Source organism: Acanthopagrus latus, chromosome 10 (genome assembly GCF_904848185.1).
Source record: "Acanthopagrus latus isolate v.2019 chromosome 10, fAcaLat1.1, whole genome shotgun sequence".
Taxonomy (NCBI): Eukaryota; Metazoa; Chordata; class Actinopteri; order Spariformes; family Sparidae; genus Acanthopagrus; species Acanthopagrus latus.
The window spans coordinates 21,354,217-21,496,190 of NC_051048.1; the positions used below are offsets into that span (position 1 = coordinate 21,354,217).

General features: G+C 44.0%; 6 protein-coding genes, 2 long non-coding RNA genes and 1 other non-coding gene across 25 annotated transcripts in view; 7 read left to right on the forward strand and 2 right to left on the reverse strand.

The window, feature by feature from the left end:
• The window catches only part of LOC119027075 (B-cell scaffold protein with ankyrin repeats-like), a 20,551-nt gene extending 15,954 nt beyond the window's left edge, over window positions 1-4,597 (reverse strand). The window contains exons 1-5 of one of the 4 annotated variants that reach the window (XM_037111913.1): window positions 4,488-4,597; window positions 3,812-4,207; window positions 1,378-1,514; window positions 1,140-1,278; window positions 884-1,026 (exon numbers count right to left, since the gene is read on the reverse strand). In XM_037111913.1, coding sequence (XP_036967808.1) covers window positions 884-1,026; window positions 1,140-1,278; window positions 1,378-1,514; window positions 3,812-4,207; window positions 4,488-4,500 — 828 coding nt within the window. In that variant the 5' untranslated portion in view covers window positions 4,501-4,597. Of the gene's footprint in view, window positions 1-883; window positions 1,027-1,139; window positions 1,303-1,377; window positions 1,515-1,612; window positions 1,790-2,567; window positions 2,825-3,811; window positions 4,208-4,487 lie in introns of those variants that run through there. The other 3 variants (XM_037111912.1, XM_037111915.1, XM_037111914.1) reach the window with 3 other exon arrangements.
• Window positions 4,598-7,753: 3,156 nt separating this feature from the next.
• On the forward strand, window positions 7,754-69,302 carry LOC119027321 (serine/threonine-protein phosphatase 2B catalytic subunit alpha isoform). Of its 6 annotated transcripts, XM_037112416.1 has the most exons (16): window positions 7,754-8,050; window positions 34,876-35,076; window positions 42,950-43,074; window positions 43,674-43,785; window positions 44,194-44,339; window positions 44,956-45,095; window positions 49,082-49,159; window positions 50,053-50,147; window positions 57,570-57,695; window positions 58,332-58,403; window positions 59,698-59,724; window positions 60,675-60,759; window positions 61,325-61,422; window positions 61,936-61,944; window positions 64,062-64,091; window positions 67,482-69,302. In XM_037112416.1, the coding sequence occupies exons 1-16, from the start codon at window positions 7,990-7,992 to the stop codon at window positions 67,682-67,684; spliced, it is 1,608 nt and encodes a 535-aa protein (XP_036968311.1). In that variant the 5' UTR covers window positions 7,754-7,989; the 3' UTR covers window positions 67,685-69,302. The 6 variants fall into 6 exon arrangements, with proteins under 6 accessions (XP_036968311.1, XP_036968312.1, XP_036968314.1 ...); XM_037112417.1 differs by lacking the exon at window positions 61,936-61,944; XM_037112419.1 differs by lacking the exon at window positions 59,698-59,724 and having other exon boundaries at window positions 7,755-8,050.
• Window positions 69,303-71,422: 2,120 nt separating this feature from the next.
• Window positions 71,423-79,563, forward strand: LOC119027747 (polycystic kidney disease protein 1-like 3). The gene is made up of 12 exons (XM_037113179.1): window positions 71,423-71,695; window positions 73,921-73,947; window positions 74,907-75,140; window positions 75,223-75,279; window positions 75,608-75,706; window positions 75,983-76,024; window positions 76,261-76,317; window positions 76,429-76,470; window positions 77,262-77,360; window positions 77,558-77,582; window positions 77,671-77,753; window positions 78,554-79,563. Exons 1-12 carry the CDS (start codon window positions 71,470-71,472, stop codon window positions 78,565-78,567), a joined length of 1,005 nt encoding a protein of 334 aa, XP_036969074.1. The 5' UTR covers window positions 71,423-71,469; the 3' UTR covers window positions 78,568-79,563.
• Window positions 79,564-85,717: 6,154 nt separating this feature from the next.
• On the forward strand, window positions 85,718-88,305 carry LOC119027870 (DNA damage-inducible transcript 4-like protein). The gene is made up of 3 exons (XM_037113388.1): window positions 85,718-85,879; window positions 86,213-86,362; window positions 86,877-88,305. Exons 2-3 carry the CDS (start codon window positions 86,272-86,274, stop codon window positions 87,365-87,367), a joined length of 582 nt encoding a protein of 193 aa, XP_036969283.1. The 5' UTR covers window positions 85,718-85,879; window positions 86,213-86,271; the 3' UTR covers window positions 87,368-88,305.
• A 5,980-nt stretch (window positions 88,306-94,285) lies between these two features.
• Window positions 94,286-112,701, forward strand: spag17 (sperm associated antigen 17). 2 transcript variants are annotated; one of them, XM_037112213.1, is made up of 49 exons: window positions 94,286-94,577; window positions 95,217-95,357; window positions 96,192-96,251; window positions 96,366-96,494; window positions 96,717-96,879; window positions 97,011-97,211; window positions 97,327-97,505; window positions 97,693-97,839; window positions 98,522-98,597; window positions 98,685-98,803; window positions 98,936-99,136; window positions 100,036-100,140; window positions 100,303-100,453; window positions 100,552-100,764; window positions 100,877-100,914; window positions 101,040-101,153; window positions 101,351-101,505; window positions 101,692-101,777; window positions 102,385-102,446; window positions 102,688-102,939; window positions 103,028-103,142; window positions 103,375-103,515; window positions 103,626-103,736; window positions 103,904-104,052; window positions 104,152-104,260; window positions 104,705-104,865; window positions 104,951-105,065; window positions 105,186-105,340; window positions 105,521-105,653; window positions 105,802-106,199; window positions 107,134-107,319; window positions 107,551-107,690; window positions 107,917-108,047; window positions 108,127-108,260; window positions 108,347-108,535; window positions 108,756-108,869; window positions 109,195-109,246; window positions 109,475-109,565; window positions 109,665-109,715; window positions 109,946-110,039; window positions 110,209-110,314; window positions 110,494-110,533; window positions 110,647-110,711; window positions 110,988-111,124; window positions 111,386-111,564; window positions 111,796-111,856; window positions 111,958-112,105; window positions 112,372-112,512; window positions 112,591-112,701. In XM_037112213.1, exons 1-48 carry the CDS (start codon window positions 94,467-94,469, stop codon window positions 112,473-112,475), a joined length of 6,312 nt encoding a protein of 2,103 aa, XP_036968108.1. In that variant the 5' UTR covers window positions 94,286-94,466; the 3' UTR covers window positions 112,476-112,512; window positions 112,591-112,701. The 2 variants fall into 2 exon arrangements, with proteins under 2 accessions (XP_036968108.1, XP_036968109.1); XM_037112214.1 differs by lacking the exon at window positions 109,665-109,715.
• Window positions 99,238-99,308, forward strand: trnag-gcc. The gene has a single exon. It is a non-coding gene; the product is annotated as a tRNA-Gly (tRNA).
• A 55-nt stretch (window positions 112,702-112,756) lies between the features above and the next one.
• Window positions 112,757-132,572, forward strand: LOC119027229 (transmembrane protein 151B). Of its 8 annotated transcripts, none has more exons than XM_037112218.1 (8): window positions 113,854-114,378; window positions 119,480-119,522; window positions 119,607-119,682; window positions 122,580-122,915; window positions 124,120-124,254; window positions 124,640-124,779; window positions 124,887-124,926; window positions 125,040-132,572. In XM_037112218.1, the coding sequence occupies exons 1-8, from the start codon at window positions 114,291-114,293 to the stop codon at window positions 126,297-126,299; spliced, it is 2,118 nt and encodes a 705-aa protein (XP_036968113.1). In that variant the 5' UTR covers window positions 113,854-114,290; the 3' UTR covers window positions 126,300-132,572. The 8 variants fall into 8 exon arrangements, with proteins under 8 accessions (XP_036968115.1, XP_036968116.1, XP_036968113.1 ...); XM_037112222.1 differs by having other exon boundaries at window positions 113,922-113,982; window positions 119,443-119,522; XM_037112219.1 differs by having other exon boundaries at window positions 119,443-119,682.
• A 5,302-nt stretch (window positions 132,573-137,874) lies between these two features.
• Window positions 137,875-141,974, forward strand: part of LOC119027878 — a 35,899-nt gene continuing 31,799 nt past the window's right edge. Inside the window, exons 1-2 of the long non-coding RNA XR_005077496.1 lie at window positions 137,875-138,171; window positions 140,272-140,299. This is a non-coding gene — a long non-coding RNA (uncharacterized LOC119027878). The remainder of the gene's footprint in view (window positions 138,172-140,271; window positions 140,300-141,974) is intronic.
• Window positions 140,481-141,234, reverse strand: LOC119027881. The gene is made up of 2 exons (XR_005077498.1): window positions 141,189-141,234; window positions 140,481-140,991 (listed from the first exon to the last, which is right to left on the reverse strand). It is a non-coding gene; the product is annotated as an uncharacterized LOC119027881 (long non-coding RNA).

Genomic DNA, 141,974 nt, shown 5'->3' on the forward strand with positions numbered 1-141,974 from the left:
ATTCAGAGTGCCTCAGAAGAGTTACTTTTATTGAAGGGGGAGAGAATAGCACAGCATTTAAATGTCTTTCCTACATTACAAAATTAATGATTGATAGAGTTATTATAGCATAATTGCAAGAAGTTAGAAGTTTAACTTCTAAAGAATATTCACTGCTACTTCCATATAAATAATAGCTCTGTATTACAATTCATCTTCTAGTCTTAACAAACCAAATCCAAGCAGCCGAGATAGAGACTTCATGACGTTTTGGTTTGTTATGGGCTGAGCTAAAAAAAACACACACACAAGCCTACATTTCCCATAATGCAACTCACACACATTTATTAGCTTTTTACTTTCCGCCAGTTTAATTTACGCCTTGATTATCACAAATATTGTGAATATTATCTTTCTGAACAAAACTTGCAACTACCATAAACTTGTATTTGCAATGGAGGCGATATTCCAAAATCCTATCGAAGCTATCGATATGTCATCCCTGCAGCACTGTGTAATGAAGCCATTTAGATGTAAAGCCAAAAGAAAAAACCCTGCTGACATCATAAAGGTTATTTTCTCAGACTTGACAAAGCTCCTCTGCAGCCACAGAAAACACTAGTGAGCAATCTTTAGCTGTGAAAAGTGTGGAATTCCCCATTTTACACTTCATTTCCACTCAGTTTTGTTATGCGTGGTTTACTCTGAGTAATTTATGAAACACACCTCCTGGTGTTAGAGACTCAAACACCATCCGGTCATGAGGAATAAACACATGGAGCGTCCTCTAGCATCAGTACTGCACGGTAACAAATAAGAGGTGTGAACCAGCAGGCATGTTTGTTACGCAGCTAGCATGCTAACAATGCTAACAATGTGAGGAAGAGCTTTTTAAATTCTTTACCTGACACATGAAATCCACAGGGTCCACCGCCCTCGCCAGAAGGCAGGACACTTCCTCCATGTTGCTGTAGTACTGCAGCTGTGCCTTGCTCAGTGGCACTCCATTGCTATATACAGTCACTTTAACATTCCCTGCTGGAAAATCTGCAATAAAACAAATACGGAAACTGCACACGGTCAAGATTCAAGACTACAGATTTCATTGTGTTTTGTATTGTGTTGATCACACACTCGTTGTTTCTTCTCATGCTGTTCACCTGGTGCGTTGACACACAGGATCCGCTCGTTCCAGCGCGCAGGCTTCACTCTCAGCATCTGATTCTCACCGGTGAACTCAACCTTGGCATCGCTGCCAGCCGCCTCGTTTCTCAAAAGAATGAACACCTCCGTAGAGCTCTGCCAAACAGACAGCACAGTGAACTGCAGTGTAATCAATGTAAGGGATGCTTTGTGGAAAAAAGAAATGGCTTATGACTGACTAGATGAGTGTCTCACCCCGCATGGAACCCTGGATGGAACCACCACCGTGCTGGATCTGTGGGCTCCAGCTGACTGCATTTGTTCTGCCTTTTGCTCTGATCCTGATGGTTTACGTGCCAATGGGTTGACGTTTACTGCTGAGGCCGACAAACCTGCGAGAGATGGGACACCAAACTTCATATTGAATTATGCACCAGTGGTCTACAAACTGGGTTTCAGATGCCACAGGTGCATTCTTAGCCATGCTAACAGCTAGCTGTAGGGATGACAGTGTCGGTCACTTCGGTCCAGACTGAAATGTCTCGCCAACAGAAAGCCAAGAAAGTTTGAACAGACATTCATGGTCCCCAAAGTTTGACTTGTACTGGCTTTGGGAATCGAAATTAATATCAACAATGATCGTGCTATAAATTTTAAGAATTCAGGCTGGAATTCAGCCATTATCTACTCATCCACATGCCGATGTGAAGTCAGGTGTATCTGGAGCTTCAGAGCAGAACAACACTGTAGCGTTCCCCTAAAAACCTGAAGTAGGTGAGGAGTGTTTTAAGATGTGAAAAAAACAAAAGCATAAAGCATAAAAATTATCCATACAGCTTGTCCAGTGTAATCCAGAGGTCACATGGTCAAGAATTTTTTAAAAAGATGTTGCTAACACACTTTAAACTGAAATCGTTTCTGTAGCTGCTAAGCTAAAAACATATATCACCAAAACAAAATCCCCATTAGGTGCACCAACCAGCAAATAATGATGACAAACAGAAGTGAGATGGTAAAAAGGGTAAAACATTACACTTTCTTACAGCATAACATTGCCAAACATAACTTCATATAACTATTATGTAGCATGTTAGCATTGCCATTAACTAGCAAGTATTAACATGCTAAAGTAAAAAGTAAGTTGATGAAAAAGGTAACATTACACCTTCCTATAGCATAACATTGTCAAACACACTTGCTTAAACCTGCTATCATGTATATATTGTCATAAACCTGCAGGTATTAGCATGCTAATAAACCAAACTAAACTAAACATTACACCTTCCTATAGCATGATAACATTGTCAAATAGACTTCCTTATACCTGCTAGCATGTTAGCAATATCATTAACTAGTAAATATTAGCATGCTAACAAACTGAAGTAAGTGAAAAAGGTCAACATTATACTTTCCTATATCACGATAACATTGTCAAACACACCTACTTAAACCCGCTAGCATGCTAACATTGTCAGTGAGCATGTTAGCACACCTTTAGCTCAGCACACCAACGCACCACCACCAAAGAGCCCCTTTGCACAGCAATATAAAATCTTCGTTCTGTCATTTAAACTGGATGAGGTTAACTTTAAATTAAAAAAGTCTCTCTGTATGACATTTAGAGCGATTCAAATAGAAAGTAAACACATGGGAGGTCTTTTTCTTTTCATGTTAATAGAGAAACCAATCATGAAGTGCACTTTCTTCCATAATATACACTACAGCTCATCAGACACCTACATGTCTGTTGCCTCCGTGCTGACAAACAAACAGCATCCTCCTGTATGAATAGGGAGGTACTTCTGGGTTAAAATATAACTGTCCGTGGGATCCTGGCCTGAACCACTTCACTGTATCAGTGCAATGAAGTGAGTGCAGAGTGCACTTGAATTTGCATGGCTCGTGATGAGTAGTCAGCGGTAACCAAAGAGGAAAGACTGGGGCTATTTGCATGAGCTGTTCCTCCTGCTCACACACACCTGTTTAAATACAAGCCCTCTTCCTCCGCTTTATGATTTCATACAAATAGTGCAATTAGGAAAAACAGGGAAGGAGGCAGGAGGATAATTGTCAGATGGGCAGATGAGGACATGCAGGAGGTGCACCGATGGCGTCTCTGCAGCCGGTGCTAAAAAAAAATATATTGGATGTCAAATCTTCAGCGCACACAAGAGTCAGTAAACAGGTTTCCAAGCTGCTGCTCGGCATTCTCACAAATAATGAGCATTCTTTTTCCCCTCGTGTTCATGGCAGCGGGAACAGAAAGGCCACGTGGACGTTTTCCTCAAGGAAGGATGTGGAACAGAGTGATTGTGTTCTGGGATCATGAGACTGGCTGACTTTACTGACATGCATTAAAATGTGCTAATTAAGAAGGCTGAGAGATATATTGCTTATTTTAAAACCGATCATGGTCAGTCAGTGCCATCTAACTCCAATAACATAACATGTATTCTTTATTATGATGATAATTAAAGGTGGACTCTGTAGTTTTGGAAGACGTTATAATCAGAAGATTAAGATCTTCAGAGTGAATTTTTATGTCTTAATAGACGAAATAAACAAACTCTTTGTTTTTCATGACTGAATAAAGAAACTGACACAGTTTCATAATGATTTACTTTGTTTAAATGTGGCAGACCCTGCCAAAGCATGATCTAGATTACAGCAGCATCAAAATGAGCCCTACCTTTCTTCACAATGTCCGTCACAGTGGACAGGTACTCCTGAGCATCCTGTTCACTGGAGATCTGCAGGCACTCGTCCCCGTTCAGAGGCACCAGCTCCAGCAGGGGCGTCAGGCTCTCCACCCCGCACAGCAGCACCACCACATGAGCCGCCGGACTCAGAACACGGGCCAGGAAGAAGCGCCTCATCTGGCACATCCCCTCCAGCATGCCCTTGGAAAGGATCAGGAGCTTGCAGGTGTAGCGGGCCAGCCGGAGGAAGTCGTCCCGCCGGCTGGACACCGTGGTGATGTCGTAGCAGCAGATCCCGGCCTCTGACATCGGGCCGGTGAAGACTGAGTGCAGGTAGGTGGCCCATTGCTCTGCCTCGGTCTCATAGATGATTAACAGCTCCTCGACTGCAAGGAAAAGGGCCTTTTCTTTAAAATCAGTATCATGTCTCCACTAGTTAAATCAGGCATCTAGGCAGCTAAAGATTTATTCATACAAGAAGGAAAGAAACAGCCAAAACCAACACTTCCAATATCAACCTAAATGTTGCTCTGAGCCTTTCACACAGCCATAAATCAGAAACACTCCCATATTAAAACAATTAATCATGTTTCATTAGTCCGGCAATAATGTACGTTGTAACGAATATACTGAATAAATAATGCAAAGCAACAGAAAACAGCTCACCTGTCTGGTTCATGGTTATCGTTGTGTTTGTCTCCAGGTCTCACTTCACAGTGACATGGAAAACAGCCCGGCTATTGTCGGGAGGAGCTCAGATAAGAGGGAGTTTCCTGCTACGCCAAAGTAGACAGAGAAATGACACCATTCCGTTTTTAAATATATATTTATTGAAGTGAACATAAAGCCTACTCTTCACTCAGGCGACAAGGAAGAAGCTTGGACTTAAGGTTTTTAAAAAGAAACCAGAACAAAAAACAAAACAAGAAAAAAGACAAAATAAAAATGTAGTCCAACAGAAGCTGAATGGAAGCTATTCCATGTAATTCACTCAGTGGGATTAAATGTACTTCATGCAATTTTAATGTGGTGGAAAAGTCCCAGAACAGATTATTCTATATTTGGACATGCTGTCAACATGTTGCCGGTCCTGGAACCGCCCGACCCGGGATGTAAAATGAGCGGTTATAATAAAAACGTCATAAAAAGCCAATGTTTATAGAATGATCCTTCACTGGAGAGCTGAAGATGGACAGTTAGACGTAAAGAAGGTTGCTGCGTGTGTAATTATGACATTTTTCAGTTTGAAAATCAGCTTTGGGTGGATCATTTCTGAAGTGTACGGTGTCCCAGAGGGTCAAAACAAGGCAACGTGTGAGGAAACACAATATGTGACTGTTTTCTGACATGTTGTTGTGTTCTGACCCTCAGGGCCACCGTACGTATGTCTTATTTTCTTAATATGTAACCTCATATAATGGTAACCAACATTAATACATTTATAGTTAATTAAACTTTAGTTAATAAAATATTGAACTGTTAACGGACAATAAGATGCTTTATAAACTATTTATGAGGCGCTTCTCTGTTGCTCAGTTGCAACTGATGTTTGTAACACTTCACAGTAAGTAAACATGTTTAATTAACTAGAAATTTACCATTTATTGATTATGTTTATCATAAAGAGTTGCTCCTATATCTGTATGGAATTAAAACTACTAGTGGAAGTACTGAAACTCAGATATAGATAATATATATATAACACACAGCCTACAAATTAACAATGAAAAACCAGAGTTTGCAAAAATGACATGAAAAAAACAAAACAGGGAATAATAAACTGAAAGGTCAGAGTCAGGTGTCAGGCAGACAACAGGTGACGAGGAAGAGAAGAAGCTGAGCTGCAGACTTGACCCGAGTTTAATTAAGTCTGCAGAGCGATTGTTGCAGAGCAGAGCGCCAGAACCTGAGGCGTGTTCAAACTAATGATCTGGTGTGAATGTCTCCGCTACAGGCGGAGAAAAAAGGCCGTGGGATGTTCTGACCCGCTGTGCACACACACACACACACACACACACACACACACACACACACACACACACACACACACACACACACACACACACACACTCGCTCATTGAGAGAAATGTAAAACCCCGGGCTTCATTAACTGCCCCCACCTGTCAAACAACTGACTCATACTGCACCAGCGTCTCGCTAATAGCAGTTTGCCACCATTTACTCCCTCTGAGCAGCAGAGGGGCAACTGGAATGTACAACTGTTGAGAAAATGAGCAGGTGAGAGCTGAGGACTCCTTCATGCAAATTGCCGGCGTACCTGGTGACTCACCACAGACGGATCACTGTGTTCCCGTGCATGCAGACCCGAGCACTTTCACTCATATTCTCACTCATGTTCTCTGTATGACTGCTCTGATCTCACCACAAAGACACAAGTCCTCGTAGATCTGTGGCGCGTTCAGCTGAGCAACACCAACATCCTCTACAGGAGGCAAATAAAGCTTTCAAAGCCAGCGACCTGTAACCAGTGACATGGATGCAAATAATATGATGATGAGGCGTAAATAATGTTATCATTGGTGTAAATAAACGAGGCTGAATATGCAAATGTTGTCCTGAGGATGGTGCTGACAAGCAGTCAGTGAAATGGAAATGGTTTATCCTCACGGGAGCATGAATACTGATCCTGAAGGCGGCACTGGAGCCAAAGTTCTGGAGCCAATATTCATCCTCCAGCTGTGAACATCCAGACTAAACTGATTCAGAGTTCAAGATGTGTTTCTGCAGCTGCTGTTGTTGCCTCAGAAGTGGGCAAAGAGTTTAAAAATGAGGTGGATTAGATTAGTTTCTGAGTGGCGCTGTTGTACAGAAGTCCATTTCAGACTGTACAAGAAAAAGAGATTACAAAAAGTCTTGATGAAATAAGATAGAGTCAAATTTTCACTTGCAGCTTTTAATTATTTCTCTGTCCAGATTCTTTCTGATGGTCCGACCCGGCCGGCCCACCTCGGCCAGGGGTTTGTGTCACCTGTTTAAAGCCTTTATAAGCTGGCTGGTTGCAGTATGAAGGCTCCGGTTTGGTTTTGTTTGGGTTGTGATTGTGTTTGGTTTGGCCTGACTTCATGTTACATAATTTACAGTCTCATTGCACCCAACACCCACCGTTCACTACTGACTTTACACCTCACAGTTTGCTTCTGTTGCTTTATCTTTAATAAATCAGTAGTTTCACTGTTTGGGCCTCCGTTCTTTGTTATAACAGTATTTGAAACAAAATGAAAGTAGTGTTGAGTCCCGCTTCATCTGCTTCATCTGCTTCATCTGCTTCATCTGCTACATCTACGTCTGCAGGATTCACTGTGTGTTCATAAAACTAACCAGGAGCATTTTTTATTTTTGGTGGCAGCAGGCCTCCATGCTAACACAACACACCTCCAATCTAAACATGTAGTGTCAAACATGTCATATTATTATTATCATTATATTTTCAGACTGCACAACATAATTTAATGCACTGTAAATTATTATGTCCGTAAATAAATCTGCACCTTATTTCTCTGGCACCTTAAGTTCCACTTTGCTCTGCATTTTATTTCATTTACCTCAGTATTTTATTATTTTATCTTGTTACTGATTTCTATGTCCTTACATTTTGATTGTATTTGTATTTGTACTTGTACCGCTGCTATGATGACCTAATTTCCTTCCTTTCCTTGGGAATTAATAAATCTATCTATCTTGTCTTTTATCTTTAATATCCGATCATTTAATTTATTTTATTATCATTATTATTATTATTACTATTCATACCCAGCCACAGCTGTGTGATGAGTGATTCCTGCCGCTCAGATTGACACAGCAGCAGCCCTTTGATAAAAGTGAATGCGCTCTGCGGCTCTCCACCAATAGGAAGCGTCGGTGTGAGTCGGGGGTGGGCGGGTCCTGCGGGGAGGCCAGCACGTTTGTGTGCGCACTGCGCTCAGACAACTTGATACAGAGTAACAGTAAATCAGGCAGAGCAGCTCCTCCAGCACCAGCAGTGAAATTGTAACCCTGTTGCAAGTATTTTTGGCCGCTGATAGGACCGAGTGAGATCACCGCGGTCTCCTTCCTCGGATAGACTCAAGAGTTGTTCGGCAGAGAGCAACGCGAGGGACCGTTTCCACTCTCATTTTCTGCTATATCTCAATATTATATCACACTGGAAATGTCCGAAAACAAGCCGAATGATGAACCGAAGTTATCCACGACGGACAGGGTGGTGAAATGTAAGTGTTAATATCTTTTTTATTATTATTAATTTATTTTTTTTTAATGGCAGGCTGGGAGACGACACGCAGCCGCAGCTCCTCTCTCTCCCTCCCTGCCGAACAGAACCTCCTCACACTTGGAAGAATTCACGACAGCAGGAGCGAGAGTGGAGTCGAAATGTTGTGTGTGTGCGCGGTGCTCATGGAGGAAGAAGAAGGGTGTTAGCCGAGCTGTGACAACTAGGAAGTGAGGAGGGCAACTCCGCTTCTTCTAGAGCTGGAGAGCAGCAATATTTTATTTTTATGAATGCTCTGGAAATGTGTCACATTCAGCCTCCTGTCTGTACATTCACTGTTTTCATTAGCAGGGAATAATCCAGTCAGACACACACACACACACACACACACACTGCACAGCTTTTACAGTATGCATGCAGATATTGCACAACCATTGCTTTCAACCCAAAGGCGAGTTTTCCCTCATTTTGCATGCATCACCAAGCCTTTTTTGTTTTTTCCAACATTGCATAATACCACTTGATGTCGCCTATGTTTTGTAATCTCACATTTTAAATTTTTTTTTTTTTTTTAGGAGGGGGTGTGGGTGTTTAATCGTGTGCATGCAGAGCTCCTGCCACATGGGCTGGCTCTTCCTGCCTTCTGTGTTTACAGGTCTGACATTCCACCTTTGCAGTCTACCATAAGAATGCAATAAAGATCATAATCGAGTCGACCTACCCCTTGAACACTTGAGCAGGAGCAATATCGCCTGCCTGGTTTCATGTATTTGACATCTCATGCTGACTTGGAGGCAGCGCTCCACTTCAGTTTGCAGAATTAAAGCCTGTTTCTGCTTCAGAATATCAGCATTTCTCCTGCTCTGAAAACCAAAGATGACAGATTGTGTTTATTTGTGCGGGCTGGTTTGGATCCAGCGCTGGTTGCGACCATTATTCCTCCTCTCCAGCTCCGAGCACATCACAACAGGCATGTGCAGGGATCACAGTGTGCGCACACACAGGAGGGAATTGTTGAGTAATTTACCAGGACTTAGCTGCTGTAGGGTTCAGCCGGTAGGAATGATTCGATCATCGGTGATCATTAAACATGAAGATTGTGTTGAGAAAGTAGGAAAGGGCAAGAGACCATGAGTGGAATCATAACAGTGTATTAAAGGCAAGCCGGAGCTCCGGCTCGCTAAGCTCCATCGCAAATATAGTTCCACCTCATTGCTTTCTGAGGCTTAGCTTGTGACATTTGAAACGGGACAAAAATTGTTGCAGAAAATCATAACGGCGAAGCCTTTATTTCCTGTACAGAGTGAACCAGTTGTGCTACATTTTGGCTGGGCGATGGGGTGGAGTGTTAAGAGAGAGTCACACCGTGTCTGGGGTGCTTTTTGTAATGAATATTTCAAGAGATCATCCCCCTCCAGTCTCCACCAACGTGAAGGGTAATGAAAAATAGATATGACAAGTGTGGGTTTGGAAGAGATTTAACAGTATCACTGGGAGTCTTGGCCTGCTGTGTTATTCGGATCTGAAGCTACTTTTTCCTTTGTCACCACGCAGAGGAGATGCCATCGTACTACACATCTCCATACTGTATGTTCAGACCCTCCCTCCTCTCCTCTCTGCTCCTCTCTGCTCCTCTCTGCTCCTCTGTGGTCTTAATCAGGTTAAAATGTATTGATTAGTCATTACAGAGGCTGTCAGGGAATCTGAGAGCCCAGTTTCAAGGGCTCACTCTCAAACCCCATGCTGAGATCAACAAAGTAATTTAACTCATTATTCATTCATCAAGTTTCCAGAAGTCTGTGTTTTGGGAATGCATCAGTATTATGACAACACGGACGCTGGCTGTGTACAAAGCAGCGCTCCAAAATAACTGCAGGCTATAGGCGTGAAGTCATTTGTTTTCAGCTGCCTAGTTTGCCGCACGACAAGGTGTCAGTCCAACTTATCATAAGTGCTTTTGCATCCACCTGTTTTCCAAATGCATTATCATAATGCAGCAGCAGCATAGTAATTACTCATAAGAGTTTAATCGGCTGAGGCGGGAGAAGTTGCGTAATTTTTTTTATGTTTTATTTATTTATTTATTTATTTAATTATTTATTTGATTAATTAATTAATTAATTAATCCCTCACAGAAATGAACAGAAATATAATGAGGATTATGTTGTGACTGGAGTGATAATCCTGATTATTTTGTCAGATTTTGTGGTCGTGATTTCTTTCTTTTTTTTAATAGTCGCTACAGTTATTAGCCACATGGCTACAGCCAACACTTTTTACATGATTGATCATGCTGTCGATTGATCTTTGGTGCTCAAAATGACAGAAAAAATGGTTAAAAAAAAAAAAAAAAGCAAAAAAAAAAAGCCCAAATTCACGAAGTCAGAGTTCTTGCTTTGACATTTAGTTTAATGCCACAGAAGATTATGTGTTAAGAACCTGGAACTTGTGAAATTGGAGCACTTTGGCTTTAAAAACGACTTAAAAGTGCAGCAGGTAGTTTTTTGGGGAAAACATTTTAAGCAGAAGTTTAGAAGAATAAATTGAATAAACACAATTTAATACATATTTTCCTCTGAGAACAGCTTGTTTTATTCAGTTATGGAAACAACAGATGAGCTCTGAGTTTATATTTTCACCTCTGATATTTTAAATATTCAAATTCTGAGTTTCAGTTTCTTCCCCGAAACTTTAAACAGTGGAGAAATGGTTGCTGTTTTCAGCTCAGAGTGACCAATTTTTATGCATAACTCATAAATCTACTGCTCCTGCAGTATAATATATAAAATTATGTACTCATTGCCTATGAAAGACTCTTATTCGCTCTTCAGTCGTCTTCTGGCTGATGGTTTGCACCGGAGCGACCCCTCGGTTGGATATAAAATGAATAAAGGGTCAGTAATATGGTCTCCACACTGCGATCGTGACACGCTCTGAGGTGCAGCGAGCTCAGTAATGGTGTTTTTCCGTGGCCAGCGAAGAAGCCGGGCCTGCGAGCCCCCGATGTTGCGCAGGGCCCTTCTCTATAAGTGGGGATGGATAACATCTGACATTTGACTTTTGAGGAGAGGCCCCCATGCTCAGACATGCGTGGGTTGGAGAGATGGTGGTGGTGACAGCGGCGCAATGCCAGCCACTGATCCCAGCTGGATAGCCGAGTCATTTATAGAACAGAACATTAAGTAATGCCACATACTTGATCCTTGCCTTACATGTGGTCACCTACATATGGTCGTGTTCAGGTGCAGAGACGCAGAATCACCTTCCGTCGTGATTTATTTCTCTGGGTGTTCTCAGTAATGTGAGATTGTCATTAGCCATGTTTGCATGAGAATACTCTCACTGTGGTGAAGTTAGGTGCCATATGTCGGTGAAGTCAGAGGTGCACCAGTGTGACTAATCCTGGGAAATTCCTATTGTCAGTAACGACATGCTGAGTTTGTTTCTGACTGTGAACCTGGAGAGCGCTGCAGTGACTGTTATGTGCACCAGCTGTGCCAGTTGTTTTCTGCAGTGTGACAGAATCCAGCGCAGGGTTAACTCTTACTTTCTCACCTTTTTAAAAAAAATATTTTTAACATCTTCTGCTCGACTGTCAGTTTGAATCTAGAGCGCATAATAACAGACGTTTGTCTTCAAACTGTCTTGATGCATTTACGGTTCCAGTATCCTCAGTTTGTTCACTTGCTGTATTTATTGTACAGCTAACGAGGTGCTGAACATTTAATTATTCTTAGGTTAGTTTTTCCGCTTGATAGAATTGATCTCTGTGAGAGTTGCATTAGAATTTGATCTGTTCATTGCATTCTAGAAAGGGTGAACTGAAAAGCGAGTACAGCCTGTTTTTGTTTGGCCTGATAATGGCTCAGGTAATAAGGGTAATTATTCTGGTCACTTTTTAATATTGCAATTATTATTCTATCATCGGGAACTGAATTGTTTCATTTTTCTAAAACATAATACCGGAGTTGAAATGACATTTTCGATAATTTGTCATTAGAGCTACAATCTAGATTCATTTAATTGATTAGTTTGTTTTTTTTATCTTCTTTTCAGGCCTCTGACATGTGAATATTTTCTGGTTTCTTTCCTCCTTTATGACAGTAAACACAGTTTCTTTGGGTTGTGGACAAAACAAGATATTTACGGACGTGATGTTGGGAAACACTGATTGGCATTTTATAGACCAAACAACTAATTGAGTAATTGAGAAAATAAATCTAATGGTTGATTTGCTGCATTTCTGTTTCCATATGTTAGCACACTGAATATCTTGCACAGATTAACAGCTAACACGCAGTTAGTTTGTAATTTAAAATACTGATACAGCTGATAAATCTGTCTGTGCCACCACATCGTGCAGTTAATACAGAGTGTTCAGGCCTCGTTACGTATACTGAGACGCTGCAGGTGAGCCTGTGAGAATAATCCTGCCAGCAGACAGAATCGGAGCCTGTGATTGGTCAGGTGGTTGACCTGTGAACAGGGAGTGCTTGATCTGCTGCACCTGAGCAACTGTGACTATCAAACCCAATCAGATATCATAAATGATTTCACTGATCATAAAAATTGACTTGATGCATTTTCATTCCCGACGCCAGCCTCGTCAGGAGCAGTGAGCTCGTAGCATTTAGCCCGACTGTCGCTGAAGCCGCTCTGAATAAGTTAGTGGGAGGAAGCCGGCCACCTCGGTCTTCAGGGACGCCCCCTTCCCTAGTTAGCTGTCATGTCGAGGCATGTGAGGGAGTGTGAGCTCCGGCCACCTCCTCCTCAGCATCTCCTGACAGCAGTCCACTCAAACAGCTCGACCTGAAAATGTCGCCTCAAGCACAAACTGTAAGTAAGGAGGAAGTACAGGAAGATAAGAAAACAAGTGATCAAAGCCCGTCGTGTATCTGCTCGCCAAGTCTGCTGTGACGTAAGATTCTTTTGGCAGTTCATGATAACAATGCATTGCATCACCGCGTGGTGAGGAGAACCTGAGCTAGTTGTGTTGTGATGTGACGCTCAGATACTCCCGTCTGTGGTGTCCTGAACCTGGGTAAGTGCACCTTTACCGCTCATTAGATTAAAGAGGAATTAGGCTCTGTTGTGGATTTAGGGCACAGCAAAGCGGTGGATTTGAGCAGATCAAGCTCCATATAGGGGGATAAAGGCGGCTCTGCTCTGAGGTTGTAATCTGACTCCATGCATTAGCTGCTGCTCTTGCTAATTCATGTGAACAAATGGATGTAGGGTCTTGATAAAGCAATAGGAGGAGAAAAACTGTTTACCTACCTTGGCATTTTTAGATTGCTGCTAAGCCTGTGAGTACAGCTCGGGGATTTGAAAACCTTTGAACTCCAGCTGTTGATATGCTGGTACCAGTATGGTTTTGTCAGCAGCTGTTTTGTAGCTTACATGTTGATGGATGGTGTTTGATTGTGGTTTTGCACCGTTGTGCCTCTCCATAAGGTGCCGTACATCTGCCACATTTTCCTTTTCAACCATCTCACAAATGACCAAACAGAAAAATGCCTCTCCTGATTGGCCGAGCCCACAGTGCTCAACCATGAGCCGTGGATCATAATGCTGCGCTGTTGTGTTTGGTGCAAAAAAAAAAATCAGCCTCCGTATAAACAAACCCACAGCATTTCCCATTTCATAGCTGGCAGACGCCAACACATGGCCCTTTTGTCAGCTACAGTGGCGAACAAAAGCCATTTGGAACAGAGACAGGAGTCGTGTGTCATCAGATCCCTCTCTGGAGCTGGTCGCAGCACTGTCACAAATCAATCAATACAGTCTCCACAACACATGTAACTACATATTGGACGGCCGGTACAATGAGTGTGGGGGAGGAGAGGCTAACCCAGTGAACTGCCAGCAACTGGGTTGCTGGGTTATTAAAGAGGCCAGCAGAGTAGTAAATCTGTTTCTCACCTCAGGTCCAACTTGAAGGGCAGAGGATAGACAGGAAGCTGGATTTTTAGGGGGTACGAGCTCGTACACGTGTACGCAGATTAGCCACAACATGGGTCACTTATAGCTAATTGAGAAAGCAGATTTTCTTGAGAATTCAGATCTATTAAACCATCTGCCATGGGACTGCTGCCAAAATGCTCCTTAGCAGTAAAAAGCAGAGCAAATGCTTCGTCAGGGGCTGTGAATCAGTGGCTTAACAGACACTCAATTCAATTAACAGCGCAGCCGATGACGATTTGATCCACGAGCGACTTCTGTGTGCGTTTTTTTTTTTTTTGGATTTATTTTTTTGCATAATTTGATTATGCAAAGTACAATCTGATTTAGTTACTGTGCACTAAAAAAAGGACACTAAAACATGTAATAAAACCAGTGAGGCTGCAGTTCATCAGAAACTCAGACGGCAGAACGACATCTTAAACACTCTGCAGGAGAAATAATGTGTTTGAATAAGCTGACAGCAGTTTATCTGACAGTTTGAACACACTGAAGACTTAAAAACTACTATGAACAAATCTACACGATTTGATTTCTTTTGTGCTATATAAATGAAAATAACCAATTCATTCAGTCACAGTTTTACCTTTTAGCTTTGGTCACATATTTTTTAGGGGTTACTGCACCAATAATTTTATCACTAGTTGTGTTAGAAATGACAGTTTTGAACGTATGAATATTTGTGGGTGGTGGGAGTGTGTGTAGGAGTGTGCAGGTTGAGTATGAAGTTATTTTTCAGACTACCACTTCAGATCAGCATTAAACTGAAGCCTGAATTAAGGACGTACAGTAAATCCATGCGAATGAATCTTTCAGCAGGCTCTAATGGTTTTATCTCCCAGCGGTGATGTTTCTGAGCGTCGGGTCAGCAGAGCCGAGCCGGAGACGCTGCGCATAGATTTTTAAGCATTCTTTTGGGATTTTGATCCATTTTGTAAAGCTTGAGATGATTTTATTTCTTATGAAACTGTCCTGTGTTCCTCAGAGGTGTCTGCAGTGTTTGTTCATTCAATACAGGATCAGTAATGTTGATTATGGTGACGGGATCACACAGGACAGACTGTATGTTTCTGATAACAGGAAAAACAAAACAAAATGACCTCATCTATGGTCAATAATTTAGTTGCATAAACGTTTTACTGTACCTATTTATAATTCTTGTGGCTAGTCATGTATTTATAAAAGAAAAGTAGCTCTTTTTATAAAAATTATAAATTGTACAATTTAGAGATTAAATGAGGCAGTTGCTTGGATATTTAAATGGAAAACAATTTCCCGTATGTTAACGCCAACATTTTGGATGTTTAAAAATATTTTAATAGACAAATAAATATATAAAGATAAATAAATATACATACTTTATTTCAGGTTTTTTCGCAGGTGGCTGATGTTCTTTTCTCTGTGGCTGCAACCTCGCAATCATTCTTTCATCTCGATTGATTATATTCTCAATTAATTTAGTTTAGAAAGTGTCACAGAGTTATGAAAAACGCTCTTCAGCTGCTGTCATGAATCTCAAACAAAAGCAGCAAATTCTTACATTTACAGAGCAAATTTTGCATTGAAATAATTGAAACAATTAATAGATTATCACTAAAGTCAATGATTCACAATTCTTTGGATGTTACCAATCAATTAATCGAGTAGTGGTTGTAAAAATCTAACCAGGAAGAAGTGAAGAAGCAAATGAATAACTGCTAGAGCTAGACACAATCTTTTTTTCTTATAGCAATTAAATCCTCATGATTGATATTCCATGCATCAGTGGAATATACCCCTGGCTTTATCACTGGCAAAAAGAACTGCAGTCTGTTTACATTTTGAATAGCCTGAATATTTACTTAACCCCAGCCCACAGGTATGCACACACACATCCACCTCAGACCGCATGCCAAATGAGAAACCGCTTCAGCAACGCTGAATAATGTTTTGTGCCTCGGAATAAAAGATCTCCACGGTAGCGTTTTTATCTGGGACAAACCTCGTCTGTTTGAACGCGCTGCAGGGTTTTGGCCCCAGTTTCTCTGCGACGCAAGCCTCCATTAGAGAGGAGGAGCAGGTTTTTTGTGGGGGAAACGTACCTGGGACTCGCCTTGTGTCGGGACGAGTCCCTGCATGCTGCTGTGTGACCGATGCAAACATGGGCGCACATGACGGCGCTGTGCCAGGCGGTTGTTTGTATTTAAATACGGGTAAAATGAGTAAATCCATCTGCGGGCTGCCTGTAAATGCTAGATTAGTAAGCAGAGGGAAGTCACGGCAGGGGGAGGGATGTTGTAACTCTTGTTTCGGCTCATGGACTCGGGGCACATATAGGAGGTAATGACACGGGAAGGATGCACAGTATCTCACGGTAAATGTCTGGTCGAGATTGCCTCTCCTCTGCTGTCGTGTGGGCATTGGTACTTGTTGACACCCACACACACCGACGCTGATGCAAATGCGACCTGTTCCTATGAAGAACTGATGAATATGCAGATTCTTGTCATTCCCAGTACGTGGGCATGTGTGTCAGGTAGCATGCAAGGAATGAAGGCAGTGCACGACTTTATCCGGCGTCATGGCTTTGACAGATAAAGTCAAGCCGTAGCGATGAGGACATTAGATATGATGACCTCACTGTGGCTTTTTTATGTTGGCCTCCCCAACACAGGCATGGTTGGTTCACAGAATGACTCCAGAAAACAGATTTACATCAGTTTCTCCTCTCAGTCAGCACTGTGCAATCATTACTGTCTTTTTTCCCCCCCAGCATGTTTGATGAGCATGTCTCCTGGTCCAACAGGATTTCTTGCCTTCAGGCTGAAGTGTTTGCATTCTACTGCAAATTTCTTTTTTTGGCGGGAGTTTGGTTTGGCTGATCACTGAAGCATAGACACGGAGAAGAGCCAACGTGTGCATTCAGACAGGTTGCTCAGTAGTTTCCAGTGAGGAAATGCGTGTTCAGCACTGGCTGCTTTGGACTGTAGCTGCACGGCATTATGAAATCAGGGATGAAGATGAATAATCTTTAACCATGTCATTGATTTAAGAATTTAACCAATTAAAATTCAAGTAAATCAACATTTAATACATTTATTTAAAATGCCGTTTAGTTGCTTCAGTATGATTTTTGCATTGAACATAGATCAAGTAAGTGGTTAAAGGGTGAGTATGAATGTTGTTGACAAGAAATGTTCAATGTGATGATGTCAGTGTGCTGTTGCAGAGATATCTACTGACAATAGCATGCTAACCAGCTAGCCTGCGTCACAGTCCAACACTCCCCTGCTGCTCTGAGCCCCCAGTCCTGACCGCTAGCTGCGCGGCTAACTGGGTCTACTTCATAACGGCGGCTACAGTTCGCAGCAGTTAGCAGTTACTCTGTTATATGCTGCTGGAGTATGAATTCAACGAGTGACCAACCCTTATATTGTTGAGTTTGATATCCAAATAACAAGAAGCTGCGATTGTTTTGATGAAGGAAACATTTCTAAGAAGACACGCTTGTTTGATTCAGTCCCCAGCAAATGTCACATCATCAGTGAGACTGGTTTTAACTGTGTTGTGCAGCTTTACCTCGGACTATAAACCAGGACACCCTCGATGTGAAGTGTGTGTGGGACTGGAGGGTCTCGCTCCACCTCTACCTGTCTATTTACCACTTCACTTCAGCTGCGGCTGGAGAAATGAATCTGCTGCCGGACAGATTTTATCAGACAAGCTGAGAGATCATGTTGTGTGTACGCAGTTCCTTTTAATTAACAGGCCAGTCGATGCTTTTAATCAAGTGTTACGGATGCAGTTTATTAAAGCCTTGACTCACAGTGGAGGCAGGAATAAGAGCAAATGAGCCACTTTTACTCCATACAGGGTGCTGCGTAATGTGATTTGATATTTTCAGCACTTACTGAAAATGTATTTCCACTCTGTTCTGCTTTTAACGGAAGGGGTTTTTTTTTTTTTATTATTATTAATTTGTCAGCTCCATTAAGCTAATTAACAAAAATGAAGCTTAATTGAGAGAAGCTCTATTTAGAGATGGGTAAATAAGCACTTTATATGGCACTCTGTTGTTCCCCCGTTCAGTCACTGTTTATCCAGCCACATTTAAAGGGAAGAGGTGGGATTTTTTTCTTTCAGGTGTTGTTAGCTTGCTGGCTAACGGTGCCCAGCGTGTGGACACGAGAGAAACTCCAGCTATACAAATACAGCTGGAGGTGAGTCGAAGGTTTATTTACACGTGTTAATTATAGACCACCTGGCTGAAAGTGAACCCTCTTATTCCACGTGTTGCTGGGTGAATTTGGTGTCTGCCACTTATCTACCGTAGGAAAAAAAATAAAAGATCCGTCATTGGATGTCAAGCTCGTTCTATAATTGACCTGACAGGATGTTGTTCTGTGTGACGAGTCGAGACAGAGCCTCCTGATGTCGGCTGTCACCCTTCATCAACAAATTCATTCATATTTTTAGAAATCATCTGAACTTCATTTTGTACCAGCAAGTTTTCAAACTCATGACTTGATCATGTCTCTTTGAAGTGATTTTTTTATTTATATTTTGTTATTTGGCCCATGGCTAAAACTCACTAATGGATCTCTAAAAATGTGTCATGAGACGACCGAGCACACAGGGGCTGAGTTTTGCCCCAGAGCTGATGATGGCAGGCCACTCAGTCACTCCCACCCACGTGGAGCGCAGAGGAAGGAGGACCGCTGTGCTGCCCGGCCCACTCACTCAAAACACACTCTGCAGAGGCCGACCAGAGCCGGAGTCGTGACTGAGGTGTGTGTGTGTGTTGGCGGAGAGGCGGGGGGTACGCTAGAGGTGGTGTGTATTTGTTACCGTGCCCTTGCTGTTTTGTCTGTTGACTCCGGCCCCGGGGTTCAACTCAAAACAGGACCACCAGGATGCGTTTCATTCCTGGCTGTTAGCAGCGAGTTTGCTGTCTGAATAATCTGCCAGTGATTGCAAGGTCAGTTTACCTTATTTGAAGTCCGATTTTAATTTACACTCCAGTTTGTCCACAGTGGACGGTCGCTCGCCAGCAACACCGGGCAGAACAGAGTCCTCGCTCATCGTGCAAACTGATACTGCATCAGTCTGAGCGCATTGTGTGCCTCTGTTAGCCAGATTGTGGAGAGGTTAGTGTGTCCCAGGGCTCCGATTGATTTTGTGCCTGTCCAAACAGCGCCGGGGAGCCATACATTACGATGACCAATCATTTGAGCTTTAATGCCGTCCCGCTCCCAATCGGACCATTAGGAGTGGAGGGAGGGCTCCTGCTGTAGCTTTCTGCTGTCAAGTGGGCCTGCCGCTTATAAATGGTTGCATTTAGGGCTGCAACTAACAATTCTTTATATTGTAGATTAATCTGTCGTTGTTGTTGTTGTCTACAAAATGTAAGAAATGTTGATCTGTGTTTCCCAAAGCTCGAAGAGTAACTAAGCCCCAGTTCTGGCTGAACTGCCTGTACCCTAATCATGTAAGAGATGTTCCGACCGCCCGTCAAAAGTATCAGTATTTCCAACACAACTGGAAATTGTGCTGAGGTCTCCTTAAAAATATCCAGTGGTGTCACACGTACAAATGCTGAAACTCAGACTGCACCTACTGGCTCGGCAGCACCGTCACCTCCACCTCCTGATGAGAAAATCAGGTCACAAACATGTAACGTGAACGTGATACATCACGATTTGTAGAAATGTCAGTATGGTGTGAACATATCTGGTTTGCAGAAACATTTGGAGCTGAATATAATGTTTGGATGTTCAGTGTTTGCAGTTCTAGTTGCATTTGCTTTGTTTGCATACGGAGAGATCCTGTTCTCCAGCAGGCTGGTTGATGCACCGTCAGCTGTCATTGTTCCACATGTTCATACATGTGTTTTCATATTGGTGCAGGACTTGGAGTCGTAGGATCCTCCCACTCCCACTGACTGAATGTTCGTTTGCTCAACTGGCCGAAAACTGAATCATGAAGCCGTGAAAGACTTGTTGTTACAACAAGCTAATCTCGACTCTGTGTGAACTCCTGAACCCAAGATGTGTTCCCATTGTTGGTAATTAATGCTGTAACTCGTCACTCCCCGGGCCTTCCCACATGCTCACTCGCTGTCATGCTCTTTGGCAGCTTGTTTGTTGCGTTGCTATATCATGCAAGCCTTTAGTAGAGGCCCAGCCCCCACAGGAACCGCCGGAGTCGTTGAGTGACACAGACGTTTACTGGCAAACAGTTACTGCTGTGAGCACAAGTTTGGGTATGTCCGAATCCATGACACACAGTCTCAAGAAGACAGTGTCTTTGACAGCTTGTCTGTAGTCTACAGCCTTTTTTATTGCTGTCCTGTAAAACTGTGCGACACGCTGTACAAGCCTGACTATATTCTGTCTTCCTGTCCTGTATTCCAGCCTCCCTCCAACAACACATTTCTTGTCTTCCTCCTCCTCTGTTAAGTTTCAGCTGTGCTTCTGCCATCCCTGCTCTCAGCCATGACTACAGTGCTTCCTCTAGGCCACCATCTGCCATTCATTCAGCATTTTTCTTTTCATTCCCTTTCGAAAACACTTGCTTGCTCACGCTGCTGCTCAACTGTGTCAGACCCATGTTGTAAGACCAAAACACCCATAATGCTTCAGGCCCGTCTCCCTGTATAGAACGTAATCTGATCCCCCCTGCAGGAATGTGGCAAGCCTCGGGGACGGCCAAATCGAGGTACAAATCAGCGGGTCGGCCGGCAGATAGTGTATCTCCAAGTGTTTTTAAGCCAGCGCTCGAGCAGCGATTTGCAGAGTGAAATCAATTTAGCATTCCACCTCCATCAGACCCCAAACTCCTGCTTTTTCTTTTTTTGTATTTAAATCTCAAACACTTCATGACGTTGGCAGACAATAGTCGTAAGCCGCGTTGAGCGTTTGCTGTGTGCTGTCTGTTTGGTAGCCAGCAGTTAAGAGGGCAGGGACTGACAGATGGTGTATACAGCACAGAGCCGTGCAGCTCCACAGTGTCGGGCCGCCGCGCTGCATGGGACGTCTTTATGAAGCCTGTTTGCTTTTGATTAAAGTAAATATGGTGTGACTTGGACTCGGCAAACTACCGTGATATATGGAAGTGTGTGCTTTTTTTTAGTTCAACACAATGTGACTATTCTACCTTTTTGTTTATCAAGCTTGGGATAGCCCGGTTTGGAAATTCTTGAAATACCTTCTCTGCCCTTTTAGACCGAGAGAATCATTCATGATTGTCCATCCCTACTCATGATCAACATGTAATTGTTTACTGCAAACATGGACCCTCAGCTCTTTGACTCTGATATAATATAATAAATGTGAGGCTCTGAGGATAAGGATTGTAAAGACTGTAGAAAAGTTGAGCGACAGTATCTGGTGTGTAAATGTAAAATGATATGTACTGTATGTACAGCTTCCACAAGCCTTTGACCTCATCAGACAAGAGTCTGGGAGTCGAGACTCCCTTCAGGCAGTCAAGCTGTCAGATGTCCCTCTCTGAGTCCTGAACTTGTTCATCCTCAAGGACGCGTGACCTTTGCAGCAGGCGCGTTGGCCCGGAGGCATCAGGGCCGTGACCTCGGCAGCCTGCTCCTGCTTGACCCGCAGTACTCGGCAGCGCCTGGAGTTTCTAAAGGCCCTTACTTACACTTCTAATCTTTGATTGGACGCCCGCTGCAGATATGGCTTTCGAATGTGATGCTTTAACTGCCTTTAATCTCACGGCTGCTAGTAAAGCCTGCACAGATGGCGCCTTCAGCGTAATACTCTGCTAGTGAATTTTGAAAGTGCTTTCTCTGCAATATGGAGGTCAGGCTGGCGGCAGAGAGGGATGATTTACTTTACAGTCACTTTTAGCCCAGAAGGGTTGCATAATAGCAGCTACTTCAGGGGCTCCGTCACTGCTTCTCCTGATATATAGAGCTGCTCCAGAGGGCTTGGAATGGCGAGACAAGGAGTGTGTGTGTGGTTGGTGAGGAGTTATATCCCTTGCTGACTCAGAATTCCTTTGGTCTTTAGAGAAGTAATTCCTTTGTTGCCCTCCCTCCCTCCCTCCCTCCCATCCCAGCACCAGCATGCTGTTTTTTTGCCTCTCTGTCTTGGCAGTCAGGTACCCCTACTGGCAGGAGAACCCACCACACCCGCGCAGTCATGGCCTAGATACAGAGATGAGGCTTGAGAGGTGGGCGTGGGCAAAGGGGAAAAGGAAGGGATGGCAAAGGAAGGGGACTCTTTAGGGGCCTTGTTGTCTTGGCAAGAGGAGGGAGGAGGTGGCTGGCTGCGCCATCCCATTGCCTCACCACCTGTCCTCAAAAAAACCACAGTCAGTCTGCCAGAAATTAAAACTCAAGCATGGATCTGTTGGACACAGATATTGATGCCAAAAACATCCTTTTTACAATGTCAGATGGGTCTTATATTATTACTCTTGAACCCTAGTCAGAGATATTTCAGTTTTATCAATTTATTTAGAAGGCATGTTACATTTTGCTCGCTATTTCTGACCCTCCCCTGTCCTCTCGATCGAGCATGGAGGAATGCCCTTTCAGATATGCGATGGGGCTATTCTGGTATCATCGGGAGGGTTTGCCCCAGTCCACAGATCCTGGTGATAGTAGCAGGACGGTGTTCACTTTCAAGTCAAACAGGTAAGCTTCACAGCTGAGAGGAGGTTAATTAATGATGAGGAACGTTATCTAAAGTTCAGTCGGTGTTTTATTCAGGTCAGCCTCGAGTCTTGTATTGCTCCGTTTACCAAGTGTGGGTGAAAATATAGACCGGCCTCATCCCCTCTGTATGCGTCTAGTAATTGCATTCTAGAAATGCCAACATCTCTGCTGCCAACGAGCCCTCCTTGGGAGGTGTGATCACGCCTGTTGAGGCATATTATCTCAGAGGCAAGCTGTGAATGAGTGCAGAAAACACTGAAGTCAGTCGGAGTTTCTGGAACGTAAAAGTATTTTTCTATTGATTTCATACCGTATTGTATCATATTGTTTTGAATGCGAGTCGTGTGATCATACTTCCGTCCAGATTTCTGATTTGTGATGTGAGATATGAAGATGTAACTCGTCTCAGGACTCGACCTCCTGCAGGTGTAGAACTGAGAATCAGCCAGCCAGATTTTTATAAAGTTCAAGGTTTCGTATGTGGATCCCATCCAAGATTATTTTTACAGTTCGGCTCAGTCGTACTCCACGAGCGAGACATAATATGTGTTGATACTTGCAGCGTCTGTTTTTCTGCAATCTAAAATTTCTTTCCAGCGTTCTCCTTCGAGGGTATACATGTGTGGATTGAAATATCTGAAAGGGGCCAGAAAAGAAGGAGCCACAATATGACTCCTGACAGCCGTCTGTCGCAGGCAGAGAAATGAAAAAACAAAGAAACATTCGGTAGCAACATTAAAAAACGAACCTCAGGTGCAGAATGTAGAACTAATGTGCTCACAGAGCCGACAATTTTATGACCAACCAACATTTAAAGCACTTCTGCAAAAGCTGCTGCAAACCTGTCCACTTTAATTGTGGTAGCATGCTGCAATATATTTTTACTTCTGTCGTGCTATCATTATAGTATTGAGTTTCGCATGTTTAACTTGGTAGTAAAGGCTGTGAAGTCAAACTTCTGGTTTTTGAGACGAATGCAACCCGAGCTGAGCTGCTCACAGCGGATCTGTCTGCATGTCACCGCACACTCGCAGAACAAGCCACCAACAAGAACGCTTTGTAAAGTGGCTGCCGGCGCTCAGGCGAAGCTCTCCAGGGTTAGTGGGGACATATGTTCTCGATAGACCTGTGTCGTCAGTCCTTCCCAAGACAAGCGCCAGTTGACAGCATGATGGAGAGCAGTGGAGGACTCGCACAAAGGTGGTTCTGTGCACGTGCCGGGCCATGTTTTTTGTCCAGACTGGAATCCAAACACGCCCTCTTTCGCTGCCTAACCTTTCTGTTTGACATCTGATGGAAATGTAGAAATTGTAGCCTTGAAGTGGAAAGATGCCATCATCGTGTCAACGGATACGTGATCGTGTAGACCTCATGGGTAACCTGATTTGCTTTAATTGAAGTTTTTCTTCAGTTATCTCCATTCGTATGAGAACATTAGATTTTCCTGCCGGTGTTTTCACATCATGCGTTCTGTTGACAGCTTCAGTGTCTGCAGCTCCACAGCACCGTGCTGACAGCCCGTTGACCACAGACATGTACATTCTGCACATCGCTGCACTTTGCATAAGTGCTGGTTTGTGGTCTTACTCGGACAGGAGATATAAAGGATAAACCAAACTAATGAAGTGAACAGATTTACTGGTCCATACTGGCTGTCGGAGTGCTTTCTCTCCCGTTGTCTGTAAACTGCCAGTAACGGCTTTCCGATGCCAAATTCTGACATTTACAGCTCCGGTTCTTGGTCGCCCTAAAATGACAGGTGAAGAAATTAGCATGATGCATTCATGCTGTTTCATGGTACCAGTGTTTTATGGCATGGCACAGAGCACCGGGTGGATGCAGATTGGCTGTGAAACCGTCTGTGCCACAGGTTCCGTTTGTGGGAGTAACTTGCATACAGCCGAGCGTGCACCCATAGCACCCCGTCTCCCAGATCCTTTCAGCCTCCTCCATTGTTCCGTCTCTGCTATGCTCCAAAGCTGATTACAGCGCCTTCTCTAATGAAAGCTAATCCTGTGTCACAGCATTGTGGAGGAGGGGGGGGCAGGCCTCAGCGTGGCAAAGCTAGCAGGGGATGTCTTCTTCAGGGCCTGTCAAGAGTGGCTTTCAGAGGAAATGTGGAGAGTGTTAATGTCTCTGTAAACCTGGAAATCTGCGAGGTGTTTTACACTGAGGCCTGTTGTACCTGTACAGCTTCAACACAGGTCTGCACAAACCTGCTACAGCCTGTGATTATTCACTTTAACTGTGTTCAACACGGCCCTCAACATAACTTAGTGGTTAGAACTGACTTCTCTGAACTACTTCACTGTTCATACCTTCTGTTTCTGCTGTCTTACCTGCAGTCATGGGGAAACCTTTCACTTTGAACACCTGTCTCTACTACAGAGGTGCAGTTTTTTGGATCAGAGTCTAATGCAGTGCGATAACATTCATTCTTTGCACTTCTGTTTCCATTAAATAAAACAAGCAGTCCCATCCAGATCTTCCAGGACTAGCACGGATACCCTGACCCGGAGCGGCCGTCAATACTATGTACCCAATTTTAAATTAATTGAAAATATTGTTACACAAGGTAACATAAGGCCAGGTGTCATGGCTCTGATGTATCTTGCCAAATGACAAAGTCAATTTAACTGACAGGTGAGTCACTGAAATCTGATCATCATGTTGAAGAAGTTTTTAGTTGTAGATCGATCCGTCACGGCTGATACCAGTCTGCTTAATAAGGTCAAGGATTGGATTGATCCGTCTCAGTCGCATGCTTTTCATGTATTTTATATTTGTATGAATTTACACAATAAAGTACTTAGGCAGAAAAAGGTGATATGATTAAAATGCTCACATATTTCCAACATTGTCATACTACATTTACCTACTTAGTAGTTGGATGCTGATACTATCCAGTACACTCTAATACTCCTAATACTCTCTTTAGCTAATACTAGCTAGCTTGGTGAGGAAGGTGCACCTGTAATTCATGTTGAATTTGATATTAACAGGGAGATTAAGTCCGCTTGCTAAACATCAGGCACAGAATGAACTGTACTTCTGGGTGAATGTAAAAGCTGACAAATGTGATTCAGGGATCATTTGTGATAAACTGAAGCCTTGTTTTTTTCCCCCCATCTTTACTGTTGATGCATTTTTATTTCAGTGACTGATCTCTCACTCTCCCTGACTCATGCACCTCCCCCACTCCACCTCCAAATCCACTGTAGTCATTTGCCTGCCATGATCCAGGTCCCCGGCGTCCCCCTCTCTCTCTGTCATCGATCGGCTGCTACATTGATGGCTCGCCACAAGCCAGAGAGCCGGCGCAGGGACATCTCTCAGAAAATGCCCATCCACTAACGCCCCCCCGCACCTTCCGCAACATCCTCCGCCTACTCCCATCTATCCATCCTTACATACATTCATCCATCCCTCTGTTCGCCCACACCAGCCTCCCACGCTTCAGCCCTAACCTCTCTAATTAATCAGGGACTTAGTCAGAGTGCTGTCTGAGCAGTGGTGCATTTTGATCACCTGCTGCTGCTGCTGCTGCTGCTGCTGCTGCTGCTAACTCTTCCTACATTTCTCATCTAAAATCTGTTGAGCCAGCAGCAGGATTAACGTTTGCTTGTCACTCACTCTCACATGGCCGTCGCCCAGGTCTCTGAAACACCGCTATGGGCCACTTTCAGTCAGAGCTTGATGGACTTTGATAACCCTGACAGCCCCACCAGCTTGAATGCAGGTTTTTAGGTGTATCGCTGGCTTGTTTGGTGTACGACCTGTCTGTCTTAATAATGAGGATCCGTGGATGGCTGTCAGTGATGCGTACCTCTCTGTGCACATGTTGTTGCAGTGAACAGCTGTCAGATGCATGCACCATCACCCTCCTTTTTGTTTGTGTTCGCCACATTCGGTCAATATATTATTTGCGTGCATCGATGGAATACATGCGATAAGGCTTCTGCTCAGATTTCCATCCTCGGATCGGGTCGGTGCAGCACGTAACGGGCTGCCGGCGACTCATTTTTAAGGCAATATTTTGATGGATGAAAGATTAAGACTGAGACTCTACAGCTCTGTTTCCCTGGCAACCCCTTTTACTCACTTTTATCTAATATCTCTCCTGTTTGTTGACGTGATGTAAAAGCTTATATCACTGCAGCAGATGATGATGATGGGCAGCAACTCTTTAAAGTACAGAAATAGCCATTAGAGATGTAATTTAGTTTCAGCTATAGACTGAAGCAGTGACAATTTGCAGTTAGGGAAATGTGTTTGTTTACAGAGCTTACAGTGTGTACGTGGCATTACAAACAAATACACTGAGTGTTTCTTACTTGTCAGATAGTTGAGTAATAGTACAGTGTTTAACTACAGTAGATAATAAATAGAGTGTAACTAGCTTCAAATTGAGGACATTCATTTGCAGAAATTATATGTTCTCGTGTCGTGCCACTTTTTTTTTTTTGCAAAATCATAATAAATCCGAGGCTGTGCTAAACACGAGTGGCCCTGTTTTAGATGGCTCTTCATCTGACGGCTTATTACTCAGTGCATTACACAGCGATGTTCACAGGGTTTCCACCGAGATGTTTCCACTGATATTTTAGCATTTCCCTTGGCAAAGGTTCTGGATGGTACCGATAGAACCACTACATTCCCTCCTGTTGTTCCCCCCCTGTTGAGCTGCCTAGCACACTGACCTGCAGTCCGTTCAACAGGATCGTCACTTCACGTGGAACAAAGGACTCCGTGTACAAACCTGCTGTGACCATTATCATCTGTTGACAACCCGCCTACATCCAAGAGTTCTGTGCGCAGTGGAAACACGTCCAGGGTTAAGATGCATGTTGCTGCGGGATTCAAGGGAACTAGACCGAAAGCTCTTTGATGGAAATGCGCCACACGGACCGAAAGATGAACGCTGTAGTTTCACCGGAACACAGTCTGGGTGTTTTTTCCTTCCTGAATACTACGACAATAATTTGAGCGGGCCTGCTATTAATTTGAGGGAATGAATCGAGTAATTCAAAGGCACAATTTGTAATTTTAGGGCATGAATTATTAATTACAGGGAGCAAATTAAGTAGTACAAGTTATTGTACTATTGCAAATTATTAATTCGAGGGAACGATTTGTGTGTGCGAATGATTAAATACATCATCCTTAGTACCTGCTGGGCTCTGTAGCAACACTTCTCTTCATGGCTCGATATCTGTCTTTGATACAGGCCCCATGAGTCCGTGTTGACAGTTCTGTCTCGTCCCCTTTTGCATTTTTATGTCCTCTGTTGCAGCAAAGCCTTCTTTCCCTCTGTCTTCTTACTCTCTTTATGTGTCTTGGAAGGTTAGTGCTGTTGGCTCGGCTCTCCTTCCTGCCTCAACCGCAGAGGTAACCACTCCATTTCCATACTGCACCCAGATATATTTCGGCAGACTCAGAAGCGCTGAGCTTCAAAGCTAAGCTCTGCTAAGCGTTTCATTCAGGGCCGGCTTCTATCCCGACTAATGCATGGTAAAGAGGTTCACGCCAATTTCTAAGTGACCTTTTTAACCGTTCACCCTGAAGCCTGCCGCGCTTTGGAAGATCCGCTCCGTCCTCGGTGGCCAGATGGTTGGCCTATATATTCTATAGGTTGACCGCCACTTTAATACATCTTCATATGTTCATAATATTGGAAAATTGTAGTAGTTTCCCCTCTCAGCTGCACAGCTGCGTCCGATCAGCAGTGAAGTCCAGCCTGTTAGTGCTTACTTTTGCAGAATTATCCACCACATTGGCTCCAATACCAAACACACCTTGCCGTTACCACTTAGCACAATTTTGCGCATTCAACAGAGGATTATGAAAAACCTTGTGGTGTTGATGTATTGTGGAGCTTTTCTTTTATAACAAGCACGAAACAATCACAGCTAGTCTGCTGCTGTGTTGGTAGCTAGCAACCTAGCTCAGTTATCTCGTCAGCTAGTAGAGGTAGCTCTAGTTGTTGAAGGAGGTATTCCAACCACCAGCCCTCGTCATTTTATTATGAGAGGCATGTAAACGAGGGGTGAAAACTCTAAATGTGATCGGGGGCCTTTAACTTGGCAGTGAAGAATTCATTATTCAGACAGCTGCTCTCCCAGTTTAGGATCATTTTTGAACCTGAAAAAATCACATTTCACTTGTCTTCAGGTGCACAAACTACATGAGAAAAATACTCCTTTTCTGAATCCTACTATATGTGGAGACTGATGTGTTCTCTGCTGACTCAGTGTTCACAGTCGACTCTTATTAAAAGAAAGAAGGATTTATGGTGGATTAGCCTACCGCTCCTTTTCTTTTACAATTTTCTTTGGTCAAGAAAATCCTTAAATTAAGCCGGCAGCCACAAGCCCCTTCTTAAATATTGTTTTAATCCTCTCGATATTATAATACACAGTTTCTGCTGTAGGCTGCGGCTGTCACTCCGTGTTAATTGTATGTAAGGAACACATAACTTCTATGGAGAGCGGACTTATGAATTATTGATTGACAGTATCATGGGTTTTCTAGATGAGTTTGAGAGGGAAGAGGAGTTGAAGAAGAACTGATACGCCAATTTCCGAGCAGGCATATAGATGGTGTTGGCCACAGTGTGAGGTAGGTAGACTGTACCGCAAATTATATATCACCACTTCTATGTCTTCAGCAGAGATAGCTATACCTTCTGCATTATGCATGTCAGGTAATCAGCTTCCGAATGGACTCTGTTGGTGTAATAATGAAGCAATGAAACTGCTGCCAGATGACATTTGAAGTTGAGGTGCTATTGAAGTACAGTATGTGCTTTGTTTCCTGCCGCCTACAGACGCTCATGCATTCTGTTCATCCTGGACTCCCTAAACATCCCGTTCTAATTGAATGTGGTTATGTAATTGAATTACCAAATCCAGGCTATCAGTGGAGAGTGACTTGCACACTCTTGGTGCCCTGTTCAACACTTGGCAGTCGTCCTCTGCACATATACACCACACGCGGTGGATGATCCGTCACTAAAAGGCTTCCAGCTGGGAAAAGATCTCAGTGAGATTGAATTTTTCTTTCTTTCTTTTTTTCATTCCTGCACAGTCAATAGCGGATTAATCTCATGCATATAGTGCAGCATTATTCTGAATGCATAATCCCACGTGTTTTCTGTTCTCCGTGTGTTGCCTTTTGCAAAACTACCACACACATCTCCAGTGGGAGGGAAAACGTCTATGAACCAAACTTTTTCATGGTGTGCCACTGTTCTGCGTCTCTGTCATGGTTGGGTGTGTCACATTATGTCATAATAATCCGTCTGTGGTCTTACCTGGCACCAACATTTATGTACCGCTCGGTCAGATTTTGAGTTTCCGCTTGAGAGATCCTCACAGAGAGATCCTTCCCACCCCGCCCGAGGAGCAGAAGCACAGCACAGCACAGCAGCGCCATTCCAAAAGGCAAATGGATCGGGGGAATAGTGACTGCTGTTTTTGTGCAAGCAAGGAAGCAAAATCATAGATCGGTATCTCGCTTTAGATCAGGCATCGCGCTGCTTTTGCATACTAACGTCGGACCATGCAGTCAAATTACTTCTGGTATTCTATGCTCTGTATGAAGTGACCTTTGTTGCACTTGCACATACTTCTGAAGTCTTTGCTGGGCCTCGGATCCCTGCTGGTCCTGCTGAGGTTTCCACTGGTAACGCTGAGTCTTTGGGGGGAGAATTGCTGTGGTGGTGGCTCGTCTGAGGGGAGGGCGCGGAGGGTTCGACGTGCTCCACGACGGCTCCCGCTGCACCGTCATCGCCAGGTTCTTAATGATCCGTCAGGCATCGGATGGCGTGATTTTATGCTTCTGGACCTGGTGTTGTGAGAATTCATCTTAAGTCGTTGCTTCTCTCGCCAAGCAGTCTGCTGTATGGTTTTAAAGGAGTTCATTTGTTTTATCAATGCCCACTCATTGGCCACCATCCCAACCTAGCTTGGACAATGCTGACTTAACACAGAGGCTTTTTTGTTTTTTCAGCAGATAGCTCGCTCTTGGTGAACGTCTGGGTCAGGCACAGTCAATGTTTACTATAGGTATTGCTGTGCAGTTGATGAAAATAAATTGGCACCATGGCTGCCAGTAGTGGCACTAGTTGGATATCGATCAACTGACCATATTGTGTTAGTGGAGCTCTATTATATCAATAAAAGCTCTTACGATTTGTTTTTGTTTTTTTTAAAGCGACACAGCAGTGGCATGTGACGCAGTTTGGAAGCCATTTTTTTAGTTGCGATGAGAAGGAGTTGGGAGTATTTTGAGCCCCAGAAATCTCTCCTGAATGTGACTATACTGTTGTTGGTTCTGTATTCAGTGTCAGGTGCAGCACACACAACGTTCAGACAGCCGCCACAGCCAAGAAGGAAGATGATATACAGGAAGGGTAGACGTCTTAGCTGCCAGTGGAGGCCAGAGCCGCGGCTGCACTCGGTGTTCTTCACTAAATGAAGCCAGGGGTTGCTCGCTGAGCTCTGCAACAGTCTGTCTGACTTTCTCCAATTAAGCTGATCTGTCCAGCGCCGTATGACTGCACACCTCCCGCTGTCTCATTCCTCAGAGAGATCGCATTAGCTCTGAACTACACCAACCTGAACATTTCAAGCTGCCCGTTTTTTTCCCCCACTGCTTCTCAGCGGTTTCAGCTGCAGTGCGCCCCAGTGGTGCAGATCTCTCAAGAATCGCACCTGAACATCGGTTTTACTCTGCGATGATTATTCTGCTCACGAGCGTTGCACGGGCAGAGGTGGCTGCTGGGGTTACAGAAACGCTTTGTGAGTTCAAGACCTAACACTCGCAGTAAGTCACTGAAGGAGGAAATCATTAAATGTTGCTGTACACCTCGCTGACCATCACAAGATGGTATACTTGTATTATTTAGCACACCCTCCAGACGCTCAGAGGTTCAGCAGTCCGTTCGGCTTTAAACTGAATGGATGATGGATGGCTTTAATTTGTATCTTGGAAATTACAATGCTAATCTGAGACAAATTACCAGGGAAAGTTAAATCAGACTTCTTCTTCTTCGTCTTCTTTTCATCGTCCCCTACCCTCCCTCACTCTCTCATCATTTCTCTCTCATGCTAGATTCGAGGCTGCAGCGCAATTTCCCGGTTACATAACAGCAGGGAACAGAGAAATGGTGAAATTAATGAAGGCAAAAGCAACTGGCTAATGGAGACTGTTTTTGAGTCATACTTGGGTTTCAGGCAGATCGCCTCGGGTCAGTTTGTGCTCTCGCAGCTATAAAGCTCTGCATGAAAGGATAAACGCACAATTGCAGTGTGGGAAAGCTCTGCTGCTGTTGTTTGGTTTGAGATTTGACCATTTTATTCTGTTTTCAGCAGCTCTTATTTGATTTTTGAGTTGTTAATCCACATTGTGTTTTCTCTTTTGCTCCGGACTGTTTGATTTTTGTCGTGGGGGTAACTCCTTTTCCTTTAGAGCGTAGAACCTACTATTACAATGTGCCATGTAATGTTTTGGCAGAGGTGGGTGTTAGTCCTGTTAATAAGAGGGCTGTTAGAAATTCCACAAGGGAAAAGTTCACAGTGTTTCCATTGTCATGACTGTAGGAAATGGAAGGATGATGTGTCGAACGGCTGCCAGCGCGCCAACAACCACAGCTTTCCTGACGCTTACTCCTGTTAAAGAATAATGTTTTTCTTCAGTGTTGGAATTTTAAGACGTGTTATGTTTTGTCACTTCAGCGACACTATTGCAGCACTGCTGTGATGTTTGTGAGAACTCAAATTTGGCCAGAATGTCTTTAAACCTTGAAGGCTGACGTTGTGCCACATATGGATGTGAGCACTCAGTATAACATTGGTGTTTGACTCGCCTGACTTGCTGGATGTGGACTGTGGCTATAAACTTGCCATCGACCAACCATTTCAGTCTGCATTTAACCTTCTCCTGTCAGCTGTGCATTAACCTGATCCACATCCCTACAGAGGAAACAATAACAACATCCTCCAAGCTAGCATCCTACAATATAAACACAATTTAAGTTCCTTTTTATGCCACACATTGTTAGAAATCTCTTTTTTTTTATGAATCTATCCATGCGAGCCACTTCAAGATAAAATCCCATCAGCAAGGTACAATCAACAGACGAACAAGATAACAAACTAGCGTGTACGTAGCACTCACAACTGTGATCATTCTCTTTCATTGTGAATCATACAGTAAGCTGTGAATCTGTCAAAATAATCAGAGTATATTTGTTGCAGAGAGAGTTGAGAGAATAACTTGTTGCATAAAGTTCAGATTCGAGAACAGCGAGGTTGCGGTGGACTATCTTGGGAGTCTACCTGTCATTGCAGCAGTGCTTAATTGGCTAAATGTGGGCGAAGGTAATACTGTACCCTCTGCCCTTCCCTCACAGTTTCACCCATTTACAGTTATTATGACTGCCAATTAAAACCAACACTGCTCATACTGAGTTATTCATACTAGTCATGCAGGCGATACGTGTGAAGCTTGTCTGTTGAGGCTGAAAACGGCCTCAAACAGGTTCGTAATGGTTCACACCGATGTTCACGCTGTCCGTCTGCAACATCTCAGACGGCCAGTGTGGTGTCGTCATTCCAGGCTGAAGCCCCGAGGCCCCGGCCGCGGGCTAGAGTTGCACAGCAGGTGTTCAGCAGAGTAACTCTATCTCAGATGGGGATCTGTGAATGCCCTGGATACCTTAAATGGGAGACAGATTGGAGATATTGTTTTATAGGATTCTTTTAAGCGCGCTGAGAATTTCTTTAGAATCAAGCAGCGTTTATGTTGAAAGACCGTTTTTGGTGAATTTGGTTTTGTTGCACATGTAAATCAGCAGAAAGCACGGTGGGTTGGTTTCAGGAAGGAGGAAAAGGGAAATAACACACCTTTTTACACCTGTTAGAAAGCTTTAAATACTGCAGTCAAGAGCCCAAATATCACCTGTCAGTAAGCACAGTGTGACACAGATAAAGTGAAGGTCTGATTACCTCTGATGTCACACACACACACACACACACACACACACACACCAACTCAACAGTATTTGCCGCGGGCTTAGCGTTCTGGTCTGAATGGTCCAAGCGGCCGTTGAATAGGAGCACGTATCTGCAGGATTTGCTCTGTAATTATGTCCTTTTTGTACCTCTGCAGTCGGTAAGGAACGCGCTCGTCGGGGGGTTGTTAAAAGGACATTTTAACCCACTAAGCTTTTGTTTCGGCAGCGGCGACAAAAACACCTTTTTGATAATGGTTTCTTTTAAAAAGTTCCCTTTTAACAGTTTGATGTCAGCTGCTAACATGGCAGTGACATGAGGTCCATTTTTAAGAAGTGCATTGTGGGTTTTTTGTTCTGCTCAGTAGAAGTCTGGAGACCCTCTGGGCTATTTGCATAGGAAATATGCACCATCTACTTTTTAAGCTGTGATTAGGTTGGAAAGTTCACTGTTTTGAATTAAAATGCATGCAAACAGGATTCTGGCTTCTGAATGCAGCTGTTGTATCCAAAATTACTGGAGCACACTGAATTGCTGTGAAAAGAGATCGTTTATAAGACACCAATTATGGAAATAGACAGCAACAGAGATTTGTTGTGGATTTGGTTAGTCTAATTTCTGTGATGCCTTCAAGACTCGTAACATAATTTTACCCCCTTTTTAAATAATTGCGACCGACGCTTAAGCAAACGTGTGACCGGCTGAAGATGATCTCTGTTCTTCTTCGTCTTTCTGGTCACGTACAGCAGAACATGTTTAGATATATATCAGCATGCGGTGTCATTCAGCCTATTAACGACATCTTAATCTCTGTTCCTTGTTTCATTTTCAAAGAGCGATCTCTTGCTATGAATATTGCAGAGCAAACGTTGAAGCTGTGTGGTTCTGTTATAAATACTGAAAATTGAAATGACTCACAGATCGTAGCGGCAGTCTGGTAAATTGTCTCGGAGGGTGGGCTGCAAGCATGGGAGTGAACACTAACTCCTTCTCCTGCAGGGAGTCGATCCCCTGGAAGGTACAAAGTACCTGCTAATCAAACAGCTTAAATGCCGTTTGCTCAGCGATGTGGAATTAACTGCGTATCCTTATAAGCCTTTTGTCAATGAAAGGTATATTAAAGCACTGTAAATAAATATGTTATGGAAGCATGTCAGCCGTAATGATTCTTTTTTTGTTTTGCCCTCGCAGCTGTCCCGTTTCCCCCCAGTCACCGGCTGACGGCTAAAGAGGTGTTTGACAGCGATGGGAAGCCCAAAGTGGACGTGCTGAAAGCTCACCTAACCAAGGAGGGCCGCGTGGAGGAGTCGGTGGCTCTGAGGCTCATAGGAGAAGGTGCCGCCATCCTGCGTGCCGAGAAGAACCTGCTGGACATCGAGGCTCCTGTGACAGGTCAGGAGCTACATCCCACACATTCGATCAGCTGATTAATTAGCAACTGTTTAGATCATTAATATTAGTTTTTCTAGCACAAATGCAAAACATTAATTTGTTCCAGGCTCCAAACTGTGAGGATTTTCTTCTTTTGATTGTTTCATGTGAAAGTAAACTGAACAGTACGTTTGAAGAGTTGACGAAAATCGAGGTATCAGATGAAATTAGGGGGAACTCAAGTTTGTCGACTCACAGACTTCTGTTACTGTTCTGTTATACTTTTCCACTCCCGAGGTCTTATGCCTTACTTATTTGCAAAATTTAAACTTCAGGGCTGCAACTCAAAGGAAAAACTAGAACAGAGTTTGTGCTTGTTTTTCATGGAGTTCACAAATGACAGATGATGATCCACTTCAAGAGAGGTGAAGTGTTTGTGCACAGACACCGCAGAAGAAGAAAATTAAGAAGACAGCCGAGGGAACTGACAGTGTGTGAGTCAAAATCACATAAAATCGGAGTTGGGCACAAAAAAATTGTAAAGAATCTTGTTCAAATTACAAATAATTACTCATCTAGAATATCACAATGAAATACATAATACTGGTGTGTGGAAGTGTATTTAAAGGTGCAGTATGTAAGTATAAAAACCACCAAACTCAAAACAAGTAGGGGACAGTAGAGAAACCGCTAACTGCTGCCACCATGCTGAGCTAGTTAGCACTGTTAGCTGTGCAGCTAGTCGTTCTGACCGTGAGCTTGTTGACCAGGATGGGTCACAGCTAGCTGGTTAGCATGCTAGCTTCAGTAGATATCTCTGCTTCACCATACATAGACACCATACTGCAAAAACTACTATTTTTCACATTTTGGTGGTCATTTTTTCTAGAATTCTTACAAACAGCCCATTTTAAAGTAATAATATCCTTTTTTTAAAATACATCTTCATTAAAAAAAAAAGATCCCTCCCACTCTGCCTGCATTTTTATCTGTTTATCATGTTATTTTGTTGTGTTTTGGACATTTCTGGAGAAAGACAGTTGACGTCTGAATGTCATTCTCAGGTCGTGAAACAGCGAAGCTTCAGTTTTGGTGGCTCGCCAACACAAACAGACTCGACGGTCGACGTTCTCGCTCCAGAATCACTAATTATACCTTTTTGAATGGTGTGTTTACAAACAGCAACCAATAAATCACCGCGACGTACGCCTTATATTTTCCTAATCAAGTGACTCATTGGGCCTCGAGGCCACGTGTTGGTACACGAAGCGCGTCGAAGCAGTTTGTCGAGCTCGGTGCCACTCGTGCAGATGGCTGCAGAAAAACAGAATATGGCTGTTTTAATACTCCACTGATGGGAAATGAATGCACGGGCCTTGTTTGACTAATTTCCCTCTTCTTTTTTCTCTAATATTGGTTTGTGGATGCTAATTTCTTACCACTTATCTGAAGGTGCCCTGGAGCTGAAGTGTGGCGCTCATTCATGGCCGTCTCTGTGAAGGAACACGCTGCAGCACGAGGCTCGCTGATGCAGCTCCGGCGCACCTTTTGTCGCCGTTCGTCCTGGTCAAGTGCTCCTGTTCCTCCATTAGACTTTGTGATGAGGCGTCTTTGATGTTGTTGTAATCAGAGGCAGAGATGTGCTCAGAGGTTCTATGGCAACCCATCATTTCCTCCATCGTTCTCAAAACGCAGCGCCGAGAGGCCCGTCATATTTGGCAGGCGTCGCACTTACTTAAATTCATGAATTCACGGGCCTTTTTAAACAACAGTGTGCTTCCCGTATGCTCACTGAGGCCATTGTGACGAGGGAATATCGTGTGTTGTTGCTTAACAAAAAGATGCAGGCAGGTTGGACGATCATGCTCGCCTCTGTTGCAGGCAAGAGATTAAAGAACATCCTGTTAAATATTGTTAGATTTTGTATATGACATGTATAGATGGATTTCTGACTGATTCATGTGCACGATAAAGGACCCAGTACAGAGCGAGGAAAGAAGAAATCTAAAACTAAATCTAATTAAACGCCACTAAAACATTAATTTCCACAGAGAAACAGCAGACTGTTTGTAAAAACTAAGTACATCTGCACGAGAAAGAAAAGCTGCGATGTTCCTCAGAGACTGTGCTGTGAACACATCTCTTACAGCGACAGCATTTATTACGTAAGACGTTCATTTAAATACACTTAAAATGTGCCGACACCAGAGAGGATGTAAACCAGGGTGTTGGTCAGACTTCTTATACATATTCTGATATTTGTTTCATGTAAACACGCTTTGACTCTAGATTTTGAGACGGTCTGTCTTAAGCCAACACGTTCTGATTTTTTAATAGTTAAAAAATAAATAAATGCATAAACCTTCCGTCCGTTGTTGTTGTTGCTGCACAGAACCGGTGGACGGGTTCTGCTGGGCTTGTGAGCTGTGTGTGTCTATGTGTGTGCGTGTGTGTGTGTGTACACGAGCGCGGCGGCGAAGCGCGTCTTTCCCTCCCACTCGACACCTCTGTCTCAACCCCGCGCCCACTCAGCGCTGCTCTTCAACGAGGGTTTCTCTGCTGCGTGTGCTCGTGATCCTGCTGTGTTTCCCTCTAATGCGTCCTCTATAAACATCACTTTGTTTCCCTCACTTCTCCCTCCGCCATGTCCACCACACCTCCACCTCCACCTCGACACACGGTCAGCGAATTTAGAAAGTAAATATTTATCACAGATGCAAAGCACCATGACATGTCAGGCTCTCTCTCTCTGCTGCTCACATTCACACAGTCACTTCCTGGTTGAGGCCAGATGGCAGGTGGGGTGGAGGAGAGGTGTGTGTGTGTGTGTGTGTGTGTGTGTGTGTGTGTGTGTGTGTGTGTGTGTGTGTGTGTGTGTGTGTGTGTGTGTGTGTGTGTGTGTGTGTGTGTGTGTGTGTGTGTGTGTGTGTGTGTGTGAGACAAACGGAGCTGGCTTAGGCCACCGAGTACAAGCTGCTCCCGTGGCCTTCGAGCCAGTCGCCCATCAGCGGCGCTCCTGCAGCCTCATCACCAGGCAACAGCGAGCTGCTCACACACCTGTTTACCGGCCGGCCGCTCGACCCCGTCAAACATATTACAACATAACTGCGATGTTCGTAGGATCTGGGAGACTCCCGAGGTTTAGCTTTTTTGTTTTTCACATTACTAGATTTAAAAAAAAAAAAGGGGGTATTGTGATATATTCTTAGTGAGGAAATGTTCAGGCCTTGATTGTGGAGTTTACTGTGTGCAGCTCTTTAAAAAGCTCTGACTGAGCTGACCTTGGTGAGGATGAGTTTGATTTGAAGTGTGTTTGCTCTGTGCTGCATTGCAAGGCCATTAAACTTTCCAGCAGGCTGTTATGTAACAGTCTTACCACGAGAAATACACTCGTATAGATATTAGAGCCTTACAGATGGAGTAAAATAATCTATCTTTGTGCTAAACCGTGTGTTACCACCACCTTTTATGTAAATCGAGGGATGCGTGATTTTGAATTGAATAGCGACTACCTACTTTTTTAACGACTCTGGTTCACAGGTGTTACTGACACATTTCAGCTACTAAATGTGACGCACATGCTGTAGAACTCAGCAGCCATTTTTACTGGCAAACAGGCGCGTTGATCGCTTACAAGACACGAATACCACGAGATACCAACGGCATTATAACCACCAGGATGTTAACAATGTGACCTTTGAAGCAAACCGTGACAATAAACCATTTGATTTGGCACAAAATACGTTTGGAAAATGGGTATAAAAGACTGTGTGGATGATCAGTTAGAGAGTGAAGGACTTCTCGTCCCACAAACCATCAGGAATTATTCCTTTCCAGCATCTTTCAGCTCACAAAGGTCAGAGAGGGGAATCATGGTCGCTCTGTGGTAAACACAACAAACAATCCCGTCATGGCAGCAGTAACTCGCTGTGTGGTAAACGTTTCCACGGTAACAGCGAGCTCCACCAACCTGAGACTTCGCTGTTACCCTTTAGGATCGTGGGCGAGTGTAGTATTTCTCCACGACTTCACCAATAAAACACATCTGCTTTAAAACAAGGTTGAAATATTTTTAAAAAAATCAAAATCCTCAAATAAGAATGTGAACTGGACTTCTGTTCGTCACTGTTGAGCTCTGTGTGATGATATTTTCCAGCTTATTCGATGCTGATACTGGTCACATGCTGATATTCCCAACCTGAGGCTCGTTTTCCCCTTTCAAGTCTCAATTACTGCACAACATTACATAATTTGTTTTCTCAGATTTTCCTTTATTTTGTTTCAAGTGAAGAACTGAGAGCTTTCCCTCTTCATGCCTCAGAAAGGGAGCTGCAGAGAGCTCATGGACGCAGTGTACAAGCTTTGACGAGGGGGTTGTGAATCAGCATTTCATGGCTATAAAAGGTCACAATTTATAAAGTGTTGGGAACCAGTGGGTTTACACCAACACACGCATTTGATTTTGGTTCAGCCCTTTAAAGTGCAGCTCTAAATCAGACGCAGTCACATTTACGGTTGCTGCTGCTGCACCGGTGATAGCCGCTTGTTTCATACATCACATACAGTTTGATGTTCGCAGCAGACCGCAAGCTCCACCTCCGCCTTTTTGCATAAATGCATGCTCTGCAGGACATAAGCTCTTGGAGAGTGCCATCAGAAAGGGGGTGGGGGATTTTTTTTTTATCATCCAGTCTCAATCAAAACATGATCTGGCACCAGTCGGCTCACCGTGGATTTCTCTCGCTCAATGAGCCGGGCCTTTGGAGTGGCCTGTGTAGGTTCTGAAGCCAGGTTGTGTAATGCCCACCACCCACTCCATAGCTGCTGCCCGCTGATATGCTGCTACTCAGGGAGATCACTTTAGCGCACAGGCAGTAGATGGCCAGAACGAATTGTTTCTCACTCCAGATAATGTACTCCCACCTGCTCTTCTTATGTGGGCTCTGGTTCTCACCTCGTTTTTGTGTGTTCTGTGACAAGAGGGAGGGAGGAGAAGCTCGTCTGTAGGTGTACCGGAGCAGAGTGATGGGCGGATTGTGTGTTTGCAGTGATGGAGCCCGGAGCTGGAGGAGAGAGCCGCTGCAGCCTTTTCCTCCCTTCGATTCGCATCGACCGGCATCGTCCACACTCGCAGCTGACCATCACATCGGGTCTTTCTGGGCGGTGATTAAACGCTCGCCGCTGCCGTGTCACCCCGCTGTTTTTCTTTGCCATCAAGTGACAGCTTTCCAAAAGGTCGGCTGGAGGTGCACGCCGCCCACGCACATTTCAGATGAAATTGCAGCGTCCCTCACCGGACTCCCTCCTGCTGCGCTTACTTCTAAAAACATCAAAATATAAAACAATTAATTTCCCCGTGAACAGCCCCAACATTTTAGAGGCTTTATTTTCCCAATAATTGATCTCTTGTTGGTCAACGGTTTAGTGCGACGGTTGCGTTTTACATCCCTCTGTTTGTTCCCACACAATGGATCCGTGACATCGTTGCCCCTGGTGACTCCTGGAGGTCCTTTTATCAGGTCAGCAGCAGCTTTCCTCCTCCGTGATATAAGCTGCTGTTGTTGAAAGGATTCGATGCCATGCCGCGATGTTTCCATAGCAATAACCAGCGTCAGCATCCCACATCTGTCTCAGATTGTATTACATCTGGACATAAGAAGAAATACATTAACCCTGAATGTGTTCCTTTTGCAATTCCTCAGTTTAAATATGCTTTAAAGGATAAGTTCACCACAAAATGAACATGTAGTGATTATCTGTTCATCCCTGTGCCGATGTTTGTCTCTCAAAATCCTCAAGTCAGTTGCGTCTTTATTGAATGATAAGACATTAGCCACGGCTACATGTTTGTAGCGTGGTGGATGCAAATAACGAGGCTCTTCTTTTCTGATGTTGGTCCCCACTGCGGCGTTAAACAGTTACACAGTGTGGGTTTAATAAAAGACAAATGGTAAAGCGGAGGTTTACGATACAGTCAAGGAGAGCTGATTCTCGGCGCTGTCTCACGAGGCTCGTAACTCGAGATAATTGCTCTCCAACGCTGTCCTCCAGCTCCCACTAATTGGGTATCTCTCTGAAAGACTTTTTCACAGGCTCTTGTTGTAATTCTTGCTGCTAGATACAGTTCATAAAGCGACAAACAGCTGCATGAACGCAGCCTGTGTCCCTCTCAAATCAGATTTCAATCTTTTCACCCCGGCGTTAATTACTCAATTTGCTTGAAGGCTTGAAGAACAGATAGTCGCGGCTCTTTGACATCAGACGCAGTCGCCGAGCCGTCACTGTGATGGTGTTCCAGTTAATATTGCTGATTCAGTTTATTTCCATCCGTCCATCGTTCACATCAGTGGATTCAAACCCAGAAGTTTCTTGCTGTTGTGAACCGCAAGTAACTGATAAATTAAAGTCCAACTGGAGCTTGACTGGAAAATAGAAGCACTGCAGCGAGAAAAGGTGCTCAGGGCATAGATCCCGAGGTCTTCCCAGCCCAGGTGAGATACATAATCCCTCCGGTATGTTCTGGGTCTGTCCTGGGAGATCCTCCCGGTCGGACCGGCCCAGAACACCTCCAGTTGGAGTCATTCAGTCACTAATGAGTTGCCAGAACCAATCCAAGCTCTCTCCTGATGTCTGAGCTGGAGAACATTCAGAATCCACGGTTGTGATTTCTCACATTTCCAGAGACAGTAGAGAGCATGAATCCAATATCAGACTAATAATGATAATAATAATAATACTGGCCCTGGATTATTCTAAATTTGAAACCTAACCATCGTTTAAGATCACCAGACACACCTGTGCAGAACCGCTGTGAGGAGATTTCTCAATAATAAATAAAAGCTCGGCTGTACACGACCCGGAGAACCAAACCTTGGTAGAATCTACAATATTGACCCAAGACTCTTCAATCAGGCGACCACACACACCCCCCCGTCAGTCGATGGATCTCCGGTGGCCTCTGCTCCTCGTGTCTCCCCAGAGAGTCGTCCGGTGGAAGGTCACGTCGGGTGAGCTTTAGTGATTTGCACCTCCTGATTTCTGACGCTCCCTAACAGCCGCCTGCTGTTAAGTAGCTGAATAGAACTGATATGACACTTAATTAAAGCACGCTGGACGTGACGGACCGCCGGCGCCGTCAGGACGAAGCGGATTCGTTCCTCACAGCGAGCTGTGATCACGTTTGATGGGACGTGTTTGAAAATGAAAAGCTTTGCAGTGGTTTCTTCCTGTGAGCTTTTTAATATATCTGGCAGGAAAATGTGTCTACAAGTTAAAGTCTTACTCGCCAGTTGTGACACCTAAAGGTTATAAAGCGGCTGGGAGAGGATGTGGGGGGAAAGGCGAGGCATGAAAACGCTCACCGGAGCCAGCTGTTGTGATTCCTTTTCCTCACTGGACGACTTCTTTACACAGAAAATCTTGTGCGCTGAACAGTTTGTGCTTGTAGGAAGGTGGCATTAACACGTTACGAAACAAAACAAGAGCCGTCAAACTTGTCGTCGAGAGTGTTTCTAATCATTTACAGGAGGGTGTATCTGAACGCAGAGGATGCTGATTAAACTCCCCAGCGTTGTTTTTATCTTGGTTTTATTCCGTCGTGTGCATAATTTCCTGAGGTGAGCGTGGGCTGCAGAGCTGTGGAGGATCAGCCGTGTGTCCACTGCACACGAGGCCTCTTTCAGTCGCAAACCAGCACATCATATAAATACATTTGACATTAACAGAAAGATATATGTGGCGATGCACAAAGTGGAGTGTTGCCTCTGTAATAAAGAATGCTGCACGTGCTCCTGGGATGATGTTGTACATCGTCGCAGCTCTTAGAAAATATGGAAATAAGCAAATAAGCTGTAAAAATAGCGTCTGTCTTCCTGTGCTCCTGTCCTTCCTGCAGTGTGCGGAGACATCCACGGGCAGTTCTTTGACCTGATGAAGCTGTTTGAAGTCGGAGGATCACCAGCATCCACGCGCTACCTTTTCCTGGGGGACTACGTTGACAGAGGGTATTTCAGTATTGAAGTGAGTATGTGTGTGTGTGTTTTATTTGTTGTTGTGTGCGTGTGTGTCCTCTCGTGGGTCTAATCAAGTGTGACACGCACCATGTTGCCCGACTGAAGCTGTGTTTATTAATAGCTTTCTTTGAGCATGGATCAGATCAGGCTGCAGATATTGGCGTGCTAACAGGCTTTTGTAATAACTTCAGATGTCGCCTGCGTGGCAAATGTCACGGCGAGCGTAGCTTCGGGTTATATACAGAGACATTTTTTAATATGAAGGGGAAATGCATGTTTTAATCTCTGGCTGGAATTTGCTCAGATATATATTTCCTGCCGCCTCATCGCCCGAAACATTAGACTTTTATTAATAAAACATGTTTTAATGGAGTGTGCCGTGCCCGTCTCCTGATGGCTCCTCTGAAGGTTTGTCATCTCTTCCAGGCCAAATGTGCCACAAAATGTTCTCCATGAATGTTTCATTGTGAGCAGGATCGCTTGTATTATTCCGCTCTGTGAAATTGACAAAAGCCCGACTTGATGGTTTCTGTTTCCAGTGTTTGTTTGGCGATGACAAGCTGACTGTGCTCACCCGATCCTCTCTTTTGTTCTTCTGTGTTTCAGTGTGTGCTGTACTTGTGGGCCTTAAAGATCCTTTACCCCAAAACACTGTTTTTGCTGCGTGGGAATCATGAATGTAGACATTTAACAGAGTATTTCACATTTAAGCAGGAATGTAAGTAATGCCTCTTCTTCTTTTTTCTACCTTTTTGATGTAAACGAGTGTGTGCTGTGTGAGTCTCTGTGCAGAGAGGAAGCAGTGTTGAGTTGTTCTTTCTAAAAAGCTGTTTATGATGCGGCCGATTCAGCCGTCGACCTCAAACGCTCACTTTAACATGCCCTCTGGCCTGCTGCAGGACTCAGTCTTGATGTTTACACATGTCAGAACTATTTCTGTTGGACTCAAACAGAGCGAGGAAGAAAAAAAAATACACAAAAGCGCTGTGAATTTTTTAAAAATGTGTGTTTGGGAAGTTTTCTGGCACTTTGGAGAAGCTTTTCCGTCCCCGTCTAGCACGACTGGCCCGACGTATGAGAGCCGTGTTGTTTGACTTGGCGTTGCTCTCCTCTTCCTCCATGACAGGTAGAATTAAGTATTCAGAGAGGGTGTATGACGCATGTATGGACGCCTTCGACTGCCTTCCCCTGGCTGCACTTATGAACCAGCAGTTCCTGTGTGTACACGGAGGACTGTCTCCAGAAATCACAAATCTTGACGACATCAGGAAAGTATGTGTCTGATATTTGAGACCATTTTTCTCAATAATTTTCCTTTTGTGTGTTTTTCACAGCAGGTGTTCCAGCAGAGCATTTGTTGGAAAGTGGAGCTTCCTGTCTGCCTCACGTATTTTGTATTTAATGAGTAAAAAGCTGTATTAGTTTTGTCTCGAACACTGCTGAAGGATTCTGGACGCCAGGGATTGCGAGCGCCGGGGTTCTGGTCGCTCGCTCTGATTAAAAAAATGTAGAAGAGTCGGATCCAGCTTTCAAACTAATTCAATAATTCCAAATGGATTTTGTGGCTGCAATCAGAGGGCATGCATAATAGAATCTGCTCTGTTGAAGTGTCCATCATGCTGCCCGTCCAGTAATCCACCGGCTTTTGTTCAAGAGAGAGTGAAAGTCATTTATGTGCATCGCTCCTTAAAAAAAAAAGACTCTCCATACTCTATACCAAGTCACTGTAGAACATGTTAGATGGAGTCACGGTTTAATTATGATCACGGCAGCAGCAGCTGCAGCCGACGTGGCTCACGCAGAAGAAGGAAAAATATTTTTCTCTGCAAAAAAAAACCCGTCTGCACTCTCAAAGAGGCTGACAAGAGACCTGCTTCTTCCTCCACAGCTAGACAGATTCAAAGAGCCTCCGGCGTACGGACCGATGTGCGACCTGCTGTGGTCCGACCCTCTGGAGGACTTCGGGAACGAGAAGAGCCAAGAGCATTTCACACACAACACAGTGCGAGGCTGCTCCTACTTCTACAGGTGAGTAACGGGATGTTTCAGTCCTCTTCATGTCATTTCTTTCACTCATTTGGAAAGTTGCATTGAGGAATCAAGGTAATAACAGGATTTGTTCATTACTAGAATCTGCAGATCATAAGCTAACATTATGTTTTCCACTAAGATTAAAAACATGATCTTCAGAGCTGTATTTAATCAAAGATTTGGTGTTTTGACTGCTTTTAGGAAAAATAAATGGTCCGCTGATTAGTTTTGGCTCTTTGCGCTTTAAAAGCTTTCAGTATAGAAACATTTTCCGAGAACATAAAGACAGGTATGGAAGTGGACGGAGTGCGTCAGTAATCATAAACAAATGTTTTATCACAAAAGAATGGAAAGAAAAACGAGCTCCATCTTGTCAGGGAGCTAATAAATCAAGAGACCCCGCTGCCAGATTTCCATTTCTCCTCGACCGCGAGCAGGAGACCAGCAGTTGTCAGAACGTGGCGTGCGTCTCCTCCTCAGACCGTTGCCACTATTTATGTAACCCACATTACCTTCAATTGAGCTGACTAACTGAACAAACAGAGGAAATGCTCGGAGCAGGCAGCTCACACTGTCACAAAATGTAATGAACTGGCACATTACCACGAGGCACAGTCCTGTCTCTAAGTGCGCTCCCTCCGCTCATTATTGCCTAAGCGATGCTTACTTGGCCCCGGCGTGCCCGAGGCGAGCCAGCAGAAGTACTCAGAAATGACCGACGGGTTCCTGATGTGCATGTTCTCTCTCCTTTTGTTTTTCTTTTCTCTTCTAATAACAGGTGTTTCATAACTACTCACTTAACAGTGTTTTAATGGCCATGCTTAGACGTGAACTCCCATCGCTGCTGCTGCTGTTGTGAATTTTAAAGGGCACATCTTACATGATCGTCTTCACAGCTTCTGTTAGTGTACAGGAGCCATTATACTGCTGCGGCCTCGATCAAAGACAGGAAAAATGTCTTTATTACAGAAGCTATGCCTGAACTCATGGTTGTGTGCAGGTAGATCAGTAGAGCAGACACTCCTGTCATGCCTGTATCTGCTGTAGCTCCTTCAGGCTAACATCAGCTTAGCTTAGCTTCTTCATGAGGCTAACACCAGTGTTAGCCTCTCCAACAGGCTAATATCAGTGTTAGCCTCTCCAACAGACTAACATCAGTGTTAGCTTCTCTATCAAACTAAGATCAGTCATAGCTTCTCTTTCATGCTAGTATTGGTTTAGCTTCTCCAACAGGATAATATCTGTTGTAGCTCCCTAAATTGGCTAACACTGTTAGCTTCTACAACATGCTAACGTCAGTGTAAGCTCCTTTAATAGGCTAACATCACTGCTTACTTCTCCAACAGGCTAGCAACAGTGTTAGCTTCCCCAACAGTCTAGTATCAGTTGTAATTCTCCAACAAGCTAACATTAGTCTTAGCTTCTACAACAAACTAACATCAGTGTTAGCCTCTTCAACAGGCTAACATCAATGTTAGCCTCTCCAACAGGCTAACATCAGTGTTAGCCTCTTCAACAGGCTAACATCAATATTAGCCTCTCCAACAGGCTAATATCAGTGTTAGCCTCTCCAACAGACTAACATCAGTGTTAGCTTCTCTATCAAACGAAGATCAGTCATAGCTTCTCTTTCATGCTAGTATTGGTTTAGCTTCTCCAACAGGATAATATCTGTTGTAGCTCCCTAAATTGGCTAACACTGTTAGCTTCTACAACATGCTAACGTCAGTGTAAGCTCCTTTAATAGGCTAACATCACTGCTTACTTCTCCAACAGCAGTTCTGATTTGAATAAGCTTGTGATTATAATATTTTGGTGTTCATGTGTAATTTAAGATGAGGCTTATTATGCATTATACATATAGAAGGCATGACAGGATGTCAGACTTCTACATCGAGGCTCCAGATCCGCCGCTTGTCCTTCCCGTCACTTTATTGAGTGACCCAACAGAAATGTTTGGTATGCGGCCTTTTTACCTCCAATAACTGATTTGACTGTCACACGTTTGTGTTGTACCAGCATCCTGGTTAACCTTCTGCCGTTTGGTCAGAATTCCTCTGGGGTCTTGTTTTCATCAGTGTCCTCGCTCCATCTGCCCGGGGGACGCTCGCTAATTGGCATCACACTGGCACTCAGGATTTATGAGACAGTCTCGGCCAGACTGAGAGAGGGCCGTTCCTCAGCACCCCTCCCACTAAACCATCAGCTTCTTTTGTTGCTTCCGTCTTTCGGCAACCAATAACTTCCCTCAGCGCCGTCGGCACGCTCGTAACACTTTTACAAACGCAGCTCAGGCATGAAATTGCACGTGTTTTGAAAATGGTCGCTTTCATTTTCAGCCTCCAGTCAGCAGCGTGGATGAATCGGTTTTCTTTACATCTTTTCCATTTGTGTCGTTACAAGCTTTTCATATTCAACCAACTCTAAAAAGCCCGACATGCAGAGTGCACATTTAGATTGCACACGATGAAATCATCTTCTTCGTGCGGTCCAAGGAGCTCGTTAACATCTGTGCCCTGTTGTTGGACAGATGGGAGACGCTCTAAACTCAAAACTGCCAAAAAGCAAACTAGGCCAAATGTATCTTGTCCACCAAATGGCCCCATATGGCGTCTATCTGCTCCTGATGCAGGAAACCAAACAAGAAATAAAAAGTATTTTCCTCATTTCTTCCCCTCGTCGCACGTTATATTCCCTCTCTGCAGCGGTTCCCGTCCCTGCAGATGTTTGCTGTGATTGTCAGGGAACACGACACGTTTTCAGCCAATTTAAATTCAAAACACACAGTGTGGATTTTGATAAAGCATGCATGCTGAAACACGGCATTCAAATTAAAGTGAATTAACTTGTATAACTGTTTTATTACAAGCCTGTTTCCCCGAAGGGCTTTACATTAAGAGACGCAATAAAACGGCTGTAATCGTGTATTCTGTATGAAACGTGATCAATATTCAGCTCAACGTCGTCGTCATGAGACTGAAGGAAACAAACGTCTCCATGCAGAATCCAGAATGTAGAGTTGAGGTTTGATTCCTGTTTGTGGGTGCTGCTGATTGTTTTTGCTCTGAAGGCGTCGAGCTCAGATTACAGAATTTAATCCAGAAATTGTAGCACAGTATCATCTGAATTTAACCCCACAGGTTTGGTGTTTCTGGGAGTTTATGCAGATATTTACCTCTTTTAAGGCAGAGGTGGAGATGAACTCTTTCCATCTGTCTTCTCTCTGCCTCACTCCAAAAGCTGCAAAGTGATTTTATGTTAATCAGCCAGAAATCAGAGACATGAAACTGCAAAAAAAGAAAAAAAAAACAATTTGAATTTCGCCCCTATTATTGTTGAGAAGTCCTCCCACATCCACTGAGTGTTTCAGATGCGATGCGAAGGTGTCACTCAATCTGTTCATTACGCAGCATCCCACGATTCACAAATCCTGACATCCACGGGGGTTTTAATCGTGTTCCCTGAGAGGCAAAGCTCAGAAGCATTTTAGTAGCGCAGTTTGTCTTTTTTTTTTTTTTTTTTTTAGATGGAGACGTTCTCCTTCGAAAAAGACGCTGTTTGCCAGTGAGAGCCGATGCTGAGCAGGAAGTGGGAAACACTGAGTGCTTGCTGCAGTTTGAGGGTTTTTAGTCTTTATTCCTCCTTTAAGAAACGGTCGGCTGTGACTCATGCTTCATTCAGTTTCAGAGAGGCATCACACCGACTCCTCCTGCAGCGCCAAAGTATAAAAAGTTGAGCGTAATACGGGTCATCTTATGTTTTGAACGTTGTAAGGTTTTAAATGTGACATGGAAGCCTTTCAGAGTAAAATACCTCCTTACACAGTTGGTCAAGACCAGATTGAGCCTGAACTCGATGTTGTTTCTCTGAGCACGATCAATAAGAGCCGTGACTTATTTATTTCTATTGATCCTCCTTCTTGATCGTACTGGGTTTTTTCTGGATGTATGAGTAAACCAAATGTTTGTCTCTTTATTCCACAGCTACCCTGCAGTCTGTGACTTTCTACAACACAATAACTTATTATCTATCATCCGGGCCCATGAAGCGCAGGATGCTGGGTGAGTGTTGTGGCATTTCGTCTTCCTCCCATCACACCGTCACATGGCAGAGTGACTCAGACCGGGTATTTAATGAAAAAAGCTCGGAGCCCGTCTGAAGGGCAGGTTTGGTACAGCCTGAACTTTTAAGAGAAGTCGTGTTAATCTGAGAGATGAAAATGAATCCGGCACGGGAAGTTAGCCAGCCAGATGTGATGTAACGACGAGTTATTCCACTTTCTGTAGAGTTTTGTTTTTATTGTGAAAAACTGCTTGTGGTTTACTTCACATTCAGACAGAGAGAAAGCTTTACAACAGACCAGCTTCTCTGTTATTCACCCTGAATTTCTAACAAAGGCGCCTGAGAGCTTCATTTTGAAACGTTGAGTTGGTGAAGCGGGCAGGTGGGTGGACGTGAGGGCGGCGAGGTGAAGGCGGTGGGATGCACAGCGCACGGTTGTTTACTGCTGCGCTCCCACAGCTCGGTCACATGTGGACGCCTCGCCACGTCTCAGATGAGGTTGCGGCCCCTTGCCACCTTAGACCACACATGCAATAATGTTATTGAGCTCCGTCCATGTTTTGTTTGCAGTCGGTTTGGTGCAGCAAATAAATCATCCTCTGTTTACCTGAAGCTCGAGAATCCAAACCACCAAACACAGCCCAGACTGCCGGGGGATCAGCGTCGCCGGGTTTGAATGTTGGCTCGTTGTCACGACCGTTATATATAAGGGCATATTTCACCTGCAGCTCAGGGATTTACTCTCCTGACACCACGCTGACTGGCCCCCCGGGACTTACTGATCATCAGCTCGCAACACAAACAACAAACTGCTAATCGTGTCCCGGGGGGGTCGAACACCGATGATTAAACTGTTATCTAATCCTCACCTCTCTCCTGGTCGTTCTAACAGATACCGCATGTACAGAAAGAGTCAGACCACCGGCTTCCCGTCGCTCATCACCATCTTCTCAGCACCCAACTACCTAGATGTCTACAACAACAAAGGTGAGGAGGAGGGTCTTCGCTCGGGCGCAGTGTTGCACATGCTGGATAACTTCATTAATCTTATTATTCCTGCACTGAAGGGTCAGAAGCTGTGTTGCACGAAACACCTGGATGTTTTTAGCTCTGGTTTAATCAGACTTACTCTCTCAGGAAATATCTGGTTTGCTAGTTACTCATTTACTCCAGCCGTTCCTCATTTTGTGCACAACCGAACGACCAAAACAACAAGCTGAAAGGGACTTACAGCTCCACAGAGTGTTGATTCTGTATGAGACTGATAATAAGCTCTTAAATGTCACTTACACACTGTATGCAGCTGTTGGAGAAGCATTCTACCCCCTGTATGTCAAATAATGTTGAGGAACAAAAATGTCTGAGTCTGATTTTGGCCGGGTCAGTTCAGGGACAGAACTGGTGTGAAATTAAATGGCCTGATGCCGGTTGACTTGGCACCCGGTGCCACCCTCTGCGGTGCTACGGTGCCCACGCAGCAAGATGGGCTTGCCTTTGTGCTGTGAGTCAGCACTTTTCCCCCCCGAGAACAGACAGTATCTGGCTTGGCTGCGGGAGCGTGTTCGGACGGGGGCGGCGGTGGGCAAACCACAGGAAATGGAAATGGGAAGGAAAGAGCGATGGTGCTGCTGCACGCTGTTTTGTAATTCCTCTGGTGATGAAATGCTGCTGGTGTGAGTGCAGGACGCGGGGAGCGAGGGCGGCTCCTCTCTGCGTTCTCCGGTCTGAGATTAGGTTGCGTTTGTTGACACTTTTCCCCCGTGAGCGGCCTTCATGCCTCCTCCCGTGCACAATAAGGACATTCAAGGAACAGCGTGGCCTGTCGAGATTGTTGTTTCTTATTAGGATCCCATTTTGTTCCATGCCAACTTAATCTTCTCATGGCTCACAGTCAACACGACACAAAGTGAACAAACAAACAAAGTGATGTCAGGCGAGTTTTCTTCTCAGATTTGGTGACTTAACTCTTGCACCTCTTGAGCTGCTATGAAACAGTCAAAGAGTGATTTGGTGTGCAACCTGGTCGTAGCTGCAGCCGGCCGACCTTCAGCTGATCACACGCCTCCCAGCGCGAGAGTGGTTATCAGAAAGAGAAAGATTACTGTGTGTTTGACTTCATTTAGGCACACAGAAGCATCTCAACACGCAGGACTGCATGTTCTTTACTCCTCCCATCATTCACTGTCTGCTCGAAAATGAGACGCATTTTTCTCCTTGGCTAAATCTATCGCAGGAGAGATCTTTGGCTTAAAACTCAAATATAATCGCAGAGAAAAGAGATCAATTCCCGAGCAAATAAACATCCCTCCAGCTGAAAAGTCTTGCCAGAGGTTTTATGTTAAAGCTCTTAAAACTTCACAAGTTGTGGTTATGTAATTACTTGGTTCCCAGTTCGCTCTATCAGTCGTTTGCTCGACTCTGCTTGATGTATTTTCCCCCCACAGTTACACAATTCCATGGAAGAGGCACAGCGAACCAATACAGGCCTATCAGTCCTGCTGATGCTCTCCTAATCAGTCATGTGGGTGGGTGGGGTTCACCGGCAGAACCAAAGCCTCTGTAATGAATTGGTCTGCTCTTAGCTGCTTTGCCGGAGCGCCGAGCCCACTGAGCATGTCCTGTGATTGATGGCCAACCGAGTGGGAAAATAAATCTTAACGGGGAGGGAGGAGGCATCAGCAGGTCCCATCGATACAGAGCTGGGAGTTGGCCAGATTAACCAATGGGACCTCTCCACGTCGTGGGGGCGGGGGGCACAGAGAGGCGGCGGCGGCGGCGGATATCTGTGCTCAGGAAAAACTCCTCCGCCAGGCGTAGATTGAACTTGTCGCTGAGTCAGGACATGAAGGATTCTCAGGGTGTGATTCTACCAAGTCCTTCCTTTTTTTTTTAAAGATGTAAACCCATCACTCCTTTTTTTCTTCCCTTCAAGTCAAAGTGTTTGCATCGCAGTAAGTGTCAGGCGCTGACCCGGCTGTCTATCACAGTTCTGACCTCTGTACCGCCGGGCCCTGAGGCGGCTGCAGAGCTACGATAAATGAAAAACACAGCAGCAGTGATTTAGCAGTTTTTCAATCTTTGAGCTTTCACTGTTTGAGTCCTGAAGTGACTGCAGTGGAGAGAGTGGGATGAAGAGGAGGAGGAGGAGGAGGGGTGGAGCTGGCAGTTACACACTTTGGAGATTGCTTGCGGTTTCGTATTAATGGAATGTTTTCTGCTGCATCATTATTGACTGGTCTCGAAAGCCAACAACTGAATCCTTAATGGTTCTGGTGCTTGGACGGAATAAAAGCAAAATGACAGTGTTGCTGCCAGCGCTGTTGACGCTAATCTCTTATTTCACCCCCGAGACAGTGAAGGATCGGTTGGGTTGGATCCATCTCACACCTGTGAAATCTTATATAACCAAATGAATGTCTCGTTCCTCTCTTGTGTTGGTGTTTGATGATGAGGTGGAAACTTGAATACGTTGTCGCCAAGAAAAAAGGGATCGGGACATGATTTTGGTTCAATCACAGGTCAAACTCAGACACGGTTCACTCTTTTACACCATTTCCTGCCTGCAGCTCTCTGCTGATTGGTGAGTGGGAGAGATGATTTGGAGAGAGAGGAAATGGAGTGGCGTGATTGGCTCCTGGCCCTGCCACTGGAATGAATAGCAGGATGGAAGCGAGGGCAGCGATGACGCCAGCCCAGCAGGGAATTCATTTTTCCCCCCTCGTCACCAGTGCCAGCGAGGAGAGCATCCCTGCCCACCCATCTGCTCTCGCTCTGGTCAGCGCTGGGCTTCCCTTCACTTCTCTGTAAACATGGTGACAAAACTGCTGCGTTTCTAAAGAGAAATGAGCAGCATGATGTCACGCAGGAAGAGGTCTTCTTGTTCCAAACAAACTGTCAACTCTGATTCTGCTGATTGATCAGAGACACGCCTACATTTCTAATCATGTTTTTGAGTAAGAGTGCCAAGAAAAGCTCATATTGAGTTGTATCTGAGACCAACTGGCAGAAATCTGTCCACCGATGAAGACAAGTTATGTGGTTGAAAGCCCGAGAAAAAGCTTGTAAGTGGACCTTAAGTTTAAGTCATTAGCTGTAATCTCTCTCCTCCGAGAAAGTAAATGGACCACGAGTTAAGATTTTTATTGTCCAACCAAAATTAGGAATGTAGGAAGACCATGACGTGCAAATGAAAGCTCATCGGTCGGCCTTTTATCCAGCAGAAGAGGCAAGTAAGAGACCCTTGAGTTAGATTTAATTGCGACAGTAGAATATCTGAAATCAAAACCCATCTCCCTCTGATGAGGAAGACCATTAGATGCATTTGAATCCTGAAAAAAAACCTAGTAAGTGGGTCCTTGAGTTTGGCTTTGATATCATAAACAGTCTCCTTCCACTGAAGAAGACTGTGTGATATGGTTGAAGGTTCCAGAAAATACAAGACCATTTAACTAACTCAAAACCGCTTCCATCGACTGAGCGACAAATATGGTTAAAAGTGCCTGAAAAAGCAAGTAAGAGGACCTTGAGTTAATATTTGTCAACTAAAAAAAGCATCTCTGTCCAGGAGGACGACTGTGGGATGTGCTCGAGAGCTCCAGGAAAAGAAACAAACTCATAATCATCATTTGAAATCTAAATCTCCCTGTTATCAGCGGAGTCAGGCGGCCATGTTTGTTATGCATGACCATTATTCCAACCCAACTCATCAATTTATTGACTGAAGATAAAAGAGACACCGTTCGTGCATCGACCAGCTGCTCGTGGACGACATTCGGTCGCTGTCATCCACATCTCTGACGTCCAGTGGAAGCAGAGCGCTGAGTGTAACGGGCCGGCGTGGAATACTGATCCAGTGGAACTTGATCCAAGAGGCCTCGTGCAGTCAGCGACAGGGCAGGACGGTGGGAATCTCCCCCTGATCTCCAAGCACATTTAACTGTCCTCGTTACCGGGGAAACCGACTCAAGGCACTCCCTTATGAATAATTAATGAGGTGGGGGGAGGGGGGGCATCTCACAATATCTGTGTTACCGTGGCAGCAGGCTTGGCCTCAGGTACCCTGTCAGACCAGCACCAGAGCAGCAGAGACATCTAGTGGCTGTCATGCAGCTTCAGATTCAGAGCTCACAGCTGGTCGCCACCAGAGCGCTGCCCTCCTGCTGCAGGAGAAATAACTTTACATATAATTGTGCATTTGTAGTAATGCGTGCTTTGATTACAGAGCAGCCGAGTGCTGCTCCTGTCAGCCTTATCTGCATGTGTAATGAAGTGTCCAAAGTAAAGGGAGCGGGCCGTGACCTGTTTGTACCTGGAGTGCGAGGAGCATGTTGTGTTTTGTTCTGCACGGGGGAGGTTGTCGGGCGTCTCTGTTCCTTTAAAGGGAATCCGATTTGAAGGAGCGACGGCGGGGGAGCTGACCTTCTCCCCCTCTCTGCCTTTTTCCCTCCGGGCCTCCGGGGCTGCATTCAATCAAGTGCCTCGACCATGTTTATGCAGTATGTGATGTTTATGCAACGCCTGCCCACGCGCGCGACTGCTTTCATGCACGCCGACGCACACGCACAAACACCCACGGCGTCCGTCTGAGTGCGTCAGGATAACACAATGCTTTTCTTACTGGACTGTGTCGAGGCGTTTTGTTGGTTATGAGAATAACGCCACATTAATTATACAGTATATGGATGTTCCACTGCAGGAGAGTGTTTGTTGAATGTTTATGTTGAAGTGTGTGTGTGTGTGTGTGTGTGTGGGATAAGGGAGGTGACGGTGGTGGAATGTAATCCTTTGTAATACTTAAGAGACCACTTTGATTGTATAGCTACTGCACTGTATGCAATACCATGCCTCATTGATCTCACACACACAGACACACACACACACAGAGGCAAACCCCAGCCTAGCAGGATGTCTTCTGACCCGATTCGTGTTGCGACCGAGGTTCTAGCTGCTTGGGATGCCAGGTTTGATGACTTGCTATTCCCGACCCGAGAGGGGCCGAGGCAGGAAAGTCCCCCCATGGTGACCCAGCCAGGTGTCCGCTTTCCCCCAGATCTGGGCCACCAGACGGGCCCGGTGCATGAGCGGGGCTGGGGCCTCTATATGCAGCGTGGATATTTTTATGTTTGGCAGCTCTCATGTTTTCCTCAGCACCCACATTCACACTATGCCTTAATCATGGGTGAGGTCACATGGGGCATGCTGTGGTCAGTGTTTGGAAGGTGGTTTCTATGTCAGCAGTACACAGTGACCATGTGATTATGATAAGGCATCGCGTAAAATAAACTGATACTACTCAGCGCAGCACATTACTGCAGCCTGAGAGTCCAGTCGGGTTTTTAAATAGTTTTTTCTGTATGTGCTGTACCGTGACCGACCGACACCACACACGGCTGACTCTGCTGCTCCTTCTACACCCTTAATGTGAGCACCAACCTGACCCCACCCAGCGCTGTCTCCACTGCCACATGACTGACAAAACCACTTGAATAATTTAAAGGTGTTTGTGTGCCAGACTAATTCATGAATTTCCTTTTGTAGTCAGTGTGAGGGAACATGCAGCGACCAGAGGAGATTCAGGGAAGTCTCTTCCAGCTAGCTGTTTCCAGTCGCTATGCTAAGCTAACCAGATGCTAACTAACAGAAGAAGCCAAACAAGCACATTTCTCTTTTCAACTCTTTTCACAAATAATTGGTTAATCATTTGAGCAGATAGGAGCATCTAAGCCCGCCCTGGAGCCCACAACAACCAATGAGAGCTGAGGTAGACATGTGACCCACTTCCTCTTCTTTCTGTTCTCTCCTGAGCCTCTTACACGCCAATCACCGGGTGACTGATGCATCATCCAGCCAATGAGATTTCAAGTCCAGGAATATATAGTTTATTGCTGTTTTTAAAGCCATAAACTTGGAAACTATGCAAGTTTTTGTAGTTTTCTGCATTCTGCACTTTGAAGAGGCAGATTTTTCCACATTTGACGATGTTATAAGCACAAAGTTAGTGTAACTAAGGAAATAAAGAACTATGATGAGTTCAGGAAGGGTTGGTGTTGGAGGAAGAATCAGCCTATAACTGTGAAACGAGCATCTAGGATCATTTTAGCATTTTAGCAGTATAAGAAGGAAGACGTTAATGATGGCAAAATCAGGTCAGTAGGAGTGAGCGGCTGCGTCTTCATGGTTCCATGTCAGATTGCCTGGATAATGATCGTCATACTGAGTTCATTGCTGTTAATAGCATTGCCTATCATTACCTTAGCTTCCTGTCTCCTGCCTCTCTCCTTCCCTCCTCGCCAGAAATTGATGGTTCTCGGGGGGTAATTAATGAAAAGTGCTGCTCCGCCTCGTTGAGTCCAAACGCTGAGCCATGTGTTTCTGTGATGACGGACATGTTTCACCCAGTGGGGGGGGTCCGGTGATCAATACGCAGAGGAAATGTTCCAGAAGGGGGAAACAAGGAGTGATTTCTTTTTTTTATCCCCTCAAGTTGCCTTGAATTTAGTGCTTGTGCAGTTTTCAAGCCTCAGTTGACTCATTGCTGCTATTATAATATTCCTTAATAGTCAGAGTGAGAGATTGACAGATGCTGATGATAATACATCACCTCAAAATGTCTTTGTGTAGGTCGGTTTGTCCTGGATCCGTTTATTCAGAGGCTGACTGACAGCGTCTGACAAATGTTTGAGTAGTGTCCAGGCTGCAGTCCAGTCCTGGTGTTGCTGACAGCGTTTTGGACACCTTACACTTTTCTTGATAGATTTTTTTTTTAGCCAAATGGAGCTCAGTGTGCACAGCAACTGCAGCGCGTGAATCATTAACCAGGAGAGGTAAAAACAAAAACACCCAAGAACTCTTCACACAAAAAGTTAAAGTGTTTATGAAGATGGCCTTGCTCTATTTAATACTTGAGGAAGAAATGCCTCAGCCCATCGGGGGGATATAATAAATCAGCTAAAGAAACAATTAATTAAAGTTATTAAAAGTTATTACAGGTAAAGAATATCTTTCCTCTAATGGAGAACTGTGTTTCTGAAGCAATCCCTCGAACCATTCTGAGGTATTTCCGTTTGATGTGCATCCAGTTGGCTCCTCAGAGGCTGATGTTCTCCCACAGCCGTCTCTATTTCTTGGTACTATTACAGGCTGAGTAGTTTGTGGGTAATTCTCTCTGGGCTGATAACACGGCAGACCAACAGAGGATGTGTACCAGCTGCTGAGGCCACACAGTATTTCTAAGTGATGGTTGGGAAGAAGGTGAGGTGGATAATGGACCTGGACCTTAATACCATCTGATGATCTTGATCCAGTGAAGTTTGAACTTCAGTCCCAGTTTCTTCCCAACTTTATAAGAGGAAACTAAAGATTTCTCACACATTAAGTCAGATTTTAACACCTCGTCTGTTTCCTCCCCAGCGGCGGTGCTGAAGTACGAGAACAACGTGATGAACATCCGACAGTTCAACTGCTCGCCTCACCCTTACTGGCTGCCCAACTTCATGGACGTTTTCACCTGGTCCCTGCCGTTCGTCGGCGAGAAAGGTGAGTCCTCACCGTCCTATTTGATGAAAGGAGAACATGGAGTACGAGCAGTTCTACCAAACATTGCAATGAACCAAAGACCTGTAATAAACGTTCAGTCTCCTAAGTCAGTAATGAAACTGGCCCAGCCTCAAGAAATGTAGCACTCGCTGCAGTGTCGTCAATTAGAGCTCATAAATACGACACGTATCGCACATGACTGATGAGCCAGAGAGCTGCTTACATTTAAAGTCACTAAATTGCTTTGACATGTTGGTTTAAAGGCTCTTTCTGCTGCAGAGGTCTGAATTCTCTCACCGCCTTGAAGTTTGTTCCAGGCGATGGGTTTTGTTGAGTTGAGGGCGCCCTGCTGTCAAACCTGTGACACATGTGTGTCAATTAATCACACGTAACTACCACTGACGCACACACTCCAGGAAGCCCGTTCTGGGTGTGACCCGTCCTCACAGGGCCATTCCTCGCCACACTGCAAGCTCACGGCTGGCGGCTGGGTGACTGTGGAGGGTCGCTCGGGTGAATCTGTGTCCGTCTAACTGGCGCCGCCTTCTTCAGACTCATGTAACAGGTCGAATACATGTACAGGAAAACCTCTCATGATGCCATCTTGTAATATGTTTGTTCTTAATGTCTTTACAGTGACTGAGATGCTAGTGAACGTATTGAGCATCTGCTCCAATGATGAGCTGACGACCGACGAGGAGCTGGACGGTAAGCTCGGCAGACGGAGGGAAACCACAACAGTTGTCCTGCAATTCACCTGAGCTCCACTAGAGGGCGTCCTCTGCTAATAGGAACAGCAGACACACACACACACACACACACACACACACACTCACACTCTTTCCAAAAAACTCAGACATACACGTTCCTTAAGTATTCACCATTCAGCCCTGTTGTTAAGACAATTTAGCATAAGTATATTTGATTTAAAAAACATTCTTCAGCGTGTTCATCAGCAGGGAGACGATCCAGAAGCTGTCCTTGCGTGACGCAGCTAAATCATGACTCATAACCTTCAGCAGCCTGAAAATCGATCCCCGCGGCCTCAGTGGGTCCTCACCAAGTCTGAAAGAGTCCAAATGCATCAAGATCTGAGGCCAGAAAAAAAGAAAAGAGTGTTTAAATGCCAACAACACAAACTGTTGGTGGTGTTTTGTCCTGTTAGAGGCACTGTAGTGTGGTCATGCTTCTTATCGTGGTGTAATAGTGGCATGTTGGAGTCGTCTCTTTGATCCCAGATCAGTTTATCTACAGTGAGATGACTAGTTTCCCCTCAGCCTGCCCCACCTCTTACCGCCAAACAGGAAATGATCTCACCGGTCCGTCCCTCCTTCTCTTCCTCCTCCTGATGTTTGCTGATGCTCAGTTCGGCTCTGTGAGCAGACCCCATATGTGGGGATTTTGCTCTATTTGGAAGTTTTAAAAGGATAGTAGTGTATTACTCATATAATTAGCCGTCCTTTAACATCCCATCATCCTCCACCTCCTCATTCACTCGGCTCTCTTGGTCGTTTCAACTCAAGCTCACTTCTTTTTCAGTTTTGCGGCCATGTCTCATATATTTTGTTAATTTTCACCCTGTTGACATTTGGATTGTTCTCTTGTTTTGTCTTTCTCACTCATGATTTCCTTTTCTGTGCCCTTTTATAATCTCTGATAATCTACTTGTTGCCCTTGCTCTTTATCTCCAGTTGCCATTGTTTTGTTATCTCAGACCTCACTACTCTTTTTTTCACATTTCTTTTTGCACTCTCGTCTCTCCCTCTTTCTTTTCTGTCTGTATCATGCTGTGGTGTTGTCACTGCCTTGGTTGACCTCATCTAATTTCTCTTTTCTATGTTTTCCAGAGTTTTTCTGTTCAAGGCATCGCTTTTTCTTTACTTGTGCCTTCTTGCCTCTTATTTTGCCGCCTCTCTGCTCCTTCCTCCTTTCATTCTACAGCCATCCACTGATCTCTCTGTCCTTTTTCTTGTCTTCTCTTCTGGGGGTGTTTCATGAGAAGGACAGCTAATATATCCCCCCAAAAAAGGTACAAACATTAGCCATGATGGTGTGTGCAGAGGTAGATAGACTTTTGGCCCGTGCTTGCTCTCTGTAAGTCTGTTAACTTACGTCTGTCTAATGCACCTTCTAACACGACTGCTGAGTCCTCCTAATGATCTCATTTTAATTGTTTCCCACACAGACGTGTCAGTAATGTGACACTTACATGCTCCAGCTTCAGCTCAGGCCAACTCTGACACATGCAGAAATATTTAAAGGTCATTCTCATTAGCCAGTCGATGTTTTTGCTGCACACATTAGAATGAGCAGATTCATTACAGGGAATTAATACTGTGAAGAAACGTTTCTTAAAGTCATAGCAGTGTCTTCAGCTGAGGGTGAGGGGGAGAGTCTTAAACCAGACGTGAGGCTGTCAGCTCTTTTCACCACGCATCAGCTCCATTTCCATCCTTCACACTCATGCATTTTTCCAGAGGGGCTCCCTGGGGCCTTGAAACTGTTATCGTGCAACGCCATCCCCTTACACAAAGTTTAGTTTTCCAGTCCAGGAAAAATCTGCAACCAAAACAGGAACACTCATATAGAGTGTGCTTGTCGAACGTGCTGAAAAGACGTGTTTAGACAAGGATCAGTCTGTCTGCAGATGATGTGGAGGGACTCGGTCGTACGACATGCAGACGCAGCATGAATGCACTGGATGCTAATCGAGTCCCTCAGTTGTTGTGATGTGTGGAGCGATTTAAATTATTCCATATAATCTGACCTCTGGGCTTCAATAACAGCAGGTGTTTGCATTGTGTTCGCCTGACGCACTTCTAGATAGAACTAATAGTCCAAAAGACTCGCTTGGTCCGTTTACTGATGAAGGCATTTAGAGTTTGAGACAGTGCAGTCTGGGTGAGACCTCCACAGGACACAGTCTGGTATTCATGAGTCACAGTTTGTATGATTGTGTCTGACCTCTGACCTCTCCAGGTGCCACAGCTTCTGCCCGCAAGGAGGTCATCCGCAACAAGATCCGTGCCATCGGCAAGATGGCCCGAGTATTCTCTGTGCTCAGGTATGAAAACATGAGAAAAACACAAGTCCTGTATGTTCTCCTGTCGTCCTGTTACCTACAAGAGATGGAATTAAATATTTAAAGCAGCACTACTCAATATTTATGTCTGAGCAATAAGTTAAATGCCTGAAGAAGATCTCGCAGCTCTGTGGTTCCCTTCAACTCTACAGGTGGTTTAGCATCTTTAAGCTAATTGTTTTGGATTTTCAGCCCACAGCTTCACCGTCTTTACTCTCATTAACTCATCGGCTAACTGTTTTCAGTTAAAAACAAATGTGCTAGCTAGCTTGTGAACATAGTGTAGCACAGCCAGACATGACCTACAGGTGTTGGTGGAGACCAAAGCAGAGCTAAAAGAGGCTAAATACTGGACTTCTTCATGTTGCCAGAAACTCAACTCTCAGTGAATGTTAATGTTGTTTCTAGCTTGTTCCGCTGCCCCTAAGTGGCTGAAAAACTTCAATATTAAGCTTTTGTCATATAGTAGGTATGAAAATGTCTAACATGAACGTCAGGGAAGTAATTCCTGGTAAATAATCTGCATGTTTGTGTGTTTGTGATTCAGAGAGGAGAGTGAGAGCGTGCTGACGCTGAAGGGACTGACCCCGACAGGCATGCTACCAAGCGGAGTGCTGTCCGGTGGCAAAGAGAAGCTGCAGAATGGTAAGACAGTCACCGAGTCCCCCGAGACCCCCGAGACCCCCCAGCTTCAGCCCCCAGAACGGATCCTCACACACACAGAAATTCCCCTTACGCAGCGATACCCTGACTGAAGTGCTAGCTCAGTGTTTAGGGGATACTGTACACACAGACTCCTTCCGTTTGTGCTGCCTCACAGTAATACTGTAAGTGTAGTTCAGTGTTTCTGCCAGCTTTCTGTACTGCCTGTTTGTTTAAATACGACTAAGCAGTGACAGCAGCTTTCTGTAGCCTTCCTTCATCGTAAATGCAGTTCGATGTAGTGTTTTTTTAAGTGACTGTAGAATATGAAGTTATATTCCCCCTCTTCGCCCGATGAATTCAGCAGATTTTCTTTGTCCCGTTGTCTTCTCTGATGTGTCTCCCTGCTGATGTCTCACATTAATACCCTGTCTTCCCGTCCCCGTCTCTTTCTGTATTCCACTGGTTTTTATCTCAAATATTACCTGTATCTTTTTCTTTCTCCTTTCTCCCTAGAAACTGCAGGTATAATCGGTTGTGCAAGTATTCTGTTGTGTTATTCCTTTTCTTTTTTTTTCTTCTTTCTTTTTTTGTGAGACCAGTTTAGAGTTCAGTCCACCCTTTTATGTTGAATTCCAAACACTCCCTAAATGAGTCTGACAAGCTGCTGCAGCGAGGAAGTCGAGGCTCTCTGGAAAAAGCCTTCGCAAACACTTCAAATTAACTCCTGACACAAATGGTCACCTTACTGTGCATTCGAGTGCCAGTCGTGGATCTCAGCAGTGCTCCGTCAGGATAGAGACGGCTGTCGCTGCGATTCAGAGGATGAATTGGAATTGACAACTTGTGAATGAAAGGGGGACGGCTGCTGTCGGCCTTTTCATTCACAAAAACGAAGCAGAAATCTAGACGACTTCGCTCTCCTCTCACAGGTTCTCACAGAACATCAGCTAGCACTTTGATAAAACTGTAGATTTCATTGTTATTGAACAGAACATGAGCATGTTACACTGTGTCAGCAGGGACTGACCCATACGCTGCACATTATCAGCAGTTATGGAGACGGATATCCAGTTTGTGGAGCTGGTTTGGATTCACTGTAAAAGTGAAAATCTAGAATCACCAGAGACAGAGTGAGGACTGCATCAGAGCTGAAGCAGCACTTCTTCAAATTAATTTACTTTGTTAGTACAAAATAAAGAAAAGAACACAGATTATGATCATCTCAAAAGTGCAGAATATTGGATCAGATAATCGGTCGATCTCCACTAGGAGCTTTTTTCAGCTGTAGCAGCAAAAAGTAAATACGCTTATGGAACTTTTACATTTTTAACATGAAGAATATTTTTCTTTAATTTATTTTATCTCAAGAGTCACAAACTACTCCTGGATAAAGTTGACAGCTGAACATATCTTCATAGATTTCAGCTGAAACAACAGAAGTTTGTTTACATCCTTTTTTAGACTCAGGGGTGCTTCAGTAATAGTAATAATAATAGCTCTGATTTTTCAGCTTTTAGCCCAACGATGAGTCTCTTTTCTGAGTATTTCTGTGTTTGACTCCAGCTGATGGACACAGGTGACAGTTTGTTCTGCAGCAGCTGACACTACAGAGAACCCGGTGAAGGCAGAGGGATGTTCAGAGATTCCTGTTGCAACATTTGGTAGCATCACATTGCTCCCCTCCTTTGGGCAGACGCCAGTGTGCTCCTACTGTAATGTTGGCTCCATTAACCATTCTGTTTACGGTTTGTTACCTTTTTGTAACGTTTTTCCTCATGCTCATAACAGTACTGTGCTGTAGTCTCCGCTACGTCACGACTGTGTACGTGTTACTTTGCCGTCACCATCCCTGTCTTTTGTCTGAGGCTAATTTTGACACCGTTGTATGTTAATTTATGATCTCAAGGATGACTGTAAAAACATTGGTAAGTGGTTGATACACCAAAGGTTTTTCTCCTCCCCCCTCTCGCACCTCACTAAAGTAAGCCAGCACTTTTGATATTTCATATCAAAAGCTGCTAATCCTGCAGTTCCAGATGCTGCTTCATGTCGCACACAACACAACAGTACTGCTGCTCCATGTGTCTGCGGCGCTTCGATGAAACCATAAAGCTCACGATCACACATGCACCTACACCTCTCTCTGTTCTCCATTCGTCCTCTCTAAACTCTCCTCCCTCCATGTTACGCTCCGACACTAAAGAACTAATATATTTCCAGCTTTACCGTGTTGTACCTGCTGTCAGTGTTCGCCCCCCTGCAGTGACATTTTTTTTTCTGTCACCACATCGATTCCTTTGTCAGACTTTTCTCAAAGTAATCTCAAAGATGCAATGCCTCCCTGTGAGGTCGTCTGCTGCCACAAACATGTGTCACCTTCCCTTTTTACAGATCTGGAACTCATCAAAAAAGCTAAGGCTCATCCTCCTCCTGCTCCTCCTCCTCTCCCTCCTCCTCCTGCTCCTCTCCCCCTCTTTGCTAACATCCATGTGTCCTTTGTCATAAAATGTGGAGATGATGTTAACCTTTGCTGTCGGCATTGGCTGTCTTTGCTGCTCATTGACTTGTTCCTGGGACAAAATGAACTCCTCTGCTCACTTCTCTCATTCGTTTTGCAACCCCCCTCTTCTTCTCTTCAGCTACTATTGAAGCTATTGAGGCTGACGAAGGTAAATGGGTCTGGCTGCCCTCTTCTGTTGCTTTTCATGGCAATAGACAGGGGGCTCCGCTGGGTTTTCATCCATCTCGCTGGTGCTTGAATAGAGTGTGTTGGGTGTTTGGGCTAACAAAATGTGGCATAGTATTAACAGAGCAAAAAAAAAAAAAAAAAATGAAGTAAGTCATTAGGAAATCCTGTGGTCACGTGTTTTAAAGGGGAATGGATTTCACAGCACAGATTTCAAAATCACAGCTCTGACTGTGATTTTGAGTGAGTGCAAAGCAAATCATGTTGGTTTTTTTCTCCTCACGTAATTCAAAGCTAACGAAATGTTTCTGCATCGGGAAATGTGTGTCAGGCGATGGAGGGTTAGGAGTGAGACTGCACTTGAGGAAATGCACATTTACACTCGCATAACGTGGGAGGTGTAAATATACGACCACCGGCGGGTCATCTGGCAGCTGTACTGAGCTCCACCAGATACCAGAGACGCCGGCTGTAAACAACATAATGTATTCTGCAGAGCGAGACGGCCACGCTGGCCTGACCCGGACACTGGCTGGCATCAGCTTATGGTAGATATGTTTGTGTCGGCCAATATGTGCGACAGAAATGCCTAAATATGTTCAAGGTAATTAAGAAACTCTCAGACATGTGTTCATTGATTATCAAACTAGAACAGTGAAGCTCAAACATGCAGCTGTAGGAACAAGAGACAGGATGAGATCTTTGAATTCATAAATATCTTTGTGGTTAGCATCGAACATCCAGGTGAGGCTGCTGTGTGTGGAGGCTGTGCTGGGCTCGCTGCAGCTCGTCCAGGAGTTTACAACAAATATGTAAATAAAGTCTCAGACGGCATTCAGTCATACGGCAGGTTACAGTCTGTGCTCTGCCCTCACACAAAACACTGAAGTCTTGCTATGAAATCTCACCATGGTATTTCCCCTTTGAAACCACAGAAGCAGTTGTGCATTGTTGTTGCTGTTGTGTTAATATAATAGTAATAATAATGATAACAGAGTTTTCTTTAGAGCTGACTCTGAATTAGCAGAGACAAACGCTCCACAGGAGGCTTTACAATCCAAATTGGATTCTCAAAAACACAAAACATCTTTTGTTGACAATCGCCTTTGGCGCAAGAACAACCTCAACTGCGAGCTAAATAGTAGTTCACCGGCTGCTATTTACGTTGGATCTGTCCAGTATTTCCTGTGTAGCCCCGTAGAGGACAGTCCATTGTAGTGTGGAGACACTTCTCCGCTTCTCTCTCCATGTGGATCCTCTGTGGCCCTGCTGTGTTCGTGTTCTTTCCTGTGAGCTGCTAATAACCTGTGTCTGACCTGTGCTATGCAGCAACACAACTACGCTACCCATCATGCCCCTCTCCACACTCCCCAAATTGTCCTGTAAAATGATAAACCCCCCTCCTCCCCCCACTCATTCTAGTGAAGGTTCATCTCTTTGCAATCATAGTCTTTATCACCTATAAGACTCTTATGAAAGGTGGAAGTAACACAAAGTCAAACTCTCCGGGCTGAAATGAAACTGGATCAAGCTGAATATTGGATCAGTCTTGTGATAAACGTCCCATTGATTTGAATAAAAACAGCATTGAGTTTACAAACGTGATGCCGTTGTGTCAGATCAGCCTGATTTTATTCATTTCAGTGGCAATTCAGTAAACCAGGATGTTAGTTTCCCTCTAATTCCATTATTCAGTTGACTTGAATTTGATCTCGTTTGTATTTGACGGCAGTCGACACCCTGTTGTGACCTCCACCCCTCATAACCTCCAGTGACCCCCTCTTTAATTGCTGCATGCTCCAAGCAGACTAAACAAGTCGTTAGCACCCCAAGTACCTCTGTAGTGTCTTTGTACGTGAGCTCAGTCTCGACGTGGTTCGATCTTGTGGACGTGAATGTCTCAGTGGGCTCCACTCCAGTGTTTTGTTCTTTCCTCCCCTCGTTCTTTTTTTTTTTTTTTTTTTTTTGTCTCTTGGATCATTCTCCTTCTTCCCCCCTTTGTCGTTTTCTTTAATCTGTGGCGTGACGGGGTGATCTGGATGTTTGGGGTCCTCAGGTGTTCTGGAATGTGCCTGAGTCAAGATATCCCTTTTTAGTTTTAATCTCACAGTGTTTAAGATTTCCAAGACGGCCATTAGATGGTCCAGTATTGTAGAAGTCTCCCTCACAGATACTTGCTGGCACAGTGAAAACCTGTTGACCCTGATGCCAGGAGCATCCTCTATAGATCTAGAAGGATCAGTGAATCCTTTTGTCTGTGCTCTTCTATGATTTTGAAACCTCTGATAGATGGTGTTAATGTGCTGTCATCTCATAGAAATGAGTTACATCCCTTTTTATATATATATTTATTGTTCTTCTGTTATTGAACCGCTGAACATTCAAAATGATCAACATGTAAATAAATATGCTGTACTGTAAATGCTGTTGCTTTTATAAACAACATTTAAACGATTCAGACAAAGTTAGTTCAACGTATCAACGGTGCTGAAGTGTCGCACAAATGTTCAGCTGAAGATAATCAGTCGACATTTTGGTAATTATGATTGTTCACGAGAAGAGAAGGTCGACGCCACAACGTGAAACTATAGTCTGCAGACAGGCTAGCTTAACTTAGCTTAGCTTAACTTAGCTTAGCTTAACTTAGCTTAGCTCATATCCAGCAAAGTGTTAAAGATATTTGATAATCACATAATATCAGACCTTTAATTTTTTAACATTTGCGTCTTTGGACAAACTGAACTAACTTAAAATTTAAGTCATAAGTTAAAGTATTATTTGTTGTGCTATAACAATTATTATTATTATTATTATTATTATTATTATTATTATTATTGGAAACAGTCTTTGTTGTTTTTGTTGTTCTTGAGCAAGTAAACCCACTAAACACACCCAGTTTACCCTCAGTTTGTTTTGTTTTTTTGTTTGGCGTGTTGCGTTCAATGTCAACAACACACTGGAAAACAGGGAACAGTAGAAAGCTGATCAACGTTACAGTGATTTTAACAACTTAACTCAAAGTGAACGCTAACTGAACGTTGTGAGAAATGGCTCTTTATATCTATAATACATAGAGGAAGCAGAGAGTACAAGTCCTTCAGTTAATCACTTATCATGGATGAATTAGCCTGCAGCTCCTCAGGTGCTGTCTTTATGTTGTCGGGTCTTTTTTTTTTTTTGTAAAACAAGTTGTTGTTTTTTATTTTGTAACAACAGTCAGATAAATCCAGAACAAACCAAAGATTCACCAGATCTGTTGACGTGTGGGTGAATGTGAGCAAGTGTGACCTCATTCTATTAATCACTGAGTCTCTCCCCTCAAAAATCTCTCCTAACTTCTCCCTTTTCTTTCCTTTTTCTTGCATCTCAACAGCCATCAAAGGCTTCTCGCCCCAGCACAAGATCACCAGCTTCGAGGAGGCGAAGGGCCTGGATCGCATCAACGAGAGGATGCCGCCGCGGCGAGACGCCTTGCCCTCGGACGCCAGCCTCAACTCCCTCAACAAGGCCCTGTCCTCGGAGACCAACGGCACGGACGCCAAGGGAAGCACCAGCAGCGGCAGCAACATCCAGTGAAGGCCGACAGCAGGCGCCACCTTGGCCGACGGGGCTGCCCCGCCCCCAGCCTCATCACGGCCCGCCACCACAGAAACGGGGCAAAGGGTGAAGGAGTGGAGGGGGGGAGTGTTAAGAGAGAGGAGTGGGGAGGCATCTATGGCTCACACTGGGGGGACATCTCACTTGCTAGTCTTTGGATATGCCTTCAAAATATTAGTTCATAGTCAAATCTGCTAAGTTATTACTGGTTCACATTTCTGAGCAGTCCGGCCTTTAAAGTGCTCGACTCCCCACCACACCGCAGTATGTCAGAGACAGACAGACAGACAGACAGACACACCGACCGAAGGATCCAGATCTTAAAGGTGATTTATTTTCTTTTTTCCTTGAATGACCCTTGCTCATTTACACCGAAACGGAAAAGTCGTGTACCTTCTTACTAACTATTGTACGTTTACAAAAATACAGCACTAAAAAGGACAGAACATGAGATAATGTTTTTAACATATAAGGGTGTACAAACTAAATAAGGACTATTTATTGATAACTTTTTTTTTTGCTACTCTTATAAAATAGCTCTGAAATTAATTAGGCAGTCTTAAAAAGAATGTTGCAATGTTGTCGAAATGCCAAATAATGGAACGTTTTATGGTTTTGTACATATTATGCTTACCTCAGGTTCTTTTGGTGTGTGCTTTGACCTGATTTTTCTGTATAATGGCTAAATAACTCGGTAATGAATACCTATTTTTCTTGAGTTTCATAACTGGAATTTACATTTACCTATCTATCATTTGCAAATATGTTTATTTTTTGTCTCTTTTTTGGAAAAGGGAAGGGGGGGTTAGATTTATCGTGGCTTGCTGGAATTGAGTGTTAATTTTTTCTCTTTTTAAGTATTGCGAACAAAGTTAAAAAAAAAAATAGAGAACCTATATTGTGTAAAAAAAAAAAAGAATACAATAAACATAAAGTGTCTGCCTATGCATGTTTTATAAAAATCAAACAGAGGAAATAGAAAATCTGAATACCTTGGCTGTGGAGGCCTGTTTTGAGATATATTGCGCTTTAGTGAACATATACTGGATATACCTGCATACTTTCAATTAACACCATGATGCTCTATGCCTTCAACTTCTTTTTGTAATTGAAGCATTTAATGATCTAAGATGGATGAGAAATCATATTTTTAACCTGCGCTTGTAAGTGCACACAGTCCAATTAAGCATGTTTGACAATTCTTGTGAGGTGTGTGGTTACATGTGTAACTCAAAAATGCATGATTAGCTGTTTGTGTCATATAACAGGTAAAATCAGTTTTGTTCTGTTTTGTAAATGTGCCACAGAAAAAGTGTAATTTGATTATTATTACTATTATTATTTGGAACTCTGCTTTGTATATCAGTTACAGGTTTGATACTTGCTCAATACTTTAAGATGAAACGGAAAAAAAAAATACTTCGATCTTTTTTAAGAACTGCTTAAGTGCCCAAGTAATTCACTACACGACATGAAGCCTTGCTTTTTGTAATTTAACTTCAAAACTGTTGGCAGATGAGGCATGCACTTGCAACTATGAAAAGTATTTTATATAACTGTTCAATAAAAATGTGCATGAATTTCAACTTGAAATGAACTCGCGTCTCCTGAATGTGTGTTTGTGCTGCGCGTGACTCAGACGGTGAACATCCGTCAAAACCAAACACACAATACACACAGTCGTTTGGGCTTTCCTTTTTTTTTTTTTTGTGCATCACAATTGGAAAAAAAAAGCGACGTGATGATCCGTGCTCTCCAGCAACATTACAGGAAACTCGCCCGCCGCCCCACGTAACTGAAAACAAAGACATTAACGATAGAAACACAATATTTCATTCACACCTCGCGGTTCAAGAGGTGAAACCAAGACAGCGGAGAGCTTCACACCCTGAACCACATGCAGCTACGCACTCTGTGCATTCGTCTTGTTGTTTGTCTCGGCTGCATACGGACAGAACTGAACATCTTGGCGCTGATGGGCCGCAGTGTTTGGACGGGGAAACTGCTCCTTGGCAGTTGTGCAACAAAGGTGTTTCCTCCTCATCAACCTCCGTGACTTGTTTGATTAAAGTAGGCAGACGAAGCCAAGATCGTGCTCGAGTGTACCTGTGAAAATATCAGACGAGAGTATCAGACTTCCTCTTCAGCCCAAAGACAAAGATGTGGAAGAGAATGTAGAGGACGTTATGTTAATTTACTTTTAAGATTTCATTTTATTTGTTTCAGCTCCGAGGTCACAGGTCACAGTGAGTGATGCGTCCTGCCGAAAGGAAGCTCGACAGAATTTAGTTGGAAATTCAGCTGCTGAGGGGAAGTTAAGATGGCAATCGAGAAAACTAGTACAGGCTCAGCAGGTCTACGCAGGTTTTTTAAACACAGGTACCCCCGCAAACAATCTCACATCAACCTCAGTCCCACTTCCTGCACGCAAGGCAGCCTGTCTGCGATTTGTTAACTGAAGTGTTGCACACAAATGCCCAATCTTAGCAGGTGTAAGTGGAATAATTTGTGTAGCTGCAACAACTGGCTTCAGTTCAGTGGCCTGCTGAGAGGATGCCAGACAGAAACTAGTGAGACGTGCCATGATGGGCAGAGCTCGACCTTTTGGAAGATTCCTGGTAAAGTATGAAAGAAATGATCATTTATTACTGAGATGTTTGTTTGCATATTAACAGATGAGGTGACGTTCAGACACTTTGAGGTGATTATTGTTTCCAGACCTTTACATGACGTGTTGATCCTGTTTCTTTAAAATCCACCCTGCCGTTACTTTCTTAATTAGCTGTCCAGATAAACGGAACAGTCGTCTATCTGCTCACACTGAGCTGAGCTGTGACGCCTGCATGTTCGTGTCCTTGGGTTCTGAAGTGTCTTTCTTTTGGTCTCTTCAAGTGAATTCACACACAATGCTCACATGAAAGGAAGTAAACTCTGGCATCCTGTTTTCTTCGGGAGGGCTGAGAAAAAAAAAACAGGAGCTTGATTTTGTAGCCTCAGAGGAATAAATATACACAATATGAAGCCAAACTCCAAGTCAAAGAAAAACTGAAATGAACAGCCAACGTCCAGCTGCAGAGATTCTGAAGTCGGTCTAAAAGCTGCGATGATCTGACACCTCATGTCAAAAATGATGTGTTTTGTTTCCCCAACATGAATCTAGACTGAGCTGGTACGTGGCCGACACGTCTGAGGTCGTCTCCACGCTTTCTGTGAGAGCTGCTGCATAAACAATGAAGAATAGTGAAACGTCACGGCTGGTATTTGAGCTGCTCCCTTCGGGCCGCCGGGACTTTGTCATCTTTTTCCAGTCATTATCTCACAGAACAAACTCCCATGTTGTGATTGTATCTTGTGTTTAGTTTGTTGTGTTGCTGCGCATGTGACAGCCACCATGCATCTGAAGCGTGTGTGTGTGTGTGTGTGTGTGTGTGTGTGTGTGTGTGCGAGGCCACTATCACTTGCTCCTGAAGTGCCTGACATCTTATTACTTTATCACATAATTAATGACACACACTTCTTAGATCTCGCTCTTTTACAGCCTGGTTGACCTTTTCCTTCATCAGAGTGATTACAAATGAACTTGTTGTTGCCCCATCTTGGTACAGCGGGCGGGTAAGTCCCAGTCTACTCCCAAATGGTTAAGGTGTGTCAGGGCAGGAAAAAATAAGTGATGGGAGTTGCAACACAAACTGAGACTCCCATTAAATGGACTCAGGCCTGCACCCGCTGGCTGCTTTGCACCGGTCTCCACAGCCACCCACTTTATGTCAGGAAGGGAAGCCAGTGTATTTCCTCCCCCTTCTTTATCTAAAGGAAGTGCCAAAATAAGCATCAGCGGCGGAGCGCCCCAGCTCGGACACCTTTTCCACTTGGCCACTCGGTTGGAGTCTGAGGGAGAAGTCAGAGGAGTTCACGGCGGCAGAAACAACATGAAGACCATCAGAGTTCTCGTCCTCCTCCTGCTCGCATCGGTCCACGTCTTCACACCAGGTGGGGGAAACCAGAGATACAGCTTCTGGCTCACATGCTGTTTAGATGTGATGGAATCAGAGTCGAGGGCCCTTAAAAGTCCTCAGCTCTGATTAGCAGAGATGATTCTGTTTTAGCATTTTTTTCAGCACAGAAAAGAACTGAAAAATGGCCTCCTTTACAATTTGTTAAACTAAATATTAATCTAATATCTTATTGTGTCTTGTTAAGTTTTCAGTCCGAATCTCTTAAGACAAACACGTTTCTTATTGTCAGTAAATGATTGCATGTATTTGAGTGTGTTGTGCAGAACAGATCTCGTGTACTTCGATGTGTTTTGGTGTGAGCAGAGAAAAGATCACAGCGTTGTTCAGAGGACGCTCACACTTTGATCGTTGCCTCAGAGACATCAGCTCAGACACTTCATTTCCGTTTATTCTTCCCCAGATAAGCTGTGTCCATGTGTGCGTACGTGCTCCACTTTTATTTCAGCTATTTATTTACATTTTTTTGATGTAAATCGATGATCGATGTATTTTTTCCCAGCAACATCAGACTTTAATCACAAATCAAATCGTCAGGAATGTAAAAATCCAAAGTGCCAAAGTGACAAATGGGTGTCTCCTCATCGGAGGAAAGGAAAAAGAGGGAGGCTCTGGATTTGTTTGTTTTTCTTTCGCCGAGCCAAAAGAAGTTTTAACTGCTCTGCGCTGGGCAGATAGGTGATCTAACAGCAGATAGCCAGTGGGAACCAGGCTGCCCCCTCTCTCACAGAGACAACAGATCATTGTCCTGAGACCCAAAATGTCCCGACTGGCACCAAATCTACTTCCAGGGTTTAGCAGTAAACATCTGGAGGAAGCACCCTCGCCCTGACTACAGCCGGAGGCTTTTTTTTACTAGACTTTATGAGATCGTGTCCACAGCAAGAGAAGCAGTGACTCGAGACTTTGACCTTCAGAGTAATGCAGGCCGTGCAGAGCCTCACAGCTCCACTCGTTCATTATGAGTCCTGTGAGACGAAAAGAACAGTACAAAGCCACGTAAACACTCACAACAACATACGTGCAATTTCAGACTTGACTGTGGACGTCACCCGAGGCTTTCCTCCAGGGACGACACATTAGTGGACACTTAAACACTCGAGATCCGAGTTTGTCTCGTTCCCAGTGACTTGAAGGTGAACGACTCTGGAGAAAGATGACTCGTTGTTGCGTCTCAGTCGGTCGTCTTTCTCCATCAGCCCACCTTTAAAGGACTTGTTCCAGAAGACTCGAGACTTGACAAGTGGTTTGCGCTGAATTACTTCGAATGACTTAGAGCACTAGTGACTGGCTAAAGAAGTGCCTCCAGATTTTAATAAGACTTTTATCTAATGACTTATAGGACTCAGGATCTGCTCCAGAATACTTGAGGTTTAACTTGGACTAATGTGGAGTTAACTGCAGGACTCCCAGCATGACTTGTGACTTGCTCTAAAACACCTAAGATTTGGTTATCAGAATGACTAAAAAGACTTAAGACTTGAGGATTGCTTTGAAATACTTAAAACTTTTGAAATCACTTGACTTGGACTTGACCCAAGATACTTGAGACTTGGGTTCGTCTTTCATTAAAGTACTTGAGATCTGTGACAGACATTAATTTGCTTCAAGATCTTAGTTGGAGGTCAAACTACTCAAAGGGCTTGGGACTTGATTTAAATCTGAAACCTGAAATCTGACTTTAAGGACTTGAGACAGGACTTCCTCCACACGCTGCCTTTCCTCACCGAGCCTCATGAAGCCAGACGCAGCAGCATGCAGTCTGCAGTCCGGCCCTCCAGCGTCTGCTCTGGTGTGAAGTATGTTCGATAGCATCATGGCTGACAGCGGTGAAGACAGGAAGCTCGGCTGCTCAGGTCAGGGGACAACAATAGTTAGTGTGGGACAGGATGCAGCTTCAAACTGCTGCAGCACAGAGGATATCCACCTCAACACGCCACGGCCTCCAACACCGTCTTGACTCGTCATCCTCAGCCTGACACCCGGTTCAAGGGCATGCCTTTTTCTCACACACTGGCCTTTAAATCCATGCCAAACAGGAATGATGCAAAAATGCAACTCTGAACCTAAAATAGAGTCAGAGGAAATGTTTTACATAGGCAAACTGTTTCTGCTGTTTTCCTGATGCAAGCACTCTAAATTCCTGAATTACACATGTGTACCCAGAAACCTGAGTCAATCTGCTGTGTTTCTGCTTTACAGTGTCATCGGATGAATCAACTCAAGCAGGTAACAAAACCAACCCACCAATAACATCATCTGAAACACAAATGTAACCCTAACAAATGTTTTCATTCATGGCATTAAAGCTAAAGTTCATCTACATTTGGGGAAATACACTTATTGGACTCCTGATGGAGCCTAAAATGAGAAGATCAGCGTCACTGTCATACCCAGAAGTTACAGTATAACAGTAGCTGGTTAGCTTAGCTTAGCTTAGCCTAGATTAGCACAAAGTAACAGCTGACTTTAACTCCTGACTTTCCTTGTTTAGCTCCTGCAGGTTGTCTGGCACCTGCATTTTACAGGAGCACACAATAAACATCAAACGTATTAAAACATTTTTGATAAGCTTTTTCAGACACTGGGACAAAGATTTTGTTATCCTCTAGTTCCCGCCTTTTTTCTCCGCTAAGCTAACCAGCTTCTGCACCGCAGCCTTACAGGTTGTGTATGAGAGCGATCTCATACGTCAGTGACTCCTAGAACAAAAAAAAGCCCACTGAATGCTGGAGAGTAGCAGCGACAGGCGCAGTGGACCCGTGTGGGACTGGACCTGCATCACCTCATGTGGTGGAGAGGTTGCGGTTTGGTTAGGTTAAGGCACCAGACATACCTGGTTAGGTTCAGGAAAGGTGAGGGCTTTTGGATTAGACTAATCCATCCACCCCAACCACGTCCATATGCAGACTTTGACTTCCTCCTTTGCTCTCGTCATGATTACTTTGCTACCTAACAAGGAACCTAATTATGGGTCGTAATAGGCTGCTTGCACAGACGACTTATTGCATATGCCCGTCTATCTGGTCACTGAAATAACCGTAATAATCAAATTGTTGAAGTACTCTTTTAAATTTAAATACTCAGGTCAATGTGAACGCAAACAACTCGGTGGGAACTATGGAGGGTCAAAGTGATCTACAGATCTTATTCAGCTACTTATATATCAATGTCTCTTTTTTGTCCAGCAACAAGAGAGTCCCCAGTAGTATCATCAGCAGCAGCAACACAATCTCCAACAGAAGCAGCAGCAGCCACAACACAAGCCCAAAATGACAACACAACACAACCAGCAACAGCAGCACCAGCAACAGCAACAGCACAAGCCCAGAAGGACGCAGCACCAACAGCTGTAACATCAGCACCAAGCATAAAAACTGCATCTACAACTGCTCCTGCCGCCGGCCAAACTCATGAGAGCGGTTAGTGTTAGAAAGTTCAGAGGATTCAGTTGCAGCAGATCTTGTTGAAAATGATTCTGAAAAAGATCCTGTCTTCCCCCAGGAAAACCTGCGCCTGAGGGGACTGCCAACAAGAGCGTGAAACCTTCCAATGCTCCTGGTACAGACCGTAAAAGCTTTTTATCAATTATATATTTTAAGTGATTGTTTGTATCCAATTTTGCACAGGTGGCCTAATGGTGGCGTCGTCGAGCACCACTGGGTTTATGTGTGTGAGATTAGATCATCTTAATCTAATCTCTATTTAATCTAACATCTGGTACTTTGGAAACACACGTTACATCCTGTGTGGAAGAGAAAAAGAATGTGGAAGTCATGTGTAAAGTTGCACGCCGAGCACAGGAAATAATGTCTGAAATTAAAACCATGATTAAAAAATGTTTGACATTTTTTTTCCTAAAAATGTGTTTTTGGTTTTTGCCTGTCAGTTTTAACAAATAACTCCGCTACTGCAGTATCTCCTAACTCAGGAGAGCAGGTTGAGACCATACCTGAGGCTAGGACAGATTCGACTAATGTGAATCAAGGTAAGAACAGATTAAGTACACAAGTTATGAGTGTTACTGGCATGAAAGCAAAGTGTGGCCAAGCTGTATTTAAAGAAGCAGCTGTTTTACGCTGCCATGTCTCTTCAGTAGTTCTGAAATGGACAAACCAAACAACAGCTCTTTGAGTTTTTGCACTTTTTTAGCAGCGAGCGCAGGCGAGGGTGAGGTGATGGGTATGTTGAGGCTGCAATAAATGCTACACGTGAACCTTTAAATTTATATTTAAAGTTGTTTTTGGTTCTTTTCTTTGACCAGATGAGAGCACTGAAAAACCAAAAGACACAGTCACAATTGCAGGTATGTACCAAATTAAATAACATAACTTCTTGTTTTTGCAATCATCTCAAAATCATGTTACTTAAAAAGTTGTTGATGAGAAGTTAAATTTGAGAACAAGTTTGATTTTTCACACGTGCATCTGATCCGTCTGCAGGTACATTTCTTTTGTATTAATGCCTTTACATTCATGAATATAATGTGATGCCAACAGACTGTACGAATCAATTTAATCATCATTTATTTCTAAATGACAGCACCACCAGCAGTCGGCACGCAGCCAACACAACCAAGAGAAAAGCCTCGAGTTGCTGGTTAGTCGCCCTGCGGTGCACATGAAGCCGTGAATGAAGAATGAGTGCAAACATATCAAATCATAAATCATGTGTAATCAAAGCTAATCATGAAAATGTTGTTTTCAAAAGGTCCTACGACTGGCAGTGGTGAGAAAGAGACCTCCAAATCAGGTAAAACTGCCGCCAGTCACACCCCGCAAACATGACACATTCATACTTCATACTCAAGAGTGGCTGCTAACTGTGGTTGCCATTAGCAAGTTAGCTCAGTTAGCCGTGCAGCTAGTGGTTTGAAACTGGGAGCACAGAGTGGTATTATGAGACAGAATAAAAACACTGTACTGCTGGGCGAAATGTCATTTATAGTGGGAAAAAAGTTTGCAGGTTGTTTATTTATACAATGTTTGAACATGAGCTAACTACTCACTAGCTTGCTAGCATCGCCACGATAAGTGGTGGAGGTGATCCTTGCTTCCATTGGCTCCTCTCGTCTGAGGCCATGTTCTATGAGTGCAGCTTTGAGCTAAAGGCTAACGTCACCATGCTAACAACGTCACACTAACAACCCAGTCATGTTTTTTATTTATTTATCAGGCTCACCATCTTAGTTTAGCATGTTAGCATGCTAGTATTTTCTTGTCTACACGTCAGCTGAGGCTCATGAGAATTACATCAGCTTGGTGTGTATGGATCATGGTAAAATGAAAAGCCTTTTCACCAGATGATGGCGCTAGATGAGGAATGTCTGTGAATGGTTACCTGTAGTCGTTGAGGTCTTCTAGTCTGGACCAATGAGGCGAAGTGACTGATAGACATGCTATCCCTTTAGCTTTACTGCTACTGTCCCTACAAATCCTTATCATCTCCTGGGTTAGCTTCTGCTCTGCCATTTGGTTGGAGGTGAATCTGTCTGAAAGAGGTTGAACTCTGTGGACGACTGTTTCCTCCCGTGTTTCCTTCAGACAAAAGGCTGTGGTGGATCCTGTTGCCGGTCGTCCTGGTCGGAGCTGCTGCTGCCATCCTCCTCAAATTCAAGTGCAAGAAGGTCCATGACCACACAGGTGCGTATACAAATAGACTGCACCATGTTAAAGAAGGCCTATATGAATTTTTTTAGATGTTTTGGGTTGTTTTTTTTTACATTCTGTTGATACGTTTAGTTCATTTTTGTTTGTTTAAACTAGAATTCTTACATATCGCACATTTAAAATCTGTCTTTTTGATGAAAATGTCTTTTTTTCGATCCTCCATACAACAGAAACCATCGACACTGGAACTGAGAAGTAAGTTTGAGCCTTACAGTTATGAACTGTATTAAATCAGCGTGTGAACAACCTAAGACTTCATCTCTTCCTCGCTCTACTCCCACAGTGCATCTTTCCAGAGCCGGCCCGAGAGCACCAAAGACGGTGTCATGCTCCTCGGGGTGAAGTCATCAGGCGGAGAAGAGAATGGTGAGCTGCCTGCCTTCTATTTCCTCTGAGATTTCCTTTCCAAGCTCCTTCTGTTTGTGCGTTCTTCCATCACTTGGTCAAGCTGTTTCTCCAGACACGGACTTGTAATTATTCCAGGGAAGTAACAAGCTTTTAATATCTCATTGTACTGTATGGGCTTTTGGGGCTTTGCTGGGCAACAGAAGGTGTTTCCTGTGATTTCGCGCCCCCACCCTCGAACAAGCAGCAGGGCCTGAAAGATAGGGACTTCCTAACATAAACACAGATTATTTTGGACAGGAGCTATTGTGCAGCCAGTAAATGTCAGTGCAGCCCAGACGTGGCGGGCGTGTGCGTGTTTGTTGGTGAGGTGAATGCATGTGCACATCCACGTGTGTGACTCTATATCCCATGACCCCACCCTTAAACAAAAATTTTAAAAAAAAGAAAAAAGAAAAGAAATCTGGGCACTACATGTCCTGCCTTCCTTCCTTAATACAATCAGGTCTAGCTGGCTTGGCTTTGAGCTTCAGGGGGAAATGGAGTCATGCTTTAGGAATTCTGCTGAGGAAGAACGTGTTTATGTTGTTGCAGACGACTGAATTTCTTTGGATTGTAGCTTTATAAACTCCTCTCTGACTGCAGAACCTGTTGCTCTTATACGCCTCGAATCTTTATATCAAAAACAGCTCCATTCAAAACTGAAAATCTGAAGAAACGATCCTGTCACAGCCACATTAACAGCATTATTCACCATCACTTGTCCTGGCTGTATCACACAGATGTGGTTTGATCTGTTGTTGTTGTTGTGTGCGTTTCAGCGGCTGCGAGATAAAGAGAAGGGCAGCAACATCAACACCAGCCAGCGGATGAGTCACACCTGTCGCCCACACGACGATGGTCTGGAGGAAATGTTTAGGTGTTTGATTTTCATTTCAGTTTTTGTGGATTTCGTGAGAGAACTTGTGAGGCAGGTGTTTTTTTTTAATGTTTGACTGTCTGCTGAAGGCAGTTAAACAGCTAAAGGATGTAAATCATTAGAAGATAAAAACTTATTTTGAGTATATTGTTGACTAAGACAAAGGTAAATGAAACTGCACAGCATATTTCATTCTGCATGTTGGACCACAGAACATGTTTTCTGTACAGTGCACTGACCTCAGATCTGTCGCATGTTTGATGTAATTCACTTTATAGTTTTACGATCGTGCTTTGGGTTTGAACTTGTAGATTATAATGTCACCAAGAACTGTCATAAGAACTATTTTATATGTATTTTAGTGCTGTCTTTGAAAGGAGGAAGTTAAAGCAACATTATGCAAGAACTGGTATAAGTACAGCTAGTCATGTGCATTTGGTCTGATGACATCACTTATGATCAAAAACTCAACACAAACAAACCTCCTGGTGTCCAAAAACTCCCGTGCAAGTGTTATCAACCCCTTGGTGCTGGGCAGAGTCTGCTAGCTGCATGGCTAACTGAGCTAACTGAGCTAACTGCAGCATTTAGCAATGAGTCATGAGGGAGAATTAACCTCCCGCTCATCCAAGTTACATGATGCACGAGCCAGCGTGGGAGCGTCAGACACGCCGTTCTCACTGTCGCTATGACAACTATTATTTTCATATAAACTATTTTCATGATGTTGCTTTAATTATTCCAGCAGGCTCCTCCGGCAGACGCTTGTGTGTGTGTGTGTACGTCTGCAGGTAATGTTGTGTGTCTTCTTCTCTCAGTAACTATACATTCAAGCACAATGACACTGGAACTGCTTAACGGCTGGAATTGTTTTGTTCACCTCAGTTTCCTCAATAAATCACGAGAAAATGATCTTGTTGTTGTTTAACATCAAACATGTTGAGTGACTTGAAATAAATCTTCTTTTAATAGTTATCCAAACTAATAACATGATGATTCAGTTCAGACATCTGTCACATGTATATAGTATGGAAGCCAATTTATGCAAGTTGCAAAATGCATGAAAAGTTTTCATCTCAAAATTTTGACTTTTATCTCATTATTATTATTTTCTTTATCTACAAATTTCGTCGTTGTAGCTCTTTATCATGACTTTATCTCAAAATGTCAACTTTAATTTCATAATCTATTTTTTTTGTTTATATATATATATTTTTTCTTTATAATTAAAATTGTGTATCAATAATTTACATTTTTATCTGAATCACATAATCTAAATTTATGATTTAATCTCCAAATGTCAACTTTAATCTCATAATTACATTTTTTATCTCATAATCATGATTTTCTTTACGTGAAAATGTTGTCTTTGTATCTCATAATCATGACTTTATCTCAAAATGTCGACATTAATCTCAGAATTTCAATTGTGTATCAATAATTTAAATTTTTTTTTAATCTAATTTGACTTTTTATCTTATAATTACAACTTTGTATCACATGATTTAAACTTTACCTCATAATTACAACTTTATCTCAACATGACAACATGACAATCATAATTTCAATTTTTATCTCACAATTGTGACTTTTTATCTCGTGATTTTGGCTTTTATCTCAATCATTATTTTTTATCTCCAAATTGTGTCTTTGTAGCTCATTATCATGACTTAATCTAAAAATGTCAACTTTAATCTCATAATTCCAACTTTGTGTTATATACTGACAATCTTTTATCTCACCATTATGACTTTTTATGTATAATTACAGCTTCTTTCTTCTTATTTTTGACTTCTTATCCCCTGATCATCACTTAACATGGATTTTCTTTCTCAGTCATGACTGAGTTTTGATCTTTTTTTTTTTTTTTTAGTCTTGCAGAAATGTGCTTCCATGATTCAGTCAGTCATATTAGCTGCATGATATTCACAGTGAGGGACGCTGGACGTAAACACTCATTAGTTCTCTGTGTGTGATGTTCAGTATGTAAACTGTGTCACCAACACTGGGTCCAGTTCAGGGACTCGCCACTAGAGGACGCTCACAGTCCTGACAAAGACAGCTCACCATGTTTGTCCCACAGTTGAGAAGCTGGTGTTTATTGATGACAGAGGAGTGAGATTTAGAAAACCAGCGTCAGAATCACACTCAGTCGCTCTCCTGCTTGATCCTAATAACAGCATCCACACAGTGCAGACACATCCACATATAACTGCCATCTCCAGATCTTTACAGGGCGATTTTATATGGAACTAATTACATTTCACAGGATAAAATCAAACGACTTTGGCCATTTTGTAGCCCTGACCTCCATTTTGAATCGATTCACACGCCAGGGTTTTTCAGGCTCTGCCTCTTGCAGCCTGTGTGAGCTGAGCCTGGGCAGCGGCTCTCGACTGTGGGCACATTTCCCTCAAAGAGACAGTGAGCAGATTGGCAGAGGGCCCATCACACACCCCCATAATGCACCACCAGCAGCAGCAGCAGCAGCAGCAGCAGCAGCAGCAGGGGCTGAGTGACATCCAGAGTGAAACGCCAGGCTGCTTCAGCTTCGCTCTCCAGCTCACAGCGTTCAGTCTCCCTCTTTAGGCCAGATGCTCTGTCACACTGAGAATCAATATGAATTGTTAAAAATTAACCCAGTATTGCATGGGGGCTGTTATTGACTTCACAGTGGGTCACTTTGAACCCATTTTTTCAGTGTTTGCATGTCATTTCAACACAATTTTGTTGTGAAAAAATTAAGTCTTGCTGAGTTTTGCGTCTGAGAGGCAGCTCCTGCGCGCTTCAGAGACGCAACAGAGGTCATTTCCACATATTAAATCTCTAAATCTGTAATGTTGGCAGCACGACAGTCAAAGTTACCATTTTAGCACAATGGAAATTGCCCCTGCAGGAGAAGATAGCTCGGCTTAGCTAAAGATTTCATCAGGAAGGGGATCCTCGAATTGTCTCGAATTCCTATGCGACACAATAATGTGCACAACAGATGTAGCTACTGCATGTTTCCTGTTGGCTTGTTTGTTAATTTACCCAATTAAACAAGAAGATGAGAGATGTGGTTGCAGAGAACAAGCAGAGAAAATGTCTCTCACTGCAGCCATTGTGTTTCTCATATACAGTCTGGTAGCTTCGGTCTATTCCACCGCCTCATGTTGCTCATTTGTGCAAAAATTACACAGCTCTCTCATTTAGCAGCAGCGGTGGAAGAAGCGTTTGGATCCTTTATCGAAGTCATGCATTTCAAAATGTCACTGGAGCAAAAGAATTAACATGAAAGTATTCTTACAGGTAGCTCATCTTTAGCTGACAACATTCAAAATGTAAAAGTAGCACAAACTGGAAACACAAGTTCAGCTGAATACATGCACTCAGTTCTGCTCCCCCACCGGCTGCAGGTGACGTTACAGATGCATTACAGTCAGCTGTCTGCAGGGTTTCTTCATGTTAGCAGGGACTTTTATGTGCAGTCAAGTTATGCTCCTTCTCAGAAGTTGCATTAAACAATAATTACAACTGTCAGAACAAAAAAAAACAATGCAACACAATATATATATATTACAGTTAATTGCAAGAGTGTAAATGGTGAGTATTTTGTCTGCTGCCTCTAACAAATCCAAAACATTATAAGAAGTTTTTCCACCTTTTCACTTGAGAGAAAATACATTTTGAATTAGGACATGTCAGCTGTGTGCAAGAGCAGCGAGTCTGTGATGCGCACGAGGAACACTTCTGCACATGCAACTTGTTATCACCAGAGATAGAGAAGTGCAACTCATCAAAAAGGCTGCTGTTGTTAAATTTCATAGAGGCGGGAGGAGGGGGAAGCATGGGGCACGTTTCACTGTCAGGCCGGCATACCGGGGGTCTTGACGGGGGATAACAGAATGTTGATCTGCACCGCGACGGATTAGTAACCCAACACACAACACGTTTCATCTTTTGCTTCATTCAGGGAAACAGGCGTTGACACATGGAGCAAATTCACAAGCAGATTTTGGTTGTCTCGTCTTACCAACCAGGGGTGAAGGTCAGAAAGCAGACGGGCTTCACGTTACCCCGCTCTCTGCCCTTCAACTTTTATTGTCACTGCAAAAGAGGAAGATTGATTTGGCTTTTATAAAGTATGGAAACCGAACTGACATCTTTGTTATCCAGCGTGACTGGACCGCTGCAGACGGACCAGGCTGCACAGAAGTTAAAGGGACAGTATGTAGATATGAAGCATTAAGGAGGTAATAATGGAGAATTAGAATTATATTTTTTTCCGTAACTGAATAAACAAGCTGTTCTCAGAGGAAAATAAACTCCCCAGAACACTGCTTGATGTTAGAAAGGTGGCAGGGTCCGCCACATATAAACAAAGTAAAACGATATGAAACTGTGTCGTCCTTTAAGCTCAGTTTGTTTATTCAATATATTAAGTCCTAAAAACAAAGTTTGATTGTTCAGTTTGTTTAGGTATGAAAATCTTTCTCCTCAGATTAAAAAATTCTCTCAAGATTGTCGGTTTTTATTCTTATCATACAAATATTCTGACATGATCTGATAGTATTTACAACTCACCCCGTAGGCACAGACCTCGTTTTAAATGCTTAACGAGCATATTCCTGGCTGCTTGTTAAGTTTTTTTATGTTGGTTTTTACGGTGTAGAATGTGGGCTACTGGGTCTGAACGAAGGCTACCTCAGCAACACGGTGACCTTGTACATCTGACATAAACTCAGTTCAGAACCTTGACAACACCACTGTCATAATCACAGCTGATGCTCTGCACTTTGACACTGCAGTCCTGAAGGTGCTCTGTGTAGTTCCTGGGCAAGAAATCAAATTATTTATGCCTAAATAAACTAAATAACCAAACGAAATCAACAAACTGACCTTAAAGAACAACACTTACATTGCTTATATGTGGCGGACCCTGCCATCTTTCTAGCATCATACAGTGTTTTCTTAGGCCCTATTTTCTTCTGAGACCAGCTTGTTGAGAAAATACATATCTGAGTTTGTATTAGTACCTCATTAATATTGTAAATATGAAGATTCTGAACTGCACAGTGCTCCTTTAACTCCTGGTTTACTGGCCTCTTGTTTTTCTGCAGTTGACTCATAATCAAATATTCTTCTATTATCAGTTCTAAGTATTCAGGTCAGATCAAACCTCAGACAGTCTAAATGCTCCATTTGATCCCCTGCTGATGTCAAAGTCTTTTGCACACAACTTAAACAAAAGCATTGCTCGGCAAGCACTTTGCACAAGTACATGCCCGCATCCACAAAGGCAGTAACACTAGCTAAAGCATGTGACTTGTGTCTGAAGCATATCTAGTTCTCCCCATGTGACTGGAGGAAAACTCTCCCTCTCTCCCTCTCTCGTCCAGTGGCTTCCATTACCCTTTAACCAGCAGAGCTGCTGGTGGGTAAGGGGGTCAGATCCAGTTACTGCATGGGAGAAATTTTTCTGTTGAGACTGTATGATGAGGGATAAACTGCTGATAAGCCAAACAACTGTGCTCAGTGCTTTATCTGCCAAATGTACACACACACTCACACACACACTAATACAGTAAGGTGAGACATGTTGGCTCAGTAAACGTCCTCCTTCTTTACAGACCGGACCACGGGACAAGCCACAGATATCTGCTTTGATTAGTTTGAGAGAATCTGGAAGAATGTTTTGCTTATTTTGCACATAATTTCATGTCAGAGGTGGAAGCCGCTCATTCATCCGGCACGGGTACAACCACTAATAATGCTTCATTTTGCAGCAGAGTGCCGGACCCTGCTGGATTCCACAGCAAAGCTCTTGAGACCGGGCCAAACAGCTCCACAGTCATACTCCTGCCTCTTATTTCAAGGCTAGCACCGCGTTTGAACGTGTCAGCTCCTGCACTGGAGGAAATATCCAGAAGCACTTAAAGCACACTGTGAAAATATTCTGTTACAAGTAAAAGTCCTGCATTTAAAATGTCACTTAAAGGTGCAACATGTAAGAATGTATGTGTCCACCTGTTAAATTTGTGCTTCCAACTGTGCGAGGAGCATATCACCACAGTAACTGAGCAACTACAGTTAAATTAAAGCTAATTCTTTCAAGACTTTAGCGTCTGTTAGCTCACTAAGCTGTGCAGCTAGCTCGGCTAACAGAGATTTCTATTGAAGTTGGCATGCCGACCAGTTAGAGGTGTAAACACCAACACTCCCCTGGCCTTCCAGGTTCTCACTAGCTGAATGGCTAACTGGGCTAACAGTAGCTAGCAGCAGCAGTTAGCGGGTAGCTGTGATATGCTGCCCCTGTTTGTTTTGAGTTTAAATTTGTCAGGTGGCCAATTACAGATACCTTTTAAATTGGAATAAATAAAATGTTGTATGAGATGAGGTGCTATAGAAGGTGTTGGTGTCTGCTACAATACCAGGTTGTAAAAAAAACTAACAATCATCTTGAAAAAAGAAAATTGTTTCCTTTGCATTTTACAAAAGCCTTGTAAAACATGTAGTTGTTGCTGAATATTGTAAAAAAAAAAAATTATAATAATGATAATAATAAGCAATTTTTTAAGCTTAGCATAAAATATTTAAGTAGTCTAGTGTTCAGAGAATGTGAACATGTGCATTTTTGCTTTGATCGAGCTGATTAATATATTTAGCTGGCCATCAGAATGTCAGAATGTAATTGTTAAATAACAAACATTTAAGATGAAGTGATGCCATGTGTCATTTTGTATTTCATGCAACCAAAAACATGATTTTTAAGCTATTTTAAGGAGAAAAGTTACAAGACACACTTTTAAAAACTTGTGCTTTCCCTTGCTGGTTGACTTTTGATAAACTTGATGCTGTTAATATTATAAGATATATAAAAAGAAGTGGATTAACCCCACAGGATCTCTCCATCAGACCCACACCTCACCCCGCAGGGTTCAGCCTGCTGGCCGTGTAGCAACACGAGTTTCCCCCTCGGCAGGTATTGGTCAATCTTTTAATTCTGACTGTATTTCACAGCCAATCAGGGAAAACCTGCGCTGGGCGTCGCGAGGCGTGCTCTGATTGGTCGAGCCCTCGGGTCAGTTGGGCAGGGGGAGTGTATAAAATAATGCTCAGAAGTTTGTGGCCGCTGCAGTGTGTTTGTGTGTCTGTGTGTGTGTCGGTGTGGGAGAACAAGCGGCGTGAAACTTTATTTATGAGAGACCCGTGAAGCCGAGATATTTTGCACTTAATAATAATTAAGGTGAGTCGTTTTATTTCAACGGTTAATGGTTGTTAGATGGTTGTTAGCTAGAACTGAAGAAAGTCGCAGCGCCAGGTAAACTTCTGTGTTGTGTGTATGTGTGTGTGTGTGTGTGTGTGGGGGGGGGGGGGGGGCGGTAAGTGGGAGCTGTCTTGCTAATTGCTAGCTTAACATTTTGACAGTTTTGAAGGGTTTATATGCTAAGATAGCGAAAACACCTGAGTGAGAAGCCACCTGTCTGTTATTGAGCTGAAAACAATTCGCCTCGACTGATGGACTGACGCTCCTTCTTCTTCTTCGTCTCCCTCTTCTTCTTCTGATGTCGTTTTCCAGGCAGCCTTGCTAAATCCACAGGAAAGCAGCCCACTCCTGGACAAATCAAGACTGTCACCATGGTTGCCACAAGCACTTTAAAGACCAAAAGCAGCGAGTGCATCTCAGAATTGGTCGACCGAAGATATGACCAGGCTTGCATTGAGAAGGGTAAGCGCACACTGGCTGTTTCTGTCTGTGTGTTTTTGTTGTTTTTCTTTGTATAGATAAGCTTCTGGTTGCTGGATACTTCCAGTTGTGTGCTTGTTTATCCCCTGTGTGGTGCATGGCTGCAGCAGGGCAGGGGAGGGGAGGAGGAGAGGGAAGTCAACAGAGGATGAAGTCATCCTGTTAGCCTGGTCTACACAACAGCGGCCTGCCTGTAATGGCAAATCTGACATGCTTTTCTTTCTGTTCTAGGCTTGATTATTGTGTTGCAAATCATAAATTGACAATCTATCAGATGTTTATCCTTCTGTTTCTCATGTGAGAGCATTCAATTCCTGCAGCCATCAGATGCAAAAGCTGATTTGTGGTCAAAACTAGAGAGCAACTCTAATGTGATTGATGCATGTTTGCATTTTGGAAAAAAAAAACATTTCTTGCCCTGCAGTTGGCATGTTTTTTTATTTAACAAGAAGAAAAGCTGAATCTGGTACTCAATGTTGAACTTTGGTTTTCCCAGAACTGGATTTCTGGGATCACTGCTTGGCCGAGCCTCAAAGGAATGCAGATGTCAATGAGGACAGAACCTGTCAACAGCTGGCCAAGATGTTCGAAAACTGCCTGTCACGAGCCAAAAAGACGACGCTGCACTGCTCCTCTGTGCTGGTACCAGAGACACTCACGCGGAGAATCGCTCGAGAAGTCCTGCGCCTGGCTTCCTGCGAGCCCTGCGGCCTGCGTGGCTGCGTCCTTTACATCCACCTGGAGCTGGAGAAGGGCTGCAAGCGGCTGGAGCGCATTGTGTACGATGCCACCGTGGTGCCCACATTTGAGCTGACTCTGGTGTTCAAGCAGGATGGCACCGCCTGGCCCAGCCTACGGGACTTCCTTTTTATGGGGACCTGCTTTGCCCCGACTTTCAGGCACGTACTCAAACTGAGTCCTGGTTTCCGGCTCGTCAAGAAAAAATTGTACTCCTCCGCGGCTGGTACTGTGATCGAGGAGTGCTGAACTATGGGAGGATTAGAGCGGGATATTGAGTTTCTTGTGGGTAAACGCACTTCTGCCCAAATGTAAATGACACTCCAGTGGTGTCATATTTTCTACAGTGTTTTTGTACAACACAGTTTGTCAGTTCGACTATTAGCAGCCAGTCGGTTCAGTTTGGAACTTGGGATATGAGGTTAAAAGCTTGAGCATGAGTGAGCCGGACAGGCCTTAGTTTTGCTTCAGTGTTTCTAAAAGTTCTCTTCTTTTTTTAAGCAGCAAAATTGTAATATTCTGGGTGTTTTTTTTCTTTCTTTTTCTAATCAGAGCATTTGTTGCTCAAACACATTTAGAAATTGTACATTTTGCTATGAATGTAAAACTCTGAGAGGGACATACTGTGGGTACACTTTGTTAAAGACACTAGCCACTTTGTTGATGCATCTGTGCGTTTCCAGATACATTGAATGTGTTCAGCATCAGTAAACACACTTAGGCTTGAGTAGGAGACTGAATCTCAGTCTTTGGGGGCCATATGTAGCTGGTTGTATAATGCTGTATTTAGGGCTGTGGATGTGTTGTATGACTGAATGTCCTGTGAAGATGCTGCTGTCTCGGTGTGGGGCGATGTGGATGCCTTAAATGTCTTTTTCACTTGGATCACAGCTACGTGTACGTTTAGTGTAAATGTTTTACTGCATTTTTATTTTTATATCCCCTCCCCCCCAAGACACAGAATTAATAGATTAATAAAAAGGATCGTAATGGCTTATTAGTTTTTATGTAGTTTTTGTTAAACGGGATGTGCAAACAAAGTTCTGGAGGTCCAGCTGGTCATTTGTTGTTTTTGGTGAATTTCCTACAGTTTCTTTTCTTTTCTTTTTTTAATGAAATTTGAAACAAACTTCCTGTTGAAGGAAAACTAGGTTTTGTCTGTTGGACAATAAAAAATGTAAACCTTATTTGACAGTGGAGTCTGTGCAGTTTGTTTCAGGGTGGGATAAAACTATTTGTTCAGCGCTCACAGAACATGACCGTGCATATTCTGGAGCCATGACCAGGCATGCTGAGCCTGGAGTGGGCAGCAGCAGTGGGACAATGCAGGCCTTTAACCAGAGCAGGCGCAACAAGAATGTGATGCATTTATTTTGCGCGGTCGTGGCTCGTATGAGACAAGAATTTTTAGCTCGACATCACATTAGCCACCAGCAGCCTCTGTACAGCACTCATGTTGCTTATTTGGCATAACTTATAGAAATGAATAACTTTGGGAATCAATGATTAATTTAGTGCTGTCAGCACCATCATCTGTTTGTGTGAGTTTTAAAGCAGCACTGTGTAGTTTTGGAGAAGAAACTCAAGCTCTTTACAATATTAATGAGGTAATAATACAAACTCAGATATTTAATTTTTCATAGCAGAATACACAAGCTGTTCTCAGAGGAAAATAATGTTACCGGAACACAGACTGAAGCTAGAAAGGTGGCAGGGTCCGCCACAAACGACAAGTTTAGTTTGTTTAGGGATTAAAAAAACAGCCAGTGAAGGTTTCTCTCTCCTGATTAAAGTCTTTTCCCCAAAACTACATAGTTTAATATTTTATCTGCTCCTGCTCCTGGTCTGTGAAGAAACATGGGACATAAGTAGCACAGTTGGTGCACATGCACTGCTTCAGCAGTTTCTACAAGCACATCAGCTGCTTGTGTTGCATTTGTGTGACATTTCTCTCGCCGTCTTTAATGGAGGCGTCTCCATAGTGATTTTGCGAGCCTGTGTTGGTGAGCTATACAAGTGTGATTCAGATTAAGTAGATTGTGACACTTGTGTGGGACATTTGCAGTAATCACTCTGTGCTCCTGACCTTATTCTCCATGTCGGGCCTCTTATCTTTGTAAATGCATGGTCTGAGGCTAAATAAAGTAAGCTGCTGCCCTGATGCTGTGCTACTTTATGTTGATTGCGTTAAAGTTTGACCAATTACACAGTCACCTCATTCACATAGACGAGTGAACAGGGTGACGTGGGTACAGTAGGTTAATGAGAGAGGCACATGATCCTCATTGTGAAGGGACAAAGCGCCAGTGATCATTTACTCGGTGTCACCCGCCTGATCTCTTTCCCCTGCTGTGCTCATGTGGGTCAGCAGTACAAGTTTGCTTTGTAAAGCCCATAAACTTGTATAACACTGAACATCTGTCTGTGGAGATTCACCGGTATACTAGTGTACTATACAGTTTTATTACATGTCAAGTGTTATGGTCTCATAGAGATCTAACTGAGCCTCTTTTGAAGGGCAACATGTACGAAAGTCACCATAAAAATCAATCAACTAAAATTATCAACAGATTGAGAATAAACATCAGTATTGACATGACAATGTCTACACACTGTGTTGCAGAGATATCTTCTGAAGTTAACATGCTAACCGAGTAGTTCTGCTCCAGTGGTGTCGCGAGGGCAGCTACAGTTAGCAGCAGTTAGCGGTTACTTTGGTGATATGCTGCCTCCTATCTTATTATGAATACAAATACAACAGAAGGCCAACTCTTATATATTGCACCTCTCAGCTAAATCATACCCAAATGATTTTTCACAGAAAATAGCTTTTATTGAGTAGTCTGAACTGTAGCAAGACTGTTTACACACAAAGAAAAACTTTAATTCACTTTATTGCCAAGCATAGACAAAGAGAAAGAAGTCCTTCAGATGACGTATGACATTGAAGCTAGAGAAAGATTGACACCTATGCTACGCTATTTTATCGTCAGTTATAACATGTTAGCAGCCAACTGAGCCTGACGCAGATCTTTGTTCATAAGTCTCATTTAAAATGTGATATTTACAGTATAATAAATCCTTGTTCTGTGCTGTCTAAAGAAAGGCAGAGGCAGCAAACGCTCCTGCCGAGGGACAGCCCCCACATAATCAATCTAGCCTCCAGCCTCATGGAAAAATACTGAAGGCCTTTTCACACTGCTGTGGCAACCAAAAGAACCTGAGCTGCACTGTATGGGCTTGGCAGCTCGTTCACTTGAAGCTCATGAATCCTTTGGTGGTACTTGAGATTCTCAGTGTCAACGTGATTCATCTCAACCCGCACAGGTTTCAGTGGCTGTACCGTGTTGTGAAATGGGTCCTGCCCTGTCACAGCTGCACAGTCAATCACACTGATTTAGACTGATCGCACATGCACACTGCCTACACAGCAAATACTGTAGATTTGACAGCCTTACAGATGTTTACCACGTTTGAGTTCAATCTCCATCCCCGCGGGGCGTCCTAGTCACTGGATAGGCCTGTTTGTTCCTGGCTCTGAGCTGGGCTTGACTCCATGTTTCCTCCTGACCTACAGGAGCAGCTTCTTTCTTGGAAGATGGAAACCTGATGATCATGGATACGAGTGTGTGTAAGTCACACTGGGACTGAATGGCTGTTTTGTGATCCACATATGTTTATCTGACCTCTGACTGTTTGTATACAATGTATGTAAACCTAATTTTCTTTGCTTTGCATGTCATATTTTCTTTTTATTCATTTACAAGATATTCCCAGGCAATCACGTGTGTGTGAAGCTCAAGCTCAACACTCAACCAGAAAACAAAAAGACGGCTGAAAGATGCCTCTCTGCAGTGATCCTGATCCACTGTGACAAACCAAACACAGTGACTTCCAAAGAGCAGAGAATAAAGACTCCATCCACAGAAGGTTGGACTGGCCTGGTTGGTAAACATGAGCTTGCTGCTTGCTCTTCACTGACGTTATATCACATGGTTTCTGGGTATTGAAATTCAAATCTTTCACTCGCCTCCTGCTGCCATTGGAGCTGGCGACATGCAGTGTTGGTGAGTTGAATTTTAAATCTACTTTGCATTGCCAAGTAGCCCTCAAACACCTCAGTGTTGTTGAGTGTTGTTGAGCCCTGATGGTAATGTGACAGGACTGATGATAACACAGGCTGAGGGACAGAGACCATGGTGTATCACTTTAGCTATTGATTACTGGATTTAATCTGGAAACACAAGCTTAATGTAAGATATTGTCTAAAATTTCAAGAAAACTTTTAACTGGTTATAAAGCAGTTACAAGACCATCAGTAGGAAAATTGACTGGGTTACTCTTAAAGGTGCAATACATAAGATTTTTTGTTGATAACACTGAAAATCAAACTAAAATTATCAATAATTTGTGAAGAAATAACAATTATCACTTTATGACATCTATATATTGTGTTGCAGGGATGTTGTTAGGATGAATTGTGGAGCCTGAGGAGAGAGGTTGCTTGCTTCCTAATCAAACGCACTCAGTATCAAGATCTTTGGACACAGGCTGATGGTGCTCATACAACTTTTGTCCAGAGGGGCCGTCAGAATCAACAAAAAGTAAGTTCCCTGTAGCTGCTTTAAGTTCAGTTCATTTTTGATGACATTTTTTGAATGTTGGCATGCTAACACACAAAACAAAATGTGTGAACACAGTTACTTAATATCAGCAAGTTTGGATTGTCAATTTACATGTGTTTGTATGCTTGTGTTTATCTCAAAGCATCATTTAGCTAGTCGCCAGATAAAAACACCCAGCAGGGCAGCTAGCATGAATACCAACCGCTTCATCTGCTTACAACAGAGGCTTAAAAAACAACAACATTTTTTCTACTACAAAAAGAACATCTGCAAAGTTACATTTTGACATTTTGAGGTGTGTGCATACTTTGGAGTGGCGTTAAATTGGATATATTTACACATAAGAAAGGGCAAAAATATGAATTGCTTCCAAAAGAATACAATTCAGTGCACGAAGAAGGAAACCAATCAATGTCCGCTGTGTTGAATCAACACCTTGACCGTTGATTAACTTGATATATGAAAGTCACCCATCATCAAATTCATGAGCACATGATTCAAAACTAAATGCTGCATGTGTTCATACCTCGCGGTCCTGAGTGTAACTCTGTGTGAAGTACTGGCCGTCCTCTTCAGAGCACTTGGTGTCTTATTTTATCATTTATTTATGTGGCTTGGGTATGTTATGAGTTCCTGTACTGGTTTTACATAAGATGTTGAGCAAGAGACATTTATTTGAGTAACTAAATGAATATAATTTATATCAGTAACCAAGCGTCCACTGGATGACGTTCTGAAATAAACCATTACGACTGACGCTGAATGAAACTGAATATCCCCGACAGACACATGATGCACACATTTGACAGCAGTAGCTTCCTAAAAACATGTGGATATTTTGAGATGTTGCTATGCTATTTGCAGCAGCGTGGATGGAACGTTATTTAAGTGTCACTACACTGTTTATCTGGCCAGTGTGTGACCTTTAGTAGGACACTGCTGCCTCTGGACTGACAAGTGGGCGTTGTCTCACTTTTGACCTTTCATGGAGAGCCACTGGAAGCAGGTTGTTGGGTGTAATCCCTTTTGGAAGTCTCTGCCAAACAATGACTTTTGTGCAGAGATGGGGTGCATGAAATTCTTTATAATAAATACTGATGAATAAAGCAAGAGGCATTCCATGAATTCTGTACCATTGACTGCTAACAGAGGTCCATTGTATGCACTGTATTGAGTCATTAATTTTTCAATGGCTCATCTTTTCTGGCCCATATAGACCTCATTGAGACTGTAAAGGTTTACACAGACCAAAGAAGCTTCTGTCATGCAGAGAGAATTAATTGTGGAAAGATTTAAGTGTGTGTGTGTGAGGACACATTTTTCAGGATGACATCAAATAAGCAGTCCGACCCTCGGGAACGGTTAAAAGCACGTCTCTTCTTGCTGATGATTTCTTTTGAAATTTCGCCTGGGTTGCTCAGAAGCTCAAAGTTAAACAGGAAATGCTTCGAGATCATTGAACATGTTTCCCTGTTTTTTCTTTCCCTGATGAATTAAGCAAAAAATGGCAACTTGAGATGCTTATCCCACCAATTTAACTTGAAAGAACAACTGTTGACGTTCTTTTTCTGTCACGCTACTGAATTTTAATTGCAGATCTAATTAAAGAAAGAATACAAATTATCATCATAAAGACACGTCGCAGCTCATTTAACTGTTGCCTGAGAGTGTGTGGTGAAGTAGCCACGAACCCATTCACACTTCACTCTTCCTAATCACAAACGTAATAACTGTATATTTATTCCATGTCAGGATTCACATAATCACTATTTAAAATCTACCTTTTTTTAAATAGACCCTAGCTGATCTCCTGTGCCATACTTCCTGCATTATTATGGCTGAAAATATATTTGAATTGCACTCAGTATTCATGCAGTATATCTGAGTAAAAATAGAGACTCTCTTTATTGATGTTGCTATTATCTAAGTGTTCTCTAGTTACTTGGCTCGTGTGGTGGAACAGCTGTTTCATCATTCATTGTGCAGATGAAATGATACTAATGTGTGTGTGTTCCAGATCTCCGTTCTGGGGATGCTCTGGGTCATGTTTTATCTCCTCCTGGCACTGAAATAAAGCCGGCTGTCTTTCATAATATCAGTCACACTGCTGCTCTAATGAAACTTTTGAGGGATTTCGTGTTGTTTATGCATGTTGGAGTCTTTTTGGAAGCCAAATTGTTACAATTGACGGATTGCTACCACGTGGAATGCATGCACTTTATCATTTAATATTAAAAATGTATGTGTGACAGTGAAAAACTGTGTAAACTGATGCCATGATGTGGGGATAATGCTGGAGCCTCGCAGCCCAGAGGTGTCACTGCCATCTAGTGGAGAAAATTAAAAACATCAACATTTGTCAGAACAGTTACCTACAATAAAATATTTTGTTTAAAGCCACGTAATTTGATGCTTGATAACTTATATGCTGTGTATCTGTGTATTACTATAGGTTATGTTTATGTGTTTTACTGCTATATGCTCCTTAATGCTTTTGTTTTGAAAGTGTACAGGAAGGAACCCTCGTCACCCTGCCGTTGTCAGGGACAACACAAGCAACAGGCCAACGCTCGCGGGCAAAGTCTCCAGTACCTCCGAGTTTTTAACGAAACTAGTTCGAGTTTTAGACACTAAGGCAACGTTAAAGCTATTTCAAGAGGTTTTTTTTTTTTAAAAAACACATATATATAGATATTAATGTTGATAACTGTCAGTGAGCGGAAATGCCAACAAAGCCAGCTAAAAAGGGCTCAGCCAAAAAGCCCAATGCTGTCGGAACCGCAGTTGTCAACAAGAACTGGGAGGCTGGTCTCACCAAGGCCCCGTTTGAAGAGGTTTGTTACCTCACTCAGCACTTTATTGTTTTATTCTTTCGTGTCCTAAAACCTTTAACTCTTTTACCACACAGTGAGTGAAACGATAAATGTTAGTCAGCCAATTTATAAGGTTACAGGTTAACACTGTAACTAACTCGAGTGTTAGCTAAATGTTAAGAGACGCTAAATGAGCGCTGTTGCAGTTAGTGGAGAGGTAAGGAAGAGTTTTCCCCTGAGCAAATTTAAGAAATATTAACAGATACACCGGTTAACTTGTTATATAATGTGTCGCCAAACATGCACCTGCGGCATTTGTCACAGTAATTAACGTCAATTATAACAGTAACCATTTGAGATTTTATTTTGAAGGAGTGCAAGTTTCGAACAGGAAGTCTTAGTGATTTGTTGTTGAGAGCATCTTAACGCACTTCTCTCCAATTAAAACTTATTCAGTTGTGTTTTGGTGTTACAGATTTCTCACAGTGCTACACTTCACCAAAGTTTCTGTGAGGACAGTTTAGCTTTCTTCCAACAACGTCATGCGATCTATGGCGTCCGAGAAGCTTTGGTTTAGTCCGCGTAAATTTACCTGCCAATGACCTGTGAAGGGATCAGGGGGAAACGTGGTATAACAATCAATTCTGATGCACTTTCTAGGAGTCATGGCAGGCCTGTGTGTCTTTGGTGGTTGGGAGGAGTCCAGAGGACGAGGACCTGATCCGGGTTTTGGCTTTGGCAGCACAGCAGCCACTGCGCAAACTGTTCACCTTGTTGACCTGGGACAGCGCCATTGCAAAGGTATGAGTTGGGTTCAAGTTCTCTTTATTAATAGTCTGTCCTTTGTTTGTGGAGCTCTTATAGTTGTGTGAATGTATTCTCTGTCATAGCAGGAATTAAACTGTTAAATAAACGAATGTAGTTACTAATTCATGTGAAATAAATCGATGTCACCACTGTCATTATGTTGCCATCACTCTAAGCTATTTTGTGTCTATGCAGCTTTCACATACTTAACTTTTTTTCACAATTTGTAAAATCTACAACATTGGTTCCACAGTTGCAAACTTGTTTTAGCCACAGTTTTAATATAATCATGCTCTCATCAATGTATTCCTTCCATCTTTTCATTTTCAGTTGAACATTTAAGTGTGTTTACAGGTGTTGGGGAATACTGCTGCATATGTATAAAGTCTCCTGTGGTTCCAGAAGAAGATGCATGTAATCTGATAAATTAACTCCAGAGTTGGTGTTCAGTAGCTAAGTTGCAGTGATATCTCTGGAAGGTTTGATTTGTTTTCAAATTATCCATCATGAGTCTATGTGTGTTATAGGAGTGCTATGCTCAAACAGTTGACTGCTTTTCAAAACCGGGTGCCTACATCACCCACAATGCAACTGAGTGATATCACCTCAGCCACAAAAAGCTTTATACTACTTTTTTCACATATGCATTAGTACTCTGGAAGACCTGTTGGCACGCTGTAATTAGAAAATATGTGAAGTTGACCTTTAATGAATACTCTGAGTATTATTTATCATCAACTTATCTACTGATTGTGGTACCAAAATGGTGTCAGTAACGTTATAATACCTTGTATTTTGTCAAATAAAAACATTTGCCGGTTATTACAGATCCATGAATTGGGGAATCCCAAAGCTAAAAAAGCTGATGATGTCCCTGAGTTCTATGAGGTATGCTTGGCAAGTTTGCAATGAGTTCACCCTTGAAATGTGTTTGTGTGCCAGTGTCTTTTTATTGTCGTTTGTGCTTTACTTTCTGTGTATGCATGTGTGTGTCCTGTGCAGGTTACAGAGCCTGCTAAGGCACTGCTGGATGCAGGAGAGGAGATTCCCTGTGACCTGATGGCAAATATTCTGAAGTTTCAGCTGCTACAGATCAAAGCTGATGATCAGCAGAGGAGGGAAGCCGAGCAGGTGAGTGTGTTTCTTCATATATGTGAGTCTATTATGTCTATTATGTACAGTCTAATACAATTTATTTTGAACAGCCCTAAACTGAATTGGACATTCGCTGAAGTTCTAGTTGCAGTATTGTTACAGTCACAACAATTTTCAGATTGAGGGAATTTGTGACCAAAAACATTTTGGGTTTTTGTGTGTTCCATTTTGTGTCTTTTTTGCCCACATCTGTTTCAGCGTGAGGAAGCGAAGGCAAAGGCCGGCCCTACCTCTGCCAGCAAAGGGGGGGCCAAGGTCCCTAATAAAAATGGAAAGAATTCGTCCTCACCTGCGGGACTTTCTAAGGAGAAGAAGACCAAGCTGAAACGCAGGGATGATGTTGAGCCACCAAAGTTTATAGGTAAAAACTCAAATCTGAGCCACTCGTGTTTGGGGGTTTCTTTAATAGCCTAAATTTGTGAGAAAACACTGCAACTACTTCTACAATATGTGTGTAGAATTTTATCACTGTTTTGTGTGTTTGGGAATTAGATGATGAACCAGAGGATGGTCCTCAGCACTATATCCTGCTGCTTGGCTTCCATCAGCCCCACCTAATTGCGGCACTTGATGCCGTAAGTGTACATGTAGCCAGTGTCATCAAATTGTCCTCGAAGTGCTCTGAGGGGCGGCAGGAACGACACACATGTGAAGGCAGTGAGAGTCAGAGTGTTTCTCCAGGTCTGGATGCAGGTAAAGAGCCCTCAGTATACTCATTTACATATTTAATGAATGGCAGATGAAAACATTGATTCAGACTTATCAGTACCCTTATGTTACTGTTGATTTAACATCATCATATCCTCAGAGGATCATGGTAGGGAAGAGCTGGCTGCACAGGCCAGGAAGTTGGATCTGTTCTGGTCAGGTCTCAGACCAGTTTTGGACAGCTGGCCGCCAGAGTCCAAGCTCCATGATGTGGCTCAGCTCAGCTACACTGTCCCAGATCTCTCCCCACAGTCCCACACACAGGACCCTGAGGCTGAGGTGAGCTGGGCCTGACATGTGTTTCATGGATCTATTTCTTATTCAAAATTATGATTTTTTTTCCTGTTTGCTTACTTTTACTCATTCTCAAACATCACGATTTCCTCACAGTCTGCCTTGTTATGTCTGTTACACATTGCCTTTGAGTTGATTTTGAGTTTGAATTCAATTCTGTGTGTGTGTCTAGCTGGAGATGGGAATCAAAATCTTTGACGGTGTGGCCAATCTCATTTATGACTGTCTGGACTGGCGTAAACAACATCAGCACTACCTGGAAAACATCAAACTCATCAGTGTACCCATTGTTGTCCGGTTGGAACAACAGCAAGCAGAGGTCCATGCACACACACACACACACACACACACACACACACACACACACACACACACACACACGCTTGTCCATCAGTATAAGCAGTAATAAATGGGTTATATTCTTCATGTATTGACTTTTACTGTGTGTGGGGAAAAGAAACACTTCCTATTGCATTGAATGTCTTGTTTTGTCAGAGATATTCAGTTTCCTTGTTAAAGGAAAAAACTAAAAAAGGAGCCTTAGCAGAGGATGGTTTCGATCCATCGACCTCTGGGTTATGGGCCCAGCACGCTTCCGCTGCGCCACTCTGCTGCATGGGCTCAAAGAGGCCCTCAATCCCTCTTTGAGTGTATGTGTGCGTGTCAGCATGTAGTTTACTATTGTTAGTAGTACCATGGGCATTATAGCCCTTTAAAATGTGATTTTCTTTAGACTATGATGGCAGCATTTGTGTGCTGGGAATCTTACATTTAGAGCCTCGTGTTGCTCATTTTAGCTTTCACATTGTAGATGGTGGTAAAAAGCAGCCTCTGAAACCACTATATTACTGTTCAAGATGATTGGAATAGCAGTGGAAAGAGCAACTGAGCTGTCCTACTACACATGCTCACTCTGAAGAAAAGAGCAAACCTTCTTTAAGTATTGAGTTCTAACGTGGAAACGTCTTAAAAATTGTGACTTAATGTTTTTCATGTGCCAGGTTTTGCCGACCCCACTCATCATGACTCCACGCTCCAAGAAGAAGCGCACGTGTGAGGAAATCCCACCAGACCAAGGTCAGATCTTTCTGTCTTTTGGGTTTTGATTGAAAACTTAGACTAGGATGACAAACTTACCTCTGTTCCTCTCTTCTTTGCTGACAGAGAGCGAGCAGCCTCCTCTCTCTACAGATGTCGACATGCGTCAGTATGCTAACCTACTCGACATGGTTCCCCCTGAAGCCTGCTCTGTGCCTCTAATCTTGCACTGTATACTGGAACAGGTCTGTGTGTAGTGTGTAGCTTAGACTTAAAAGACATGTTTACTGTGTGCACTGTCATTTAGTCTGAAAAGATGGGTCACATTTGACTACAGCCTTCTTCTTTTACCCATATCTGTGTGTTTGTGTGTCCAGGTGGTGACTTCAACAGAGCAGTCTTTGTCCACCTCGTCCCATGTCTCTGAGAAGCCGAAACTTCTCACCAGTCCTTGGTTAAACCATCAGCTGCTCAGCCACATGCTCCAAAGCTTCCTGCCTCTGGTGCACACAGAAGAGGAGAAAAGCCACATGTTTAAGAGTTTGCTTACTCTGGCGCAGAATGAGGAGGACATGAAGGTAAAGAGGCCCTGTCCCAAACACACACAGTTCAGACTAGCATTTGCCATTTTACCCATTTTCTTTGAAAAATGCAGATGGTCAGGTTTCTTACAAGAGCAGCATTGGTGGTTCAGTGGTAGAATTCTCGCCTGCCACGCGGGAGGCCCGGGTTCGATTCCCGGCCAATGCAGCACATGCTTTTCTTCCTGTTCTTTTAGTCAACGGGGGCCTGCCGTGCTCAGGGAGGACACGAGTGGCTTGTACTGCTGTGGGCAGGGCCAGCGGCAGGCCCAATAGCACTATAGACAATCCCTACGAGCGTCAGCGTCGTGTTTAGAGTGCTGTCGCAGCAGTGTGTGCAGAGGAGGGGGGGGCTGAGATGAACCGTGGCGGGGGGAGGGTGACATACTTACTCTATTGAGTGGAGAGAAAGCATGTGAATGGAAATCACTCCTCTCTCTGTTTTCTAACAAGTTATTCACTGGTTTGACAATGTACAAATTGGTTACTGAATGAAAATATGTGTTTTGTAATTATTGTGTTTAAGACCTGTGAAAATCTGTAACATTAATTTAGTGTAGAGCATAACTAATCCCTCACTAAATTAATACATACGCTGTCCAGCAGATGGTGCTATAATCACAGTAAAGAGTAGTTTACTCAGGCAAACAAGAGATGCATACTGAACAGCAAAGTGCAAAAATTATAAAAGTAAATTACTATAGCTGTGGGGAATCCAACCATCAACCTAAATAGGGGACTGGTTTTTGTGTCTCAGTCAGTTGGAGTCCCAGAGACATTATGCAGTTTCCTTTCTTCCACTGTGTCAATTTTGTTGAAGTTGTAAAATCATTTTGCACAGAATTGAATAATTCACCAGCTGGTATTTGTTTTTATTCTTTCTTGTTCTGTGTTAGAGTCTACAGAAGAGGTTTGGAGCAGGGGAGAATCAGAGGAAGTCTGAGCAGCCTCTGGTCATCAGACACCATGATGAGAGGACGCTGCGCTTGAGGGATGTCACTGTTAGTCGATTCTGTTGTGTTTGATTAATTCTTTTTCATTTTCCTTTCTGAGAAATTTGACATTCATGAAGAGACTTTATGTTTATATAATCATGCCTCCTCTTTTTTCATTTTTGGAGCAGAAGTGAGTTGATATACTGCGTTTGTGTGTGTCCTTCTTAGACGGCTCAGGGTTTTGATCCAGCAGAGGTGGAAATGTCCATGATGAGGCTGTCTCCATTGTGGGAGCTGATCCACTCTGTACCTCAGCAGAGAAAGGGCAACACCTGCTGGACGGCTCTGAAACAGCAACTGCAACACTACTGCGCTGACGGTCAGAAACAAGGGACCTATCACTGTCTCTGTGTCTTTGGAAAAAGCTCTTAAATCACCATTTTGAAATTGATATTGTGATGTTGTGATATGTCACAGATGTCGTGTCATGGCCAGAGGTGGAGCGTCTCTTTTGCCAGAGTGTGTTTGAAAGTATGCCGCTGACCAGCCTGGACGAAAAGGGTGTTCTACTAAATGCTCCCGGACTGCTGGGAACACTGGAACCAGCACACCAACAACCAGCCACAGTAATCCCCTGGGATAACCCACTTTCCTATGCTAAAGAGCAGCTTCATAACCTACGGACTAAAGGTCTGTTACTACACCTTTTAGTTCAATTACATTATTGATGCAGTTGTTAAAAGCTGATTTAAGAAACTTGGTTCCTGTAGCGTCTGTACCTCATGATTTATTTCAACTATAGGTCCGTTATTTCTTACTCAACATCCTGAAAACACAGAGGTATTGTTTCTATGTTCCTATTACTGTATGTTGTCACATTTCTTGTATGCTATAATAAAAATGATAATGCACATTTATTCTCATTTTCCTCCCAATGATGTTGCATGTTTTTTTTTCTCCAACAGATCAGTGGCAGAGTGTCTAGCCAGCTGGACCTATCTGACATTCAGAGTTGTAGGCTGAGATCTCTGTTTGACTGGCACTATGCTGAACACCACGATGCCTCTGTCTTCCCACAGGTGACCTGTCTCATCTTGTTTTTCAGGGTGTTTTTTACTCTAATTCATGCTAAACTTGCATCTTTACATGAAGGTTTTTAATGCATGAAAAGCAGCAGGAGTGTGAAACAAATTTTAGATGTGCAGTAGGTTTCTGGACTGATTCTTCTCAATTTTTACAATTCTACTTGTATAATTTTGCTTTTCCTCGTGTGAAGGTGCTCCAGTCAGCCTCAGAAGAATATCGCTGCTTGGACACTTTCAGAGGAAGTCACAACAACACCCTGTACATTTTCTGTCACAATCCAGTGAGCCCTTCTCTCCAGTGCAAGGAGCTCTGGAATGTAGCCCTTCATACTGATGTCAAGTTCAGGTAGTTCTCTGGTGTTTTATCGTGACATGACACGAAAAGTACTACAGTCTTTGCTATGTGAGAAAGCAAAAGTAAAAACTGTATGAGTCTTCTCATTAGCAGAGTCTGTTGTCAACATCACCTGTCTTGTGAAATAGTGTAAATATGGATTGTTAGAAAGACTTTAAAACTCCATCTATTTGACAGGAACTATCTGGAGCATGTGGCAGATAGCATTTCTGATTGGACAAAAGAGGAGGAATTGGAGAGAAACCTCAGCCCGGCTCCTGAAGGTACTGTTGCTTGTCAGTAAACATTCCCTATGTTGTTTAAAATCCTTGAAAGCATATGGGTTTTTAATGAGCAAAGACATCAAGGCCTAGAGAGTTCTAAACATGGGTTATTGAAAGCGCTAAGAAATTGTTTTTTTATGGAAAGGAAACCGACATCAAGAGCTTGAATGTGGTGCTGACAGCGGACTAGAAAGTGAAAAAGTGTTGCACACTCTGGCTCCTAATTAGATAAAGTTTCGTCCCTCAAGCTTTCATCAAGATCAAGACACACAGAAACACAGACGACCTGGTAAATCATGTAAGAGTGATCACACTATCAAATCTCCAACACAAACAATCCTACTGTGAGTAAAAACTTGAAATAGACAGTGTCAGGGTACAGACAATTAAACTGTTTCTAAAGTAAAAGTTTTACCCCACATGCACGAATTAAAACTCCAGAATACACTGGGTTCAATACCTAGATATAACACAAAAGCAGCTCTTGAAAAGTCCTTGAATATGATGTTTAAGAAGGTGTGGGAACCTTGGTCAACTTAAAGATGGCACTGACTCCATGCTTATCACTATACAAATACACTGTTTTTTTGTTTTTTTTTCGTAACAGGACTAGATCCTGCAGTGGAGGAGGAGACTCTGGAGCCGGTCATCAGGAAAGACTCCCTTAAAGTCAGTAGGAGCTAACGTGAACATTCAGTTTGACAGCCGGCTCTGTTCTGGCCTTTAAGCAGGATTATTATAACTCTTTGGACCCGCTTAACAGAAATCATTACGCGTCATGAAAAAAAACCTGATGCCTTCATTGATGCTGATTTTGTGTTTAGAATGACATGCACATTGCACATTGTTTTACTACTGTGAGTGTTGGTCAGTGCACCCAGTGGAAGTGACTGTGTGTGTGATGTTACAGGCATGGAAGTTGGAGCAGGACCGACTAAAGGAAGAAGAGATGGCCAAGAAATCAAAGAAGGAGAATACGCAGAGAATCAAGCAGCAGCAGCAGCAGCAGCAGCTGAAGGAGGAGGAGGCCAACATCAAAAGTAAAACACTGTCTAGTGGCAAAAAGAGCAGAGCAGAGATGACTCCCTCAGAGTCCACTACTAACACAGCGCCCCCTGTGGAGGACAACGTAGAACTGCATCCAACAGAGGAACCCTTTAATGTGAGGGCATATGCACACACAAGGAGATGACAGCTTCTGTCTGCATTCAAGTAACAAATCACTGTGCGTGTGTGTGTTTGATGTGCAGGGTTTCACAGGTTACAGCTTGGATGGAAAGTTGGTCCATGTTTCAGGTCGTCTGCAGCAGCTTTTCCCTTCAGATGGAGGACGCATCATTGTGGAGGATGTCAGCTATGTTGAGGGTAATTAGAGAAAGTTGGAGAAAATGTTGCAAAACTGTGAGTGCTACTAAAGCACAACAAAAGTGCTTAGATCCAGACAAAATCAAGTCTGCTCTAATTAAGTCATTGTCTCTATGAAAGCATTCTTTGGGGGGAAGAGAAACTTGTGAAAATCAAAGTGCAACTCAGCTGTTCCTCGTTGTCAGGCTCCTTTCCACATGCATCCATACATTGAGCGCTGTTTTCCCTCCAGGTTCAAGCCTGATGAAAGTGGCTGTGAAGAAGGATGGGCATCATTTCTGCACACACATCAATCATGTTGTCCTTGATCCAGCTAAACGTCCCCCACAGCCCCAAGACAAAGAAGCCAATGGAAAAAAAGAAGACTTTAAAGGTAAAGATTCTGATCATGATAGAGACATTAAACACCATTTCAGTGTTTATTTTAGCGAATAAAACTGTAGAACAAACCAATATGTGAGTGTTTCTGTGTGTTTTTTTCAGTGTCAGAGCCTGTAGCCATGAAAAGAGTAAAGCAGGGCTCCCTCTCAGCAGTGTTAGACAACGGAGTCCACCTGTCATACAGTTTCTATGGTCCCACAGGAGAATACATAGGTGATACACTTAAGACACATACAAATTTTCGCCTTTGTAAAGTTTTTGAGTTGTGTTTAAAGGGGCACTATTGATACGTAATTCCAGTGCCTCAGATATTCTTATTACTGTGTTTTAGGTACACAGTTCAGGACGTATTTACTGTGTTCCTGTATGGTATGTTCTAGTGAGCCCCCAGGAAACAGAAGGAGCCCGAGAGACTTCCCCCTTTGTCCCGCTCTCCCCCGCCACCCACCGCTCCAAGGGGACAGACATGGATTTAGTTCCCTCTGAGTCACACAGCCCATCCAGCCCCACCAGACCTCCAGAGTCCCAGGTTCCACATACACACAGATGCACGCACACACAAAAATGTAATCATGAAAAATAAATTGCTCTCAGTTTGCTCATATGTATGTGTCGTTGTTATTTGTAGTCTCAGGTGTGCGAAGGCCAGCCAGCCTCGCAATCACGTCCATTCAACAGCCTCAACCTGTCTGTTCCTAATGGCCTGCTGCTGCAATTTCTGCTGGAGGATACCCAAGGTCAGTGATGCTCTGTCTCTGGAATATATAAATATATATATATATATATATATATATATATATATATATATATATGTATATGTATATATATATATATATATATATACACACACACACACACACACACACACACATACATACACACACACACACACTCTGGTGTCCTCACAAGTGTAGTTTTACAAAACAACAGAAAAGAACTCCAGTGACTAAAATGTAATTAATGGAACAACTGTGGTACATCAGAGCTCTCATCAGCAGAGCAACACAATTAATAATCAGTGTCATCGGCCCTTAGACACTCATCTGTACAGCTCACACGCAATATTCTAGCTGCAAACTGGAAGAAGTGTGCATTTAATGAAGGTGCCCTCGTTTGAAATTTAAGCCTAATGTTCCCATCCGTGACTCAGGTATTCATTACATCATTTTTGTGTCCACAAGTGTCCTCAAAGGAGCAGGGTATGCTGGTGAAACAGGGCTTTCCTCTACATGGCAGGGCAGTTATGGGGCAGCTTCAGGACCCCTCTCTCTCTAAAGAACTGTCCCGCATCATCACCAGCCAGGGAGCTGTGATCCGATACATGAGAGACGGCTCAACAGAGGTAACCGCACCAGCATGCACTACTGTTTACTGTTCAGAGCTGAGATATCATGACTCTTTACTGAAAAACCCCATGTGTGCTGCAGGTTCTATTTGCAGATGGCTCTGTCAGTTCCAGCCATGATTCTGGTCCGGTGTGGGTTCCGGACTCTGAGGTTGAGGAGGAGAAGACCTTGCAAAAAGCTGAGGACAACAAGAAAAGTAATTGTGCATCAACACAGAATGCAAAGCCATGTCTCCTTCACCTTCTAACAAACACAGTGCACCCTCGGCTGGGAGGATAGTAAAGATTTATCGTGTTTTGTCTGTTTGTCTGTATAGAACAGAGCTCAGAGAAGGAGGGTGATGCTCAGAGAGGGTGTTGGTTAACAACGACGCCACATGGAGTGCGCATCCACACTGTGGGGACGACACACAAACACATTCCCACCACGCCTATTCTGGCCTTCAAGGCTACAGACCCCATCACCCATGAGGTAACATTACTCCTGATGGTGCACGGGTTACAACTTGGCTCCAAGTTGTTTCCAAGGTTTCACATTGAATTTGATGTTAAAGTTTCTAAAATGTGTTGTTGTCTGAGCATCTCAAAATTTGCAATAGTTGTAATTAGCAGGAGAAAAACCTTTTGAGCTCGGCATGTACTGTTGTGTCAGGTGATGCTGAGCCGAGAGGATCTGGTGGTTTCTGTCCAGAACCCAGACGGATCTCAAATCGTCGAACATGCAGACGGAACCAGGATCACCAGTCTATACCAAGACAGGCCACCAAACTCACTGCAACACACAGGTGAGCCGCATACAGTGAATGCACTCTGTTGTGAAGAAAAGTCAGATCTGCATGTGTGGACAACATACGCAACACTCAAGCATACTCACAAACATGCACAATAACATTTTTGAGCTGACCTGATTCCCTGTGGCCGTTAACTTTACAGAGGAGCATCCTGGGAGTACGAGCCTTCAATCAACTTCTGAATGTGTGTGTGGCTGCATTGAGTGTGTGTGTGTCATGAGCTGCGCCGAGAGCACTAATGAGAACAAAGTGGACGACCTTTGCAGTGACGGTGCAGATAAAGCATGTGCAAAGTTGAGCGAGCGTGATGAAAGAGAAAGCAATGAGTGTAAGAACAGTGAGGAGAACGTGTTTGTGGCTGAGAATGGTAAGATGAGCATGAGTGAGAGTGAGAAGGAGAGTGTGTCTACCAGAGAGCGGGTGGTGTTGGTGGAGAAGGAGGGCTGTGCCACGGTGGTGATGTACCCAGAGCGACATGCAGCTCACGTCTTCTTAGCCGATGGAACCGTCATCACTGGGGACAACCAAGGAGCCTATCAGGTGGGTGGTTCAGTAGGTGTGGTAGACACTTTCCTTTTTAATTGCAGCATTTCATTCTGTAAAGAAAAATAAACAAATTGCTGTTTTTAACGTCTCTTTTTATTATTAAAAGTACAACAAGCAGCTTTTTAACTTCCAATTTAATACTGATGCCTCCATATGACCTACATAGGTAAACAAGACTATCATTAAGAAGACTGGATATTTTTGTGTAGTTATAATAGTTATTCTTACGCCCCTCACTGGGTCGAGTTCTGACTTATCTGGTAAGAAGAGTCATAAAATTAGAAGTCATTTTTACTGTGGAGTGCATGTTGATGAGTTGAGCCACACAGCCTTTAATCTCTGCTAGACAGCATTGTCCTGCTTTAGAAAAGTTTGTAGTTTAAACAACCAAAGAGCGAAGAGAGCAGTGGCAAAGTGTTATTGTCATTAATTGACTATTAATTAATTATTGTTTGTATAATTGTTTCAAATGTTTTAAAACACAATAGACATACCAAGTTTTCTGGGAAAAGGGAAACTCATCTCTGACCTTTTTCAACAGGAAATAATCTTTTACAAAATTAATCCAAATGACTTATTCTTCCTGAAACAAACTACCTGCAGAAAGTGTACTAATTGTTAGTTCTTCTGAGCTGTTTTTGTCAAGCATTGGCCCATCTTTTTTTTTTTTAAGTTACTACAAAAATATGGAATCTTTCAGAATTGTGTAGCGGGCTATGGTTTTTTTTTTTTAATAAAAAAATCATGAGAAAAATGGTAAAAAGGGAGTGCCAGTCTTGATGTGACCAGGCTAAAACACACTTGTACATTTGTCTGTTTACATTGTACTAATACATTTATTTTATGAAGTTATAAAGTGAGTTTTGGTGAGTGTTTTGAAGGTTATGAGGTCTGTAACAGCCTCTATATGTGTGCTGTTGCATCCAAGGTGTTCCCATCCAGCATGGGGCTCCTGCAGATCCAAAGTGATGGGAAGTGTGTGTACTCGTCTGACCCACTTGTAACCCCAAGCCCGAAGAGTGGGACAACCACAAACCAACTCGGAAGCTATGTTATGAGTCACACGGACATTGTGGCCTGTGACGTTACAGACCCTGATGGGAACCACTTCCAGGTTAGTGACACTAATTATTAGAAGAGGGGTTAGTGCCAAGCAGTCCTTCATAGTATAGTAAAGAAAAGGAATGACCAAAGCAAAGGCACAACAGACGCTAATTTCTCCTCTCATTTCTCCTCTCATTTCAGCAAATTAGATTGCTGGGGCTCCTCTCTTTGCTTCACTACCTCCTTCATAATGACTAATCCTCTTATGATTGTCTGAGCTTTGTGTCTGTATGTGCTTCAGGTAATGGACAATGGGAGGTTATCAGTGCTGAACCTCAGCCCGGCTCCGAGCGCTATGACACAGGATGAGGAGGAGCCAGAGGACGAGGCGGACAGAGAAATGGCCAGGCTTCATTTAAAACACAGAGAGCATTTGCCTAGGTGGGCTTATATTATTCTGTTTATGTCATCTTATATTTTAAAACACCTGTACAGATTGTGAACTGTGGAAAATGACTCATGCAGAGGACATGCAGTCATAACTGTTTCTTTGTTATTGTATTGAATACAAGAAGGCAGATTTAGAGACAATATTTAAACTTTAACATTGTAGAGCTGCTGGAGGTGGCATGGTCAGAGAAACTCTGAATCACATCTTGTGTTCCAGGCTGTTTCTGGTGCACAAGGATGGCTCCGGTACTGAGCTCCTGAGCTCTCAAACCGTAGAGGAACTTCTCTACCAGGCGTACTCCGACCCCACAGTAGCACTGCTGAAGGAGCCGCTGCCAGACACACAAGGTATCAAGAAGATCATGAAACAATACTAATAGAGACATCTCAAACTGGAATATAAAATGAAGTTGTGTTTCTGTTTCAGATGACTTTGGCATTACTATCTTAAAGCCCAGCCACTGCAGCGTGTGGTCCCAGTGGCTGCTAGAGAAACAGAAGCCTGACATCACCCCTCCCAACCTCAGAAACCGCAGCTGGCATGATTTCCCGAGAACAGAGGTACAGGTACCATGTATGGTTCTTGTAGATACAGCAGTCTCAGGGCCAAACACTGAAACGTCCTTTTCTTTCTCTCTCTATTCCAGACAAAGACCCCAGGCCCTCCATTTGGTGTCAACATGGGACGAGGTTTGACTCTGAGAGAGAGGTCTGCTGATTCTGCAGCACAGCATCAGCCCGTCAGGAGCTGCCCAAAAGTCCTGGAGATGAGGGAACTGTACCAGCACCGCCCGTTTACTACACTGCTCAGAAATAACATAGACACACGACTGAAGGTAAAACAAAGCGATCTCTAATTGGTTAAGAGTGGATGAGGAGGTAAACTGTAGATAGTAATGAGGGAGACAGAGGTTTCAAAGCATTTGATAAAAATGGCGACATCTGCTGGCTGAATCTTTGGTTTATTTCTGTTGGAATAGAAGTGATGGTGCTGCTGTGGTTTGGGCTGGTCATGACTTTTGGCATAGTGAAGCGAAAATGTGGCTTTGACTGCAGGAATACATCGAGAGTTTGATGGAGAGGGAGCAGCGATCGGAGGAGATGGAAGTGAAAGACCCCCGCACTGAGGAGGAGAGAGTTCATGCCAGTGAGCTGCTCAACCTGGTCCAGGTCAGCACACACACACACACACACACACACACACACACACACACACACACACACACACACACACACACACACAGCTTACTTAGCTCATTACACAGATTGCCATTTATTCCCTTGAGAGCAACTATAAGCTGGACCGTAAAAAAATCCAAATGTGGTCATGGCTTTTGCCCCCAGTTGCACCAGATGTCCCCAATTAAATGTTCTTGAGCATAAAATGTGTTCCTGAATGTCATGCACACACACACACACACACACACACACACACAATGTTAATGCAATAATGTTTTACAATATGATTGTCAGTTGATAAAAATGTGTTTTATAGGCCTTTGCAGAAGAAGAAGATGCAGGTCACACTCCTGAAAAAAGGACTTCAGGTTGGTCACAGGCTGTTTTTTCAGCTAAGAAATAACTTTTTTGCACAAGAATTAAATAAAAATCATTAAAAATGTGAGTGGAAACTAGTTAGCAAATGCAAGAAATGATGGTCAATTAGAGGGCAAACGAGGTTACTGACATATTTCAGTACGTGTGATTTAGTCGAAGTCGTTCAGGGGTCGTCACAGATGAACAACTCCTCAGATTTCTTCTGTGTGAATCCACAGTGGACATCGTCAGTCTGTACAGCCAAGGAGTCGGAGCCCAGAGTGAGCAGTCAGACATTTCAGAAGAGACAGCCACCGTCAAGAGTGACAGGTCTGAGAGATTAATATGGTGTGCATGTGTGGACAAGGGAGAGTTGGTTGTATTTCAGTTGTATTGTAATTGTATTATCTTCTTAAACCTTCTCTTCAGTTTTGCAAGTGGAAAGGAGTCAAAATGGACTGAAAGACTCTCACACCACAAGTAATGTGCCTCTTATAATATATCATCACCAGTCACCACACATATTTATCTGTCACCTTGTGGAATTGGCTTTTAGCTCATCATTTTCTGTATGGTTGCTGCTGTGACCCTCCTTTGTTGAGAGTTATTTTGTACAAAACTAAGACAGTTTCAATGGACAAAATGTAGGAAATTATCGCTCTACCAGCGTATTTTCACTTGTAAGTCAGCGGTAATTTTCTCTGTGTCAGACAGGAGATGTCTGAGGAGAAGGCTTACAGAGAGGCTCTGAGGAAGAAGAACGTTGTCCCTTTTTTCCATCCAGAAAATATCCTGTTATACCAGGTTAGTGTTTACCCCAGTATATAATAGATTCAAATGTGTTTTGAGTCAATTATTAATCAATTATTATGATAATGCGCTTTAGTCTAAACACATTTATTCATTATTTCTGATTTGGAAAAATGCTATCTACAGCAAGAGACAGAGCACTGTTGCTTGTTTTTTTGTCCAGAATCTGCTGCAAACACCAGACATGAGGAGCGTGTCCATGGATCTCCCTCCGATCCCCAAGTCAGACAGCACAGAGGCCTTCCTGAAAGATGCCCCACGAGACAGTGGTGAGATATTACACTGTCAGTATTTACTAGGAACTTCTGACATGAAACTCACTTTTACAGGTTGTCCCGTTGGCAATCCACACAGAAACACAGGCTTAAATGAACTGAATTACTGTTGTATTTTCAAGCCGATGTGCAGATGTGCCTGCTGTTGAATATACCGTGTTTGTGTTCTCCAGCTCCACGACCGTCAAACCCAACACCCTCTCAATCTGCAAGGTAATGAAGAAGACGTTATGAACAGTTTCCTATGTTAATAGCTGCTACATTTATTTTTGTTTACATACGTGTTTGCGACCTGGCTTGACCTCTCCTGGTGCTTTTGTTTGTAGTTGTGCAGCAGGAAGTGACAGGAAGCTTAAAATGCGACCCACCAACCCTACGCCTCAGAGTGCTGGTTTGTCCCCACCTTTCTCTGCTGTTTCATATTAAAATGAATTCCTAATCTGTGACCTCCACACTAATGTGGTCAGTCAGCTGGTGCAGGGCAGAACTCTACTGTCACCTCATGCTTTATTTCCTGTGTCTTGTACTTTTATGTTTGGGAACGCAGGAAGACTAGAGGCACATCTGTGTGATGAGGATCAACATGAACATGCACTCACCTCAAACTACTACTTTCAGATACATGAACTGAAGTGATGGTACATGTCTGTGTGTGTGTTAATGTCAGGTAAGAGCAGTCTGAGGGGTGCATCTGGGCCACGCAGGTCAGTCCAGGTGGACGTGACTGGAAAGCCCAGGAGGACTAAAGTCAGAGTACCAGCATCTATCCACAGCTGTAAACCCTGCAGTGAGCCGGATCAACAGGTGCCCACGTGACAGCAGTTACTCTCTTATATGCACTTCAGTGTTTTGTAAATAAAATGGCACATTAAAGTGAACTAAAGTGACATCTAGAGGTGGTGATAAGCCATTGTAGAACATATTTGAGGATTCAGTGACTTCACTGTTCCTGCTATGCAGCCCATTATCAGTGTAATTGTGCAGTTTTATAAAAAATGTGTGTTCCTGTTCCACATACTGCACACATGGCTCTCTCTATCACTCTGTCTGCATCTCCTGTTCCAGTTCCCATCAGGCAAAGAGCCTGTGAGGAGGAATAGTCGACCCGTTTCCCTGACTGATCCAAATGTCACTGTGAGGGGATTCCAGCTCCTCCCATCCAGTGTTGACTTCGGTATGCAGCAGGAGGGGACCTCTGCAGCCATTACTGTGAGGATGACCAATGTTGGTGTCAACGCCTGCAGGTAACATGCCAGATTATGGATAGATGGCAGCATGGATACACAGACTAGATGCACCTGCTTGCAAACCCAGTAAAATAACAACATTTCAACTGGTTTCAAACGACCTTCAGTACATCAGAAAAGAAATGAGTGCTGTGGAGAGGTGCAAGCGATTTGTGGGTCACCTTCAAGTCTGAAGGAAAAACATCGACCTGTAACTATTTGTGGTTTGTGTCGATGTGTCTCTGCAAGGTTTTATGTGAAGCAGCCTCCTCCTGCTACAGGCCTCCGGGTCATCTACAATCCAAGGCCGGTAAGTTTCCAGCTAGACAGATAGATTCTCATTGGATTCACATGTTAAATATAATTACTGTTTCTAAGATAAACATTCAAACATACTGTACTTCTGTCCAGGTGGATGCTGGTTCCCATGTTGAACTGAAGGTTCAGCTGTTTGCTCTGAGTGCAGTGGAAGCAGGAGTGGAGGAGCCACAGAAGTACATCTCCCATGATGTCATCATCCACACTGAGATGGACATCCTCTTCCTACCTGTCACTGCTAATATCCTTCAGACACCTGGTTTGTAAAGGGGCACTCTGTAGTTTCAGAGGAAAAACTCAAACTCAGTATCAATGAGGTAATAACACAAACTGTGATGTTTATTGTTTTCATAAGTGAATAAACGAGCTGTTCTCAGGGGAAAAGAAGGTTCCCAGAACACAGTGTGAAGCCAGAAAGGTGGCAGGGTCCGCCACATATAAACAAAGTGCTCAGTCATTTCTTTACCAAGGGAAAGTACAGCGATGTTGCTCCTTAACTAATTCCACCCATCCTTCCTGAGAGGACATATGTCAACTGGCTCAAAGACCACAAAAGTGACCACAGCAGGAAGGGGTCCAGGATCCATCAGGCTGGACGGGCCCACAGGTGACCCGGCACCCCTCTGAGTGGTCCTCCAACCAGCACGGGTCAGAATCTTATACACAGGGAAGTTAACATAGAAAGCAGTCTCAGTCTCTGACACAGTTTGTGTTTGTACATTTCAGGAAACCCAAATGAACTCTGATTATCCACCACACTCCAGTTTTATTCTTCAGAAATGAAATATTGATTTCTACAGTTTCCTGCTGCAAATAAAATCTGTACCAACACCGAAACACATGCAGCGAGTTGTGTGTCAGCTGTGCTCATTTGGCAGGTGTGTGTGTGTGTGTGTGTGTGTCTACAGGGGAGCCTCGCGCCCGTGCGTGTGCTCAGGTGAACAGATGGGGGTGGGAATGTTGGTCTGTGACGTCAACGGGGACCCGATGCGAGGTGCAACCATGGCGAAAGTTGGTGCATGACACGAGCCTCAATGTCACCGCTGCACGTCGACGCCTCGTCTTCATCCTCCGCGTTTTGTCGCAACAAGGAATTAAAATCACCCGTCGCCTCTTTCTTCATTCGTGCGTCCGCAGCTCGAGGGATCCTCGGCTCCGGTTGGCTCCCCTGCGCCGTCGGTCACGCGCGCACACGTGCACATACGCACACTCTCAGCCGAGCATCACGAGCGCGGCGGAGGCTCGACACGGAGGGCGACGGGCTTTGACTTTGGGGCGCTCGGTGCACGTTTCAGCGGAGAGGCGCAGGATGGAGCGGGCGGAGGAGAAGCTCTGAGCGGCTCGGCGGGAGGAGAACACGGTGGAGACGACGGGAGGAGGGTCACCGACATCCGGAGTAGATGATGCTTATTTGCCTCAGGCCCCGCCATCGTGAAACTGGATACCGACTTGCGGCGGATGGGGTGACCGAGCTCGCTGCTCCGCCGGGGAGGTCCCTGCCTTCGGACGTTACCGGGGTGGGAGCTGCCTGTGCCCGGTTCTAAGGGAAGGAAGGAGTGGCAAGCGGGGAAAATGCAGACGGAGGAGGAGACGGCCACCGCAGAAGAGCCCATTTTGGAGGAAGGGTCAGGACGAGAGCAGGTGAGGAAGGACATCTTTATTATTCCCTGTTTGTGTTAGTCACCTCTGTGCGCGGACAGAAAGAGTGCAGCGGGGTGAAAAGTTGCGCATATTTGTGTTTGTTTGTAAGGAGCACATTGTGTGTTCGTGTCCCCGCAGACAGCTCGTCGTCTGTCTCCACATCGACTGCTGCTCCTTCATTGACTAAAACGTGTATCTGCCGTCACTCCTCAGGTCCCCCGTGCCTTGCACAAGAGCAAGGGCACGGAGCAGGACCTTGGCTTTAACACGAGCGGAGGTGATTTAGGTAAACAGAGAGGAGGTGGAGGGAGGAGGAGGTGGAGGGAGGAGACCCTAAATAAACGCCTGTCGAGAAATAAAGCCTCGTGTTGATGCGACTCGTCTGACCATGATGAGCGAGTCCTCGGGGAGCTGCTGCTGTTCAGGAGCGTAGAGCTCGTCCATCCAGCAGCTGACACCACTGAAACTCACTGGAGGGTGACATCACAGTTTGGACACACACACACACACACACACACCCCTCTCAGCCCAAACTGCTCTGACACTCTGTGTGAATGGTAACACCCCCTGAGCTGAATGTCATACTGTGCTTTTTACAGTGATGATATTTGTTGTTGTCTGATATGACCAATCAGCAGTGTGGATTCTTTAAAGGGGCACTCTGTGGTTTGGGACAAGATGATTCCCCCAGGATGCTGTTCAAACCTTGGAAGGTGGCAGGGTCTGCCACATGTAAACGAAGTATTACACTGTGTTGTTAGTCAGTCAGTTTGTGTAACTTCCTCATGATAAACCATCCTCCCCTCTCCTCACACACATCCAACACCTGCTACGCCTCCTCTGAAGTCCTGATCAGCCGCCTCAACCATTACGGTAAAAGTCCTGACTCAGGGAGATGGCGTCTCGTTCAGAGGTTCATGTTTACGCTTACAGTAGAGAGCCTGAACCTGACTCCCTGCAGCCTCACTGACTCACACACTCACTCACACTCACACACACTCAGCTTAAACCCTTTAAAGGTGCAATACGTAAGGATAGGCTGCGTGGTAAATCTGTACCCACCATAGTAACCACTAACTGCAGCTGCTGTTCGCTAGTTAGCTCAACTAGCCATGCAGCTACCTAGTAGCTGACTCTGTTTTGACTTGGAGCTCAGGGCTAGCTGGTTAGCATGCTAGCTTCATCAGATGTCTCTGCAGCATGATACACAGATGTCGTATTGCACCTTTAAACACTTGCAGACCTCCACTGTTGTGATTTGAGACGATATATTGTTTTAGATTTTCAGTGTTACGCTTTCTTTTCCTGGCTCAACACACTGAGATACATATCGTGTGTTGCACATATTATTTTAAGGCTGTATCGCTCAGCCCTAGTTGGGCTCATCTCTCTAATCAGAACCCAGGAGACATGCGTGACAAAACATTACGTAAGTCAGTTGCCAGGAAAGTAGAGATCCATGGCTAACTGAGGAGGTGTGTTCTCTCCACCGTTCCCTGTTGTCCTACTTACCATAATGACGGAGTGAACCTTTTGTAGGACGAGCAGAGTTCTGTATGCATGTGCAGCGTGTGATGGTTGATAAGGAGGGAGAGGTAAACCAGGGGAGTGTACTGGGTTTGTGCAGAGAGGCTGGGTGTGTTGTGTTGGTGTCAGAACCAGTGGTGATGCTGGTGGCACACTTACTGGACGGGTCAGAACTACATGGAGGGACCAAGTCTGAAGCCTTGGAACTAATCTCACCTTAACTTCCTGTGAATGTTATGATTGTTGATTGGTGATTGATTGGATTTCTTGTCTAAAAGATGTCAGGAGAAGCCCACCGTGTTTAAAAATCTGAACCCGGCGAGTCATTTTCACTCTGGCGGCCATCAGTCTTCTGTCAATTGAAAAGTCGATTAACCGACAAATTGTTTGAGCTCTGACGAGCTTCAGATATCGTTCCTGAGTGGCTTCAAGGCATGGAGCTCACTTTTTCTTCAACCAATTGAGTGGAGGAGTTTTATATATTAACTGTCAAACCGCTTTTTATGTCATCATAACTGGTCTGCCCAAGAAATGGCTAATAAAACTGACAGAATTAAGCATCTGACGATTGGCTGGTGGTAATTTAAAGCCCCAGGGACATAATATGTAGATTATACGCCTGTTAAATGACGCCTTTCACTTGATCCCACTCCTCCTCTGTCTTGATCCACGCCTGCAGTACAGACAGTGCAGTGTAATGCAATGAGTTCAGTCTTCATCTGGTCTCTGCCTCCATCACTCCCTCTCTCTCTGTCCTCCTCCCCTCTTGGTCTGCTTCCTGTTTTAGATTTGCCTGTCAGGGAGAATGCACCTTCATCATCCCATCCCCTCTTCCCCCTCTTAAACATTATCTCACTTAACTGTGTTCACTCTCTGGGGGGATGCATGCACACTCATACAAGCATTAAGACCAATGAAGCACAGCCGCATGATTAATATTAAAATCACATTTTTGATTCTTGTGTACCTCCATCTGATCGGATTCTCACACAACGTAGCCACAGTGTTTCAGCGGGAGGTCGATAGCTTCAAACCGAGTGATCCTGACGTCCTGGTTTTTAATATAGGTTGACAAAAACTTCCTTCCTGTGCACAGGCGGGGTGGAGGAAGCAAATTAAACTAATGGATGGAGTGAAAGTAAGGAAATTAAAAAGGTACCCACCCTCCCTTCTGATAGAAACAAGCACCTTTCATGCTCTCTCACCTAGAATTCAAAACTTCACAAGTTCATTTCATGGATTTTCTCCAATAATTCATGTAAAAAACTTCACTGGACTGGATAAATATTTGTGTTTGAATGTTAACAGTCATCAAATTAATAATTATAACACTAACAATAGTGCTTTTTATTTATAAGTGCCTTTCAAGTCACCCAAGGACAGTTTACAAGGTCTGATTAAAAAAATGTTAATAGATAAAAAAAAAAGCTAATAATGATGATAGAAGAACAACAAACACAGCAGAAACATTAAAGAAAGAACAGACAGAGCAGAAAAAGTTCAGGGTTTCTGTCTCTGTGATGCTCTGAGCTGGTTTTTAGTTGTGTTCAGGAAATGATGAAGTGACGGCAGATAACGACTCGGTCCTGTGACGTGTGATGATGTTGGAGTTATTCATTAAAGATGCTGATGATCGTCAACAACACATCGCTCTGCTAGTAATCTTTGCAATATCTTCAGCACCTTGTGGTAAAACAAATACATAGGCAACTATCTACTCTTTAATTTTAGAAGAAAATGCATCTTGAACAGATCTGACACTGTTTCCTTCATTGTCAAAAAAAAGTGTCATTTTCTCCATAATGCTACAAATGACGGCACATTGACGCCGTTGATGGAGAATCAGATGCAGCGTGGCGGCAGGCTGCAGTACACAGTGATAACAGCAGCAGACCGACAATGTGAAGAACGGCCATTAAGTTACTAATAAAGCAGTTGTGCTCCGCGAGAGAGAATGTGAATTGCTAAACTGGAGAAGGTGATTCGAGACGTGCAACACGTCCAAACAATATTTATATGTAAAACACTTCGTCTAGAATAATAAACACTCACTTCCTCCACAGCAGAATATGTTTTACAAGGGCCGATGTTCAGAAGTACAAAGCTGGGGTGTTCTCCTGGCACTAATAATGTGTCAGACTGCTGCGCTGTCAAATGGATAATTCACTGACAGAAACATTTAACTTCAGTTGGTTTGTTTTCTCAAACGTGCTCCTATGTGACGGTTTTTGTCACGAGGCTCATGAGATGCTGACATGACAGTCAGGCTGACTGCTGTCAGTAATATTACATTTACAGATAGGTGACCTCCAGCTGACCTGCTGATGGTTGATACTGCAGGATAATTAGTCTGAATTGAACACACTCCAGTACCAGCATGGTGTTTCTATCACAGTGCGGGTCAGATGACACATTTACTTCCTAACAAACAGTTTATTAGTAGTTGCAGCAGAGATCGTAGAGACCTGACGTCCCAAACGGCTCCGTCCAATTGTGTTGAAGTGACACATCATTTTTTAACAGTGCACCGCAGGCTTCAGCAGCACTTTTTTTCTTCCTGTCCTCGCTTCCTCACTTCTCTTGCCACCCACATGCTAGGACTGCTAATTATAGCTGCTCCAGTCGCACCTAACCAGCTGAATCAGTATGAGCGGAGGGAGAGAGAGCAAAACACTCTCTGCTAGAAAACGTGATCCAGAGACGGATTGTAAACACAAACAGCCCCACACACAGATACACAGTATTCTGATGCTCTTTAACTGTATGTAGGGCGCTAAGCTAGTTTCACTATTTAAGCATAATGTACTCAGCAGAGTTAAACAGAGTTACAGATGTTCGAGTCTGACCGGTGCACAAATAAATACAAAGAGCCAGTAACTAAATATGTGGCAGGATTGCACACAGTACCATATTACGGCAAATGCTACCAGACCAGATTATAGAACAATGATTGAATTCAGAGACATTTACTGGCTGAAGCAAATCCTATTAATGAAAAAGCTCTGTCAAGTGCAGTTTGAGTGGAGGCAGGAAATAGCTCCAGTACCGTATGCAGAGGATCGTCAGAGTCCACGCACTGAGGAGGAACAAATGCCTCTTCGAAAAGGCTGTTTTGTGATACGTGTCCCAAAAAGTGCAACAAACAGCCCGTGGTCATAGTTTGATGTCAGCTCTGTTGGCTCCTCTTCAGGCAGCCGTCTCCTGTGGCTGTGCATGCTGAGGAATATATATAGAATATAGAGACAGTATGTCAAAGTATCAGTGTTTTCAGCACAGCACAGTTTTGCCTGCTGATGTCGGATGTCTGAGCTCTGACTGAAGTCTTTAATGAAACATTAAGGATGAATGTGTCGTGTGAGGACCACCCTGGATCAGCCTCTTCAGACAGCTTGCAAGCAGAGCAGTCCAAACGTTCAGGATGCACAAAATGAAAGCTGACACCATTTCAGTCTCGGCTGTATAGATTTCTTTTCACAACGATTTCAGCGAGAGTGAGCTTTGCCTTTTGATCCGTTACACCCCGACACATGAGCCAAGGCTCAGCAGAGGAGCTGGAGCTGAAAGAGGATCATGACACAACCAAAAATCTGCACCGAACCTACTGGTCACTGGTTCACCAGCTCAGATCATGACTGGCTCACACTGTCCCAGACTCTGAGCCTGAGGCAGACCTGAGGCGGTGGAGGTCTGCTGGTCGGGTTCCTCAATGACACCTTGTTTCTGTTCTGGCTCCCAGTTGATGCTTCTCACCCAGAGTTGGTTAAGCAGCTCGAGTTTTAGCCATGACGTGACTGGCATGGGTCGGGTTCTTGATACCGACCCAACCGCCTTGTTGAGGTATCGGAATTGGTGTCAGGATGAAAAACGTTCAGCCCAATGCTTCCAGAAGAAGTCTGTAAAAGTAGGTGATAGTTTCCGAGTTGCTTCTGCTTTATAATACTCACTCCTTCGATCTTGTAGACGTCCCTGATTGTAAACAATGCAGCATGAGTTAAAGCTCGCAGCGTGGCAGGAATGAAGCTTGTGCCATAAATGAAGCATCTCTAAAGCTGCGATGTGGAAGATTTTAGTTAAAAACAATCAAAAATGTTCTACAATTTTCACCCAAATGTGAAGAAACAACAGTTTTGACATCAGGACATGTGTTGTGTTGCAGCAGCGTGCTAACCAGCTAGCTCTGCCCTGGTTCAGCATTTCTATGCTAGCTGTGCACTGAGCTTCCAGTCTGGGCGCGTTGCTGATTCTTACATATTGCACCTTTAAAGTGATTGTTCAGGTCTTTTGGTTTTGGTTCTATGAGGTACTTATCTCTGGTCAGTGCAGTATCTACCTGCATATTTTAACCATAAGACGTGTTTTAGCTGCCTAAAAGATGGCAGACCTAAATAAATGCGTGTCTGTTCTGTTTAGGTGTATTTTTAATATTTCTATCCTCACCACGCCTCAGACAGCCGCTGGAGTACAGAACAAACAGCTGATCTTCTGCACAGGTGCGTAAGAATACGGACGTTTGAGGGAATGTGTGTCAAACTTACTTGGATTTACATTTTTTTGAGGTGTGCCTTCTTTAGCAGGCTGCTGTCGGGCCTGTTCAGCAGAACGACGCTCTGCTCCCTGTTGAGTGCTACGTGCTGCTTCTCTGCACTGATGGTACAACCACACATCAGATGACCCACTTTAATGCAGTGTTGTGTTTTAATGCTGCACATGGAGAAATTCATCAGCTCCTTCACGCCTGGCTTTACTCTACAGGCATGTCAAAACAGAGCAAAGTATCATGGATCATAACTGGGATCAAATTGATGGTGATATTGTTTGGTTTTGTTTGGATCCACCCCTCTATCAGCCTCTCTGTGACCATTCAAAGTGCCTCTCAGTTATTTATATAGCAGAGTCCCATCACTGTAAAATAACAGCACTTGTATTTCTGAGTCCACGACATGATAGGAACCGTTGACACCATGTGTGGCGTCGCTGTGAGCGCTGCCTCTGAACCAAACTCATGCTGGAACATCCTGTTACTGGGTCGGTCGTATAAAAAGCTTCTCCGGGCGACGTCTCTCAGTGACACAACACTTTAGCAGGGGTGGTTCGTACCTGAGGGAGGGAGAAGTGCTTATTCTGACCGATAATGATTGGCATAAGTGCACACAGGAATAATTTGACTCCTGTCTTGGGGCAGGTTTTCCTCTCAGCGGGCACACACACTCCCACCGGCTGCAGAGACTTTACAAAATGTCAGCCAAGAATCATGCAGGTTTTCTCTTTTTATTATTCCCAGAATATTCTCTTATTTCATGCAGCATTTATCTGCATGAGGTGAGAGGGGAGAGGACAGGAGAGGGGATCGGAGCCAGGAAGACAAAATGAGTTTGACAGAGAGGGAGGGCAGGAGGAGGACGAGCAGGATGGATTTTGGCGGTGGAGTTCCCTGGAGAGAGGTGCAGTCTGTCGCTGCTGCCATCTCTGTCCTCCCTCCCCCCTCCGTCTCTCCTCTCTGACTCCCTCTCATTTTGCTTCCTTTCATACTTGCATTCATGAAAAGTTCATGACCGTTTCTCTGTCTCTCTCACGCTCCTCATCTCCCCTCTCTCCTCTCTCTACACTACACTTTTAGCCCAATCAATCCACTTAGAGACAGACTTTCAGAGAGGATGTAACAGAGGAGGAGACGTGCGGGTGAGGAGAGACGGAGAGTAAATGTTCGGGAGGTGGGAGGGAAGAGATTCGGGGAAGGAGAAAAAAGATTACATAAGGAAAAGGAAGGAGGATGTGGACAGAAGAGGCAGACAGAAAGCAAACAGTGTGATATTGAATCGGCACCACGATAGTTTTCGTGTCTTTTTTGAAGTATTTAGTCTATTTCTGGATCTCTTAGTGTGCAGCTGGAGGCTTCTGTAGACGGATGTGAGGCTGGTGGAGAGGAGGTGCCCTTCTCCCTGCCTTTCACTACTTGCCCTTGACGTACAGTAGTAAAAGGAGAGTGAGAGAGGGGGAGAGTGTGTGTGTGTGTGTGTGTGTGTGTGTGTGTGTGTGTTGCAGCCAAATATGCCAGTGGATAGCAAATTGTGGCTGCACTGAAGGAGTGAGAGATAAAGAGGGAGGGAGGTGTGCTGACAGGACAGGCATACTTGGCTGAGAGAAGGAGAGGACACTGGTGTCATCCCATCTTTTTATTTTTTTTTCGTCATCTGCGTTGTTGCTCTTTCGCTCTTGTCGCATTCAGCACAAGGCGGACGACGACAACACGGAAACCCAAACGCACACGAAACACGACACAGGACAGGCGTGTGTGCAGACTCCATCTCTGTATGTCTTACGACGTGCAACACACCAACCGCTCTAACCTCCTCGCTGCATCATTCACACGCACAAATCGAAGCGGCGGTGCGTCGCTGCCGATGTTGGAGTGGAGTCAGTTAGGTGGAGAACAGTCCAGAAGCATTGTTCTCATCTAAATTATTCACACACACTCCGCTGGCTGCATTACAACGCTGAGATCGTGCACGCTGGCCGGCGTGTGCCAGGATGGAGAGGGAAGAAGGGGCACATTAGACCATCTCTGTCTGTGAATCTAATGCATGTGCGTGTTAGAGTGCACTGTAATACGATGTCTTCACAGTGCAAATGAGGCTGTGTGCACTTAGAGAGAGGCATAAGCTGTGTGTGTGTGTGTGTGTGTGTGTGTGTGTGTGTGTGTGTGTGTGTGTGTGTGTCTAATATCCAGCACTTATCCCATGATGGTAAGGGGTGGTGTAATGCGTTCCTCTGGTCGAGACCTCAGCTCGTGCTGGAACACGACGCTGTTTACCAAACAGGAAGATTATGATTATTAAGAAGTCACCGGGGGGTCACCAGGTGCACCGTCTGTGCTGCCTCGTTGACAAGCAGCTAAAGCTGCAATCATTCTCACCTGTCAGACCTTATTAAACTTTGATGTTGTGAAGCATTCTGTATTATTCATTATAATCCCGACTGAGTGTGAGAATATAGAAACAAATCAAATCTTCTGGCTAAACTTGGACTCGTTTCCTCAAATTTGAGACTCTGCCCTCCAGAGGAGCCGTCGCTGTTGCTGTCGACGAACAGTCACGTCTCCCTGAAACCACCCACTGTATTCCTGTGAGGCACAGTGACGCCTGGACTCCAACCTTAACATCGGCACGCTAACATGTTGATGTCAACTAGGTGTAATGTCGACCAATTTTGCCAAAGTCATTAGGCCGCCGTTGCCATCGTGATGAATTAGAAGTGCAGCGTCGACAGTCGGATGGTCGCAGGTCACTGAACCACAGCAGGTCTGACATGTGAGAGTCCTGAACACAAAACCACACAGATCACCAATAATTCATTCTTCTGCTGTATGTAATGAGTATTTTGATACGCTAAAAATGTGAATTGGTTGAACAGAACACGTTTCCAGAGGAAGTACGCAGTTTATTCTCTCTGAGTGACAGCGACCACACAAGTGTCTCGACCTTTTCTTATGAAACTGAGTGAAGTGTTGTTGTGATCTTGTGATCTCACTTGTCTCCGTGTCCCCACAGCAGCGGCCAGTGCAGCAGTCTCTGGCCTCCTCCCTGTGCCGGGAGTCCCACTGGAAGTGCCTCCTCCTGACCCTCCTCATGTACGGCTGCTTCGCCACGCTCGCCTGGTGCGCCCTGTGCCGCGTACCCGTCCTCGGCTCCTCCTCCGTGCCTATCCGATCCGACGACAACGCCACCTCGGCGGCCTACTATGACATCCAGCACATGGAGAGTCCGTGCTCCACCGGCTACATCTACATCCCTCTGGCCTTCCTGGCCATGCTGTATGTGGTTTACTTGGTGGAGTGTTGGCACTGCTTCTCCAAGACGGCAATGCTGGCTCATGCCGAATTCCAAGTATGTGTGAGAAACAGTTTAATGTTGAATTTAAGCACTGAGAAAGCACAATCTAACAGCTTTTAAACCCAACAGACTGCAGTCAGAGTCTTTGACCTTGAAGAGCAGAATCTGTTTACTCATTGAAACCACTTCAGCACGATAGTGTCAGCAGAATGTTCTGAAATAAAGAGGTTAGAGAAATAAACTGATGCTGTCTGACGTGTGTAGTTGCTGGTCAGGAGAAATAGGCGATTAAAAAAATCAGTTTGTTAGTTTCCTGCTCTCACGTCAGTCATGTCGATACTTCTCAAGGAGAGAACGTTGTTTTACTTTCAATTTCCTCCTCGACTGTGGGGAAAATAATATTTGCCCACTCGTATGGAAATGAGCTGACCTGAGGGCGCCGGTCTATCTTTTGTCTGCTGCTCTGCTCCGTCTATTATCAGGAATTCCAGGAGCACATTGCATCCAAAAGAGCAGCGCTCACTGTTCTCCTCAGCTATCTTCAGCTGTCAAAATAGAGAATACATTTTTTATGACAGTCCAGACTGTCAGGGCCGCACAATCAGTGATAACAAACAGCTCTGAATAGAGAATAAATCCACCAAATCACAACACCATAAACAAGCTGTGGCAGGGCCTGACGCGCACCAGATTGCACAGAACTAAATCTGAATGTCTGCAAACAATACGAACTTAATAGTTTGTGTCGGCTTGAACCAAGATTGCAGGAACTTCTCAGACAGTGTTGCATCTGCAGTAAGTCCTCATTTTTAACAGGTTATTTCAGGAAAACTGACTCGATGTTTTTCAAATAATCAAATCCAGTTGGAGTCATATTCAGATATGTTACTGATGACATTCAGCCACTCGGTGTGGCCTTCGTCTCCCCTGCTCATCATCATCACAGCATTGTTGTTCCAATCATCTGCCTCCTCAAGTGGTTGCCAGTTTGTGCACGAGCTACCGTTGCTAATGCACGCTAGCAAACATTAACGTTGCTAAATCTAGCTAGCTAACATTAGGGCAGCACAGTATGCTAGACCAGTACTGTAAAACCCATTTTATATTTAATTCCTTAACCTGGCAACTCCCAAGACTGTTGATAGCTGAGGAAACACAGATGCCACGAGTCAGAATTGTTACACAGATAAATGAATCTTTTGTTATTCACATTGACATGACGTTTAATTGATCTGATATTCTGACATTCTTGACGCAGGAGGTGTACGAGCGCGTGCAGAGGCTTCAGCAGGCCACGCCCTGCATCTGGTGGAAGGCCATCAGCTATCACTACGTGAGGAGGACCAGACAGGTGACGAGGTACCGCAACGGAGACGCCTACACGACCACGCAGGTGAGGAGGATCGTTCCTGATGCACGTGCTACCACTTGCTCTCATGTTCGCCTGGTTGTTTTTATATAGTTAATAGCTACACTGTAAAACTTGAGCTTTAATTTGGTAAATATTAAAATAACTGCTATGCAAATTTCTTTCACCTTTAGTGAAATATTGCGGGGCTGTGTGCTAACAGCTGTGTGCAGTAAGAACAACATCATTCTATTTAGTACCCATGCTTTATTGATGCTGAAACATACTGGATATGAAGTTTAAGATGTCTTCCTGATAACTTTATCGCTTCTCTCTCAAACTTCCCATCTGTTCCCCCTTTTCACTCTCTCTCTCTCCTAAACTCTCCCCCTCCATCCATGCCCCGCTCCGTCCCTCCGTCCCCCCTCAGGTCTACCACGAGCGGGTCAACACTCATGCTTCCAGTTCAGAGTTCGACTACGCTCGCTACGGTGTCAAGGACGTATCGAAGGAGCTGCTGGATCTGCAGCTGCACCCTGCTGTTCGCCTCCGCTTCACCAAGTGTTTCAGGTTAGACGTCCGTCTTAACTGGTCCCCACACATCGCGGCAAAGTTGATTTTAAGATGATTATTTTGGGGGATTGAAGAGCTCATTAACTCACTTTTCTGCTCTTTAGCTTCTCCAGTGCTCGTGCTGAAGCTGCCTACCTCACCCAGGTAAGATGTGCCTGAAAAGTCCAACATATTTAACATATTTTAATTATGAGCCGAGAGTTTGGGTTTAAAACACACAGAGCTCATTTCTTCTGTTCTCCTTCTGTTCCTCGAAGCGAGCGCGCTTCTTCGGGGAGAATGAGGGGCTGGACGACTACATGGAGGCGAGGGAGGGGATGCATTTGAAGAACGTGGATTTCCGTGAACACATCCTGGCGTTCCCAGATCCTGCGCACCAGCCGTGGTTTTCCAGGCACAGGGTCTTCTGGCTGGCTTCTGCTTTCCTGCTGTCCTGGCCTCTGCGGGTCGTGTCAGAATATCGCACAGCATATGTCCACTACCACGTGGAGAAGCTGTTCGGGGAGGACGAGGATGGTGGCGGCGGAGGAGGGGGTGGAGGAGGGCCGGGTGGCAGAGCAGATGGGGTCGAAGGGGGAACTGAGAATGGAATCCACCCGGGAGGAATTGGGATTGGAATTGGTCTAAATGGGACGAGTTACAGAGCCATCTCCCGGGTCAACACGGTGGACATGACAGAACTGGAGTGGCACATTCGTTGTAACCAACAGATGGTGCCGAGCTACTCTGAAGCCCTCCTTATGGACATGGACACAAGTGGGGGGTCAAACCCTACAGCCTCCACGCCCATCTCCGGGCCCCCGTGCACCACCCCGAGCCAGGGGCCCAACCCGCCTCCTCTGGCTCTGCCCGTGGTGTTCAACTCGGCTTACCTCCTCCAGAGCTGTCCCCGATGCCGGAGAACCACATCAAGTTCCAGTCTTCCCTCCAGGCTAAGGGCCCCGATGGGAACCACAGCCCTCCTGAACGCCACCGTGGCAGGCATCAGGGCGGCGGGGCAGGGGGGCGGAGGTATCGGAGGGAGGCTGGTGCTCAGTCGGAGCGGATTCTCCCTCGGGAGACTCGGAGGAGGGCGCCACAACAGCCTGTTTCATTCCAGAAGCATGGGAGGAGGGTTGGGAGGAAGCAGGGAGGACGGAGGAGCAGGAGGAGGAGGAGGAGGAGGAGGCAGCAGCGGAGGAGGTGGAAGTGGAGGCGGAGGTAGTGGAGGAGGTGGGGGATTCCTCGGGTTGGGTTCCAGACAGGACAATGAGGAGACCAGGGGAGTGCTAGAAGGAGAAGGAGACGAGGAAGAGGAGCAGGAGGAGGAAGAGGAGGAGGCGAGGAGGAGGGAAGACGGCGGAAGAGGAGGCAGGGAGAGGGATGAAGAAGCAGAGCAAGACAGCGGAGGAGGAGTCGAGGTGAGAGACGGTGGCGGGGGAGGGAGGGAGCGTCCTCCATCCTACCAGGACGCGTTCTTCTTCCCCGTCCTCATCATCCACGGAGAGGAGAGCTGCCACGCCGGAGACGACATGTGACCATCGCAACAAACAACAACGTTAAGAGGGAGAAAGTCCGGGCCGAGGCCGAGGAGGTGAAAGGAGGCAGCGCACAGGGAGAAGAGTGGATCAGATGAGAAGTGGGGTGAGGGAAAATGAGATTTGAAGTGGTTAGAAGAAAGGATTGAGACAGAACAAAGCACGAGAGGCGAGAACAGCTGTGTGACGGACTGAAGCATCAAGGAAAGAGGGGAAACTGTTAAAAGGCTGGAAAACAGGCTGGTTCAGAAGAAAAGACTGAAGCAGCAAGATGGAGGGAGGGCAAGAAAATCCTTCTGATTGTAGACTTTACTACTCAGAGACTGTAAGAGAGAGAGAGAGAGCTTACAGATACTTCGGAAGAACACAAAGACTGAAAGTTCGGAATGTCTATTTTCAGATTTATCTATGCAAGAGCAGGAGTGGGAGGTGTATCGAGTCTAAAAATAGCAGGTTGGAGAGCAGCGAGAGACTCCAAACCAGCTGAGTGGTAGCGGGTATTTTTTTTTTTTCAAAAGTGTTTAGCTAAAAAAAATCAATCTGCGTAGAGGTGGACTGAAAATAAACAGAAAGAGGAAAGAATTCCTAAATATTTCAGACGAGGAAGGAAGCCGATGGGATGGCGAGGGATTCCAAACTACAGCGTAGAGAAGGAGAGAGAGAGAGAGACGATGACGGTGGTGAAATGTGCAGATAAAAAGAGGTGAGCGATGATAGAGAACACAAAATGGCCGCAGCACTGACAGAGAATTCAATCAAAAAAGATCGACTCAAGAGGAGGAGATGACGATAAAAGACGAGAGCAGCAGTCCTGACCTTCAGTCTAATCCTGACATTCCCAAATAATAACTCCCGTCAAACAACAACTAAGTAGGCCTGCGTCTCTCAGTGTGTGTCATCAGCCTCACCAAGCATTTAGCAGGCCACCGAAAGAAAAGGATAAACGAGAGAGAAGCATTGATCTCCTCATGCCATCTCACTCCTCACTTCCCCACCTCCCTCCATCCATTACTGCAAAGAAAGCCTCCATAAACAGAGTTGCTTCCTGTGGTTCTGAGCTCCACCCTGCTCCCGTCTCCATTCCATCACCTCCTCCCACTTCCTCCCTCCAGTGTAGATGTGTAACACTGAGCAGCTCATTTATCGCTTTTTATAAACACCATGAAGTCGCTGCAACGTCCTTTTTTTTTTCTTCTTTTGCAATTAGCACATCTTGCGAGGCTGTCGTACCAAAATAGAATCACAGCATCCACGGTGAACTCCCCCTCCTCCCCCCCCGCTCCTCCCTTCTCCTCACATTTTTTTTAAGTGGCGGTTATGCGATACGCCTCTCTCCGCTCCTGGAAATGCTCAGCTCAGATTTCATCTCGGCTCAGGCCTCATATCACATCTCCTCCGTGAAGGTGGAAGGTTTCTCCTCTCGGATCACGTTTTTATAAACCACTTCTGTGAAGTTTTATGACGTCCTCTCGCTATTTTTAGGTCTGAATATTTTCAAGGACACAACAAGATCTGATCTGTGAGTTTACCCAATGTGTCGAGGGAGCAAAAGTATCGACAAAAATATCAGACTCTAAAGGTATTATTATATTGACGGGTCGCTAAATCGTTGCCTGTGTAGTCTCGCTGTAGTTGTAAAGATCTGTGCCCAGAGAGAGGCTCGTGCACTATGAAGAAAAAAGATGACAGTAACCAGTAAACCTTCCTCCAATATCAATATTCTATATATCACACTACTATATGTGTTTAGGCATGAAAAAACACCTCTTTATCTCATTTCTGTCCATGATATTGGGCTGCATGAGAAGTAAAACTTGAGCTCTCAGAGCTCAGCTGGTATCCTCCATAACAAAAGAGAAAATAGAAGAAGAAATTAAACTTTGTATTTTTACTGCAGCCGACAAAATAAAAAATGACGCCCAGTCCTGTTGGAACATGTCTGCTCGCTCCTCCTCTTGAAGAATCACCTGCAGATAAGCCGCGGTGCTCTGAAAACATCTCGCTGTCACACGTGGAGAAAAAACTCTGCCGGCGTAGAGATGCATGTGACTCAATAACAGCTACTGTGCAGGAGCTACTAAGAGATGTGTAGCAAACATGTCCGCCGTCGCCAAAAAGCAGTGATTAATGATCATTCAACACAAATCTGAATATTTTCAACACATGTAGACGAGAATCCGCCGCGATTAACCCGAGTGGAGAATCAGTGCAGGGAGAGGCCGCCGGCACAGACCACACAACCATCAGGGCTTTCATGAATAGATTTTACAAAGCACATGAGTAGCAGGAAGCATTTAGAGTAGATAGACGAACATTTCTTAACCTTTTCTTCCTCACTTCAGCCACCTGCGCTGTCGGGAAGCGTCTGCCTCGCTCTCTATCTGCTTACTTTGGACACGATACTGAAAAAGCACACTGGAAGAATGAAAAGCAGGACGTCCGGACAGACAAACATCCAACCTGACCGGGAACACTCTCTCAATGAAACCCTCTGGAAACTTAAAGTAGAGCATGAGTGCTGACCTGGTTTGGCATACGGGACACACACACACACACACACACACACACACACACACACACTCTGACACACATTCACACACACTGATTCTGGATCTCGGGTAGCTTTGGGGGCCATCAAGCTGAACTGGACACGGACGGAGGAAACAAACAGCGACAAGGACGAGTGGAGACCTGGAGATGGACAAAGCCTTCGCTCTTAAAACAGCCACGGGATGGAAAGTGGAGTGAAAATGTGAAAAGACAATTATTTTTACAGCTATTTATCATCTCAGTCTCTGGACATGTTGATAGAATCGTCCTCATTAATGAAAAGAAGCACTAAAAAAAGCACCGACCACACTTCTGTGCTCGTTTGATTTAACTGCAACATGTTGCTTTCACTGACTCGATCACTCGACCCGTCGTTCTGTTCAACACACACTTTTTGTTGCTGAATTGGAAATCAGAAGTCGTCGGCTCCCATTTACGACCTGACTGCTTTTTACATTTCAGTCTGACTACTGACACAACCAATAACCACACTTCAGTCTGTAATTTGCTACTTTTATATCATCTGCATACTTGAGTAGACATTATTTCAGGTTGTTTAAGTGATGTCTGAAATCCAAATGCCTTTGTAAGCTTTAGAAATCTCTCATGCTTCAGTTGTTGATTTATTTACCGTCAGTCGGATCCAGCGCTCCTTCACACCGAGCTCGACGCTCTGGTTCTGAACTGCGTAGGGTGTTTGGACCCACCTCTACTTGCCTGCTGTTTTATTGATTTATTTAAGTGTACTTCACTCAGATGTGTTGTTAATGGATATTTATACGGTGTTTTATTATCTCAGAGTGTGTCAAAAGTGTGTCCTCAGCCGCTTCAGGTGTGCCAAGAGAAACTTTGTGCCCATGATGTCTTACACGAACACACGCATACTCATGCGCGCTTGCATGTTTAGTCACAGCAGTGAAGCAGCCATTATAACAGCTTATTTTAGACTAGAGTGACATTAAATCCAACACCCATCACAGCCCCCCACACACACACACACAGAAAGCATGGAATTGTCCAGCTACGTTGCCTTTGTGTCCGACGTTGCCAACGTTTTCGCTCAGGATTTCAGTTCATGCTGCGTCCTTGTGTCAACACGAGCTCTCGTTCACGCGTAAAGAATCCGTCAACATGCCAAAGCAAAAAAAACACAGAGAGAGAGAGAGAGAGAGAGAATGCCTGTGCTCACACTTGCACATAGACAACAGCAGCTGGTTACAGGCGGCACAGAGAGCTTTAGTTCCATCTGTGCTGGTGGAGGTGACGAACGGGTCGGTTTACTCGGAAGCAAAAATCGAAGAATACTTGATCTTTTCAGGCGAAATGCACTTTCTTTTGCTAAAAAAAAAACCTGAATAGTTATGCTCATGAGTAAATCCACCCAGAATGTGTCTGGCTAAACCTTGCAAGCTGGATTTTTGTCCACTAGGTGGCAGCGAAGCCTTATAAGTGTTTGGTATTTAGAGGGTTACACCATCAGTGAATCTGACAGGGTAGAAAACAGCTGCTGCTCTGCTCTCCACGGGCCGAGACGTGTTGCACACACTCTGCTCGGATGTCACACCAGGTAACTTGTCTCCGGCAGCTCATGTAAAGCACCTGCTGTGACATCACTGTTCAGAGGTGCGACAAACCTGCAGAGAGCAGCGCAGTGTTACGTGATTGTGCATTTATCTTCTTATTGTTTGACTTTTACTATGACTGAATGTGTTACTGAGCAATATTGCCCATTTCCCTGCTTTGTGCCCAGACTTGTATATGTTGCTGCGCCGCTCTTTTGAACTTATAACAAGCAACAGGAGCTTCAGTCATTACACAACCCCACCGTTAGATAAAGGTGGCTGTGAATAAATCCACTGCACAACTCATCGCCTGGCTACAGCGACGAGGGAGGAAGGTGGTTTGCTCTCGTTCCCAAACATGCGGTTTCCTTGTGTTGCCCGAGTGTCGACACCCTGCTCTCGTTTTCTCACCTCTTTCTCATCGTCATCACTTCACTAGCTTATAAAACGCAAAATTATGACCGATGTATTGTTGTCAATACTGTAACTGTTTCTCTTGTGGTCATGGGGTGAGTGGAGTAGTCATACCAAGTTTGTCAGACACTGTAAAAAACATGTTCAGAGTTGGTTTGACCAGAACTCACACGGATTCCAGCTGCATTTCTCTGTTTTTCATTTTCAGGTTTAGTCTAACATGGCTTCTACAAAACTGATCAGGTTCTGACCAAGTTTCACAAACATGTAGCACTATTGACATTGGACTATCTATTTAAAGTCAAATTGCAGTTTCCTCAGATCCATACTGACCAAAAAACAAACAGAATTCAGGGTATTCTTCTGACCTCTGACCTCAAACACTTAATGTGAATTTGTGTGCATTAATAAGTGAAAAAAAAACCAAAACAGCAGCCACGATTACTGTCTGTTTTTATCCACAGGTGTGTGTTTGCTGCTCATTTAATAATGGCAATTTTCCATTGTGCAGAAATTGTACTGTACCTGTACTGAGCCTTGTATCCGTGTGATACAGAGTCATCGCCCTTTGTTTTTGCACTGGAGAAACGAACATCTGTGTGTTGTTGCATGTCACAGCCGGCCACCAGAGTAAATATTGGCATGCTGCGTTTCTGCAAACCACAGCGGTGTTGAAACTTTACAGTTCCTTCTTTGCAACTTCTCTTCTTGCACCTTGGCTGGAAAATGTCCTGATGTCACATCAAAAATACCTGGTTTTGTTGCCTTTAACGAGACTTGAAAATATCCAGGTGTTTCCTCAAAAGTGTTGTTTTTTGACACTAATATGGAAGGAAATTTCCCAACATGTCTTCAAAACGATCCTGTTTTGTTGCCACTAACGCAACGTAGACATCACCCCAACATCTTTTTAAAATCTGCATTTGTTGTCATCTCAACATGAAAATGTTGATATGATGTGTATGAGATGTGCAGGTTTGAACAGACGTGTGTTCTGCAGACGTGTGAAATGCCAACATGTTACTCCGGTGGCTGTGCCGGCTTCTCCTCGACGCGACAACATATCACCACCTGAGTCGAGGCCAGTTTTACCATCGGGGTCAGTTTAAGAGTTACAACGTGGTCACGATCAGTGTTTGAGATGCAGCAACGCCTTTTTTAAAAATACGTGTCACCTTGGTTGTTGTTGTTGTTGCCGAGTATCATCATTGGACGACAGAAAGCTGTAGTCATGTAAAAATCCCGCTTGTCAATGCAGCAAAGAGCTCTCTCACTTCCAGCCTCAGCAGAGACGTCACACTTCAGGATACTCTTTCTTTCCTCGCTAAATATTTAATGCTGCTGGATTACTTGTGAGCTGTCGAACAAATGACTTGTTACCACAATGTAGTTGTTATGTACATGCAGCCTCTATGGAGTATAAAACAATAATGTCACATACAATGCATTATTGTCTTACACAGTGATGTGTAAAAGCCAGGAATGGGCTTTCTGTTCAAGCACCGTCGAGCAAAATGTCCTCAGTATTTAAGCTAATTAATATGTAACTGATAATGAGATTGTCAATATCACACCAGATTATAGCTGTTGTCACTGGCCTGTTTAAGATAATGTAATTATTTCATTTGAGTGGATGATGATGGCAGTGAGGGTAATGGAGCTGGTGGCAATAACACTGTTAACTGATGCGATCCTGATGACAATTAATTATCATGGAAGATACAAATAAAGTCAACCTGCTTGGATACCAGGGTTTGGTCTCGTGGCATTTTTAACTTCTCCCTACAGCAAAAATACATTCTTACAATATGTTTTCTTGGTCACACTTTAAAATAGGCAACATTAAAACATTTAAATACAATTTATAGTTACTTAAACTTTAGTTGATCGTTATTTCACTGTTGGCAAACAGTAGAAATGCTCAATTAAGTATTTTTACTGTTTTGCGATCAGTGAAATCAACTATAAGCTAAAGTTTAATTAACTAAGTGTACCATTCATTCATGGTGGGTGATACAAAGTGTTATTATATTGTATTTTGACCGCCTGCTCTGCGATATGTATGTTAATTATAATTGAACTTTTTGTTAATTCCAACAGGATTAGTCTTCGTATTAACTGTGAACTGGCTCTGCCACGTTAGCTTTGACAGGCTCATTTCACAATTCCTTTATTTGTGTGCATACAAGATAACAAAAAAGTAAATTTGGTAAGTGAATGTGCCTTTTATGTAGTGGGAGAACATAAAGGAGTAACCAGTGAGATGCAAATCATCTAAATTGTTGATTGTAAAGGTGCAATATGTAGGAATGTGTCACTGCTAACTGCTGCCCACTGTATCCTCAGTTAGCTATTTAGCTCAGTTAGCTCAGTTAGCCGTGCAGCTAGTGATCCAGACTGGGAGCTCGGAGCAGCAGGGGGCCGTTGGTGTTTCCATCTCTAGCATCCAGCTTTTAAATGTTGCTGCTCAGCATGCTAACAACACTTTTTATTGTTGTCCATTAAAATTCTCAACACTTTGCACCATTAAATGATTCCTTTAGCATTTTATATATCTCTATGTTTTATATTTCAATAACACATAAACTTTCACGCAATTCTATTAAACCAGTCGATGTGTATAAATCAAATAACACGATGGCAGAATAACCATTGAAATGACTTTACGTCTAATACGTGAATAACAATGCACTTGAAAAACATTTATTTATAAGTGATAATTAAAAAAAAGATAATCTTAGGAGCAACAGTTGTGAGGATTAATCAGCTGCTGTTTATAATAAATCATCTTAGAGGTTCCTGTATTCCAGCACTGAGCGATTCACCGCGTCCTTGACTTGGTAATCTTTTGGGCGTCTCACGCGTCGTTTCCAGCACATACAGTATTCATAAAGGTTATTACAATTTCCCTGACATTCACAGGCAGATCATGACAGGCCATCACACATAATATTCATTATTCATGCGTGTGTTTTCTCCGCCCGGTGCTCCGTCTCTGTGCATGTGTGTGTTCATGGAGCACTTCCATCACGTTAAACCGATTTGGACGTGGATGGTATCCTCCCTCCGCACAAGCTTCTCTCTTATTTGTTATTTTTTTCCTTCCTGTTTATCATCTTGGTGGAATTGCATCACACCCACTGAGAACAGTAACTCAGGAGGGCGAGGGGGTTCAAAACAACCCGGTCTGCTGCATTTAAAGTGTCTGTTCCATCTCCTCGACTGTACATCGTCCTCCCTGTGTGTGTGTCGTCTGATTTGCAGTCTAAAGGCTCTGACAAGTAAAGAAAAGAAAAAAGCTTTATGTCAGCTCCGTCATGTAGGAAGCAGAACATTTCACTCGATCTGTCATCCCGCGGGACTGTCAGCAAGCTGTTTTCACCTGCTTTTAAATAATCAAACAACAAACATGCTCTGCTGCGGTTTACTGAATCAGGTTGTCTGCAGTTGTGTGGTTGTATAGTCCCCAATTCTGAAGGGGAAACTGGTGGGTGCGTCTGATCTCACAGTGCAGGACAACCACGTCTCACATGAAATACATTTATAACATCGACCTCGGTTTTCAGGGCAAACTGGAGAAGTATCGTTCTGCATTTAAACCAGAGCAGCCACAGACGTCTTCACTTTGAGGGCCAAAAGGTCGAGAACAAGCATAGTTGTATTGTGAGGATGCAAGGCGTGTACAGAAGCCTGGAGAGGACGAGTGAGAAAGAAAATCCAGTGATCTGTTTTCTAAGTCTAACTTTTGGATCTTTTAATTAGTTTCAGACTATAAAGCCCTTCATTGTGTTCTGTTTTCCGGCCTCAGCTGGACCAGAAACCCAATAATGGGCTCTGCCGGTTGAGTAAAGTTCAGTTGTGGATGCTGGCACCGGAGTCAGCTGACTGGTTACAGCACTGGCACAACCGCCTCCCTGCCGTCCAACATGGCAGCGGCAGAAACAGCCCCCGCACTTCTTCTGCTGGCGCTGATTGCCTGTGTGTCTGCAGACGTCTGTTTTCCTTCCTTCCCTCGCTATCGGCTGCCGGGGTTGACAGTCTTGCTGATGCTTGGTGTTCCTCCACAGGTCTGGCTTTGTTGTCTCTGCCTCTCCGAGCTCCTGGCTGCACCTGCGGCAATCTTCTTCTCCTGGACTGAGCGGAACGGCAGCAGGGGGGAGAAGCAGAGGAAAACCTGTTTGCTGTTGGAGGCAGGTGGAGGTAAAAGGCCTCTGGAGAGGGTTAGGCGTGAAAACATAACACACAAGTGCAGAAATGAAATGATTTCATACATAATTATATTGATTTATTGTAGTGTGACGGCTGTTTGAAGCCCCCGACCCCTCTTGGAAGATGTTAAATCCACACATGCATTTACTAAACTGTACTTCATAAACTTTGCATTTTGTTTTTCCCAGATGGGACTCCTGGAGACCACTTGGTGGTGCTGTAATTCCACAGCTTGAAACAAAAACCCCACTTGTACTCAGTTTAAATGAAATCCAAGACAAAAACAAAAAGAGGAGAAGAGGGAAAAACAGACCGGAGCTCCACATCAAGGCTGCAGCTCTTGATTTCTCAGACATACCCAAAAGACAAAACGGATTAGCAGACATTTATTTGAATAAAGCTCACTTATAATTGGTAAAAAATTAAGCCCCGTTTTAAAGGGCCCGGATCCATAACGGGAGTGTGTGAATATGTGTGTGTGTGTGTGTGTGTGTGTATGTGTGTGTGTGTGTGTGTGTGTGTGTGTGTGTGTGTGTGTGTGTGTGTGTGTGTGTGTGTGTGTGTCAAAGTCTCACCTACTGCATCCTGTGTGAATAATGTAATTTATAGAATTCAGCAGGGCGAGATCAGAATATACGTTGGAGCCGGAGACGGTAAAGGGCTTTTGATGAATATAGGAATAAATTACATTAAATGTAACCCTCACTGGTGAATGTGAAGCAGAGCATGCAGACTTTGGGGAATACGCTGCACAAGACATTTACACACTTTCATACTTTCTTTCCCTTCTCAGGAGGCAGTAAAATCAGTCTAAAGTCACAGAGTCTTGATTCTGGAGACGAGGAGAAAAGACGAAGAGGGGGAAATGGAGAGTTGTACTCTGAGCAGCAGCTAGCAGCAGCAGCTAGCAGCAGCAGCTAGCAGCAGCAGTTAGCAGCAGCTAGCAGCAGCTAGCAGCAGCAGTTAGCAGCAGCAGTTAGCAGCAGCAGCTAGCAGCAGCAGCTAGCAGCAGCAGTTAGCAGCAGCTAGCAGCAGCAGTTAGCAGCAGCTAGCAGCAGCAGTTAGCAGCAGCTAGCAGCAGATAGCAGCAGCAGTTAGCAGCAGCCTGCTGTGGAGACTGTCGCTGAGTGGGGCTGAATTCAGTGGAGCGAAGGATGAGGTGGAAGGAAAGAGGGAAGGACTGATGGAGTGAGGGGCTGAATAAAAGTGAGGAGTACATGACAAATCTGAAGTGACACAGCTGTCCGCCCCGAGATAACACACACTGATCCCTCCTTTCCTTTCCTTTCCTTTCCTTTCCTTTCCTTTCCTTTCCCTTCCTCCTAAAGATCCATTCTTTCCTATGTTGCATCACTTCACATCTGAAGTTTGCTGTATCCTTGCAGCCGGTCATATGTTTGCTCTCATCCTCTTGTTTGGTGGTGGTACTACCCCCTCACCCACTCCTCTCCCCCTGCCTCCCTCCCTCCTCCTCCTCCTCCTCCCTCCTCTCCTCCCGCAGGCCCCCCGCTCTACCTCTCCTCTCTGTCTAATAATAGCCATAATGTGTTATGAGTATGCAGTCTGTCTTGCTCACAGCAGCTCTGCACTACATTCTCTGTCCATCTTCCCTGCCTCCTCCTCTCTCCCCTCCTGCAGCTGGTATGTTGTCTCCCTCACCTCCCAACCCAATCTCTCTCCTTCTGTCTTTCCAATACAATCTCAGCTTGTTATCTCCCCTTCGTTTCCTCCCCTCCTCCTCTCCCTCTCGTTTCCTCATGCAGCACAGACACAGTGCGAACATGTGGTCCTCCTCCTCACCCCTCCTCACCCTCCTCACCCCCTCACCCCTCCTCACCCTCCTCATCCTCCTCACCCCTCCCAGTCTCTGGCGTGTTTTGCCTCCATCCATCCCGATTCTGTGTTTGCTCTCCTGTTTGCGTGGGCTGGCTCGAGTATGTGGTCCTCAACTCCCCACCAAACCTCCATCCCTCCCTCTCCTCTCTTCTCTCTCTCCCTCGTTCAGTCTCACAGAGTCTCCCCCTCCATTTGCATCTCCCACCCCTCCCTCTTTTCATTTGTGCTTTTCTGCGGGTTGTCCGCCTTTCTCCGCTTGTTTCCCCTCCCTCGTTCTCGCCGTCTTAAAACTTTTCAAGCCTGTCTCATTATATTCCTGCATGTTGCTGGATTTGTGTCCGTGTGTGTGTCTGCATTCTCCCTGTCTGGTTTTGTGCTTTTTCCAAAATGTCAGCTTTACAGTGAGAGGCAGGCATGCACACACACATATAGATTCACACACATCACGTCTGACTTAGTATTAAACCAAAGCCCGGGGCAGGAAATGTCACACACACAGCTGAAAGCAAAGACATTGGCTGGCTAATATCTCGGCGTTACCGTATAAACCTCATTACAGCACCGAGGTGAGAATGTGAAAGAACAGAGCAGACTCCTGACAACAGAAAGGGAGGCTGGATGGCTTCCTGTTCACACAATTAGTTAGACAGGCATGCAGGCAGGCAGATGGGCGCTCTCACACACAGACGAGCTGTGACAAATATGACGGACTGAAACCCCAAAATAAAGAAAGACAGGGAATTAAAACTACCACCTGTGAGCCAGTCTAATATCTTTAAGATTAACTCTGTTAACAATGTGTTGTTCTGCCAAAGGTCAGGCGGTTCCAACCTTTATTAACATGTAGTCTTTTTTTATATCAGATAAAATCATCATCATGATCTGACAGTAGAATCAGATACAGGTCAGCTGTCTGTGGCTCCACCCAGTGGCTGTAATGTGATTTGCCAGAATCCACCACTCTGGAGCAACACAGCCAATCAGAGCCAAGGGGGCGTGTCTGACGCTCCTAGCAGCCCCCCCTCACACGCAAGCGCAGTGTCTGCTCTCACCTGGTCAGAGACCTTCAGACACAAGCACGAACTGTAAACAACAACAACAACAACAACAACAACAACAACAGAGCAGAATCATGTCCCACCATCATCCAGGTCCAAGAGAAGAAATAAGAAGCCTGAAGAAGAAAAGCAGAGTGAAAACAAAGAAGTGGACCGAGCCAGAGAGGAAACCAGGATAAATATCAGAGCATCATTTCAGAGGTGGAGGAGCTGCGGGTCTGTCAGGACTTTTCTGCTGGACAGGTAAGAACCTGCTGGATATATGTTTCACTCTGTGTGTTAACCACAAGGCTAAGATGGCGGTTACAGTAACACTGCAGTAACACATATCACCGTGTGATGTTGCAGTGGAGCTACGTAGCTTGTTGCTAAATCTAGCCTGTTAGCTTGTATGCTAACTCCGGTGTTTTGTGGAAATGTGGCACCTGCCGATGATTAGCTGATTAGCTTAGCTGGTGGCTCAGGAAGGAAAGTCGTTGGCTGACGCTAAATGACGTCATCACCAAATTTGCATAGCTGGCCACGTGCATTTAATTGTAATGGGGATGCAGGAGAGTATGGAGGTGACATGGATGTTGTTGGTTTTTTTTGTCTTGTGAACAACTTATTGTCTCACAGGTGCATCTTAGTATTTCACATGTGTGAGATAGTGATTCATGCGCCTTTTGACTAATTAAACAGTGCAGTCGGTTAAATACAGACTTGTCATGGATCAGACCATCTCATCATTTTAATTAATAAATTAATTAAAATCAATAAAGTTTGTTATTGTGTAATGGTAAGAGCTACATGTAACAGGTATCTTGATGATCCACTGTGAGTGTCCAGGTGAAGGTTTTGATAGCTATAATGCTAGCCATGATGATGGAGGAGTTGTCAAGGTAATTGTACTTTGTTTATGATTAATTTATGAAATAATGTTACAGCAGTGACTGCTGGTAATCAGGACAAATGACTGACAATGGATGCAGCTGCATGTAGTATCATATTCATGTGAAAGTTAGGACAGAAAACCTAAATTTACAAAAATACCTTCAGTTTTCCACGACACTCTCACACAGACCACATTCTCTCAGGTTTCACAGTGACACTAATCATGTCATTTGTCAATCACCATCATTTGTTGTGACCTGTTATTATATGCAACAGATGTACTATTGCTCTTTATACCACAAGGGGCGCTGTTGTATAAGGCAGGTCATAGTTAACATGCTGCATGTAGAGAGGTCAGAGTGAAAGAAGAAGGAGACTATGTACGATACGACTCTGCTACTCAGAACTATGTTACAGTATAAGTTGTTGAGGTAAACGGCTCTTGTTCATGATTCCAGCGTCCACTCAGTGTTGAGTTAACACCACAGCGTTCACTTCAATCATTTGAGCCAGAGTGCCACTGCATCTCACTTACTATCTTGTGAGTGCAAGTTACTGTGTTGCTCGCACGAGATGCAGTAAGTTGCTCATATGTGATAGTAAGTCGAGATAAAAAAAGAAGCATCCATGTCTCAGTAACATTGTGGGAGAGACAAAAAGTGAGTACAATGTTTAGAACTACAACCAAACTTATTTTAACGCACTGATTTCTTTTCGACAAAGAAAATTTTACATATAAATCAGCCAGATTGTGTGATTGTGATTGTCAGTCTGGATGTGGAGGGCTGAACTTCTCCTGCTCTGACTGCAGCTGGACTGTTGTGGGGAGACTGGAACCACCTGTGAGGGCTTTAAGTGCATATATGTTATTGTAATTTAGTTGTATTGGTCCAGACCAGTTAGGACTTATGATGTTGTTGTTGTTATTATTTTGAACAAACCGTCTTGGTTATCTGGCTTCCTCTGTTACCATGGTTACAAGCCTGCTCTGCCTCCTCTGTGGGAGGGGCTTATAACGCAGAGAGGCAGAAGCACTGACCTGAGAGCTGCATCATTCTAGTGTTCTGGCTAAGTCAGCTTTAAATCACAACCCTCCGCTCCCTGTTTTATTTTGTAGCTGCTTCCTCCTGTCTTATTTTGTAGTTTGCGCCAGTGCACATCTACCACCACTTGTAAATCACAACTGAAGACTCACCTTTTTAAAATTGCTTTACCGGATGATTTGTAATATTTTTATTTCTTTAATGTATACTGTATTTGTTTACTTCATTTTGCTGCTTGAGTGCTGTTTGTTTCTGTAAAGTGTCCTTGAGTGACCTGAAAGGCGCTTCTAAATAAAACGTATTATTGTTATTATTATGACATTTACTTCCTGCTCACCTGTGTTCCCTGTTCTGCTTCCCCTCCTGTGTTCCTGTGCTCCTCACCGGTCGGATCCCCTCGGCCTCGCTGGTGTTGCCCTGTTCCCAGTGTCTCTCCGCCTGCACCTCATCAACTTGTGAGTTTAGTTTGCATTGAAAGGTACAATATGTGTAGCTGCGGTTTGCCAGTTAGCTTAGTTAGCTGTGCAGCTCAGTGTCCAGATGGGAGTGGTATTATGAAAAGGGGCTAGCCGGTTGGAAGCTAACTTCAGTAGATACCTCTGCAGCACAGTACATCACTGTCTTTGAAATAATGTCAAATCTCTTATTTATTTGCACACTTGAATGTTTTAAACTTAAATTCCTACACACAGCATCTTTAACCCGTGTTGTTCCCTCGCCCCTTGTTGGTTTGTCGGTTGCCTCCTGCGCTGGTTCCCTGAGCCTTGTGTTGTTCCCTGTATTCCTGACTCATCTCCTGTGGTTTTCTGGTTTGTCCTCAGTTTTTGTACTTTCCTTTTCCTTTTTTTGCTGGCAGTTTTTGTTGCCTGTCTTTTGAGCGTTGGCACTTTTGGATTTTATCTACCTGTCTGCCTTTGTGTCTGGTGTTTGGGTCCTTTTTTGTGTCGACTGTGACACTAGCGCTGACTGAGGAGAGGGTTTTTTTTGTGTGTGGCCAACCACACGAAAAAAATATCCTCACAAGTATCCAGCAGTTTCACACTTCCAAATGCTGAAATGCAGATTGAGCTGCGGTCACCAGCCTGGCAGCCTCCATGTCCACCTCTGTCCCCTCCACCTCCTGATATGAGGTGGTAATAGAAATGAGCTGTGAACGTATGACACATTTTGTACAAATGTCAATTAGGTATGTAGCCTATGACACATACAGATTTGTAAAAAACTGCTAATGTGTTAAGCTGGCAGCTGCTCTGATTATTTGACTGTAACAGACAATTTAATGTAAAAACACTCACCAGTCTAAAATGTTATTTCTCTATTTCTACAACCATCCTGCAACCTCACCTGAGGATCCCGACCCCCAGCTGGAGAACTGCAGTGTTACTTCTTCACAATTCAGAGATGCAACACTGATTTTATTTGAATGAAAACAATTTTAGTCAAAAGACATATTAGAATTATGTTTTGCCAAATTTGCACAATAAGCCTTGGAGGCTTTGAGGAGGAGGACAGACAAATTAACCCCAATACACCACTTTCATACAACTTATTATGAATCTGGGTGAGCACAGCTGAGCTGACCTTGATGTAACAATTCGGAATATTAATCAAGATACTTTATTTTTTTATTTCTTTATCTCAATTTGGCTCATGTAATGAATGAATGCACTTTTAGTTTGGGCTGTTTCAGATCAGGATGCTACCCCTAATTATGAAACCAACAACTGAAGCTATAATTTATTTTGACATGTTATAAAAGCACCCTCTTGGCTCTGATAAACTCATTTCCAGCCCATTTGATAGTGTACTGCAGTGGTGGGGAAAAGAGCCGACTGTGTAGATGCAGGTTCAGACAGACCCAATGTTTGATTTACAAAAAGACTTCGGCTTTGTGGTATTAACTGTGTCCTGTGATTGTGTTTGTTATATCATCTTTGGACCTGAATGTCACACTTTTGAATGGAGTTTTTCTGTCTCAAATGATGTTTGTCCTCCACTTTAGTCGTTCACCTCGAGAGTCATCAATGTGCTGCCTCGTATTGATTTGTTTGATTGGCCAGACCCGTCCACTGGGCCGTATTGTGCCCATGTGTGCCCTGGTAGCAGACGGGTTAAGTTGAATGTGTTAGA

What these genes read in the sequence shown, in the direction of transcription:
- LOC119027321 (XM_037112416.1), top strand. Translation starts at nt 7,990, where the DNA reads ATGTCCGAAAACAAGCCGAATGATGAACCGAAGTTATCCACGACGGAC. An exon ending in CATGAAGCGCAGGATGCTGG is followed by an intron (nt 49,160 to 50,052) that starts GTGAGTGTTGTG and finishes TCGTTCTAACAG; the next exon opens with ATACCGCATGTACAGAAAGA. An exon ending in CGAGTATTCTCTGTGCTCAG is followed by an intron (nt 60,760 to 61,324) that starts GTATGAAAACAT and finishes TTTGTGATTCAG; the next exon opens with AGAGGAGAGTGAGAGCGTGC.
- LOC119027747 (XM_037113179.1), top strand. Translation starts at nt 71,470, where the DNA reads ATGTCAGGAAGGGAAGCCAGTGTATTTCCTCCCCCTTCTTTATCTAAA. An exon ending in GGATGAATCAACTCAAGCAG is followed by an intron (nt 73,948 to 74,906) that starts GTAACAAAACCA and finishes TTTTTTGTCCAG; the next exon opens with CAACAAGAGAGTCCCCAGTA. An exon ending in GAAACCTTCCAATGCTCCTG is followed by an intron (nt 75,280 to 75,607) that starts GTACAGACCGTA and finishes TTTGCCTGTCAG; the next exon opens with TTTTAACAAATAACTCCGCT.
- LOC119027870 (XM_037113388.1), top strand. Translation starts at nt 86,272, where the DNA reads ATGGTTGCCACAAGCACTTTAAAGACCAAAAGCAGCGAGTGCATCTCA. An exon ending in CCAGGCTTGCATTGAGAAGG is followed by an intron (nt 86,363 to 86,876) that starts GTAAGCGCACAC and finishes TGGTTTTCCCAG; the next exon opens with AACTGGATTTCTGGGATCAC.
- spag17 (XM_037112213.1), top strand. Translation starts at nt 94,467, where the DNA reads ATGCCAACAAAGCCAGCTAAAAAGGGCTCAGCCAAAAAGCCCAATGCT. An exon ending in GCCGCTGCCAGACACACAAG is followed by an intron (nt 108,048 to 108,126) that starts GTATCAAGAAGA and finishes TTTCTGTTTCAG; the next exon opens with ATGACTTTGGCATTACTATC. An exon ending in ACATAGACACACGACTGAAG is followed by an intron (nt 108,536 to 108,755) that starts GTAAAACAAAGC and finishes CTTTGACTGCAG; the next exon opens with GAATACATCGAGAGTTTGAT.
- LOC119027229 (XM_037112216.1), top strand. Translation starts at nt 114,291, where the DNA reads ATGATAAACCATCCTCCCCTCTCCTCACACACATCCAACACCTGCTAC. An exon ending in CAGCCGCCTCAACCATTACG is followed by an intron (nt 114,379 to 119,479) that starts GTAAAAGTCCTG and finishes ACCACGCCTCAG; the next exon opens with ACAGCCGCTGGAGTACAGAA. An exon ending in GCTGCTTCTCTGCACTGATG is followed by an intron (nt 119,683 to 122,579) that starts GTACAACCACAC and finishes GTGTCCCCACAG; the next exon opens with CAGCGGCCAGTGCAGCAGTC.